At 38.9% G+C, this 144,179-nt stretch overlaps 2 protein-coding genes across 2 annotated transcripts; both read right to left on the reverse strand.

Annotated features, from left to right (window-relative positions):
* Window positions 1-15,834: 15,834 nt before the first annotated feature.
* On the reverse strand, window positions 15,835-62,365 carry LOC110212978 (cytochrome P450 2J2-like). The gene is given in 12 exon segments (XM_020993168.2): window positions 15,835-16,225; window positions 16,888-17,075; window positions 28,979-29,050; window positions 29,053-29,116; window positions 33,024-33,211; window positions 37,769-37,904; window positions 44,606-44,700; window positions 44,703-44,781; window positions 47,686-47,846; window positions 50,177-50,326; window positions 58,914-59,076; window positions 62,036-62,365. Coding segments are annotated over 11 exon segments (1,500 nt in total). The 5' UTR covers window positions 62,246-62,365; the 3' UTR covers window positions 15,835-16,225; window positions 16,888-16,893.
* Window positions 62,366-86,574: 24,209 nt separating this feature from the next.
* Window positions 86,575-111,442, reverse strand: LOC110212934 (cytochrome P450 2J2-like). Its single transcript, XM_078155804.1, has 8 exons — window positions 111,012-111,442; window positions 108,158-108,511; window positions 101,453-101,540; window positions 99,718-99,894; window positions 95,796-95,931; window positions 90,776-90,963; window positions 88,502-88,640; window positions 86,575-86,756 (listed from the first exon to the last, which is right to left on the reverse strand). Exons 1-8 carry the CDS (start codon window positions 111,362-111,364, stop codon window positions 86,575-86,577), a joined length of 1,617 nt encoding a protein of 538 aa, XP_078011930.1. The 5' UTR covers window positions 111,365-111,442.
* Between the last annotated feature and the right edge of the window lie 32,737 nt (window positions 111,443-144,179).

The raw sequence follows: 144,179 nt of genomic DNA on the forward strand, positions 1-144,179 counted from the left end.
ACTCTAGAATTTTTTCAGAATAACTTTTTAGAGGTATTGGAAGAGATTTGGTCACCAAGTCCTGTCAATGTTATCTTTATAACATCCTTATGTGTACCCCCTTCTCTCCTCTGACATTGCCATCACTCTGGCACAGGCACATTTCACCTCATCTTACTGGATGAGGCTATTGAAAAGCTTGCTAGTTGGTCAGCAATGAAATAGCACAGTAGATTAAGTGCTAGATATGAACTCAAGACAACCTGAGTTTAAATCCTGCCTCAGACATTTAAGTCCCTGGAAAAATCACTCAACTTTTGTCTGCCTCAGTTTTCTCATCCTTAAAATGGGATAATAATAGCACCTACCACCCTAGGTTGTTGTGAAGATCAGATGAGATCATTCATGGAGCACTTTGCAGACCTTAAAATACCATATAAATTTTAGCTGTGAGCCTTTCCCCACTCCTCCACTCAGGTGTTATGTGAGGCAGCTTGGGGGTGCAATGGATAGAACTCTAGGCTTCAGGTCAGGAAGCCTCAAGTTCAAATTTGTCTCAGACATTAGCTGTGTGATCTCTGGACAAGTGAATTAATATCTATTTGCCTCAGTTTCCTCATCTGTCATGTGGGAATAATAATAACACCTACATCTCAGGTGATTGTGAGGATCAAAAAAGATAACAATAAATGGCTTAGCACATTGCCTGGCACTTAGCATTCATTACATAAATGTTAGCTATTATTATTTTCATAAAGCATAAGTCTGACCATATCACTCCCCATTCAACAGATTCCATTGGCTCCATATTGCCTCTAGTATTAAATACAAAATCCTCTGTTAGCCCTTCAAAGTCCTTCTTAACCTTAGCCCCTCCTACCTTTCCAGTGTTTGACCCAGTGACATTAATTCTCTGATTGTTCCATGAACAAGACACTCCATTGGTTGGCTCTAGGCATTTTCTCAGGGCTGGACTCTATATCTGAAAGACTTTCTCTCGTCTACTCTCATAACTGACCACCCTGAGTTTTTTTAAATCCCAATTAAAATCCCACCTTCTACTAGAAGCCTTTCCAAATCCTTCTTATCTCCAGTGCTTTCCCTCTGTTAATCATTAAGCATTTTACCTATAATCTTATAAGGTAGATAATATAATTATCCTTATTTTAAAGCTGTGGAAAATGAGGTTGGCAGCATTTAAGAGATTTGCCCACAGTCACATATCTATTAGGTTTTTGAGGCCAGATTTGCACTAAATCTGGTCTTCCTAATTTCAGGCACTGTGCACTCTGGCACTATCTAATTGAAGAGGAGTGATGTGTTATAAGCCTCCATCTTTATCATACTCCCTGATCGTGGGTACTACCCAAGGCTCTGAGCTGGTCTCTCCAGTCTTCCCCCTCCACACTTTCTCTAGGCAAATGCACCCACTCCCCTTGCCTTAGTTAGCATATCTGTACAGATGACTCTTATTTAATTGTGGGGCACCAGTGTCTCCTATGAACTTTAGTCCTGTATCACTAATCATCTATTGGACGTCTCAAATAGCAGGTTTTGCATGCAACTCAAACTCAATATTTCAGAAATAAAATTAAATATCTTACTCTCCTCTCAACCATGCCCCATTCCCAAGTTTCCTTTTGTGGCCAAATATAACATCATCCTGTGATGAGTGAAAAGTCTAAGAGACATATTTTCTGGCTAATTTATAATCAATTTATTAATTATGGCCAGGAATTAATTAATAGATTGAGGTCAATGACTTTCATAAACCAAAGATGAACCGTGGGGGCTTCTGGATATTTAAACATTCTTGGAAGAGTGGGTGTTCCCAACAGGTGGAAATCAACTCATATTGGTTAACAACTAATGAGAAAATGAATATCATAATAAGAAGTGGACTTACTCTAATGAGTGGCTGGGGGGAGTGACTTTGATTATGTCACTTTTGGATGAAGAGACTCATTTCTACCCAGACCAATCCTGCCTCATGTAATCTAGACAAAAGTGTCTATTCTACACCCAGTATTACTTGAGTATAACAATGGTGGGGTTATGATAAGAATTCCACCTAGATAAGATGGTCTTTACCCTTTAATCAGAACAAAGCTTTCTCATTTGAGTGGGTGGGTCATGCCTAAGATTGAACACAATCTCATCATAAGCCCTTTCCTTCAGAGGCTGCCTTGACTGAGTAACTAAATGATGAAAGAGGAAGAAAGAAAAAAAAAACTGGATTCCCCCATGTTAGTAATTGTTATTAATAATTATTTCTCATTCTCCCTTGGATTTTATTGTGAGATACAATCTCTTCAATGAATCACTAACTGATATTGCAAGCACTTCATCAAGAGTTTTCTGTTGTGTTTCTTTGTTTCTCTTTTACCTACGGGGCTTATGAGGGAAAACAATGTGTGGGGAAAAGGGAGAGAGATTGACAGACATATTGACATGACCCATTGGGGGTGGTCCCTTCTGGTAAGCAGGCCATACAGATAAAAGGCACATAGGGGGAAAATAATTAAAAAAAGATAAAATTGTCCATTGCATAGGTCCATCATATCTTAAAGCTCAGACTTTACATCTCATGTACCTATCTAGAAACATCTTCTGATGCAGCTCTCTCGTTTGGGTGGGGTCTCAGAGTAGTTTCAAGCTACTGACTTCAAACTGACTACCTTCTCTGGTTCAACTCACTTGTAGAGATCCCCTCTCTACTAAAAATCTCTTTTAAAAGTGGCCTTAAAAGAATTTAAAATTTACTATTCCAATAAGAAGATCATATAGTGAAATTTAGCTAAAACCTGATAACCCTTCTAATAAGAAAAATCAAATGGGGGAATCTTTTAGACCAGACAATTCACATTTCTAAGCTAGCCAATTTTTTATGTTGATATATTCAAGAAACAAATACAAATTGAAAAAACTAGAAAATCCAAGCCAATTTTTACTTGGTGTTGTTTATCTCTACATTTGGAGGATGAGATTCTGCTAAGTAACTAATGACAAAATACTTTCTATAAGATCGCCTTTAATACAAGAAAAAATTCTATTGATAGTTGGCATATTAACTACAATAGCAACAAAGGTGTTGTGATGGAATGAATAAATGCAAAGTAATCTATTTCAATACAATGCTTACTAAAAAAAAGTTTGTTATAATAAAACATTTTCAGTTTCTAGCCATGTTCAAATGAATAACCCCTAATAAAAGGAGATAACATTTTTCTTTGAAAACTTTTAAAAATATACATTATTTTCCCCCAATTATGTGTTAAAACATTTTTAACATTTATTTTTTTTAAGTTTTGAGTTCCAAATTCTATTTTTTCTCACCCCTTTTCCCTCCCTGAGATGGTAACCAATCAGATATAGGTTATACATGTGCAATCATGTAAAACATTTCCACGTTAGTCATTTCACAGAAGAAAACTCAAATTAAAAAAAAATTAAAAACAGTAAAGTAGCATGCTGCAGTGTATATTTAGACGATATCATTTCTTTCTCTATAGGCAGATAATAAGCTTTATCATTAGTTCTATGGGATTGTCTTGGATCATTGTATTGCTGAGAATAGCTACACCATTCACAATTCTTCATCACGCAACATTACTGTTGCTGTGTATGGTGTTCTCCTGATTCTGCTCACTTCACTTTGCATTAATCCATGTAAGTTTTTTTTCCAGGTTTTTTGAAATCATCCAACTTGTAATTTCTTATACCACAATAATAATCAATCACAATCATATGCCACAGCTTATTTAGCCATTCCTAAATTGATGGGCATCACTTCCGTTTCCAGTTCTTAGCTACCACAAAAAGAGCTGCCAAAAATATTTTTTCTACAAATAGTTAATCCCTCCCTCCCTATTTGACATCTTTGGGATATAGACTTAGTAGGGGTATTGCTGGATCAAAGGGTATGCGCAGTGTTATAGCTATTTGGGCATAGTTCCAAATTGCTCTCCAGAATGGTTGGATGCATTCACAACTCCACCAACAATGCACCAACAAAACCCAGTTTTTCCACATCCCTGCCAACATCCATTATTTTCTTTTTTTTTCTTTTTAACCAATCTGTTTGGTATGAGGTGGTACCTCAGAGTTGTTCTAATTTGAATTTATTTAATCAGTAGTGATTTAAAACATTTTTTCATATGAGTATAGATAACTTTGATTTCTTTAAAACTGCCTGTTCCCATCCCTTGACCATTTATCAATTGGGGGATGACTTTATTTTTTATAAATCAGACTTAGCTCTCTATATATTTGTGGTGTGCAGCCTTCAACAGAGATATTTGTTGTGAAATTTTCCCCAGTTTTCTGCTTTCCTCTTAATTTTAGTTGCATTGGTTTTGTCTGCACAAAAAAAAAATAATTTCATATTATCAAAATTATCTATTTTACATTTTTGTAATACTTTCTATATTTTCTTTGGTCCTAATTTCTTCCCTTATCTATAGATCAGACAATTATGCTATTCCATACTTTGCTAATTTGCTTATTGTATCCAACATTTATGTCTAAACCACATACCCATTTTGATGTTTTCATTGTATGTGGTGAGAGATGTTGGCCTATGCCTAGTTCCATCATACTGTTTTCCAGTATTCCCACCAGTTTTTGTCAAATAGTGAGTGTTTGTTCCAAAAGATTAGATTTTGAGGTTTATCATATCCTAGATTATTATGGTCATTTACCATGATGTAAGTTGTACCTAATCTATTTCCCTGATCCAACACTCTATTTCTTAGTCAGTACCAGATTGTTTTGATAATTACTGATTTACAATACAGTTTGAGATCTGATTTGGTTAGATGACTATCCTTCACCTTTTTTTTCCAATAATTTCCTTGATATCCTTAACCACTTGTTCTTCAGTGTTGTTATTTTTTTTTATTTTTCAGTGTTATTATTTTTGTCTACTTCTATAAAATAAATTTTGGTTGATTTGATTGGTATGGCACTTCATAAATAGGTTAATTTAGATAGAATTGTCATTTTTATTATATTGTCTCAGCCTATTCATGAGCAATTCATATTTTTCTAATTGTTTAGATATGACTTTATTTTTCTTAAAAATTTTTTGTAATTTTCTTTATATAGTTATTGTTTTGTTTTGCTTTGTTTTTACTTTTTGGCATGTACACTCCAAAATGTCTTATATTGAGTACAGTTATTTTAAATGGAATTTCTCTTTCTATTTCTTGCTGCTGGACTTTGTTGGTAATATATGGAAATAATGATTTATGTGAGTTTATTTTATATCCTGCAACTTACTTAATTTTGTTTATGATTTCAAGTAGTTTTTTTAATTAGTAATTTTTTTTTAGTTTTCAACATTCACTTCCATAAGCTTTTAAGTTTTAAATTTTCCCCCCTTCCTTTCCCTCCTCCCTTCCCAAGATGGTGTGCAATCTGATATAGTCTCTACACGTACATTCCTATTAAACATATTTTCACATTATTCATGTTGTAAAGAAGAATTAGAACCAATAAAAGAAACCACAAGAAAAAAGAAACAAAACAAACAAAAGGAAAAAAGAGCATTAAGTATACTTCAATCTACATTCAGACTGCATAGTTCTTTGTCTGGATATGGATATCATTTTCCATCATAAGACTTTTGAAGACATCTTAGATCTTTGTATTGCTGGGAAGAGCTAAGTCTATCAAAGTTGGTCATCATACAACATAGCTGTTACTTTGTCCAAAGTTCTGCTGGTTCTGCTTGCTTCACTCAGCATCAATTCATACAAGTCTTTCCAGGTTTTTTCTGAAGTATGCTTGCTCATCATTTCTTATAACACAATTGTATTCCGTTACATTCATATACCACAATATGTTCAGCCATTCTCCAGTTGGTGAGAATCCCATCAATTTCCAATTCTTTGCCACCACAAAAAGAGCTGCTATGAATATTTTTGTACATATGGGTCCTTTTCTCATTTTTATGATCGCTTTGGGATACAGCCCTAAAAGTGGTATTGCTAGGTCAAAGGTATGCACATTTTTATAGCCCTTTGGGCATAGTGCCAAATTGCTTTCCAGAATGGTTGGAGCAGTTCACAACTCCACCAACAATGCATTAGTGTTCCAATTTTCCCACATCTTCTCCAACATTTATCATGTTAGCCAATGTGATAGGTGTGATGTGGTACCTCAGAGTCATTTTGATTTGCATTTCTCTAATCAACAGTGATTTAGAGCATTTTCATATGACTATAGATAGCTTTAATTTCTTCATCTGAAAAATGCCTGTTCATATCCTTTGACCATTTATCAATTGGGGAATGGCTTGTATTCTTATAAATTTGACTTAGTTCTCTATATACTTTAGAAATAAGGCCCTTATCAGAGACCCTGGTTGTAAAAGTTAACTCCCAGTTTCCTGTTTCCCACCTAATCTTGGTTGCATTGACTTTGCTTGTGCAAAAATTTTTCAATGTAATGTAATAAAAATTATCCATTTTGCATTTCATAATGTTCTCTATCTCTTGTTTGGTCATAAATTCTTCTGTTCTCTACAAATCTGACAGGTAAACTATTCCTTGCTCTCCCAGTTTGCTTGTAATATCAGCCTTTAAAACTAAATTGTGTACCCATTTTTGACTTTATTTTGGTATATGATGTAAGATTTTGTTTTATGCCTAGTTTCTGCCATACTGTTTTCCAGTTTTCCCAGCAGTTTTTGTCAAATAGTGATCTGGGGTTTTGGGGTTTATCAAACAGTAGATTACTATAGTCATTGACTACTGTGTCTCTTGTACCTAACCTATTCCACTGATCCACCACTCTATTTCTTAGCCAGTATCAAATAGTTTTGATGATTGCTGCTTTATAATAAATTTTAAGATCTGGTGTGGCTAGGCCACCTTCCCTAGTATTTCTTTTCATTAGTTCCCTTGATATTCTGGACCTTTTGTTCTTCCAGATGAATCTTGTTATTTTTTCCTAGCTCTTAAAACAATTTTTTGGTCGTTTGATTGGTATGGCATTGAATAAGTAAATTAATTTAGGTAGAATCGTTGTTTTTATTATATTAGTTCAGCCTACCCACGAGCAACTGATGTTTTCCCAATTATTTAGATCTGACTTTATTTGTGTGAAAAGTGTTTTGTAATTGTGTTCATGTAGTTCCCGGGTTTGTTTCATCAGGTAGATTTCTAAATGTTTTAAATGTCCTACAGCAACTTTAAATGGAATTTCCCTTTGTATCTCTTGCTGTTGGGCTTTGTTATAATATATAGAAATGCTGATGATTTATTTTATAGCCTCCAACTTTGCTAAAGTCGCTTATTATTTCAAGTCATTTTTTGCTTGATTCTCTAGGATTCTCTAGGTGTGCCATCATATCATCTGCAAAGGGTGATAACTTTGTTTCTTCTTTGCCTATTCTAAAATTTCTTTCAATTTCTTTTTCTTCTCTTATTGCTAAAGCTAACGTTTCTAGTACCATGTTGAACAACAGTGGTGGTAATGGACATCCTTGTTTCACCCAGATCTTATTGGAAATTCCTCTAGCTTATCATTACATATAATATTTGCTGAAGGTTTTAGGCAGGTGCTACCTATCATTTTAAGGAAGACTACTTTTATTCCTATGCTCTCTATTGTTTTTAATAGGAATGGGTGTTGTATTTTGTCAAAAGTTTTTTTCTGCATCTATTGAGATGATCATATGGTTTCTGTTAGTTTTGTTGTTGATATGATTAATCATGCTGATAGTTTTCCCAAAACTGAACCAGTCCTGAATTCCTGGTATAAACTCTACCTGTCCATAGCTTATTATTCTCATCGTAAGTTGCTGTAAATCTTTTTGCTCATATTTTATTAAAAATTTTTGCATCTATATTCATTAGGGAAATTTTACTTCTCTGTTTTGCCTCTTCTCAGGTTGAGGTATCAGCATCATATTTGTATCATAAAAATAATTTGGTAAGACTTCTCATTTGCTTATTTTCCCAAATAGTCTATATAGTATTGGAATTAATTGTTCTTTAAATGTTTGATAGAATGCACTTGTAAATACATCTGGCTCTGGAGATATGTTCTTAGGGAGTTCATTGATGGTTTGTTGAATTTCTTTTTCTGAGATGGGATTATGTAAGTATTTTACTTCCTCTTCTGTTAATCTGGGCAATTTATATTTTTGTAAATATGTATCCATTTCACTAAGATTGTCAAATTTATTGTCATATACTTGGGCAAAATAGTTCCTAATTATTGTTTGATTTCCTCTTCCTTGGAGGCAGATTCACTCTTTTCATTCTTGATATTGGTAATTTGGCTTCCTTCTTTCTTGTTTTCAAAATTAAATTAACCAAAGGTTTATCTATTTTATTTTTTTTTTATAAAACCAGCTCTTAGCTTTATTTATTAGTTCAATAATTTACTTAATTTCAGTTTTATTAATCTCTCCTTTGGTTTTCAATATTTCTAATTTGATATTTAATTGGGAACTTTTATTTGTTCTTTTTTTAGCTTTTTAGTTGCATGTCCAATTCTTTGATCTCCTCTTTCTCTGTTTTATTCATGTAAGCTTTCAGAGATATAAAAACTTCCCCAAAGAACTACTTTTGCTACATTCCATAAGTTATGGTATGTTGTCTCATCACTGTCATCCTTTTGGATGAAGTTATTGATTGTTTCTATGCTTTGTTATTTGACTTATTAATTCTTTAGGATTAGATTGTTTATTTTCCAATTAATTTTTAGTCTATCTTTCCATGACCCTTTATTACATATGATTTTTAATGCATCATGATATGAAAAGAATGAATTTAATATTTCTGCCTTTCTGTATTAGATGGTGATGTTTTTATGTCCTAGTACATGGTCAAATTTCATGTAAGTGACACGTACCACAGAGAAAAAAGAATATTCCTTTCTATCCCCATTGAATTTTCTCCAGAGGTATACCATATCTAAGTTTTCTAAAATTCTATTCACCTCCTTAACTTCTGTCTTGTTTATTTTGAGGTTATATTGATCTAGTTCAGAGAGGGGAAGGTTGAGGTCCCCCACTATTATAGTTTTGCTGGCTAATTCTTCCTGTAACTCCTGAACTTCTTCTCTAAGAATTTGGATGGTATACCCCTTGGTGCATATGTGTTTAGTAATGATATTACTTCATTGTTGTTACCTTTCAGCAGAATGTAGTTTCCTTCCTTATCTCTTTTAATAAGATCTATTTTTGCTTTTGCTTTTTCTGAGATCAGGATTGCTACCCTTTTTTTTAAACTTTAGCTGAAGCATAATGTATTCTATTCCAGCCATTTACCTTTATCTTGTGTGTATCCCTCTGTTTCAAGTGTGTTTCTTGTAAACAACATATTGTAGGATTATGGTTTTAATCCATTCTGCTATCCACTTCCATTTTATGGGAGAATTCATCACATTCACATTCACAGTTATGCTTACTATGTGTGTCTTTCTCTCCATCTTATTTTGCTCTCCCCCATTTATGCTTCTATTTCTTCTTTTCTCCTTATCCCTCCTCACTAGAGTTTTGCTTTTGATCACCACTTCCCTCAATCTGCCCTCCCCTTCTATCAGCCACCTCCCTTTTCTTTACTTTTTCCCTTACTATTTCTTCCCTCCCTTCTATCCCCCCCTTCTCTTTTCTTTCCCTTTTCCCCAACTACTACCTATATGGCAAGTTAAATTTGTATACTTGAGTATGTTATTCCCTCCTTCAGCCAAATCTGATGACAGTAAAGTTCAAACAATGATCATCTCCCTCCCTTCTTTCCCTTTACTGTAATATCTCTTCACGTATTGTAATTCACTGTTTTCTGTTTCTTCCTTTCCTCTTCTCCCATTACAGTTCCTTCTCACCACTTTATTAAGTTTTTGTTTTTATCATTACATCAAAGTCAACTTAAACACACCCCCTTTGTCTATGTATATCCCTTCTAAATGTTTTAATAAAGATAGTTCTCAAGAGTTATAAGTATCATCTTCCTATGTAGGGATGCAAACAGTTTTCCCATATTGAATAACATGTTTTTTTCATTTCCCTTTCCTGTTTACCTTTTTATGCCTCTCATGAATCTTGTATTTGAAGATCAGATTTTCCATTGAGTTCTGGTTTTTTCATTAGGAAAGCCTGAAAGTCCCCTATTTCATTTAATGTCCATCTCTTCCCCTGAAAGATTATGCTTAATTTTGTTGGGTAGTTGATCCTTGGTTTTAATCCAAGCTCCTTTGCCTTATGGAATATCATATTCCAAGCCCTCCAACCTTCTAAATAGAAGCTGAAAGGTCCTGTTCCATGATTTTTGAATTGTTTCTTTCTGGTTGCTTCCAGGATTTTCTACTTGACCTGATAATTCTGGAATTTGGCTACAATATTCCTTGGTGTTTTCAATTTGGGATGTCTTTCAGGAACTGATTGGTGGATTCTTTTGATGACTACTTTACCCTCTGGTTCTAGGGTCTCAGGGCAGTTTTCCTTGATGATCTCCTGAAAGATGCTGTCCAGGATCTTTTTTATATCATGGCTTTTGGGTAGACCAATAATTCTTAAGTCATCTCTCCTGGATCTATTTTCCAAGGCAGTTCTTTTTCCAATGAGGAATTTTACATTTTCTTCTACTTTTTTTCATTCTTTTGATTTAGTTTACTGATTCTTGTTATTTCATAGAATCATTAGCTTCCAATTACCCAATTGTAATTTTAATGAATTGTTTTCTTCAGTTAGCTTTTGTACCTTCTTTTCCATTTGGCCCATTTTACTTTTTAGGGAGTTGTTTTCTTCAGTATATTTTTCCCCCATTTTGTCAGCAGTATTTTTTAAATAATTGTTTGTTTTTTTCTTCTACCTCTCTTATTTGACTTTCAAAATACATCTTGAGCTCTTCCAAGAAGGCTTTTGGGGTTTCAGAACAGTTCATATTCCCTTCTGAGGTTTCAAATGTGCATATATGGACAATGTTATCCTCTTCTGAATTTATGTTTTGATCTTTCCTGTCATCAAGATACTTTTCTATGGTCATTGTTTGTTTCTTGCTCATGTTGTTTGCCTTTTTTTCCTGGATTTTAAAGTTGATTTCTGCTTCTGGGGCATAGGGAGCACTTTCCAAAACTTCTTGTGCTGGGGGCTAGGCCTTGATTACTGGTTTGCTAAGGTGGGACTTGCCTCTTGCTTGCTGGAACATCTCCCTTCCTGTACTGGTCCCCTTCAGACATAGCAAGAGGGTCCTTTCCCTTTAATGCCCTTAGCCTCATGAGCTAAAAGTCTGCTGTATCTAGTCTTTCAGCTTACTCCACTATTTCAGGATTTTTCCTGGGGCAATATTCTTTTGGTTTTTCAAGGTCACTAAAGGAGGGTGAGAGCAATTTACTGATTACTCTGCTATCTTGGCTTCAGGAAGTCTAAATAGGTGACCTTCAAACATTCAGTCTATAGGTTAATAGCTCTAGGAGCAGTACTGCCACTGCTGTCACTGATACTGCTGCTGATTAAGTTACTCTGAGCACCTGTTCCTGGTTTGCTGGTGCAGGGGCTGTATTGGCATGCCATTTTTCCTTGTGCTGGACTGTACTTTTATTTAGTTGCTATACCTTTTGGTGCATATGTATTTTGTATTGCCATTACTTCATTATCTATGATGTCTTTTAGCAAGATACCGGTATCTCTTTAAACTAGATCTATTTTTTATTTTTGCTTTCTCTGTGACCCTGATTGCTACTCCTGTCTTTTTTTTTTTGCTTTGTTTTTTTCTGTTGTTGTTTGTGTGTTTATTTGGCTTCAGCTAAAACACAATTGATTCTGCTCCAGCCTTTTACTTTTACCCTGCGTGTGGTTCTGCTTCAGATAGGTTTCTTGTAAACAATATATTGTAGGATTATGTTTTTTAATAATTCTTCTATCTACTTCTATTTTCTAGGTGAGTTCATCCCATTCACATTTATAGTTTTGACAACTGTTTCTTTTTCCTCCATGCTATTTTCTCTTGTTTATCTCTCTTTCTCTCTCTCTCTCTTACCCCCACCATGTTCCTCCTCTCAAGTGTTTTACTTCCAATCATCTCTTCCAATCTGCCCTCATTTCTATCAGTAACTTCTTTCTATTATCCTCATATCCCTTTTTTTTGAACTTCCTTACAGGGTAAGATAGATTTCTGTACATAAGTGAGTGGGTATGTTATTCCCTCTTTGAGACAGTTCTGATGAGAGTCAGGTTTAAACTTTGCCTGCCACTCCTGTTTTCTCCTCCATTATGTTTCTCATATCTCTTTTGTGAGATAATTTATCATATTCTGTTTTCCCCACCTTCTTCCAGTGCAATCTTCTTTTCACTCCTTTATTTTGATTTCTTTGGGTCTCATCTCATTAAAGTCACTGTATTTTTATATGTTCTGTCTACATATAGTTTTTCTATTTGCCTTTTTTTAACCAATAAAGTCCTGAAGATTTAAAATATTATCTTGCCATATAGAAATATAAAGTTATAAACTTATTACTGTATATAGAAGTTTAAACTTATTGAATCTCTTATGTTATCTCTTTCTATTTTATTTTTTGCCTCTTTATGTTTCTCTTGAGTCTTGTATTTGTAGATTAAATATTTTATTCAGCTGTTGTCCTTTATTTAGAAATACTGGAAAGTCCTCTGTTTCATTAATTGTCCACCTCCCTCCCCCATGAGGTTTTATATTCAGTTTTTCTGGGTAGGTGATTCTAGACTGTAGTCCTAACTCCTTTGCCTTCCAGTATATCATATTTCAGACCCTCCTGTTTTTTAATATGGAAATTCCCATATTCTGTGTAATCTTGACTGTAGCTCCTTCGTATTTAAATTGTTTCTTTTTGGCTACTTGAAGTACTTTCTTTTTTATCTGTGAGCTCTAGAATTTGGCTATGATGTTTCTGGGAATTTTCATTCTGGGAATTTCTTACTAAATAAACTATTCAAAAAATAGGCAAAGAATGAGTCCTAAGAAATTCCTTTAAGTACACAAATACGGTGTTGATACCCAAAAGAGGAAGAGCCAAAATAGAGAAAGAAAACTATAGGCCAATTCCCCAATGAACATTGATGTAAAATATTTAAATAAAGTACTAGCAAAGAGATTATAGCAAGGATCGTACACTATGACCATGTGGGATTTATATCAGGAATGCACAGCTGGTTCAATATATCTATTACAAAACCAACAGAAATCATATGATTTTATAAATAGATGCAGAAAAAGGCTTTGACAAAATACATCACACATTTCTATTTAAAATACTAGAGAGCATAGGACTAAATGGAACTTTCCTTAAAATAATAAGAAGTATCCATCTAAAACCATTAGCAAACATTATCTTTAATGGGGATATTTAGAAGTCTTCCATGTACAATCAGGGTGAAGCAAGGATGCCCAGTATCACCTCTATTATTTAATATTGTACTAGAAATATTAGCTGTAGCAATAAGAGAGGGAAAAGAAATTAAGGGAATTAGAATAGGCAATGAGGAAATAAAATTATTACTCTTTGCTGATTATGATGTTATACTTAGAAAATCCTAGAGAATCAACTAAAAAACTACTTGAAAATTATTAACAAATTTAGCTAAGTTGAAAGATACAAAATAAACCCATGTAAATCATCAGCATTTCTACATATTACCAACAAAATCCAGTAGCAAGAGATAGAGAAATTCCCTTTTAAATAACTGTAGACAATACAAAATACTTGAGAGTCTACCTGCCAAGGCCAACTCAGGACTTATATAAACACAATTATAAAACATTTTTCACACAAATGAAATCAGATCTAAACAATTGGGAAAATATAAGTTGTTTATATGTAGGCAGATCCAATATAATAAAAAATGACAGCTCAACCTAAGTTAATCTATTTATCCAGTACTGTACCAATAAAACCACCAAACATATTTTAGAGAGCTGGAAAAAATGAAAACAAGATTCATCTGGAAGAACAAAAGCAGAAGGATATCAAGGGAATCAATGAAAAAAAATGCTAAAGAAGGTGGTCTGGAGGTAACAGATCTCAAACTGCATTATAAAGTGGTAATTATCAAAACCATCTGGAACTGGCTAAGAAATAGAGTAGTGGATCAGGGAAATAGATTAAGTACAAAGTATATGATAGTAAACGATCGTAGTAATCTAGTATATGATAAACCTGAAGATCCAAGCTTTTGGAACAAAAATTTATTATTTGACAAAAACTACTGGGAAAACTGGCAAACAGTATGACAGAAATTAGTGATATGTCAACATCTCATGACACATACCAAGGTAAGGTCAAAATGGGTACATGATTTAGACATAAAGGGTGATACTATAAGCAAATTAAGAGAGCATGGAATAGTTTAACTGCCAGACTTATGGATAAGAGGAAAAATAAGGAGCAAAGAAATATAAAAAAGCATTACAAAATATAAAATAGATAGTTTTGATTATATACAATTTAAAAATTTTGAGCAAACAAAACCAATGAAACCAAATTTATAAGGAAAACAGAAAACTGCGGGGGGGGGAATTACAATAAATATCTCTGTTAAAGGCCTCATTTTTCAAATATATAGAGAAATGAGTACAATTTATAAAAAAAATACAAGGCATTCTCCAATTGATAAGTGGTCAAATGATATGAATAGGCAGTTTTCAGATGAAGAAATCAAAGCTATCTATAGTCATGCAAAAAAGTACTCTAAATCTCTATTAATTAGAAAAATGCAAATTGACAACTCTGAGGTATCACCTCACACCTATTAGAAAGGCTAATGTTACAGGAAAGGAAAATGTTGGAGGAGATGTGGAAAACTGGAACACTAATGCATTGTTGGTGGAATTGTGAACTGATCCAACCATTCTGGAGAGCAATTTGGAGCTATGCCCAAGGGTCTATAAAACTGTGCGTACCCTTTGATCCAGCAAAAGCATTACTAAGTATGTATCACAAAGAGATCACAAAAATGGGAAAGGACCTACATATACAAAAATAAAGCAGCTCTTTTTGTGGTGAAAAAGAGTTGGAAATTGATGGAATGCTCATCAATTGGATTATGTTTAACAAAGTGTAGTATATGATTTTAATGAAATATTGTTGTGCTTTATGAAATGACAAGCAGGATATTTTCAGAAAAATCTGGAAAGATTGATGTGAACTGTTGGCAAGTGAAGTGAAAAGAACCAGGACAACATTGTATACAGTAAGAGCAATACTGTATGCTGAAGAACTGTGAATGACTTAGCTATTCTCAACAATACAATGATCCAAGACAATCCCAAAGAACTGATGATGAAACATATTATCTACCTTCAAAGAAAGAACGGATATTGATTAATATAGACTGAAGCTTGCTATTTTTCATTTTCTTTCTTTCTCTTTTTGAGTCTTCTTGTACAAAATGACTAATATGGAAATGCTTTACAAAATTGGATATGTACAACCTATATCTGGTTGCTCACCATCTCAGGGAGGGTGGATAGTAGGGAGTTATAAAATTTGGAACTCAGAACTTTAAATAAAAATGTTAACAAATTTTGAAAAAAATTAAGACTGGCTGAAATAACCATCATCCCTTTTTCAGGATTTTTTTTAAATTTTCAGTCTTTGATTTCGTAAACTCCTTTTTGTTTCCCGATCTGTAAACTGGGCCTACCTCTATTCACCTCAGAGGGTTGATGTGGTCATGATTAAAATCTTCAAATAACAGAAACTAAAGGAAAAGAGTATGAAGTGTGATTAGTTTATTAGCAAAGGCTAGCAATTTGCCAGTAAAATAGGTCTATAGCAACCTCGTTTGGTACAAGGGCCTCATTGTGAACTCACGGAGCCTTTTTCCAGGTATAATTGAGGAACATTAGAAAGGAGAACATAAACAATAAATGAGGAACGTTGATCACTTTATTTCACATGGGCATTTACATTTTCTGATTGGCTGAGGTATTCCAAGAGTTTCCATGATCATCATGAAAATGTACCTTGTGTAAGCAGTTCTGACAAGAACCTTTACAGGAATAGGGAACAGATCAACAGTTCTCAAGGTGTAGACATCACTATCCCCAGGAGACTATAATTAGCAGTGGACTAATTTTTATTTATTTTCTATAATAAGGCTTTTAATGGGAATGAGGAACAAAACTTATCAGCTGATGGGTCAATATCCAAACTGTGAAAGTCAAAAGAAAGAACTAACATGGAAGCGAGCGATTTAGAGAGGAAACAATCGGAAAGTGTACGTTGGACGCCTTCTCCATCTTGGGCACGTGGCTGGATGCTGTAGATCCAAAGACATAAAGAAAACAGTCACTGCCCACACGGAGTTTATAATCATAAGAATTCTCTAAGGATTGTTCTCATCAACCTGCAGATGCCTCCTGTAACTCCCATAAACTCTCTAAAACCTCCCCTAAAATCAAAGCCAGTGTATGAATTATAAGAGCAAGAGACCAAAAGGTAGCCAATCAAACAAAAAAGAAACCCAATTTGGCCCCACTGCTTGAGGCAGGGGAGGAAAAACATTGGTTCTTTGTTTATAGCATCACAAAGTTTTACATTTAGAACTGGAAGTGACCTTAGAGGTCCTCCTCCTTCTCATTTTAGATGAGGAAACTGAGGCAGACATTTAAATGCCCAAGGTCACAAAGCTAGTAAGTGGCAGGTTTGGAATTTCAGTCCAGGTCCTTGGAGTCCAAGTCTAGTAAGGACTCTGTATTTTCCTTTTGGTGGTATTAATTTCTCTCCTTTTCCTGAGTCAGAAGGTTCAAATTGGGCCACAGATACCCTCCCTTTGTCTCTTTCTCCTCTTCTCCCCACCTTGACTCCTTTCCCTTTCCCCATCCAAATTCCAAAGGGCAAGGTGGGGTGACCCCCTTGGATGATAAGGATTGTTCAAACTCCTTCCCCATGCTCCCTTGGAAGACCACCCTCCATGCCTACCTTGACCTATATCACTCGAGGAATGGCACAGATTTGGTAGGAAGCAGGAGCAGTGGTCACTCGAACTTCGGGGTCCAGGCTCAGCTTGGTGTTTGGGGGAGCCTGAAATGTGAATTTCTGGAGCAGGCAAATGAAAAAAATGAACAGCTCAGCCCGAGCCAGTTGCTCTCCCAGGCAGCTCCTCTTCCCTGAAAGGTAAGTAAATTACAAAAAACAAACAAACAAACAAACAAAAAAAACAGTGAATTGACTAATGGCATAGGCAGTGGTTTGGGGTAGGAGGTCCCCAGAGCCTGGGTCTGAATCCTAGCATTGGATTGAGCCTTAAGGCTGTTCAGTGGCTTGTCCACAGTTACAACTCTAATAAGAGTCAGAAGTGGAATTTGAACCCAAGTCTTCATTGCTCCATGTCAGGCACCATATCTACCATGCCATGCTGCTGCAAACCTCAGAGACATAGTAAGTTGAAATCTTGCATCTGTAAATAGAGGACCTGAGTTTAGATCTGTCAAAATATTAAGAGACACCCTGTTTTTTCCAGAGCTAAGTCCTAGTAAGCACACTGTGTCCTGAGCTTGGCATAACAGTAATCCTTTGTGCTCTAGATGATCTCAGTCTTTATCTAAGTGTATTGCTTTGACCAGACCAAGGTGTTCCCTGAGGGCTTTATGATTTTCATATTTATCAATAATTGTTTGGATTTGTGGGAGCTCCTCCTATTTCCCAGGAACCTGAGACCCAATGTGCTGCAGCCTAAAGCTATCCATCATCTCTTTTCTTTTAAGAAACAATTTCTTTTTTTGTTGTTATTTTTGTTTTGTTTTGTTTGTTTTTGTTTTTGTTTTTGCAAGGCAATTGGGGTTAAGTGACTTTCCCAGGGTCACACACTTAGTAAATGTCAAGTGTCTGGTCTGACATGAGATTTGAACTCAGGTCCTCCTGACTCCAAAGCTGGTACTCTATCCACTGCACCACCTAGCTGCCCCCATCATATCTTTTGACATGCTCACAGTCCCTGTTCTTCCAAGTGAACTGAACTAGGTATTGCACTCCTATTCCCACCACACTAACTCTGGTTCTGTACCCCATGACATAATCACAAAGCTCAATAACTTTTAAGATTTGAGAGAATCAATTTAAAAACTGTTCCCGCAGGAGCCAGGAATGCCTGCATTGTCCACTTATGAGACTGCCATGGGAACTGCTACTCCAGACATAAGAATGACTCTGTCGTGGTCCAGCCCACTTTTTTGTGTTTTTTTTTAATGTATATAAGACCTTTCTTTGCCCCAGTATGTTAAGCCCTCCTTCTCAGGAAGGGGGGCTTCTGTTTCCAAGCGTTTTCCTCTCTTTGAAATTAACTAAACTTCTATTTGTATCCTGAGTCTCTTGTCTCTGGCCATTCCCAGGTTAAAGGCAGGTTCTGGTCCAGTTGACAGATCCTACTTTGAATGCTTCTCACCAGGTGGCATTGGACGGCCATGTAACCTGAGTACGTGTGGACCCTACAAGCCCTTCTAGCTTCAGACCTAAGACCCTAGTTCTGTGTAGCCTTAGGAAGAGCAGGTCCCTTTTCTGAATTCAAGCCAGGTGTGATAAGTGGGGAGGGCGTTAGAACTGGAGTTAGGAAGACCTGAAGTCAAATCCTAACTTTGATACTTAGAAGCTGTGTGACCCTGGGCAAGTCACCTGTTTTCAGCCTCAATTTCCTCATGTGTAGCATGGGGATAACAATAGCACCTAGCTCACCGGGTAAAGATGTAAAGGACTTTAAGAACCTTAAAGGACTATATGAATGCTAGTTCTCATCATCATCTTTACTATTACTATTACTGTTGCTGTTGGGTGCTATTACTACTAATACAACAATTAATGTTTTTATTCTCTAATGCAAACAATATCGACATGTGCCTTACTGAGGTATTGTGAAGGCTGAATAGGATAATGCATGTCAGGTCTTTGTTAGCCTCACAGTATCAATCTACTCTCATCTGCATGATGGAAAAAAAAAAAAGAAACAAAAAACTTCTAATCCTGCATTCAGAAAACCCAGACAGGGTCTCGTCTCTGATACTCACTAGCTTTGTAATATTGGGCAATTCATGGGCTTTTAGGGCTTAAAGCAGCTCTCTAAGACTTGAGGAAGCAGAGAAAGTGCTGACCTGTCTCTGGCAGGTCTTACCAAGAGGAAAGACTATGATGGACAGCTGGTGCATTATCTCAGAAGAAACTGGACTTGAAACTATAGACTATTCTGAAGGAGGAGGTTTAGGAAGAAGGAGACAGAACTGAACAGACCCCATTAGCTACGTAACCAGCCTTGAGGATGACTCGATGTTAAGTGTACACCTGGTCACCATTTCCAAAGGAGCTGGCCTCACTTCTTTCTCCTGGAAGTCACTCTCAGGAATCTCATTATTTATGATGAGAAAATATGCCAGTCCAGCTGTCAAGAGAGTAAGACTGTATACCAACCCTGTAAGTGCCATGAAAAGAGCTGGCCAAACCAGCTGTTTGGTATAATGGAGACAACCAGTGGGTTAACTGAATGACCCTCTGACTTTTCAACACCTCTGAGGTTCCTGTCCTTAGTCTTTTTCTGTTTCTCTGAGAAATTCTAGGAAAGTGGCTCCCCTCCCTCCACCTTCCTTTTTGGTATATGGAAGAAAAGAGATAATGTAGACTCATATCCAACTGGACAGAGGGCAGGCCCTGAAGCCAGGAGGATCAGAGGAGCAGATATCAAGGGCTCAAAGGGACCTCAGAAAGCCTTGTAGTCCAGCTTTCTCAATTCACAGATTTGGAAACTGAGCCTAAGGGAAGTGAAGTGATATCATCATGTCCTCCTTCCCTGCTTGCAATAATAGATGCAAGATCTTCCAGGATAACAATATATGACTTATCTCTAGTAATTTCACATTTACAAAACACTCTAGTACAAGCTTCATCATATCCAGGTGAGGCATTAACTAATTAATTCATTCAACAAACTCTTAATATAGTAACAGCTAACATTTATAAAGCACTTTAAAAATTGGCTAACCTTGACTACATGCTACATTGTAGACCTGGGCAAACAAGCATCCTCCAATAGCCAGACCTCCATGTGTTTAAGTGTAGCCCCAGGGAAATTCAGAAATACCTCAATGGCCTCAGCTCAAGCCAGACACCAGCACCAGGAATCCAGCTAAATACCAGGTAAGCTGATAGACTTTTACAGCCTCCAACAATACTAGCAACCCCCACCCAACCCCTTCAGCACAACACCAGACATGAGGGTCCTCTATGGGCCTTAGGGCAACATCAGTGTAGCACCAGGTAAACAGTCAGGACCAGCAGCCCCTGGCATAAGAAGCTTGAGACGGTACCCCTTCCATTCCCCTCAAGAAGCAGACTCAAAATTAAAAGAAAGGGAAAAGGTGAAAAAAAGATGAGGAAAAAAAAGAAGCTGACCCTAGAAAGTTATTGTGGTAACAGGGAAGACCAAGACACAAACTCAGAAGAGGACAACAATGGCAAAACATGTATGGGCAAAATCCAAAAGAAAAATGGGCAGTGGTCTCAAGCCTAGAAACAAATCATAAAAAAAGCTCAAAAAGAAGCTTAAAAATCATAAAAGAGAAGTAGAAGAAAAAATGGGAAAAGAAACAAAAGTGATGCAAGAGAATTATGAAAAATAAAAGGGTTTACAGCTAGGAAAAAAGAAAACAACTGCTTAAAAATAGAATTGGCCAAATGGAAAAGGAAGCACAAAACCTGAATGAGAAAAACAACTCTTTAAAAAGTTAGAATTGGGCAAGTGGAAGCTAATGACTCTATAATCAATCAAACAAGTTCATAATATGATGAAAAAGTTAGAAGAAATTGCAAAATACATCATTAGAAAAACAACTGGCCTGAAAAGTAGATCAAGAGAGATGATGTTAGAATCGTTGGACTTCATGAAAGTCATAATTAAAAGGAGGACCTGGACAGCATCTTTCAAGACATTATCAAGGAAAACTGTCCTGATATTCTGGAACCAGAAGGCAAAATAGGCATTAAAGAATCCACTGATCACCTCAGGAATGAGACCCCAAAATAAAAACTGTAAGGAACATTATAGCCAAATTTGAGAACTATTAGGCCAAGGAAAATACCGAAAGTGGCCAGAAAGAAACAAATCAAATATCAAGGAACTAGAATCAAAATTACCCAGGTCTTAGCAGCTGCAGTATTAAAGAATCAGAAGTAACAGGACATTATATTCTAGAAAGCAAAGGATCTAAGACTACAACTCAGAATCACATACCTGGCAAAATTAAGAATAATATTCCAAGGAGAAAAATGTCCATTGTATGACGTAGAAGGATTTCAAGCTTTCATAATTAGATAACCAGAATTGAAAAAAAAAATCTAAAATATCAAGAACCAAGAGAAGCCTAAAAGGAGAAAAAGAGAAAAGAAAACATAAAGGACTCAATGAGCTGAACTGTTTACATCTCTACATGGGAAGATGACACTTGTAATTCTTAAAAATTGAACTACTAATAGTAGAGCTGGAATATACATAAAGGTATGGGTATATGGTGAAGTTGAGGGAATAACATAAAAATAATTAAGGGATGAGAAAGGAGTACACTAGGAACAGAAGGAAGGGAGAGGTAGAATGAGGTAAATTATTTCACATGAAGAGACATGAAAAAATTAGAGTAGAAGGAAAGATGGGAGGGTGGGCAATGGGCACCTATTGAATATTACTCTCATCAGTATTGGCTCAAAGATGGCACAATCAGACAGAGCCAAGATAGTGGAGTAAAAGTAGTGACTTGCTTGAAGTCTCCCCCAAACCTTTCCAAATACCTGTAAAAAAAAGACTCTAAATACAGTCTACAGCAGAAGAACCTACAAAAATACAGAGTGAAACAAATTTGCAGCCCAAAACAACCTGGATGGTTGATGGGAAATGTCTGTTTTACTATTTCAGCATGGGCTGTGCAGGCAAAGACTGTGCCTCAGTGAACCTGAAGCAGGCTTCAGAGGACTGAATCACAGGCAGCTGTGGCAGTTTCCAGACTTCTCAACCCACAAATGCCAAACACAACTTAGAAGGTCAGTAGGAAAAGTCTGTGACCATAATGAGAGAGAAGTTCAGTCCTGGCCCCAGTCCCAGCACTGCCATGGAGTGGTGGCTGCTTCTGGAGCTTCTGGCTCACAAACAGAGGGGGAATCATGTGGCATATCAGAGGGAGACTACAGGGATCTCTTTGCTGGTGCTGAGGCAGGAATCTCTTCCTTTCCCTGTGCTTGCATTGGGGTCCAGTTCTGGGTGGTGGTTCTGGGATGAGGAGGAGCACTGGCATGGTGGAGCTTGTGGCAGAAGTGGAGAGGGAATTTTCACTCACAGTTCCAAGGCAGAAAAGAATGCTTGTGGGTACTCATAGACCAGAGTTCAGGCCAGGAAAAGAGTAAACACCTCACTCTTGATCATATCACTTTGGAAGAAAGGAAATTTCACAGGTCCCTAGAAGAATCTCTGAAAACAGCTGCACACAACTCCTGAAATGTGGGACAGTACATTCTCCAAACTGGAAGCAGACTCCTACCTTAATAAAGAGTTCAAAACTCAAGCTTGAAACTGAGATCACGAGCAAACTGTGTGAAAAAAGTCAGATCATAGAATTTTCTTTGGTGACAAAGAAGAACAAAACATGCAACCAGAAGAAAACAAAGTCAAAGCTCCTACATCCAAAGCCTCTAAGAAAAATATGAATCAGTCCCAGACCTTGGAAAAGCTCAAGAAGGATTTTGAGAAGCTAGTAAGAGAAGTAGAGGAAAAACTTGGAAGAGAAATGAGAGTGATGCAAGAAAATCATGAAAAACAAGTCAACAGCTTGCTAAAGGAGACCCAAAAAAATACTGAAGAAAATAATAACCTTAAAAAATAGCCTAACCCAAATGGCAAAAGAGGTCCAAAAAGCCAATGAGGAGAAGAATGCCTTAAAAAGCACAATGGGCCAGTTGGACAAGGAAATCCAAAAGCTCACTGAAGAAAATATTTCCTTAAAAATTAGAATGGAGCAAATGGAAGCTAGTGACTTTATGAGAAATCAAGACATTGTAAAACAAAACCAAAAGAATGAAAAAATAAAGACAATGTGAAATATCTCATTGAAAAACAACTGACCTGGAAAATAGATCCAGGAGAGAAATTTAAAAATTATTGGACTATCTGAAAGCCATGATCACAAAAAGAACCTAGACATCATCTTTCAAGAAATTATAAAGGAAAACTGCCCTGATATTCTAGAATCAGAGGGTAAAATAGAAATTAAAAGAATCCGCTGATCACCTCCTGAAAGAGATCTCCAAAGGAAAAATCCTAGGAATATTGCAGCCAAATTCCAGAGTTCCCAGGTCAAGGAGAAAATATTGCAAGCACCCAGAAAGAAACAATTCAAATATTGTGGAAACACATCTAGGATAACACAATATTTAGCAGCTTCTATATTAAGGGACCAGAGGACTTGGTATATAATATTCCAGAGGTCAAAGGAGGTAGGATTACAGCCAAGAATCACCTACCCAGCAAATCCTTCAAGGGAAAAAAATTGACCTTCAGTGAAATAGAAGACTTTCAAGCATTCTTGATAGAAAGATCAGAGCTGAATAGAAACAACTTTCAAATACAAGACTGAAGAGAAGTATGAAGAGGTAAACAGGAAAGATAAATAATAAAGTACTTATTAAGATTGAACTGTTTACATTCCTACATGGAAAGATGATATTTGTAACTCATGAGACCTTTGTCAGTATTCAGGTAGTTGGAGGGAAAAAAAATATATGTATATAGATAGGTAGATAGATAGATACATAGGTTGATAGAGGGCACAGGGTGAGTTGAAGATGAAGGGGTGATATCTGGAGAATAAAATTAAGGGGTGAGAGAGGATTATATTTGGAGAAGGAGAAAGGGAGAGGTAGAATGGGGTAAATTATGTCACATAAAACAGACAAGAAAAGGCTTTTACAGTGAAGGGGAAGAGGGAGAAGGTGAGAGGAAATGAATAAATCTTATTCTCTTTGGATTTGAATTAAGGAGGGGATAACATGCACACTCAATTGGATATGGAAATCTATCTTAATCGACAGGAAAATAGTGAGGAAGGGGATAAGAAATGGGGGGATGATAGAGTGGAGGGCAGATTGGAAGAGGGGGTAATCAGAAGCAATCACTTCTGAGGAGGGACAAGGTCAAAAGAGAGAATAGAATAAATGGGGGCAGGATAGGATGAAGGAAAATATAGTTAGTTTTTCATAACATGACTACTGCTATGGAAGTGTTTGGATGACTACACATGTAAAACTAGTATGGAGTTGCTTGCCTTCTCAATGATGGTGGGTGGGGTGAGAGGAAGGGAGAAAATGTGGAACACAAAGTTTTAAAAACAAATGTTAAAAATTGTTTTCACATACAGCTGGGAAATAAGATATACAGGCAATGGCATATAGAAATCTATCCTGGGGCAGCCAGGTGGTGCAGTGGATAGAACACCAGCCCTGGATTCAGGAAGACCTGAGTTAAAATCTGGCCTCAGACATATAACACTTACTAGCTGTGTGACCCTGGGCAAGTCACTTAACTCCATTGCCTAGCCAACCAAAAAAGAAAAAAGAACAAAAAGAAAAAGAAAAGAAACCTGTCCTGACCTACAAGAAAATAGGAGAAAAGAGATAAGAGAAGGGAGGGGGAGATAGAAGAGAGGGCAGATTAGGGGAAAGGGTATTCAGGACATACACAAGGTTGGGGTGGGGGGAGGGGTGACATGGGGAGAAAATTTGGAACTCAAAATCTTGTGGAAGTGAATATGGAAAACTAAAAATAAATTAATAAAAAAGGAAATCTTAAAAAAAAAGATGGCACAATATATAAAATCAATTGAACATAGGAATCTATCTCACCCAACAGGAAGTTAGAAGGGAAGAGATTAAGCAAATGTGGGGCAGGGAGAAAGAGAGTGACAGAAGAGAGGTCCAGGTGAGGTGGTAGATAGAAGCAAAACACCTGAGGAGGAAAAGAATGAAAGGAGAGAGTGGACAAACAGGTCTAAAAATAGGATGAAGGGAAATACACAACTAGCAATCATATCTGTGAATGTGAATAGGATGTACAGTCCCATAAAAGGGAAGTAGATAGCGGAGAGGATCAAAAAACAGAATCTTACAGTATGTTGTTTACGAGAAAACACAGAGTAAAGGTAAACAGCTGGAACAGAATTTAATATGCTTCAACTTAAGTAAAAAAAAAAAAGCAGAAGTTGCAATCCTGATCTCTGAAAAGATGAAAGAAAAATATGCCTAATTAAAAGATAAAAAAGTAAAGAAACTACATCTTGCTAAAAGGAACCATAAAAAACAAAGTAATATCAATACTAAACATATATGCACCAAGTGGTAAAGCATCCAAATTCTTAAAGAAGTTAAGTGAGATACAGATTCATGACCAAACAAGAGAGAGAGAGCATTATGAAATGTAAAATAGATTCTTGATTACATTAAATTAAAAAGCTTTTACACAAACAAAACCAATGCAAGCAAGATGAAAAGGAAAAGCAGAAACCTAGGAAACAATCTTTACAAATGTCTCTGATAAAGGGACTCATTGCTCAAATATGTAGAGAACTGAGTCAAACTGATAAGAATACAAGTCATTTTCCAATTGATGAATGATCAAAGGATATAAACAAGCAATTTTCAGATGAAGAAATCAAAGCTATCTGTAGGCATATGAAGTGTTCTAAATCATTTTTAATTAGAGAAATGCAAATAGAAACAACTCTGAGGTATCACCTCACACCTATCAGATTGGCTAATATGACAAAAAAAAGGAAAATGTTAAATGTTGTAGAAAATGTGGGAAAATTGAAACACTAATGCACTATTGGTGGAGTTAAGAACACATCCAACCATTCTGGAGAGCAATTTGGAACCATGCCCAAAGGTCAATAAAACTGTGCATACCCTTTGACCCAGCAATAGCACTTCTTGGGCTGTATGCCAAAGTGATCATAAAAATGGGAAAAGGACCTACATGTGCAAAAATATTTATGCCAACCCTTTTCATGGTGGCAAAATATCAGAAATTGAGGGATGCCCATCAATTGGGGAATAGCTGAACAAGCTGTGGTATATGAATGTAATGGAATACTCCTGTGCAATAAGAAACGATGAACAGGAAGATTTAAGAAAAACCTGGAAATATTTGTATGAACTGATGGAAAGTGAAATGATCAGAACCAGGAAAACATTGTTCACAATATCAGCTTATGTGATAATCACTTTTGAATGACTCAGCTTGTCAGCAGCATAATGGTGCTGACCAAGATAAGTGCAAAGGACTCACTAAAGAAAATGATATCCATATCCAGATAAAGAACTGATGGACTCTGAATGATGATCAAAGCACACATTTTTTGCTTACTTTATTCTTTTTCATGTTTTTTTCCTTTGATCTGTTTCTTCTTTTAGAACTGTGACAAACATAGAAATATGTTTTGCATCATAGAACACGTATAACTTTTATCAAATTGCCTACCATTTTAGGAAGATAGCAGCGTTAGGATGGCACGAGGGAGAAAAATTAAGATCTCAAACATCTTTTTGAAATGAATGCTAAAAATTATCTTGATATATACTAGAGAAGAAATAAAATATTATTAACATATGTATAAATATATAAATATATAAATCTGGTATGTCATCTGATTTCATCTCAAAAACAAATCTGGGAGGTAGGTGCTATCATTATCCCCATTTTGCAGATGGGGGAATTGAAAAAAAGAGTGGTTAAATGACTTGCCTAGCTAAAAAGTGTCTGAGGCCAAATTCGAACCCAGGACTCCCTAACTTCAAGCCCAGCACTTTATCCATTGTACCATCTAGCTGTCTAGGTTTCTATTAAGCACTTACTATATGCCAGGCACTAAGTTAAGTGTTGGAGATAAAATGAAGAAGCAAAAATTATTCTGGCCTTCAAGAAGCTTACATTCTAATGAGAAAGAGGATACCATGTTCATAAATAGGTGTATATGAAATATACACAGAGAAGAGGGACCAGGAAGGGCCTCCTGAAGAAGGTGGCACTGGACCTGGATCTTGAAGGAAGCCAGAGATCTCGATGGTGGAAGTGAGGAGGGAGGGCATTCTAGGCCTCGGGGACAGCCAGTGCCAAGGCAGGGAGTCAAGAGACGAGAGTTTGGTGTAGGCAGAACAGCACCCAAGCTGGCAGTAGATGGTGGAGAGGAAGGGCAAGATGAGGCCAGGTTATGAAGAACAGTCAATCTCAGAGCAGTTTATACTTGCTCTTAGAGGCAGTGGGGAGTCCTCAGAGCTCACTGAGAAGGGTTGAGAGCAGGGGGTAATATTGTTAGACCTACACTTTAGGAAAATCATTGTGGCAGCTGGGTGGAGGATGGATTGGTTTGGGGAGTGACTTGAAACAAGGAGATAACTTAGGAGCCTCTTGCAGGGGTCCAGGTGAGAGATGAAGAGAGCATGATGAAGCAATCCCCCAGCAGAGATGAAACTACTTCGGAAAATGTAAAGTACAATATAAATTGTACATGTGTGTATATGTGTGTGTGTATACGTACATATGTACATATATATGCACATTATATATAATTTTAACAAAATCTAAATATATTTTAATATTTTGAAGAATTTAAATCAATTAAACTTTACCATTTTATTTATTATTAATAAATAAAATTTATGAAGTTTGTTAAGTTTAAAATAATTTTAAGACTTATAATTTATAAAATAATTTTTTATAAATGTAAGTTTGTAAGTGAAGGAAATAAACAGTATTTCATGACTTGCGAATCATCTAGTGCAACCCCTATAGGAAGGGCTCCCCCAAATGATGTGCTCCACAAGTGAGCATGCCACCTGAAAGAAGGATGAAGGAGGCCGCCCAGCTTGATAGGACATTGCTGTTCCCACCTCCATCCATTTGCACAGCACAGGCTGCTGCCCCAGATCAGTCGGCACCTTCTCCTCCCTCCTGCCCACTAGAACCCCCAGCATCTTTCAAAGCTCAGCTCAGAGGCTGCCTCCAGTTGTCAGGGCTTTCTCCTTGCTGAAATTCCTTTGTATTTACTTAGGATCAGAATATCACAGATTTGAGGGTGGAAGGGACTTTCCAGGTCATCTATTCCAACCCCATTACTTACTAGAGATGAAAAAATGGGCCCCGAGAGGGTCTGAGTCACTCCAAATCACATGACTAAGAAAAGACAGAATTATAACTCACATCATCTGGCTTTGAATTCCTGGGATTCTTGGTTCATGGCTTCAGAACTGAAAAGAACTTTATTGGTTATCTAGTCCAGTCCCTTCACTTTATAAATGAGGAAACTGAGGCCCAGGAAGTTTAAGTAACATTACTCAAGGATACCCAAGGGGAGAGCACCAGAATTTGTGGGTGGTGGGTACTCTGGGGTCCTAACAAAGGGTCTGTAAAACCATCAGGCAAAACAGGACTTGAAGATGAAAATTTCTTCACTTCAACCACATAGCTTTTCTCTAAAGAACGCACCCCAGTCCTTGCTGTCTCCTCAGGCAGACTAACGTTACTTTTTTTTTTTAATTTTCAAATGGTTTCAGGTATCTTATGGTGAATAAAATAAAAACGCGCTTGAGAGATTTGTTGGGTCCATCGCACCTTGCATCCAGGAGGCATCGTGGACAGAGTGCAGGAATCTGGGGGTAATTTCATCTCAGACACTTCAAAACTGTGTGACTATGGGTAGATCACTAAACTCCCTGAGGTTTAGTTACTCCATATGTAAAATAGGCAGCTATATTACCTACCTCATGTGGTGTCTGTGAAACTCCAAAGGGATGTTATCTTTCTTGAAGACTTTAAAAAGCTATCTAAAGGCCTGCTATTTCAAATTGTGTGATGTATTTTCCCAATCAATGAATGTTAATAGTATATGCACCATCACATGGTTGTGGGTTTTAGGAAGTAGAGTCTGTAAAGGCTTTTAATATTAAAAATGTTGGTGCCCCCTAGCCTAACGCCCCCTTCCTACTGAGTGTGGCTCACCTATTGAGAAAGGCAGAAAGTCTTCTCTCTTTTTAAATTGACCATTCTCCAGAAAATGTTCTGGTTGAAAGTTTCTGGGGTAGCCCACTCCTTGGGGTCCCTGTGCAAGGCATTCAAGTTGGTCATCAGTATGGTCCCCTGGAAACAAGAGAAAAGAACTGAGTCTAAGGAACTTTGAGTTGGAAGACACCTGGCACACCCTCTCATTTTGCAAAAGAGGGAATTGAGGCAGGGGGCAGGTGATGGGTAAGAAACTGGCCAAGGCCACACAGTTTGTTAGTGTTCAAGCCCATTGTATAGCTTGACTTCTTAGAGCAGGGGCTCCCAACATGTTTGGAAGGCTGGCAGGCCTTTGGACCCCTTCTCAGAACCATGTTTTAAAATGAATCAAATAAGAAACATAAGATTACAAAGGAAACTGATTGTATTGACATGCAACCATCAAAATCTAAACAAAAAAAATTGATTTCATGGACCCAAAGTTAATAACTCTGGTCTTAGAGAGTCATAGATTTTTTATGGATGAGGAAACAGAGGCTGACAGGTGATATTACTTGTCCGGGGTTACACAAAAAGCATCTCAGTCTGGATTTGAACCCAGATCTTGCTGACCTCCAGTTCCAGCTCTCTTATCCACTGGGTCTTGTTGGGTTGTAACCTCCAGCTTCCTGGTGTCTAACTATAAAGACACACCTGGGTGTGTTTAGAGAACCTGGTTTAGAAGGAATTGTCCTCATGAGAGGAGCTCAGAGGGTTAGGCAAAGATGAGGTTAGAGAAGAGGGCAGTGAAGTGGGTATGCCCAGGCCTTCTTATATCCTGTTTGTATGAGTGAGCAGGCATGGCCCTGCCTCTGGGCCTGGAGATCCTAGAGCAAACATGGCCTTAAGACTATATCTTGGGAGTAATCTCTGCTTCCCAGAGAGTATGAAATCATGGTGTTAGGTTTGGGGGGACCTAGAGCCCATCCCCATAATTTTACACCACAAAAGGTTAAGTGACTTGCCCAGCATCACACAGCTCATCATTTGAACCCTGGTCTTTAAGACTCCAAGTTCAACACTCTTCCCACTATTCCAATTTGTCTCTCTACCTCCATACTTAAACTAAGTCTTCCTTAACACTTAAGCCCAACTCAGTCCACTTCCCTAAAATGTTCCTTTTCTTCTTATCTCTCAGGACTCTCTAAACCCTATCCATCTATCCTTCACAGCTCAGCTTGCTCACCTCTTCTTCTGTGAAGTCATCCTTGATCACTTCATGCTATCATGAGCTCTCCCTCCTCCTGACTCATCCCTCACCTATATCATACTCACTGACTAGCTATGTGACCCTGGGCAAGTCACTTCCCCTCGCCTGTCCCAGTTTTCTTATCTGTAAAACGTGAATGATAACAGCACCTCCCTCCCAGGGTTATTGTGAGGATCAAGTGAGAGATGTTTATCTATACATATACTACATATACACACATACATATTTATATATACATATACATATACATGTACATATACATATACATATACATATACATATACATATACATATACATATACATATACATATACATATACATATACATATACATATACATATACATATACATATACATATACATATACATATACATATACATATACATATATATGTATGTATGTTTCTGTATAATTGAGGGTTTTTGGTAAGTCTATGGATCTTTTTTTTAACACTTTAAAAGCATTATTTTGAGAAAGGGAGCATAAGTTTTCACCATACTGACTGCCAAAGAGCTCCATGATAAAAAAGATGAAGAAACATTGCACTAGAATCTTAAAATCATTGATTCTCGCAATTGGATGAGAAAATTGTTGCCTTGCTGGTTTGCATGCTTTAGAGAACAGCTGTGTGGTTGAAGTGAAGAAAGTTTCATCTTCAAGTCCAGTTTTGCCTGATGGTTTTACAGACCTTTGCTGGAACCCCAGAATTCCCCCAGGCATAGGCACTGCACATAAGCTCTGGTACTTCCCCTCTGAGTATCCTTGGGAGATCTTACTTAAACTTCCTGGGCCTCAGTTTCCTCATCTATAAGGTGAAGGACTGGCCTAGATGACCAATGAGGTTCCTTTCAGCTCTGAAGCCATGAACCAAGAATCCCAGGAGGGATTCTTCAAAGCCAGAGGATCGGAGTTATAATTCTGTCTCTTCTTGGTTGTGTGATGTGGAGTGACTCAGACCCTCTTAGGGCCCATTTTTTAATATCTAGCAAGTGAAGGGGTTGGAATAGACGGCCTGGAAAGTCCCTTCCACTCTCAAATCTGTGATATTCTGATCCTAAGTAATACAAAGGAATTTCAGCAAGGAGAAAGTCCTTACAACTGGAGGAAGCCTCAGAGCTGAGCCTTGAATGAAGTTGGGGGTTCTAACAGGCAGGAGGGAGGAGAAGGTGCCGACTAATCTGGGGCAGCAGCCTCTGCTGTGCAAATGGATGGAGGTGAGAACAGCAATGTCCTATCAAGCTGGGCGGCCTCCTTCATCCTTCTTTCAGGTGGCATGCTCATTTTTGTGCTCTGTATTCCTCATAGGGTCTTATACATAGTTATCAACTCAGCAGATAAAAAATAAATGAAACTTAGGCCAGAAAACCTAAGTTTTTATAAAGCTCAGCAGCACTTAGCACAGTGCCTGGCACATAGTAGGAATTTTATAAATATTTATTGACTTGAAGAAATTCTTTTGAGGTGATGGAGCTCTATGAAACTAGGAATTATTAAAATGATTTCTCAATCATGATTTCCATTTAGGCCCAGGGCCTAAAGTGATTTCTTTGAAAGGGGCAACCTGGATTAGAGCCTGGACCCCAGGAAAGGGCATTGGTGGAACTCCTCTGGCCAGGTCCCAGAAGTGCAATGAGGGGGGTGGGGGATATAAACAACTCCTTCAGAATTCTGTACTCAGTGTCTGCCTGAGTCTCTGTACCCACTGTGACTGAGAAACCATTGCTGTCTGGGCAAATATGATTTGTTTTGGCCAGAAGAAGTTGGGGAAGGTCCAGGCTACATCAATCGTGCTCACGTGGCTATGAGTCCAGAACAGTTGGAAGAACATTTAATGATCATGTAGTCAAACCATCTCATTTTTCAAATGGGAAACTGAGTCCTAGGGAGGTGTCACACATAGTGATGTCACACATAAAGAACCTAAATGTGCAAAAGTAATTTAAACCTAGTATCAAAACTAGGTTTTAAACCCAGTCCCTCTGCCTCCAAATCCAGTGGTTTTTTTTTCATCTAATTGTGAGAATCAATTATTTTAAGATTCTAGTACAAAGTTTTGTCACTTTTTTTTTTATCATGGAGCTCTTTGGCAGTCATTATAGTGAAACTTATGCTTCCTATCTCAGAATAATGCTTTTAAAATACAAAAAAAAACCCCATACATAGACCACAAAAAATCTTCAATACTATGGAAATAAAATGCATATATATATATATATGTATATATGTGTGTGTGTGTGTGTGTATGTGTGTGTGCATATTTAAAGACCAAATTCATGCACCCTAGACCAAGAACCTTTGTTCTACAGTACATGCTTTTTTATTTCACCTTTAAAAAAATATATTTATTTATTTTTAGTTTTCAACATTCTATTTCATAAGATTTTGAGTTCTAAATTTTTCCTTTCCCTTTTCTCCCCCATCTCCAACATGGCATGCAATCTGATATAAGCTATACATACCATCTTATTAAACATATTTCCATATTAATCATGTTGTGAAAGAAGAATCAGAACAAAAGAGAAAAACCACAGGAAAGAAAAAAAATAAAATAGTATGCTTCGATCTGTATTCAGACTCCATAGTTCTTTCTCCACATGGGGATAGCATTTTCCGTCATGAGTTTTTTGGAAGTGTCTTAGATCATTGCATTGCTGAGAAGAGCTAAGTCTATCATTGATAATTTCACAATGTTACTATTACGGTGTACAATTGTTTCACTTTCTTCAAATCCACACCCCAGGGTATATGGAAGCCATGGAGCCCCTTCAGGTTCATGGGAGAAAAAGTCATTTACCTTTGGCACGTGATATCCTGCCACTGTGGTATCAACTTTGGCCACCCTGGGAACGTTGAAAGGAAGAAGATCACCAATTCTCTGAACTTCATGAATGGTTGCATTACTGTAGGGCATATTCTCCTTATCAGCCATGGTAGGCTGCCTTGACTGGCCGATTACCTGGTCAATTTCAGCTTGTACTTTGCCTGGAAAGGAAGGTAGACTTTTTTGAGACTCAAATAATAGCTCACATATAGAGAGTACTTTAAAGTTTGTGAAACATTTTACAAATATCTCATTTGATCCTCACAATAATGCCAGGAGGACAGTGCTATTGTTATCCCAATTTTGTAGATTAAAATGAAGCAGACATAATTGAAGTGACTTGCTCAGAGTCACAAATCTTGGTGGATTTGAACTCAGGGCTTCCCCCCCTTCCAGTTTTTTTTGATCATGTAGGAGAAACATAGCCACATATGTAGTTGTGTTAAAGTTTGGTTTGACACTTCAACAAAAGTTCCAATCCCCACAGCTTAGAAACATGGAGACTTAACTGATTAATTGCAAATAGGGATGTTTGCCTTGTTAGGAAGACATCCAGGAACTGGTATCGTGGAAGGCATGCTGGAGTTAAAGACAGAAGACCTGGATTCAAATTTCAGCTTTACCCATCACTATTTGAGTGTGCATGGGCAAGTCATTGAACTCCTTGAGGCCTTGGTTTCCCTATCTCTAAAATAATCAGGTTTGATTACACTGTCTCTAAGCTCTTTAAATTTATTTTTGTATATTATATTTATTTATATTGCTTTATATTTAGTGTGCAATGATTCCTGAGTCCAAGTAAACCAGATGTAGAAGGCAGTTCTGAAGAGCAAGATGGTAATTGTAGAAGAAAGATAATTTGGGTCCCTACATGAGCTTATCCCTGACAAAGCATTTATGATGAGCCATGTAGACAGAAACAATTTCAAGTAAAGTCAACAAGCATTGGTTAAATACCTATTGTGTGTCACGAACCATACTAAATACCGAGAAGAGAGAAGGATGCAAAAGATAGTCCCTGGACTAAATACTGAGAAGAGAGAAGGATGCAAAAGACAGTCCCTGGACTAAACACTGAGAAGAGAGAAGGATGCAAAAGACAGTCCCTGCCCTCCAGGAGCTCACAGTCTAATGATGGAGATGACATGCAAACAAGATACATGCAGGATAAGTTGGAGATAATGACAGAGGGAACGCACTAAGATTAACGGGCATTAGGAATGTCTTTTCGCTGAAAGTGGGCTTTCTTCTGGGAATTGAAGGATGACAGGAAAGCCAGGATGCAAAGATAAGGAGGGAAAACATTCCAGAAATAAGGGGACAGCCAGAGAAAATGTCCAGAGCCAAGAGAATGAGGGTTTTCTTGGTGGGACAGCTAAGAGGCCATTGGCACTGAAACAAAGGATAGGTTTCAAGGAGTTAGGTCTAAAGAGACTAGGAAATTAGGAGGGGGCAGCCCATAATGGACTTTGAATGCCACACAGAGCATATTTTATTTGATCCTGGAGGTGATAATGTGACACTGCATTTTACTGAGTGGGGAAAATCACTCAACGATCATGGAATAGAGGCTGGACTGGAGTGCAGAGAGACTTGAGGCAGGCAAACCCACCACAGACTATTGCAATAGTCCAGGTGTGGGGATATGGAGATCTGGACCAAGGTGTGAATAGTGGCAGAGGAGAGGAAATATTCAAGGGATGTTTCAAAGGGGAAAGAAACAGACCTTAGCAACTGATTAAAGGGGGGGTATGCAAGAGATTATGAGGATTTGAGGATGATTCCTAAGTTTTGAGACTGAGGAACTGGAGGATGGTGTTGCACTCTATAGTAATAAGAAAGGTAGGAGTGGAGGAGAGTTTAGGGGAAAGAGAATGAATTCTGCTTTGTACATATCAAATTTAACATTGAATTTAAAAATTTAACATTTAGTTCACACATTTTAGTGCAATAGGTAGTTGGAGATGAGAAACTGGGGGTCAGCAGAGAGCTTAGGGCTGGATAAATATATTTGAGAATTTTTAGCATAAAGATGAAAATTGAATCCTTAGGAGTAGATGAAATCAGGGACTGAAAAGGTATAGAGGGAGAAGAGAAGGCCCAGGGCAGAGCCCTGTGAAACAACTATATGTGTGACCTGGACACAGGTGTGACCTGGACTAAGGTCTATCAAAGGAGACTGAGGAGTGGTCAGATAGATAGAAGGGTGGCTCAGAAAGAGTATTATGAAAATATAGAGAAAAGCGAATATCAAGAGAAGAAAAATGATTGGCAGTGTGAAAGACAGGTCAAAGTCGATGAAAACTGAGAAGATGTCATTCTATATGGGAATTAAGAGATCATTAGTTACCTTGAAAAGATGGGTTTCAGTTGAATGATAAAATTGGAAGACATACTAGAAAATTAAGAATGAGATGAAAGGAACTCAATGCATCTCTTCTAGATGGCCTTCTCAAGGATTAGCCACAAAAGAGAACCAATATGGGACAATAGTGGGAATGGATCAAGTAAGTTTTTTTGGTTTTGTTTTTTGGTTTTTTTTAGAATAGGGGAGACATGGGTATGTTGCTAGGCAGTAAGGAAGCAGCCAGTTCACAGGGTATAGTTGGAAATAAATGATAGAGTGGGAAAGATAGAGACAACAATCTTCTAAAGAATATGGACTGGAATGGGATCATTAGTATATCTAGCAGAGTTGACATTAGCAAAGGTATGAGTTACATCTTCATGGGATATAGGATTGAGGGAGACAGTAGTGACAAAAAGGGTTATGTGAGAGGAGAAGGAGGGGAGATGAGGGAATTCAAGGTGAATGGCCTCAATATTCTCAGTAAAATGAATTGATGCAAAGTGAAGTCTGCAGAACCAGGAGAATCTTGTACACAGTAGAAGCAATATTGTATGCTGAAGAACTGTGAATGACTACAATGATCCAAATTACCCCAAAGGACTAATGATGAAGTATACTATCTGCCTGCAGAGAAAGAAACCATATTGTCTGAATACAGACTGAAGAGTGCTATTTTTCACTTTCTTCATCTCTTTCATTTTTATACAAGTCTTCTTACACAAAATGACTAATAAGGAAATGTTTTACATTAGCGTACATGTCTAACCTGTGTCTGATTGCTTACCATCTCAGGAAGGAAGAAGGAGAGGGAGGGATGGAATTTGAAGCTCAAAACTTTAAAAAAATATTAAAAAGCATTTTACATGTAATTTAAGAAAAAATAAAATATCATATGTCTATATATATCAATTTACAGTAAAATATGAGGCAAGTTTCACAGCTGAAGTGGTTGAGGGAGAGGGAGTCATGCTCCCATGTGAAAGGATGAGAAGGTTTGGAAGAGCTACTTCAGTGGATAGGAAAATTAATTAATTAGGGAAATGTAAAAAGATTACCTTGCTGCAATAATTATGAGATTGCATAAAATGAATTAGTAGTGGACACAGTCAATCTGGTTTTGTGGCTTCCCTTACATTCATTTAATGCATATGAATGAGACTGAAGGCCAGTGATAGTTGAAGTGAACTGAGCTTGATGTTCGATAGGACAAGAGAGATGGTACCATAGTGGGGGAAGTATAGATTGAATGGTTCATGAAGGGGTCAAGATGGAAAAATTAGGAGTGTGTGGCTAATGCAAGGGTGATGGCCTGTCAGGGAACTGAGGAGTCAAGAGATTGGCAGTCAAGGAAGGCAGAGGAAGAGGTGGAATATCAATAGATTGAGATCAGATAAGGGAATTTCGGAATTGATGAATTCAGAAAATTGTACATTTGTGGGCAATGGCCAGATCACCCTTTAGAGTAGCTTATAAGCTTATAATTATAGTATGTTTATATATAATATATGAACTATATAATATAATAAATCTAATATATAACATGCAATATAAATATATTAGAGTAGCTGATAATTAAGTTAGTGCTTGTTGACAGTGTGATTCTTAGCCCATTTCCCATCATTCTGGTGTTGTCATTGTAGTAGCAGGAGCTGACTACAGAAGGCTGAGGGTCATTTTGTATCATTCTTTGTGTCAAGAGATGGGTTGGATTTTATGGTCTGTAAGATACCTTCCAACTCTAAATCTAAAGATGTTATGACCTTCTATAGATTTGATTCATAATGTATCCTTCACTTAAATATTTTTATTTTTAAATCTATGGAGATTTATCATATTTAATAGAATACAAAAAAATTTAAAATGTTACTTTTTGTTATCACATACCTTTTCAATCAAAAAAGTTACAGTGCATTAACAAAATAATTAATAATAATAAAATAATATTTGCTATTTATATAAAACTTTCAGGCTTACAAAGCACATTATGTTTGTTAACTTGTTTAAACCTCATTACAACCCTTTGAGGTAAGGACTATTATTACCCCCATCTTATAAATGAGGATACAGAGGCTGAGAGAAGTTATGTGATTTGCTCAGGTTCACATGGTTTGTGAATTCCTGAGGCAGGATTTGAATTCACATCTTCTTGACTCCAAATGCTACACTCTACTGCCCAAGTCAGCAACTACCATCATATGGGAGCTAAAAGAAATTTTGATGTTCAAAAGGGGACTGCATGATTGTGAAAAATGGTAATCACTGCTCTATTCCAATGAGAATTGAAAAAGATGACGTGTGTAAAGCTTTAAATGGGACCTCTTCTGGGCAGAATTCTAATTGGGTACATAGCCTGGAGCAATCACTGTACCTTGGATCTCTGGATAAAAGGCCATATACAGCAGCGCCCACCTCAGAGTGGTCGAAGTTGTCTCTGTTCCAGCAAAGAAGAGGTCCAGGGTGCAGAAGACTAAATTTTTTTCATCAAAACTAGAATGGATGTTATCCTTAAATTAAAAGGGCAGGCATCACTTGGTGAATAAAAATAATAACGATAATAACAATAATGATGATGACTGCCTCCAAGTATGAGGAGTTACACCCTCAGTGGGGTCTTAGAAGAGTCCAGGTGGCAGATCCTGGGCTTCCCACTAACACCCAAGAATACAGTAACTGTTCCTAAGAATGAGAATTCCTATTTCTTTTTTATCTTTGAAATATTATGTTTCCAACTACATGTAAAGACAATTTTAATGTTCTTTTTTATATAAAATAATGAGTTACCAATTTCTTCCCTCCTTCCCACCCACCCTCAATAAGACAGTAAGCAATTTGATATAGGTTACATAAATGCCTATGTCCCAAGCTTATCCCATCCTCTACAGTGTTCATATTTGCCTTTTCTTTCATATTAGCCAATCTGTAGGTGGATGTGGTACCTTAGAGTTATTTTAATTTAATTTGTTTGTTTCTCTAATCATTTGTGATTTAGAGCATTTTTTCATATAACTATAATAGTTTTGGTTTCTTCACCTGAAAACTGATTGTTCATATCCTTTGACCATTCATCAATTGGAAAATGATCTGTATTCTTATCAATTTTTCAATAATGATTTAGATAATTTTTCATATCACTATAAGTTGTTTTGATTTATTTATTGGAAAACTGCCTGTTCAAGTCCTTTGATCATTTATTAGTTGGGGAATGACTCATTATTATAATTTTGACAAAGTTCTTTACATATTTTTGAGATGAGACCTTTTTCTGATAAATCATCTATATGATTCCCCCCCCTCAAATTTTCTCCTTTTCTTCTAATCTTGGCTGCATGTGTTTTATTTGAACAAACTTTTTAATTGAATGTAATTCAAATTATCCATTTTATACCTAATTTTGCTCTTTAATTCTTGTTTATTCATGAATTGTTCTCCTATCTAGAAGACTGGTAAGTTATATGTTCAGTGTTCTAATTTTCTTGTAAAATGTCTCTTTATATGTAGGTCATGAATACATTTTGACCTTATCTTGGTAAATAACGTAAGCTACTGGGCTATGCCCAGTTTCTGCCGTACTGCTTCCAGTTTCCACAAAATTTTTTTGATCAAATAATGAAGTCTTATCCAAAAATCTTAACTCATTATACTTGTCAAATACAAGATTTTTATGTTTATTCACTGCTGTAAATTGTATTTCTACTCTATTCCATTCACCTACCTTTCTATTGCTCAGTTAATATCAGATAGTTTTGATAATTACTCCCTCGTAGTATAGTTAGGATCTGGTACTGCTAAAGATCTTTCCTCTATACTTTTTTTAAATATTTCCTTCGATATTCTTGGTATTTTGTTCTTTTCCAAATGAATTTTGTTATTATTTTTACTAATTCATATTTTAATTTATAATTACTATTTGTGTTTCCTCCATCTTATTTTTACTTACTAGTTTCCTTCTCAGCCTCTCTTTTCATCCCATCCTTGTTACTTTATCTTCTCTTCTTACCCTTTTATTCCTTATTTTAGCCACCCCTCTAAAAGGCCCTTCTTTATCTATTCACCTGACCCTCCTAATCTTAATTTAAATATCTTTCTAATAGCCTCTCTCTCACCCTATTCCCAGTTTTCTCACCTCTCTAGAAGTCTGTAAGACTTCTAAACCTCTCCAGATGAGTATGGTGTTTCCTCTTCTACCCAGATGAGAGTAAGGATCCAATATTACCAGCTTTCTACCTCCAACTGTTTGCTCTGTATAAATTCTTGCTTTCATGCCCCATTTTTATGAGATACTTTCTCTGTTTACTCTTTTCCTACCCAATTTTATTTTTAGAATTGCCTCATCATACACAATTCAGCCTCAACTTTTCTTTGACACTATCTCAGTAATGCAAATAGGTTTAGAAATACTATTACTACTACTAATAACCAGCAATTACTAATATTAATAACATTTTCAAGTTTCATAAATCAACAGTTTGACCTTAATCAGAACCTTGCAATTGATCTTTAATGATTTCCTTATGTTTCTTCTGGATCTTTTATATTGAATTTTGCATTGTCTTCTGGTGTTTTGGTTACAAATACCCATAAGTCTTTCAGTTGATCAAATGTCTCTGTTTTCATTCAGAGTCATAGCTCAACTTTGCTGGATAAGTTATTCTTGGATGCAACTCCAGCTTCTTTGCTCTTTGAAACATAATTTCCCAAGACCTAAAGTCTTTTAGTATATAAACAATTAGGTCTTGTGAAATCCTTATTGTTTTTTCTGTAGTGTTTCAATTGTTTTTATTTTCTTGGTGCTCGCATTATTTCCTCTTTAACCTGTGAATTATGAAACTGAGCTATGACATTCCTGTAAGTTTTCTTCTTGGGATCTCTTTCAGGTGATGATCAGTGGATTCTTTTTTATTTCTACTTTATCTTCTTGTTCTAGAACTTCAGGGCAATTTTCTTTAATAGTTTTTTTTACAATATTGTATCTGGATATTTTTCTGATCACAATGTTCAGGTAGACTAACAATTCTTATACACCCTCACCTCAATCTGTTCCCTAGATCAGTTGTTTTTCTAATGAGATGTTTCAGATTCTCTAGATTTTATCTAGTGCTAGTATATCTTGATGTCTTATAATGTAATTTGATTCCACTTGCCCATTTCTAGTTTAAAAGGAGTTATTTTCTTCCTTAAGTTTTATATCTCCTTTTCTAATTCATTAACTTTCTTTTCATAATTTTCTTAGATTGTTTTTATTTTTTCTAATTTTTCCTCAGTCTCTCTTATTTAATTTTAAAATTATTTTTTTAATTTTCTTTTAAGATTTCTTTTGGGGGGGCAGCTAGGTGGCACAGTAGATAGAGCACCGGCCCTGAAGTCAGGAGGACCTGAGTTCAAATCCGGCCTCAGATCCAACACTTAACACTTACTAGCTGTGTGACCTTGGGCAAGTCACTTAACCCCAATTGCCTAAAAGCCAAAAAAAAAAAAGATTTCTTTTTGGACTTGTGACCATTTGACATTACTCTTTAGGGTAGGAGTGGCTTTTTTTTACCTCACTATCTTCCTCTGAATAAAAATCCAGGTCTTCTTTTGCAACAATGTAGCTATCAATGGTTGGGTTTTCTTTCCCTTGCTTACTCATTTTTATTTTTAATTTGATGCATATTATTTCACATAGCTAAATATTACTGTGATGAAGTTTTAATCCTGAGTTGTGGATAATGGTGCCCCAGGCCTAAGTTCCTTGTTTGCATTGTTTTCTGACTTCTGTTTGGGGGCTCAACCTTAGGACTCCTCCCTTCCTCCCCTAAGTCCCAGCCATGCTGTCTGGAAAATGTTATTGCTCTCTGGGATACCTCTCTCACCTGTCATGTGCTCACCCCTTCTTGCCCACAGCCACAGCCAGGGATTAATCTTATCTAGTCATTACTGCTGGACCTGACTTCTAGTAAAAGCACGACATTCTTTGATCTTCCCTCTCTCAGCCTCTGCTCTTCTTTAGATGAAAATTTGGGAGGTAAAAGTTTGTGAAGTAAAAGTTTCTGAGGTAAAATTTCTTTAGATCATGAATAATATGAAAATTGAGGTAAAATTTCTTGAGGCCTGGTCTGCTTCTCTAAAGGCCTACAGTTTGTTGATTCAGATGAGTTGCTCTGAAGGTGTTTACACTTCCCTCACACCAAACCTCAGCCACTGGAATCTTCTCTGAGGTCCTCTTAAGATGTTCTAAAAGCACAACTCCTTTACCTATTTAATTTTGCTGCTCCACATTCATTTCATAGCGGTTTTCTGTTTGTGAAGGAAATCTTTAGAGCCTAGAAATTTCTGACCTACTCCACCATCTTCCCAGAATATCTTATTCCTCCTCAATCTATTTTCCAGCTTAATTGTTTTTCCAGTGAGGTATTTTACATTTTCATCTGTTTTTCATTGTTTTGATTCTGTTTGACTGAGTCTCGATGTCTCATAGAGTCATTAGCTAACACTTTCACAATTCTAATTTTTAAAGAATTATTTTCTTCAATTACCTTTTGCACCTACTTTTCCATTTGGCCAATCATACTTTCTAGGAGTTGTTTTCTTCAGTTCATTTTTATGTTTTCCTTTTCCAAGCTGTTGGATCTTCTTTTCACAATTCTCTTGCATAGCTCTCACTTATTTAAAAATTTTTTTCTTCTACCTCCTTATTTGATTTTCAAAATACTCTTTGAGCCTTTCCAGGAGGGCTTTTTGGGCTTGAGACTAATTCACATTTTCTTTGAGGCTTTGCATGTAGGTGTTTGCCATTGTTGTCCTCTTCTGAGTTTGTGTTTTGATCTTCCCTGTTTCCATAATATGTTTCTGTGGTCAGACTTTTGTTTTGCTCATTTTCCAGGCTATTTCATAACTATGTAAAGTTGAGCTCTACTCCTGGGGCACAGGGGGGCGCTGTCCCATGCTTCTTGTGCTGGAGGCCAGGGTCTGGTTGCTGGCTTGATGTGGAGGCTTGCTCCGGGGGCTGTTATGTTGGAATCACTCCTACTAGCGTCTGTTGCACCAGACTTTAGTGGGTTGGCAGCTCACGGCTTCATCCTGGCTACAGGCCTCTCATAGCTTATCTGCTGTGCCATTAGCGCACTGAAGCACATTGCTGATCTTTGCTGGGGTTAGGCTTCTATTGAATTTGCATCTTTATTCATTTGTATTGAATTCATTCTCCCCCTCTTTCTTTTATTTCTTCTCCTTTTCTCTCTCCTCCTCCTTTACTTCATCTCTTTCGTTCTCTTCCTCATCTGTCTCATCCACCCCCTCCTCCTCCATCTCCTTTCCCTTCTCTTTTTCTTCATTGCCCTTATTATTATTCTAATTACTTTTATTTTCTCTCTACTAAAAACCTCTCCACTTACCTGTTAGTGGCTGTGGATATTTCTTCATCTGGCAGGAATAAAGCTGGTTGTAAAATACAGAATAATAAGAGCTAGCATTTCTCTGTAGCAACTGCCATGTGCCAAACACTGTGATAAGGGTTTCACAAATATGATTTCATGTGATCCTCACAACAACCCTGTGAAATAGGAGGTGTTATTGTCTCATTTTACAATTGAGGATACTGAGGGAAACAGAGATTTTGTCACTTTCCCTGGATCACATGGCTAGTGTCTGAGATTGTATTTGAACTCAGGTCTTCCTGACGCCAAATCCAGCGATCTATTCGCGTGCAGTATAGTTGCCTTGGTGACCTTCCTTTAGTTCTAGGTGTATCCCTCACCTGTTTCATTCTCTGAAAATAAAGCATTCAGTCAAAAGAGCTGAGTTTATATGTCCATGCTCCATGATTATTGGACAAATCCTTTAATATCATTTAGTTTCAGTTTCCTCATCTGGAAATGTAGATAATATCTGTGCTGGCTATCTCATGGCATTGCTTGGAGTGGAAAATAAAAACCAGAACATTTTATAAGCCTTGAAGTGCCATATGCATCGAAGTAGCAGTTGTATTTTTCATTTATTAGCATTAATATTCTTCTAGGTAAGAATAGATATTTTACCCAATTGATTCAGTCTTTTAATCATGAGAAAACTAATAGTATCCAAATGCTTTACAATTTGTCAGCTACTTTCCCCATAATCTTCTGAGGTAGGTAGTATCAATAATATTGTACCCATTTTTCAAATGAAAATACTGAAACTTAGAGAAATGATTTGTTTCCAGGTAAATTTGACTGATGAATTCAGGATCTGGAATTCAAATAGAGGTCCAGCGTTCTTGAACCATATAGGACATAATTACAAAATCTTGAATTTGGAAAAGAACTCCAATTATGTCAAACTCCAAAGAAATAGGGCCACCAAACCATATGTAAGGATCTTTGGGGGCTACATATTGACTTACATTATGTAAGTTCAAATGTATTTTTATTTATTTTGTTAAATATTTCTAAATTATGTTTTTAATCTGAATCTACAGTACTCACGAGTGATACGGGCTGCAATGCTGCCCACATGTTTACTGCAAAAATTTTTAAAGGTGGTTATATTTTGATTGTGCTTATAAGATTTATAATTTAACTGATTTTTATAGTGTTGTGAGGTTTACAAAGAACATATACAAAATAATTCTGGATAGGATAGGGGGTAGATAGAATATCTTAATGTTATGGATGAGAAAAGTGAGGTGCAGAGAGATGGATTCAAAGGACTGAAATATCAGGAGCAAGACTTAATCCCAGTCAGAGTAGGTTCAAATGAAAAGGACACCGGACTTGGAAACAGAAAAAGTTAGGTTTAATTCTAGCCTAAGATTCCCAATAGCTGTGTGACTGGAGCAAGTCAATTAACCCCTCTATGCCTCAGTTTCACCCTCCTTCCATACAAAATCAGGAGGTTGGGGGCAGCTCGGTGGCACAGTGGATAGAGCACCAAACCTGGATTCAGGAGGACCTGAGTTCGAATCTGTCCTCAGATGCATAACACTTACTAGCTGTGTGACCCTGGGCAAGTCACTCAAACCCATTGCCTAACAAAAAAAAAAATCAGGGGTTCAAACTCATTAAGCCCTATGGTCCCTTCCAGGTATAAGTAAAAATTGTGAGCGCTTTGAGGAAATATACTTATATTATGAGGCAGATGTAAAGTTTGGAACATTTGAACACACTTATGCCCACATCTCTGCACTGTTTTTTGTTTGTTTGTTTGTTTTTAAACACACAAATCCGGCTTTCTGTGTTATCTCCATTACCTTGGACAGCTCCTTCAGGTAAGCATCAATGAAGTCCGGAGATTCCTCTGGGTTTAAATCTTCCTTATGTTGTTTGATGACACATTCTACAAGGACTCCACCTTCTTCCATTCTCTAAAGAGCTTCTGGTGAGATCCTGGCAGATATTTCATTGCCCAAGGAAAGATATTGAAGAGCTAAATAATATAAAAGGAGTAAGGAGAAGAGGGATGAGTGTCAGTTCCTGTTAGGCTGCCCTGTCTCTTCATCTTCCCCATTCTAAATGAGGCCAGGATTCTTGACCATTTTTATGCCATAGAATTTGCCATAATTCCATGTCTAACCACTCCTGAAATACAACTTCCCTGTCTATCCTTCCATACTGTTGCTTTCCTGACACCCAGGCTGGAATCTAATCATCTCTTGTCTCATATACCAGCTGCTTGGCCATATCCTGCTGCACCTAAATAATTCTTTCAAGATGTCACCAATCTAGGCAGCCTCAAAACCTGCAGAGAGGAAGGGGAGAAATTATTTCTATAGTATTTGCTAGCATTTGACACATATTTCCTGTTAGCTCCACAGAATTCTCTTCTCTTGAATTTCCATTTTGCTCCTCTTAGAGAATAACTAATGTTATTCACCCTTCCCCTCAATTTCTTCCATAGCTAGACTCCTGCAGAGTTAAATGAAATCATGAGCTAGTTACTCCTTTGGTGAGGAGGCAGAGTCAATAGTGTGATGTAATAAGACTCAGGAAGACCTGAGTTAGAATTCTGCCTCACACAGTTATTAGTTGTATGGCAAGTCATTAACTTCTCTCAGATTCAGTTTCCTTAACTGTAAAATCAAGAGAATAATAGCAATTATCTCAAGATGGTAGTTGTGAGGATCTAAAAAAAATCAGTCAATCAAAAAGCATTTAATAAGTACTTACTATGTCCTAGGTACTGTGGTACATGTTGGGCATGCAAAGGAAGGGGAAAAACTGCTAGTCCCTGTCCTCAAGTAGTTAACATTGTAATGGGAAAGACTATGTGGAAATAACTAGGTACATGCAACATATATGCAGAGTGGTTGAAAGGTAATCTCAGAGGGAAGGTGCTAGCAGCTGTAGGGACTGGGAAAGACATCCTGCAGTAAAAGGTGAAATTTGAGCTGATTCTTGAAAAAAGTCAAGAGGGAAGGTGAGGAAAGAGAACATTCCAGGCATGAGAGACAGCCAGTGCAAAGGCACTGAGGTGGGAGCTAATATATGTAAAGCTATTTACAAATTGTAAATTTAAGCCCTTAAATTATCCATATCTCTCTGATTGTGTCTATTCCCTCTCTGTTTCTCTCTCATTATGTTTCTCTAGTGGTCTACATCTTTTTTTTCTCTATCTCTGAACCTTCCTCCCTCCCTTCTGCCTTTACTCCTTCTTCCCCATCTGTCTCTCTGTCTCTGTCTCTCTCTCTGTGTCTCTGTCTCTGTCTCTGTATCTCTGTCTCTGCCTCTTTCTGTCTCTCTCTCTGTCTCTGTCTCTGTCTCTTTCTGTCTCTCTCTCTCTGTGTCTCTCTGTCTCTCTGTCTGTCTGTCTGTCTCTCTGTCTCTGTCTCTGTCTCTCTCTCTCTCTCTGTCTCTCTCTCTCTCTCTCTCCGTCTCTCTCTCTCTCTGTCTCTCTCTCTCTCTGTCTCTCTCTCTGTCTCTCTGTCTCTCTCTCTCTCTTCCATGCAGAGGATAGGATAAAATTCCTGATTTCCCTCTAACACTGCTCAAGAGACAGCTTCTCCATGAACTCTTTCCTAGTTGTCCTGGCTTCTAATACTGCTCCTACCAAAACTTTTCCCATTGTATTTGTTTATTGGCATATACACACATTGAGGGTATGTTGTCCCCTCCAACAGAATGTAAACCACCCAAGGTCAGGGTCTATTTCATTTTTGTCATTGTATCCTCATCTCCTAGCACAAGGCTTCTTAAATTTTTTCCACTTGTGAGACCTTTTTGCCTAAGAAATTTTTATGCAACCCAGGGTATATAGGTATGTAAAATAGGTTTACAAATCAAACATTTATTAATAACAAATCATGAAGAAATTTATTTTAAAACAATTCTTTGTTATACAAATAATTTTATCATTTATTAAAGGTTAAAGCAAATTTGCATACTAATAAGATGGATGTGCTCATTTATTTTTGCATAAAGAATTAAACCTTGGCAGAATATTTGATACTGCAGGCCTTAGAGTATATTCTACATTTTTCAGAGTTGATCGATATTTTCATTTAATGATTATCAATGCTGAGAATGCTGCTTCACAAAATACGTAGTCCAAAATGGCAGAAGTATGTTTAGGACCATTTCAGAAATTGTTGGAAATTCTGTCCTAATCCCAAGCCAAAATTCACTTAATGATTTTGTATGTACAGTAAAAACACTGCAATTCTAACATACAGTAGTTTTGAATCTGAGCTGAATGTTTCTGGCAGGATTTGTTGATGTTGCCTGGCATGACGGCATGTGCAGTGGAAAGTGCACATTTTGCATTTTCAGAACTAAGGCTGCAGTGAAATTGCATGATGCAAAATGGGCAAGCACTGCCAGAAACACCTTGGATTCATCAGGCATTTGATTTTGAATTAATTTACGGTCACTGCATGTTCAGAACCTTTTACTGTTGCCAATTTTTAGCGACTTCCATAGTCAATTACAAAACCCCACATAGGGGTTGGTTCACAGTTTAAGAAGCACTGTACCTAATACAGTACTTGGCACACAGTTGGTGCTTAATAATTGTTTTTGTAAATTGATAATGTTGGTAAAAATCTTAGAAAAACTTAAAACTGCATAGAAATTTGTTTTCCATTATTTGGATATCACAGGGTTTTCTCAAAGCTTTGGGTCCCCCAGGCATGTTCTTTAATGTCACTGTTTACAAAAATCTTATTTCTTTCCTCTCCCCTTTTGTGTCACCTTTACTGGTTAGAGGAATTCATGCAAAAGCTGACTGAACTCTCGCCAACCTCTCACAGCCATGCTAGTTTCTTTTCCCTGTGGAGGAAATATGAGGCCCAATTGAGGCTGAGCCTGCTCTGCTGAGGAAGGAATGGCCTCTTACCTGACACTCCCATCTAGTTTCAAGCATCAGGATATTATCCAGACTTTTCAGCAGCTCCCGAAACTTAGAATCATGGTACTCAAAGCGATGCCCAAAAGTTATGGAGCAGATGATATTGGAAACAGCATTGTTGATCTGAAAGTGGGGGTCAAAGGGCTGTCCTGTTGACCAGAAGAAAAGTGACAGATCATTCTTTGTTTCACTCATGCTCTTTAAAGGAACTCAGCAGAGCTTTCTATCTTTTTCTACTAAACAATTTTTTCCTCACCTTTCCTTTCCCTCCCACCCCGTCATCACACATCTGCTTTATTATTATTTTACTTTACCAGCTACTGCTTAAATAACTGTGAGAAAAAGAAAAGAACATGCCCATTTTCTAATGCTTCAGTCAAGAATTATGATTTAATTGGCATATTTTGTTTCAACATAGCCTACTTCTGTGGCTTTGGGCAGCTTATTTTATCTGTCCTTACCTCCATTTGTTCATCAGTAAAATGAGGGGGTTGGAATAGATGACCTCTGAGGGCCCTTCTAACCTTTATCTATGATTCTAATTCTAATGTTTCATGTGTATAGGTAAACAAAGGTGTTCCCCTCTGTGTAATGGGCATGCAAACACATGTGCACAAAAATGTATGCATGCATATACCAATACCTATGACTATATACTCCTGTGGGCTTGCACGTAAGTGAGTAGTAGAGCTGAAATGGTGACTGGGGAAACTAGAATGAAAAGAAAAGATATGAGAAGGTGAATAAAGAAGGGAGGCAGTATAAGGCAGTGCATAAGGTACTGGACCGGAATCCAGGAAGACCTGGTTTATCTCAGACATTTACTCAAATCCTCTCTCAGACTAGCTTTATGACTTGAGTTCTAGTGTCTTCCCACTGTTGATTATTTCCAGTTTCTCCTGTTTTTAGAGTGTAGGGTGTTTGCATGTTGTCCCTGCCCTTCGATTAGGAGCTCCTTGAGAACAGGATCTCTTTTTTTTCCCTTTCTTTATATCCCCAGGATTTAGCACAGGGCCTGGAATACTAATTTGGCATAGGTACCTGATAAATAATTATTGACTGAGCGTCTGACCTTGGACAAACTTCTTATCTGCTCAACTCCTTAGTTAGTTTATCTGCAAAATGGGAGGGAGGATTGGATTTGTGATCTCCAAGGTTCATTCTTACCCTAAAACTATAATAATAACAGAAAGAACCAGAAGAGGAGGAGAAAGGGACAGTGGATGAGGATGGGAGGATTGGAGAAGGAAAAAGAAGCATAAAAAGAGAAGGAAGTGTAGAAGAATGGATTTCAACAATACCAACATTGTGAAAATAAAAGCAACTTGGAAAGACTTAAGAAGGGTGATCAATGCAGTACCGACCAAATTCCAGAGGAACGATTATGACCACCTGCTACCCAGATCCTGACAGGCGGTGATGGACTAAGGTTATACCATGAGATATATGTTTTTGGATATGGTCAATGTAAGAATTTCTTTTGCTTGACTGTACATAAGTTACTAGGGTTTTAGTTTTTTCAGTGAGTGGAGGAAGAAGGCAAGAAAACAAATGATTCATTGCAAAAGTAATAAGGGCAGCTAGGTGGCACAGTGGATAAAGCTCTGGCCCTGAAGTCAGGAAGACCTAAGTTCAGATCTGGCCTCAGACTGAACACCTGAAACTTACTAGCTGTATGATCTTGGGCAAGTCATTTAACCCCAATTGCCAAAAGAAAAAAAAGAAAAAGTAATAAAAACTTTTAAAAATGAAGACACCTACAGATATAGATATAGATATAGATATAGATATAGATATAGATATAGATATAGATATAGATATAGATATAGATATAGATATAGATATAGATATAGATATAGATATAGATATAGATGATATAGATATAGATATAGATATAGATATATAGATAGATAGTATGTATACATATATATGTGTGTGTGTTTATATACACATACATACACACACATACATATACGCTAAGGAGTAGAAGGAGGAGAACAAAGCAAAAGAGAAGAGAAGAAAGAAGGAAGACACTGAGAAAAGGAAGTAAACGATTCAGTAAGCAGAAAGGAAGACGGATGATTAGGAAGAAAAAAGAGTTCAAGAAGGGCAGACAAAGAGAATAGAGCCAGGATTGTGTGTACATGTATATGTGTAGGGAGTTCCTGGAGTGGCCAGCCAAGGCAATGCCCCATGTGACACTTTAGGGAGGGAGGCATGAAGGGTCTATCTTTTGACAGCATAACACAATTATGATGGCATTCAAGAGAATGGACCAACCAGAGTTCCTTTCTTTGCTTATTGCCTCATTTCTTCCCAGAGAACAATGGTGAGAAACTGTGACATTTTGCCTGTCCTCAGTCTAGGAATGACCTCTCTTCCTTTGCTCCTCCCACCCATAGTTACAGATTCTCTTTAATGATCATTTGGTCAAAAGGACAACCAGAATTGAAAATACCTCTGCCTGACCAGTGCTCACCTTTTTCTTCCCTGATAGCCTCCGTGAGATACTTGGCCTCCTCCTGGATGCGATCTTCCAGGGTCCTCTTTCCCAAACCAAGGTTCCTTAGGGTCATCAAGGCAAATCTTCTTTGCTGTTTCCATGCTTGGCCATTAGACATGATTATACCTAAACAACAACAGCAATAATTAGTGTATATAAATATTTCAAAAGATCTGTAATTTTACTAGTTTGATTATTTCCTTTATGAGCAATGGAATTCAATTGAACAGGAATTTAAAGATACCTACTATGTGCCAAGTACTGTGCTGGGCATACAAGCAGTAAGGGTTAGACAGTTCTGGCTCCCAAGGAACATACACACTGATTGGGGAAATAGGATTTAAAGTTCAACTCTGGGGAACATGGAAAGACCTGAAAGTTCTATGTCAAGGCTCAGAGGGCTGCAGGGTCTATAAGTTGGCCATGTACCTTGGGGTATGTAACTATGAGCTTCTGATTTCCTCGGTCAGATATGACTTGCTGATGGATGAGTTTCTGCTTTGGAGAAGCCAGCTACGGATAGGAGGAGGAGCTCAAGTCCTGATCTGGATGGCCAGATTCACTTTGAGCAGCCTAAGCCATCTCATGTGTTCCTTGCTGTCTTCATCAGTGTCTTGACCCAGGTAAGGCAGTGATGCCTTGGCCTATGGGTGCTGCATGAGCCATAAGCAGACTCACTGTCCCCCCTTTGTTCAATGTCATCTAGAACTGATAAGGCCACTCGACCTTACTGACCAGTATTAAATAGTCAACCTTGTTTCTTGCTATCTAAGAATGGGGGGTGATAGAAGAGGGACCCTGGGCTACTCCTTTCCCAGGAAGGATCTTTGCTATGAAGAGTTTGGGAACCAAGGCCTAGAGTTTTCGGAAGGTACCATAGGATAGAATTGTTTAGAGATATGTTGCTTTTTAATGGCAGAGGGGAGGTCACACTGTTTCTGTATAACTGCCTAGACCCAGGGGCAAATAGGTGGTACAGTGGACAGAGCACCAGCCCTGAAGTTAGGAAGACCTGAGTTCAAATTCAGCCTCAGACCAAACACTTGACACTTACTAGCTGTGTGACCCTGGGCAAGTCACTTAACCCCAATTGCCAAAACAAAAACAACAACAACAACAACAAAAACCTACCTAGACCCCACAGGAAAAAAAAAAAGGTTCACAGAGGCCTCTAATTGAGTAAAGCAAAGGGGAGGAAATGGAATACATTAGCTTTATTCATCACCAGCTATGTGCTAGGCACTATGCTAAGCATTTTACAAATATTATCTCATCTGAGCCTCACAACAATCCTGTGAGATAGGCATTGCCATTATTTCCATTTTATTCTTGAGGAAACAGATGTAGTGACTTGTCCAGGATCACACAGGCAGTAAGTGTCTGAGGCTGGATTTGAGCTGAGTGCTTCCTGACCCAGCTTTCTATCCACTCTATCACCTGGCTGCCTCCTTCCACCTGATGGGGCTCCTAGGCGAGGTGGGGTGGAGGAGGTGCTGTGGTGGGCCAGTTAACACTGAATGGTTAGTGCCCTGGGGAAACAAGGCCCTGGGACAGATAGCATGAACGAGGGCAATAACACCTTAGCCATCTCACTGAAGATAGCCATGACCCACAATTCAGTTTAGGTACCTGGCTGCAAGTGGTCAATTTATACCATATTCTTGAGGTTTCTTGTGCCACTCCTCCTTATTGCTCCAACTTTTCATCAGAAATTTCACTGTGGACTGTTTCTGACATTATCTGCACATACTCAGGGGACTGTTACATTACATGCTCTGTGTGTGTGTGTGTGTGTGTGTGTGTGTGTGTGTGTGTGTATACATTTGTCCAGTATTTTTCTCTTCTTTTACTTCAGCCCATTCCAGGCTTCGCATATGCTTGTGGTCATGGCTGTCCAGTAACTGCCCTAAGGCCATTTAAGTGCTAAAGGGTCCACTAAAATATATTTAGGATTTTGCCACCAAGGGATGGTGTGTGATAGGAGCAGTATCTATTAAATTGGAAAGTCTCTTTTCTGTGGCTGAGGCTATTTTTACCCTAAAAAGACAATGAAGTTTTCCTATGTGCTTGACTATTCCAAGAGAAAAGACTGAAAACTTTGATGGAACTTTGAGTTTTCCTGATGGTCTTCATACTCCTTCATGAGTCAATACCCTCTCCTGACTGGGTACATCTCTGTATTGAGAAGAAAGTCCCATTATGCGATGGGTCTAATACTTTCTCTTTGCTGAATATCCTCCCCATATTATTGTTAAGAAAATTTCCTTTTGTTAAAGGTTATACATTCTATGAGTGAATCTCATTTTCCTCTAATTCCAAGCCTCAACCACAAAAGTGCTTTTTTTTTTTTTGCTAGGCGATAGGGTTAAGTGACTTTCCCAGGGTCACACAGCTAGTGTTATGTGTCTGAGGACAGATTTGAACTCAGGTCTTCCTGAATCCAGGGCCGATACTCTATCCACTGTGCCACTAGCTGCCCCTAAGAGTGCCCTTCTGATGTCTAGATTTTTAAAAGAACATTTTAAACAGTCTTTTAAAAAGTGAATTCCATTGATATATTTTGTTTTCAGATTGTCTATATTTCCCCTGTATCTCATCTCTTCCTCCCTCCCAGACAGCTATCCCACATAATGAGGAATTTTTCCAATCTCTTTTAATTTCAATTATACCTCACTAGTCTATTGTGAGGTGTCTTACATCAAACCTGTACTTCTCATTTAGTTAACAGGTCCCTCCTCTGCTACTGAAAAATGAGTAGGACCATAGGATCCTCTGTTTGGCATTGGAAAAAAAAAAACACTTTAAAGGTGATCTAATCTGAATGCCTTGTTTTACGTGGAGAAAACCAAGGCCTAGAGAGGGTAAAGGATTTACCCAAGGTCACACAGGAAGATTGTGGCACAGCCAAGATTCAATCGGAGACCCTGAAACTCCACAGTCTGTGACCTTTCCATTACTTCTCATTATCTCATAGGAGTAAGCTTTCTGCTCTGAGACTGGCCTCTTATGTACTTCCCATGAAGGCCCTACTTTTAGACAGAGAAGGCTTTTTGGAATGCAGAAGTCACCACATTCCTTTAGGCAACCTAGGTCTGGGGGGCCCATGCTGAGATGTCCTTCACCTTCTTTCCTCAAAGCAGTGTCTCCATGTTGACTTATTTGTGAATGATTGATCTTTCCACGTCACCAGGGTCCTGTTTCACTGGCTTATTAGAAAAGATTGAATAACAGAGAGAGAGAGAGAGAAAGAGAGAGAGAGAGAGAGAGAGAGAGAGAGAGAGAACTAATAAGAGTGAAAAGGTGCTAAAAAAAAGATGGTACCCTTGACAAAACAAAAAAATAAATAAATAAAAAAGAAAGAATCAGAGAGATGTGTTTGGGCCATGGAAACTCACAGTGGTTGCCACTTTCATATTACACAATCTGATAGTTCACCCCAATAACAAGCAATAAGTCATAAATTATTGTTAAGATAAAAAGAGAGAAGAGGAGCTAGTAGAAAGTTAATAGTATTGCATTGATGGTGTCATGTGGAAGAGAGATCAGTTTTTTTCTGCCTGCCCCGCCCCCAGAGCAAAACCAGGAGAACTGAAGTTAGAGGGAAGGACAAATTTCTGACCAGTTAGAATTACTCTAGAGTGTCATGGGCTTCTTTGAAATGTGGTGGGCTCTCCATCCTTGGAGGTCTTCAAGCAGAATCTGGATAACCATTTGTTGGGAATGTTGAGAGGGGATTCCAATTCAGGTCCTAGCAGTCTTGGGCAGTTACTAAGGTCCTTTATGACTCTGAGATCCCATAATTCTCTCAAATGTCAAAGTGTGCACCCTGAGCCCTTTCAATCATTCATTCAATATTCATTTATTAGGGAATGAAGATCTGCAAAGACTTGAATTATGTGATGATAGAGATACAGGCAGTATTAGACTGGCTGAGCTCTAAATGAAATCAAATTTCCATCTTGTTTATAAAGGTACTGGGGCAGCTAGGTGGCACAGTGGATAGAGCGCCGGCACTGAAGTCAGGAGGACCTGAGTTCAAATCCAGCCTCAGACCAAACACTTGACACTTACTAGCTGTGTGACCCTGGGCAAGTCACTTAGCCCCAATTGCCTTAAAAAAAAATCACAGACCCACTGAATGTCCAAACAGGTAACTAACTCCAACTTGACCCTTACTATGCCTGGCCAATCCTTCTACTCTGCCCTTAATGACTCCTTACCAAAATCCTTACAGTGATTTTTCCAAACTTTTGTCATTTCTCATCCACTACCAAGTCAAAGGTAGGGCAGATATCTAAGCCTCCCTCTTTTCAAAGGTTCTCCCATGGTTTTCAGGTCCATGTCTTCATTCTTAAGTCTTATCAACATCAATTCTCTTCTTCTCTTCCAAATAACAGAATAGATATCTCTAATCCATGCTAACTCCTTTATCTTTGTTCCCCAGTCACCTCCCGCCACTTCCCCCCTCCAAGACTTTGACCTACAAAAATGAAAGAAATCTAGGAAACTTATGAAAAGAAATTTAACCAACTGGAAAAGAGAGATACAAAATCTTAAGGAAGAAAATGACTCCTTGAAAACTAGAATTGGGCAAGTGGAAACAAATTATATTTTAAGACATCAAGAAATAATGAAACTAGAAAAAATGCAATAAAATTTGAAACATCTCATTAGAAAAAACACTTGATCTGGAGAACAGATTGAGAAGAGACAATATAAGTATTGTTATGATCAAAAAAAGAATCTGGATACAATATTACACGAAATTATTAAGGAAAATTACTCTGAAATTCTAGAACAAGAAGGTAAAGGAGAAATAGAAAAAAAATCCACTGATCACCACCTGTAAGACATTCCAAGAAGAAGACTTACAGGAATGTCATAGCCCACTTTCAAATTCTCAGGTTAAAGATAAAACATTGCAAGCAACAAGAAAAAAAGAATTTAAATACTGCAGAAAAACCATCAGGATTTCACAAGACCTATCAGTTTCTATACTAAAAGACCATATGTCTTGGAACATTGTATATCAAAGAGCAAAGGAACTGTGGTTGAATTCAAAAATAACTTACCAAGCAAGTTGAGTATAATTCTGAATGAAAAAAAAAATGGGGGCAGCAAGGTGGCACAGTGGATAGAACACCAGCCCTGAATTCAGGAGTACCTGAGTTCAAATCCGGCCTCAGACACATAACACTTACTAGCTGTGTGACCCTGGGCAAGTCACTTAACCCCATTGCCTAGCCAAAATAAACAAACAAATAAATGAATGAATGAATGAATGAATAAATAAATAAATAAGTAAATAAATAATTAAGATCACCCCCTCTAACATAATTAATAGTCCTTAAAAAAATGGATATTTGATGAACTGAAAAACTTTTCAGTATTTTTAACCAAAAGACCAGAAGTCAATGGAATATTCTATATAAAAGATCTAGAAGGAATATAAGGAAATCATTAAGAAATGATTATAAGGCTCTGATTAAGGTCAAACTGTCTACTTATAACACATGGAAATGTATTAAAATGAGTAATTGTTAGTTATTATTATTATATATATAATATAATAATATATATGTTATTATTATTAAAACTGTTATTATTACTGAGGTAGTTTGAAAATTAGGTTTGAGTTAAATTATGTATGATGAGGTGATTCTAAAATATAAAAAAGGTAATAAAAATTTTTTAAAAGGTAAACGGAGAATGTATCTCACAAAAATGGGTCACGAAAGGAACAACTAATACAGAGGAAACAGGTGGGGATGGAGGACTGGTAATAATGGAAACATCTAGGTTGAAGAGGAAACCACACATGCACCTATTGATCTTTAGAAGTTTTATGAACTTCTAGAGAGCTGAGAAAACTGGAGTATAGAATCAGAGAGAGATTTTTAGAAGGTTATATAGATTAAGATTAGGTGGGCCAAATGAATGTATAGAGGAGAGATTTTTCGAGGATGCCTAAAAGAAGGAGTAAGAGCATAAGGGGAGAAGATAAGGTAACAGGGATAGTGTAAAAAGAAAGGTTGACAAGGAAAATAGTAAACATATGATTAAGAGAAATTCACAGAGAGTAATTTTAACTTTAAATGTGAATGGAATGAACTCACCCATTAAATGGAAATGAATAGTACAATGGATTCAAAATCAGAATCCTGCAATATGTTGTTTACAAGAAACACATTGAAAAATGAGAGCTAAAATGAAGGGTTGGAGTAGAATTTAACACTCTTCAGCTGATGCAAAAAAAATGCAAGTGTAGCAATTACAATCTCAGACTAAGTTATGGCTAAAATAGATTGAATTGAAAGAGATAAACAAGGTAATTAAATTTTGATAAAAGATATCATTGACAATGAAACTTTATAAAGTACTGAAACTATGTGCACCCAATACTAAAACAGCAGAATTTGTAAAAGAAAAGTTAAATTAATTATAGGTGGAGGTAGATTATAATAGTATAATAATAGGGGTCTCATCTTCACAGAGATAAATCTACCCAAAAATAAATAAATAAAAAAGAAAAGAGTTAAGGAAGTAAATAGAATCTTAGATAAACTAGATATGTTAGATATCTGGAGAGAATCAGAAAGAAATAGAAAGAAATACAGCATGGTACCTTTACCAAGACTGACCTCATATTAGTACATAAAATGTTTATAGTCAAAAACAGAAATATTAAATGCATCCTTTTCAGATCAAAATGCAACACAATTTATATTTAATAAAGGACCAAGGAAAGATGGATTAAAAACTAATTCATATTAAACAACCTAATATTTAAGAATGCATGGATTAAAGAACAAATCACAGAAATAACTAATAATTTCACTAAAGAGAATGACAATAATGAGACAACATATCAAACCTATGGGATAAAGAAAAACAGTGATTAAAGGGAAATTTATATCTCTAAATGCTTACATCATAAAACGATTCTGGAGAGCAATATGGAACTACACCCAAAAGGCTATAAAACCACGCACATCCTTTAACCTAGCAATACCATTACTAGAGAGAAAATACAAAAAGGAAAAGGGTCTTTGGGCACAAAAAAATTTATAGCAGCTCTTTTCTGGGGGCAAATAATTAGAAATTGAAGGGATGTCAATCAATTAGGGAATGGCTAAACAAATTGTAGAATATGATTATGATGGAATACTATTTTACTATAAGAAATGATGAGCAGGATACTCTTAGAAAAACCTGGAAAGACTTACATGAGCTGATGCAAAGTGAAGTGTGCCGTGTACAGGACTAATAGAAATATAATAAGATGATCAACTGTGAATGACTTATCTATTCTTAGCAAGCAAATGAGCCCCCAAAAAAACTCTGAAAGACTTATGATGAAAAAAGCTATCTCTCTCCAGAGAAAGAACTGATTCTGTCTGAATACAGATTGAAGCATACTTTATTTTTACTTTTTTTATTTGTCTTGAGTTCTCCCCCTATATTTTCTTTCACAACATGACTTATTATGGAAATGTTTTGCATGATTGCACATTTATAACCTATGTCAAATTGCTTGCCTTCTCAATGAGAGGTGGTGAGGAGGAAAGAAAGGAGAGAATTTGGAACTCAAAGTTTTGAAAATGAATGTTAAAAATTGTTTTTACATGTAACTGAGCAAAATAAAATACTAAATTTAAAAAGTATGTATAAAATAATTATGTATACACATATATACATACACACATACATGTGTGCTTATATATACACATATATCTCATACACACACATGTGTATATACATATACATACACACACACACACACACCTATCTATGCCTAATGATAGCCATCTCTATGGAGGGGAGGGGATGGAAGAAAAGAAACGGGAAAGATTACATGATAATTTTCTTGCATATTTCAAAGGAATACTAAGCCATGCACAGTAGATTGGCAGTTTCATTTGCAATCATGTTTTGTATGGTACTGTGTTTTTAAAATACTTGTCTCATTCAATAAATTAAAAATAAAATAAATTTTAGAAATTTAAAACAAAAGACATTGACCTGGTACTTCAACTTTATTGAATTCCTCCACATATAGGTAGTTCTGTTGGCACCTGCACCATGTGGGTCAAAGGGCCTAAAGGCACAATCATAAACTCATAGAGTTTCAGAGTTGGAAGGGATCTCAGAGGCAATCCAGTCTAACTTGGACCCAGCAAACTACACCAACAAAATATACTGAACAGCTTTTGCTTGAAGACCTCCAACAAAGAGGAATCTACTACCTCTGAAGAAAAAACATTTCATTTTTGGACAGCTCTGACGGTTAGGAAATTTTTCCTAGCATCAAGCCAAATTGTATCCCCCTGTGACTTTCACTCTTTGCTCCAAGGAGGACAAGTTGCCTTCAAACACTTGAAGACAGTCATCGTGCCTCTCTTCACCCCTCAAGTGAGTCTTCTTGTCATTAAGTTAAATATTCCAGGATCCTTCAACTGATCCTCCCATGGGATGAATTTGCACCCCTTCTCCATCCTCAGTGCCCTCCACTTCAACCCAATTCCTCTCCCCTCACTCTGAGACATGAAGGAAGGAAAATTCAAAGGCCTATTTTTTCCTATCATATTTCTTCTAGCCAGAAGACCTCTAAAAAGTGTTGGAAACCTTAAGGAATGATAAAGAATAGGAGTCAAAGAAATCTTTCAAAGAATCCTGGAGATGAAAAATATTTATCATAATTAAAAGAACTCACCAAATGATTTAACAACATGGAAGTGGACAGGAACTTCAGGACGATCAATAAACACTTGGTCTTGGTTGACCAGGACCTCCTTGATCAGTGGCAATCCAGTTACTACCAGAAATGTAAGATTTCCCACATGAGTGCAGATAACATTTCCATATTTCTTGGCAAACTGAAAAAGAATTAGTTTGAGTTGCAAACTTTCATTGTCTTTAAGGTTACTTTTAGTTTATATTGTTATCAGATAACATTCTAGCAATGTGAAATATTAATTTCAATGGAGTACACTCAATTCACTCTGATCCAATTCCCCTGAATTCAGTTCAGTTCACCCCAACAAACACTGAATCATCCAACTATACCCCAAGTCCTGTGCTAGGATCTGGGCAGACAGTCACAAACACCAACAGTTCCTTCCTTTGAGGAATTGACTTTGGAAGGAAATGATCTGTAAACATATAAGTAAATATGAAATATATACAAAGTAAATTCTAAGTAATATGAAGGGAGACTAGCACCTGGGAGGGATCTAGAAGGCTTCCCGCAAGAAATGCCCCCTACAATGGATAGAACACCAGCCCTGAAGTGAGGAGGACCTGAGTTCAAATCTGGCCTCAGACCAAACACTTGACACTTACTAGCTCTGTGACCTTGGGCAAGTCACTTAACCCCAATTGCCTAAAAAAAAAAAAAGAAAAGAAAAGAAAAGAAAAGAAAAGAAAAGAAAAGAAAAGAAACAGCCCCTGAAGCTGAGCTTTGATGGAAACTGGGAATTCCAAAAGATCCAGGAAAAGAGGAAATATATTCCAGACTCTGGAGTGACTGCTATATTCAAGACAGCATGCTGGGCTAGGAATATATGACAAAGAACAACTCAGAGTTTAATATGGGGGAAAGACTAGAGGTCAACACTTGAACCATTAGTAAGTTCATTAGAGTAGGTAGAACGTAAATTCCCAGAGAGCAGGGGCGACTTTATTTTTGTTTTCTTAATCTCCAGCACATAGCATAGTACCTGGCACATAGAAGGTACTTATGAAATTATTGTTAATTGATTGATTGATGGATTGTTCTTTCCCCCACTGACACCCATCGGAGCCTTTTCAAAACTCAGTAGATGGTCTTTGAGAGAGACTAGAGGAAAAATCAGTCACTGTTGCTGCCAACATGGTCATGAGACTTCTCTGAATTTAGCAAGGCTTGTCTTCACGTCACAGACACCCGAGTGTTGGTCACCATGCCCCTATATGAAACCATTACAGCTTTGTAGAGCCCAAGGATGCTGGTCTTCAACTATAAAGACCCAAGAAAGTGAAGGGCCTCAAGTTGATAGTATATGGTGACTATTTTCAGGATCCAGGGATGTTTAGACTTCAAAAAGAGAAAAAAAGCGAGGTGAGTGGCAGGATGTTATGAAGGTTAATGACCTAGTTCAGACGTTAATTTTTACCCCTACAAGTAAGCAGACACTGAAAGGTTTTCCTAAGATTTAGTACCTGCATACATAGTGACTATCTCAAAGGGGTATGCTGAGGATCCATTGAGATAATGCATGAAAAGCCCTCTATAAATATTCAAGAACTATATCAATCTCACCTAGGAGGCAGCATAGGATAGTGCATAAAGACCTAGCATCAGCAGAATAAAGACCTGGGTTCACATCCCACCTTGATCCATGCCAGCTGTAAGACTCTTGGCAAGGTGTTTAATCTTTGAATATCCCAGGTAGAAGATCTCCAGTGACTCCTAGATCTCTACTTGGCCCTGGGTTGTCTAACATTTTATGAACGACTTCAGTAAAGGTACAAATAGGGTACTCATCTGATTTGCGGTCAACATCAATGTTGTAAGGGTAGCTGGGTGATGGAGTCAATGAAAACAATTTCCATGGCCTGTGGTTGGGTTGAATGCAAGAAGGTGAAATTCAAAAGGGATAATGTAAAGTCTCACACTAAAATACAAAAACAAATTTTACAAGTACAAGATCCTGGAAAGAATCTTGGCAACTTGGTTTTCTTTAACTGTTGATAACTGCATTTCATTAAAATCAGTTTCCTTTATCATCCTGTTTTATGCATTTAAAACCATGATTCTGAGAGAGTGTCCCATTGATTTCACCAGAATGACTGCCAGAGGGGTCCAGGACACAAAAAAGGTGAAATAGTCCTTATATAGGGGTGAGTAGACTGCATCAAATAGGAGTTAGCAGTGCAATATGTCAGGTTAAAAAAATGACTGTTAGTGTTTGGTGAACTTAACTGAAAGAAAAACTACTGGGATGTTGGTAGTATGATATTAATACACAGAATTGACCAGTAAGGCAAGTGAAGATCAGAGACCTGACGTACCTTGTCCAAAGTCTTACAGAGTCATAGATCCTGGGTCCTTAACCTTTCCTGCATGTGTCTGTTCTTGTTGCTGTCGTCCCCTTGCTATTCTGTTGAATCCTTTGGGTAGCTTCTCAGAAGAAAGTTTTTAAATGCATAAAATTAAAAAAGAAAACCAAGTATATTAAAATGAGGGGAGAAAAACTGTTTTTAATGAAAATTCAATGGCCCCACTTAAGTACCTCTGATTCTAGAGTTTGAGGGGACCTCAGAGGCTGCCTATTCAATTTCTGCCAGTCTATTAATGAACATTTGTTAAGTGTACGATGTGCCAAGTACTGTGCTGAGCTGTGGGAATAAAATAAAGCAAAAGATAGTCTTTTAATGAGCTCACCTATCATTTATAATACCTGAGATTTATATGATGCTTAATGTATGCCAATCACTGTGTGAAGCACTTTAGAATTATTATCTCATTAGATCAGAATCACAGAAAGTAAGTCAGAAGAGACCTCAGCAGCGATCTAATCCTGACCACATAAAATGTCAACAATGACACACCCCACATGTGATGAGCATATGACTTTCTCCAGGTCCCCCAAGTCAGAAGGGGGATATGAACCCAGGCTCTCTAAGCCCCAAACCAGATGTTCTTTCCATTGCAAGGGGCTGCTTCCCTGGTAGGGCCAGAGCAGCAATGGACACCCAGGTTTGTGGCTGCCCAATCCAGCACATTCCCCAGAGCCCCGTCTCCACACCCCCCTCACAGCCAGTGGATTCTCACCCTCCTGTCTCACTCCTTACCTTTTGGAGTCTGATTTTGGGATTTTTAAAGTCCATCTGGAAGAAGTTGCCAAATATGGGCAGCGCAGGAGGGCTGGGGGGGTAGTTGAGATGCCGCTGCCTCTCTGCAGATACTGTCAGGATCAGGAGAATAGCAGAGAGGAGAAGGAGGGTCTGCAGGGGGGCTTTTTCCCAAAGGGAAGGGAGAAAGGTTCCCAGAGAGAGCTTCATCTTTCCCTAGCTCTGGCACCAAGGCCAAATAAGCCGAGCTCCTCCTCCCACCGTCACTTTCTGCAACAGCAGCAGCAGCGATGAGGCCACCAGGAGCACTGTTCTGGGGCGGGACAAAGCTCAAGCTGTGTTTTGTTCCTTGAAGCTGCTGCCTGGGTTGGCTTTATAGGCCAGCGACTGAGAGCTCCAGGAAGTGCCTGCCTCCCCTCTGTGCCCCAGCCCTCTGACCTCTGCCAGGGCCTGCCTCTTGAGCGTAACATGCCCCACTCCTACAGTCTTCTGCCCTGAAAAGAAGACTTTGCTTGTCTCCTGGGAACCAGAGACAAATTGACCAGAGTATCCTGGGAAGGCTCCACACATAAATACATCCACTCAGTGGGGCCGGTCCTTTGAGGAAAGAAGGGACCCAGAATGTCACCCCCTCATTTAGAAGAGCAACAAGCTGAGGTTCAGGGAGGCCAGGAAACTGACAAGGTCCCACAGCTCTTTGTAAGTTTCAGAGCCTTCACTGGAACCCAACTTAGCTGGCTTCAAATCAGCACACTTCTCCCTACTACAAATTACCTCCTAATGGACTTGTGAACTAATCTAAAGGGGCTCTAAATCTAGGATCCAGGGACCCCCGAGGCATTTGTAGATCGATTTCAGTGAGTCTATGAACTTGAATGGGAGAAAATAATTTCAACTTTATTGGAATAATTTGAATAAAATTTCCAATAGAATTGAAATAAAATTCCAAAATAATTGGAATAAATTAAATAAAATATCAATGTACTTAGAATCAATTGGAATAAAATTCTAATATAATTGGTATAAATTAGAACAATTTAAATAAAGTTCCAATATAATTAAAATAAGTAAAATAAAATTCCAATATAATTGGAATAAATTGAAATTAAATTCAAATGTAATTAGAAAAAATTGAGATAACTGGAACTATATTCCAGTATGAGTGGAATAAATGGGAATGATCGGAATAAAATCCAATATAATTGTAATTTCCTTTGTAACCTTACATATTCTTTTTATGCATCTAAAATGTCTTTCTAAGAAAGAACCCATTGGCTTCAAAAGACTGACCAAGGGTTCGAGCACACAAAGAAGGTGAAAAACTACTTCTCTAATTAGGTAGGCACTTCTAAGTGCTTGGAACTGCTTTTTGAACCTTGCTCAGGAACAAGGGGTGAATGGATATCCTTGTGTGTTCACTTCCAATGGCCTTCATGGAGCAGTGAGTAGAAAGCTGGATTTGGAGTGAGAGGGTTTGGGCTGAATCTAAGCTATTCCACTTTTGTTTCCCTGGGCCTCTATTTTCCCATCTGTAAAAGAGTAAATTCGATTATCAGAGATGTAAGAGACAAGACTCCTGCCTAAAAGCATTATAGCTCTCACTCCTGAATATTACCAGAGCCAGATTAAAATGTAATAAAGAAATTTTTAACAAACTAAAGACACAATACAAGATGGGTAATGCCAGTATATGACTTTCTAAGGCTGTAGGTTTACACGCCTACACTAGACAACTTCTGAGTTCCCCTTCCACTCAAATGCTATGTCCTCTTACTATGTAATGAAAGGCTATGTCCATTGTCCTCAGGCACTGTGTAAATAAGAGGTCAAGGGCAGGAAGATAGCCTTTTGGACCAAAAGGACAGTCAGTGACCCACAGTTTGTTTATAAATCCTAGAATGTTTTATCTGAAAGAAGTCTTAGAAATGATAGGATAATTGAGTTACCGATCTAGAGCTGCAGGGATCTCAGAGGCCATCTAGGTCAATGCTCTCATTTTACAGAGGAGCAAATAATGAAGACCATCATAAATCACCATTACCCTACTATTCTATAGGGATTTAAGGTTTACAAGTAACTTTGTGTGTTTTATCTCATTTGCGCTTTACAGTAGCCATACAAAATAAGTGTGATTATTATGCCCATTTTTCAGATGGAGAAACTGAGGCCAAGAGTTTCAAAGACTTGCTGAGGGTCACATAGCTAATAGGATTCTGAAGCAAGATCTGAATTCAGCTCCTCTGAGAGAAATGATTATTAATAAACAATGATTTGGGGAGATCAAGGATTATCCATTTCTTATAAAGTCTAGATTTTACAAAATTCAGTCTCTTGAAAGACATTGCTGATAATGAGATTGGACTAGCTTTCTGGTTCAGACCCCACCCAAGGAAGGATCCATTTTGTCCTGCCCAGGCTTAGGTGGGGCATATATTATTTGAATACCTTTCCCAAAGCTGGGTATGGTCAGGGTATAGAGACAGTCTCTCTCTATCCAATGGTGCCAGGATGTCACTCTCAGCCCCTCACTGAATAATTTTTCTTCAAAAGGCACAAAAACCGTGAATCTGCTGCCATGTTTGCCTTTGGTCTAAGAGAGATGGCCAGATGGCCATCCTTTTATTAAGAATTATGCTGGAAATATTGATAAAATGATTAAATTACCCAGAAACTATGTCTCTCAAACATTTTAGTCACCACAGACCCCAAGTCTAGGGCTCAAAATGGCCTAAGTTATACAGGTAGTAATTTGAAAGGGTGGGATTCAAAGCCAGGTCCTACAACTGCACATTTTGCCATTACGTCATCCTGCCTCCCTATAAGTGATAAACATATTGGAAATAGTGAATAGGATTATAAGGTCTCTAAACAATCCTCAGCCCAGCAAAGTAAAGTAAAGTCTTAAATTTGGGTCCAAAAACTCAATTGCACAAACACAAGATAGATAAGGTATGACTATAGAGAGTTTGTTAGAAAAAAGGGCTAGAGATGAAGTGAAATGCAAGGTCAATATTAGTCAGCCTTTTATGATGGCAGCAGAGAAGGCTATGGCACCTCTAGGTTTTTTAAGAGAGGCACTGGGGGAGGGGGGGAGCGGTGCATCTAAGTGGTGCAGTAGATAGAGCTCTGACCTTGGAGTCAGGAAGACCTGAGTTCAAACCTGGCCTCAGAAACTTGACACTTAATACCTGTGTGATCCTGGGCAAGTCACTTAACCCTGATTGCCTGATTTCCTCACTTAAAAACAAAACAAAACAAAACAAAAAAACCCAAGAAATTGTTTATTTGAAGACTATTGGGGAAGTTAGGCGGTGCAATGGATAGAGCACCGGCCCTGAAGTCAGGAGAACCTGAGTTCAAATCCAGCCTCAGACCAAACACTTGACACTTACTAGCTCTGTGACCCTGGGCAAATCACTTAACCCTAATTGTCTAAAAGAGAGAGAGAGAGAGAGAGAGAGAGAGAGAGAGAGAGAGAGAGAGAGAGAGAGAGAGAGAGAGAGAGGCACAAGGTCCAGGGCCATGGAGGTGATTGCTGTACTGTTCTCTACCTTGCTCAGACTATCTCTAGGGCATTGTCTTCAGTTCTGGGCACCACGGTTTTAGAAAGGACACTGGGTCATCTATAGAGGAGGTAAAGGAAGACTCATACACTTATAGCTTTAGAACTAGAAGGGGTGTTAGTGGTTATCTAGTACAAACTCTCCATTTTACAGATGAACAACTGAGGTACAGAGAAGGGAATGACTGATCCAGGGTTACATGTGTAGTGACAGTGATCTTTCCAATGCACTGCCTTACTTCCAGGTAAAAATACCCCTTGAGATCATGTTATAGGAGAAACTGTTGCAGAACTTAGGGGTGCTTAGCCTGTAGGATAGTGTGAGTATTTAGGGAGAGAGGGCTGGACATGGAGCTGTCTTTAGTTCTTTGAAGGGTTGACAAGTGAAAGAAAGATTAGCTTTGCCCTTCTCGATGCCAAAGAGCAGAATTAGGGGCAGTGGAGGTATTTCAACTTGATACAATGGGGGAAAACATAAATTTACAACTGGAGCTGTCCAAAATTGAAAGGGATTGCTTCTCTGAAACTCAGACCTCCTCAGTAACCTTGCGCTGGGGACCTCCCTCCCTCTGATTAGGGAAGGTAGAGGGTAGACATAAAGAATTCCTCCTAGACTTTCCATTTAAGGAGAGGGCCCAGGACAGCCATCTCATCATTTCTCACCTGACTTCAGGACTTCATCTTTGTCCCTCTCTGTTGCCTCTTACCCTCCCCTCCTTCAACTGTTTTCAATGGGCTTTCTTTCCCTGTTAGATAGTGAGTCTTTCTTTGTATCTGTATTTTTGGTACCTGGATTATAGTAGGCACTTAACAAAAATTTATTCACTGAAAGCTTCTAAAAGTAATGAGCCCCTTCTGATTTGAGTTCTTCAAGCAGAGAATGTATTACCATTGGACAGGTAAGTTTTAATGGGGATTCTTTAATCAATCAAGAAACATTTATCATGTGACTACTGTGTGCCAGGTACTGTGGTAAGTGCTAAGGATGGGGGGAGGGGGAAGAGGCAAAGGACCATCCCAGCCCTAAGCTAATATGGGAGAAAACACAGCAACAAGTACATAGAAACAAGCTCTAAGTATCTTTACTAGGAAATCATTAACAGAGGGAATTGAGAAGGGAGGGGACAGCTTTCTGTAGAAGATAGGATCAAGGTATAGGTAACTAGATGCCCTTGAGGTTCCTTCCAACTTGGAGATTTTGTTGTCCTGGGACTCTTTTGACTTCATCAATCCATCTGTCAATTAATCAATCCACAAGCATTTATCAATGATTCTTTTTGATGCTGTCTTCTCTCTAGGTTTTCAGAACCATTCCTCTCTCATGGATCTCCTCCCATGTCTCTGATCCACCTCCAGATCATGCCCTGTAACCACAGGGGTCCCTCAGGGTTCTGTCCTGGGCCCTCTCCTCGTCTCACTCTATACTACTTCACTTGATTTCATCTACTTCCATGGACTTAATGACCATCCTTCAGCTGACAATTCTCAAATCTACCTATCCTCCTCTACATATCTGTCTGCTGACCTCCCATCTCATATCTCCAATCACCTTTTAGAAATCTCAATCTGGATGTCCAGTAGACATCTTAAATTGAACTCATTATCACTCTCCTTAAACCTTGCCCTGCCTCCTAATTTCTCTATTGCTGTCAAGGCTCATCACTTAGGAGTTATCCTGGATTCCTCACTCTCACCCTCTACATCCAATGTGATGCCAAGGATGGTTCACTTCACCTCTGCCACACCTCTCCAATGTGCCCTCTTCTCTCTTCTGACACTGCTGCCAGCCTTGTATAGGTCCTTATCATATCACACCTGGATTATTGCAATAGCCTGCTGGTAAATCTGCCTGCTTCCAATCTCTTCCCACTACAATCCATCCTCCCACTCAGAAGTTGAAAGAATTTAATGTGAATTGTCCACAGTGTGAAGCAGCAAGAACCAATACTAAAGGCTATTGGGTATTTCATTTTTGTTTATATTTGTTTGTTTGTTTCTGACAATGGATATCCTGGTTGGGAAACAGTGACAGTTTGCTACTTGGGTGTCTGTCTCTTCTGTAATGATATTACCTTGACAGAAGCTCCATTGGACACATCAGGCTATTAAAACAGCCAGTGATGAACTATGGATGATGTAGATTCTCTTGAAATATCCATTTTTCCAGTTTGAACATGCTGCTTTCTTACTTTTCTGAAAAACACACTTTTCCTCTGCTTCTCAGTTGCCACATTCTTGTAAAGGCAAATTTATAACTAAAGAAGAGGTCAGTTATAAAGCTTCTTAGAGGATCATAGATTTAGAACTGGAAGGGATCTTAGAGGCCATTGAACCCAACCAATTCTTTCCACAAATGAGAAAACTGAGTCACAGAAAAGTTGCGTAGTAAATTTTGAAGCGATATTTAAATCCAAATTTTATTTCACATTTTGCCTCTAATGTTTAACACCCCCATAAACTTGGTGGTGCTGTGGGCAAAGTGCCAGGCCTGGAATCAGGAAGTCATCTTTGTGAGTTCAAATCTGGCCTGAGGCACTTACCAGCTGTGCGACCCTGTCACTTAATCCTGTTTACCTCAGTTTTCTCATCTGTAAAATGAAGAAGTTGGCATAGATGGCCTCTGAGTTGCCTTTAGCTCTAAATTTGTATTTCTCCAATTTATTATGTTTGACAAGGATATTTCAGTAGTCTCACTTATGGTTTGTAGTATGCGATTCACCCACTGACACATGCTCAGCAAATTAACCTCTTTTTGTCTCCATATCTTCCTCTATAAAGTGAAGGAGTTGTAAAAAAAATATCTCCAAGGCATCTTCCAGGTCAATGACCAATGATTTTATAAATCTAGGATTTGTGATCACTAGGGGTATAAAACTAAAATGCAAAATATGTATAACAATATACAACGTATAATGAAAGCTTGGCTACCTACCCTCTGGCCTTTCAGAACCCTTTGAATTCCAGAACCTGAAACTATTTCCCCAAAAGTCTTTGGCAGTGAAATAGGCCAAGAACCCAGGAATAATGAACATAGCTAAGAAGTTACCAACCGAAGCTTATGCCCAGCAAGCTACATTTGGTTATAGTATGTCTGGTGTTACAAGCTTAAGCCCACTTGTCTGGATCTCAATCATTTCAGATTCTTTTGAGAGTCCACCTCCCTCCATATTTTCCCATTTAAATTCAGACTCAGAATTATACTATTCAGATAGGCCCCATCTGTCAGGGCTCTTTCCTCATTATCCCTAAATTTTGGAATTGCCTGAGAAGAGGTCACTAAAACCAGGGAAGTACACAATCTCATAGGGAACTCCATGTTGGCCCCACCGTAATTCTCCATGCGCTCCACATATTCTAAATCAAAGTTCACTCTAGGCATAAACAAGCCAATCCCTAGGTATCAAGGTCTAGACTCACCCATCTCTTGTGCACAAAATACCTTCATACCACTCCTACTGTCTACACTCAATGTCTACACAATCACACTCACTATTGTTCTTTTCTTCTCATACCAGTATTCAATTTGGTTTTTCCACAGCCACTCAGTAATGTACGCATACTAGGCCAGGGAATGTCCTGACTGTTTCTTGATTGGTTTGGAAGTGGTGTCAGGCAGGGATACAGAATAAACAGCTCCGTTTCTAAACATAAGGCCCTAGAGAACCCGTCACACTGTTGTACATGTTTTGGACTAGCTCTGTGATTTCTTTGCTGTAGGAAACTCTTTGTATATAAAAGCAGATTTGGACCTAATCTGCAGATTATAACCATACAGAGCAGAGACTGGGAATGTTTAAGTGACTTGCCCAGGGACAGGCACCCACTCTTGTCCTGAGTCCTCTTCTCTTTTCTCCCTGGGCCATTCACTTGTTCATCTCCTTGGCTCCCATGGATTCAATGATCCTCTCTAAGTTGATGGTTCTCAAGTCTATTTATCCAGCCCTGACCTCTCTCTTGACTTCTAGTCACATATGTCCAAGTGCCTGATGGTGATCTCAAACCAAATGACCCTAGACTACTTAAATTCCACCTATCCAAAATGGCACCCATTATCTTTCCTCAAAAAATCTCTCCTCTCTTCTTGATTTCCCTGTTATTTCTGAGGGTGTCACCATACAAGTCACCTAGGTTCTCTACCTGGGCATCGTGCTTAACTCCTCACGCTTTCTCACTCCCATATTCAATCTATTGCCAAGACCTATCAATGTTATCTTCACAACACTCTCATGTGTACCCACTTCTCTCCTCTGACATTGTCAGCACCCTGGCACAGGCACACATCACCTAATATTATTTGGGGAGGCTATTTCAATAGCTTGCTGGTAGATTGGTATCGAGATGGCAAAGTTGCTTAAGTGCTAGAAATAATTCAAGGTAACCTGGGTTTAAATCTTGCCTCAGATATTGAGTCCTTGGAAAAATCATTCAACCTTTGTTTGCCTCAGTTTCCTTATCTGTAAAATGGGGAAAATAATAGCACCTACCTCCCAAGGTTGCTGTGAAGATCAGATTAGATTATTTGTAAAGCATTTTACAAATCTTAAGGTATTATATAAAGGTTACCCATGAGTCTTTCTCCACTCCAGTCCATTCTCCATTAAGTTGTTACATAAGGCAGCTAGATGATGCAATGAATAGAACTCTAGCCTTGAAGTCAAGAAGACTTAAGTTCAAAATTGGCTCAGACACTAGCTGTGCGATCCCTGGGTAATAGACTCAAGAGCAATTTGCCTCAGTTTCTTTATCTGTAAGATGGGAATAATAATAGCATCTACATCTCAGGTTGTAGTCAGGATCAAACAAGATAATAATAAAGTCCTTAGCATATTGCCTGACACGTAGCAATCATTATATAAATGTTAGCTACTATTATCTTCCTAAAGGGAAGATCTAACCATATCACCCCCTACATCAATAAATTTCAGTGGCTCCCTATTGCCTCTAGGATCAAATACAAAACCCTGTTTTTCGCATTCAAAGCCCTTCTTGACCTTAGCTCCTCCTACCTTTCCAGCTTTCTTACATATTATCCCTTTCCCATGTACTATTTGATCCAATGACTCTGGCTCCCCAGTTATTCCATGAACAAGAAACTCCATAGGGGGTTCCAGGGACTTTCTTAGGGCTGCATACTATACCTGAAATACTTTCCCTCCTCTACTCTGATTACCGAACTCTCTGGCTTTCTTTAAATCCCAATTAAAATCTCATCTTCTACTGGAAGCCTTTCCCAACTCTCCTTATTCAATTAATCCATTAACTCTTCTTATTTAATTAATTCTGTTAATTATTAAGCATTTTACCCATATTTTTTCACTTGATCCTCCTAATAACCTTATGAAGTACATATTATAATTATCTTTATTTACAGCTGGGGAAACTGAGGAAGCACAGTTTAAATGATTTGCCCACAGTCACAAATCTATTAGATTTTTGATGCCATATTTGCACTCAATCAGGTCTTCTTGAAGTCAGGCTCTGTGTACTCTGATGCCACCTAGATGAAGAGGAGTGGTGTATAATAACTCACCATCTTTATCATACTCCCTGATCATGGGTATTACCCAAGGCGTCCCTCTCTAAAATTTCGCTATGCAAATGCATCAACTCCTATCAGGTTAGTTATCCCATCTATACAGATGACTCATGTATCTCTGTGCAGGCACCAGTGTCTCCCATGAACTTTAATCCTGGGTCACTAATCATCTATTGCACATCTCAAACTGGATGTTTTGCATGCAAGTTAAACTCAATATTTCAGAAATAAAACTCATTACGATCTTCTTCCATCCATGCCCCATTCCCAACTTTCCTTTTGTGGCCAAAGGTGTCACCATCTTGTCATGAATGAAAAGTCTGACAGGCATAATTTCTGGCTAATGAATTAATCAATTTATTAACTATGGCTAGGGAGTAACTAATAGATTGAAGTCAGTGACTTTCTTTCATAAACTAAAGATGGAACTTGGGAGCCATTGCATGTTTAAATACTTTGGAAGACTGTGTGCTCCCAACAGGTGGAGATCAATTCATATTGGTTAACAATTAATGGGAAAATTAATATTATAATGACAGATAGGCTTATTTTAATGAGCGGCTGGAGGGTGTGACTTTGATTATGTCACACTTGGACAAAGAAACTCATCTCTACCTAGACCACCCCTGTCTCAGGCAATCAGACAAAATGATCTATTCTTCATCTTGATTAGAACAATGGTGGAATTATGATAATTTTCCATCTTGATAAGATGGTCTTTACCTTTTAATCAGAACTAAACTTTCCCAGTTGAGTGGCTGGGTCATGCCCAAGATTGAACCCAAACTCATCAGCAGCTCTTTCCTTCAGAGGCTGCTGTTACCAAGTAACTAAGTGAGGAAATGGAAAGAGAGGAAAAAAAAACCCTGCATCCCCAATATTAGTACTTTGTATTAATGATTATCTATCTCATTCCCCCTTTGATTTTACAGTGAGACACAGTGTCTTCAATGAATCACTAAGTGATAAGAGAAACACTTCATCAACAGTTTGTTTGCTTTTAACTTGTGGGGCTTGTAAGGGGAAACAGTCTGGAGAAAGGGGAGAGAGATTGACAGACACATTGACGTGACCCATTGGGGACGGTCCTCTTTGGTAAGCAGGACTTACAGATCAAAGGGACATAGGGGAAAAAATAAAGAGTAAAAGAAAAATAAAATTATCCATTGCATAGGCCTATCACATCTTAAGACTCAGACATCTCATCTCATACAGCCATCTAATTCTCTGGAAATATTTTTGATGCAGCTCTTTGGTTTGTGTGGGCTCTCAGAGCAGTTTCCAGTGGACTGGCTTCTCTAGTTCAACTCATCTGTAGTGAATGCCTTCCCTCCTAACACAATTTTAAATTTGCTATGCCAATAAGCAGGTCATATAGTGAAAGTTAGCTGAAACTCAATGTCCCTACTAGTAAGAACATCAAATTGGGGAATCATTTAGACCAGAGAATTTGCATTTTTAAATTAGACAGTTTTTGCATTGGTATATTCAAGAAACAAATACAAATTGAAAAAATTGGAAAATTCTGAACCCATTTTTAAATTTTTTTGTTTCATACTTTCTTTATTAATTAATTGATTTTTAGCTTGCAACATTCATTTCCACAAGATTTTGAGTTTCAAATTTTTACCCATCTTACCCCTCCCCTCTGCCCAAGATGGCATGCATTCTGAATACCTCTTCCCCTAATCTGCCCTCCCTTCTACCTCCCCCACTTCTTGGATCCCCTTCTGCTTCTATTTTCCTGTAGGGCAGGATCTATTTCTATACCCCTTTGCCTGTATATCTTATTTCCCAGTTGCATGTGAAAACAGTTTTTAACATTTATTTTTAAAACTTTGGGTTCCAAATTTTCTCCCTTCCTCTCTCTCCACCAACCCTCATTGAGAATGCAAGCAACTAGATACAGTTTATACGTGTGTAGTCATGCAAATCACTTCCATAGTAGTCATGTTGTGAAAAACTTAGTGTATTTCCCTTCATCCTATTCTGCCTCTGGTTTGTTCTATTCTCCTTTTTGACCCTGTCTCTCCTCAGAAGTGTTTGCTTCTGATTTCCCCCTCCCCCAATCTGATCTCCCTTCTATCATCCTCCCCTCTTTTATCCCCTTCCCCCTATTTACCTGTAACATAAAATAGATTTCCATATCCAAGTGAGTGTGTATGTTATTCCCTCCTTAAGCCATATCAGATGAGATTCCCTCTCACCTTCCTCCACTTCCCCTCCCTTGTAAAAGGCTTTTCTTCTCCATTTTATGAAAGATAATTTACCCCATTCTACCTCTCTCTTTCTCCTCCCAGTGTAATCCTCTCTTGCCCCTTAATTTAATCTCCAGATATAATCCCTTCATCTTCAAATCACCCTGTGCCCTCTCTCTCTCTGTCTCTCTCTGTCTCTCTCTGTCTCTCTCTGTCTCTCTCTCTCTCTCTCTCTCTCTCTCTCTCTCTCTCTCTCTCTCTCCTCTCCCTCTTCCTCTCCCTCTCCCTCTCCCTCTCCCTTTATCTATCCATATATATTTTCCCTCCAACTATCCTAATACTGACAAAGGTCTCATGAGTTACAAATATCATCTTCCCATGCAGTTCAACCTTAATAAGTCCCTTATAATTTCTCTTTCCTGTTTATCTCTTCATACTTCTCTTGAGTCTTATAACATAAAGTTGAATTTTCTACTCAGCTCTGGTCCTTTCATAAAGAATGCTTGAAAGTCTTCTATTTCGTTGAAAATCCATTTTTCCCCTGAAGAATTATACTCATTTTCCCTGGGTAGGTGATTCTTGGCTCTAATACTATCTCTTTTGACCTCCAGAATATCATATTCCAAGCAATCTGGTCCCTTAATGTAGAAGCTGCTAAATCTTGTGTTTTGTTAATTCTGTTTCCACAATAATTGAATTGTTTCTTTCAGGCTGCTTGCAATATTTTCTCCTTGACCCAGAAATTCTGGAATTTGGCCATGATATTCTTAGAGGTTTTCCTTTAGGGATCTCTTTCAGGAGGTGATTGGTGGATTCTTTTGATCTCTATTTTATCCTCTGGTTCTAGAATATCAGGGCAGTTTTCCTGGATAATTTATTGAAAGATGATGTCTAAGCTCTTTTGTTGATCGTGACTTTTGGATAGTCCAATAATTTTTAAATTATCTCTCCTGGATCTATTTTACAGGTCAGTTGTTTTTCCAATGAGATATTTCACAGTCTTCTATTTTTTTTTAAAATTCTTTTGGCTTGTTTTACAATGTCTTGATTTCTCATAAAGCCACTAGCTTCCATTTGGTCCATTCTAATTTTTAAGGAAGTATTTTCTTTAGTAAGCTTTTGGACTTCCTTTTCGATTTGGCCAATTTTGCTTTGAGGGCATTCTTCTCCTCATTGGTTTTTTTGGATCTCTTTTTGCATTTGGGTTGGCCTATTTTTTAATGTGTTATTTTCTTCAATATTTTTTGGGGTCTCCTTCAGCAAGCTGTTGACTAGTTTTTTTATTTTATTTTATTAATTTATTTTGATTTATCAACAATCACTTCCACATGCTTTTGAGTTTAAAATTTTTCTCCCCCTTTCTCCCCACCACCCTCCCCAAGACAGTGCACAATCTGATATAGGTTATACATTTACATACCTATTAAACATATTTTCACATTAGTGAAGTTGTAAGTAAAAATTAAAACCAGTAGGAGGAACCATCAAAAGAAGAAACAAAATTCAACCGAAGAGAAAAAACAAAAAATATAGCGATTCAACTTTCACAGTTAAGATTACCCTCTGTGTCTTTTTCTCCATCCTTTTTCCCCCGTTTATGCTTTTCTTTCTCCTTTCTCCTTTTGCCTCCTCACTAGCGTTCTGCTCTTGAACACTGCCTCCTTCAGTATCTCCTCCCTTCTATTATCCCTTTCCCTTTTCTTCCCCTTTTCCATTACTGCTTCTTCCCTCCCTTCTATTCCCTTTCACTTTTCCTTCCCCCCTTCCCTCCCACTGCCCATAGGGCAAGTTAGATTTCTATACCAACTGATATTATTCCCTTCTTGAGCCAAATCTGATGAGAGTAAGGTTCAAACAATGCTCACCCCCTTCACTTCTTTCCCTCTGCTGCAATAGGATTTTCTGTCTTTTCCTGTAATGTAATTTATCCTTGTCTGCCTCCTCCTTTCTCAGCACATTTTCTAAGATCAGACTAATCCGCTTACTTGGATCCATTTAACCCACTTGATAAGATTTTTTTTATATTACATCAAAGTCAACTAATATCCACCCCCTTTATGTATACTCATTTAACATGGTGTAATAACAATACAGTTCTCAAGAGCTGCAAGTGTCATCTTCCCTCGTAGGGATGTAAACGGTCTGCCCTTATTAACAAAATTTTCTATCTTTCTGTCCCATTTACCTTTTTATGTCTTTCCAGAATCTTGTACTTGAAGATCAAATTTTTTGTTGAGCTCTGGTCTTTTTATGAGGAAGGTTTGGAAGTCCCCTATTTCGTTGAATATCCATCTCCTCCCTTGAAAAATCATGCTCATTTTTGCAGGGTACTTGATCCTTGGCTGCAATCCAAGCTCCTTTGCCTTATGGAATGCCTGTGGTCTTTTAATGTAGAAGCTGCAAGGTCTGGTGTAATCCTGACTGTGGTTCCATGATATTTAAATTGTTTCTTTCTGGCTGCTTGTAGCACCTTCTCTTTGATCTGGTGATTTTGGAATTTTGCTATTATATTCCTTGGTGTTTTCAATTTGGGATCTCTTTCAGGTGGTGAGTGGTGTATTCTTTCTGTGGTTATCCTTCTGGGACTTCAGGGCAGTTTTCCTTTATGATTTCCTGAAAGATACTGTCCAGGCTCTTTCTTTCATCATGGTTTTCAGGTAGTCCAATGATTTTTAAATTGTCTCTCCTGGATCGTTTTTCCAGGTTGGCTGCTTTACCAATAAGGTATTTTATGTTTTCATCTATTTTTTTTTTCATTTTTTTGTTTCTGTTTGACTGATTCTTGCTCTCTCATAGAGTCATTAGTTTCCATTTGTCCAATTCTACTTTTTAACAGATTGTTTTCTTCTGTTAGTTTTTGTACTTCCTTCTTCAATTGGCCAATTGTGTTTTTTAAGGAATTGTTTTCTTCAGTGTACATTTTTTTTTTCCAATTGATCAATCATATTTTTTAAGGACTGTTCTACCTCTCTCATTAGACTTTTAAAATCCTTCTTGAGCTCTTCTAAGAAGGATTTTTGGGCTTCAGACCAGTTCATATTCCCTTTTGATGTTGCATATTTGGGTTTGTTGACAATGTTGTCCTCTTCAAAATTTCTGTCTTGGTCTTCACTCTTCTCATAATATGAATCTATGGTATGTTTCTTTTTACTCATGGTGTTTCTTTATTCCCTGGCCTTTAAAGAGACTGAGCTCTCCTGCTGGGGAACAGAGGGTACTGACCCAAGCTTCTTGTGTTGGGAGCCTAGGTCTTGGTCACTGGCTTTGTGTGCTGGGCCCTCTTATGCTGGCAATTGGAGGCTGTAGGTTTCTGGCAGCTTACCTCATGTTGGACTGGAATCAGCAGGGCTGGAAATTTCAGGCAATTCTAGGTTGCCTGCTTTTTCTTTCCTTTGGCTTTTTTCAGCTCCTTTTAGATGGGTGCTGCAGGGTGTTTATCTACCTGGGGCCCCTTGCAATGATACCTCCTGCGTTTTTGCTAATATACTGGGAGATTCCTTTGTGGTAGAGTGCTGGGGCACCTGGTGATTTTCTGAGATGGTTTCCACTGGTTCCCCCACCCTCACTGAGGCACTCTGAAGTCCAGGTGTTGGTGTTTGGCTGCTCTACCACCTGGGCTTCGGGATCTCCTCCTGGTTGACAATTGGAGACTGTAGGGTTCTGACAGCTTACCTGGTGTTGGGTTGGAATCAGCAAGGCTGGGACTTTAGGAAGACTCTAGATTGTCTTCTTCAGCTCCTTTCAGATGAATGCTGCAGGGTGCTTATCAGCCTGGGGCCCTTTGTAGTGCTGCTTCCCTTATTTTTGCTGAGGCACTGGGAGACCCGTTTGCTGGGCTGCTGCACTGCTGTTCCCTGTCTTTCTTCTAGTTCAGTTTTTCCAGGGTTTTTTTTCCCCTTAGGGTGATATTTTCTGGGTTTTTAGGGGTTGATAGGGGAAAGTCAGAGCAACTACCTTTTTACTTTGCCATCTTGGCTCCCATGTTGACTAGTTTTTCATGATTTTTCTTGCATCACTCTCATTTATTTTCCCAGTTTTTCCTGTATTTCTCTTACTTGCTTCTCAAAATCCTTTTTGAGCTTTTCTATGGCCTGGGACCAAATCATATTTTTCTTGGAGGCTTTGTATATAGAAGCTTTGGCATTGTTGTCTTCTTCTGGTTATATATTTTGATCCTCTTTGTCACCAAAGTAAAATTCTATGGTCTGACCTTTTTTGCATTGTTCACTCATCTTCCCAGGCAATTACTTGAGTTTTAAACTCTTTGTTAAGGTATGGGTCTGCTTCCAGTGTGGAGGATGTACTGCCCTAAGCTTCAGGGGTTTTGTGTAGCTGTTTTCAGAGATGCTTCTAGGGTCCTGTACATTTTCAGTTCTTCTAAGGTGGTATGATCAAGAGCAAGTTGTTTACTCCTTTCCTGGCCTGTGCTCTGGTTATAAGCACTCTTTTCTGCCTTCATATGTGAGGAGGCTTCCCTTTCCACTACTACCATAAGCTCTCCCATGGCAGTGCTCGTCCTCACCCCAGGACCACCACCTAGGACTGTGACCCAGATCCAAGGAAGGTCAAAGCAAGAGATTCCTGCCTCAGCACCAGCAAAGGGATCCCTTCAATCCCCTCTGATCAGCCACTCAATTCCCCCTATGTCTGTGGGCTGAGAGCTCCAGAAGTAGCAGCTGCCCCAGGACTGCACTGGGACTGGGGCTGGGACTTAGCTTCCCTCTCACCATGGTCACAGACCTTTCATACTGACCTTGTAAGTTGGATTTGGCGTTCATGGGTTAGAAGTGTGAAAACTGTCATAGCTACCCATGATTCAGTCCCTGAGCCCTCCTCCAGGTTTGCTGAGATCTGGTCTTTGCCTGTGAACCTACACTGAACTGTGCTTCCTCTCCCAGCCTAGCACAATAGAGCTTTCCAATCAATTATCTGGGTTGTTTTGGGCTGGGAATCTGTTTCATTCTATCTTTCTGTGGGTTTTGCTGCTCCATAATTTGTTCAGATCCATTTTTACAGGTATTTGGAGGGGTTTGGGTGACAGCTCAAGCAAGTCCTGTTTTTCTCAGCCATGTGGGCTCCTGAACCCAATTTTTATACTTGGCATTGTTCATTTCCTCATTCGGAGGATGAGATTCTGCTAAGGAACTAAAAAATAGAACTTTTTCTATAAGATGATTTTAATAAAAGAATGAATTATTTTAATAGTTGGCATATTAACTACAATAGCAACAAAAGGTTTTGTCATGAAATGTATAAATACATACAGTAATTAATTTCAATATAGTGCTTAGAAATGAGTTGGTTGTAATAAAACATTTTTTAATTTATAGCCATGTTCAAATGAATAACCCCTATTAAAAGGGGATATCTTTTTTCTTTGAAAACTTAAAATATATATTGTTTTATTTTCCTACAATTACATGTTAAAACTTTTAAACATTTAAAAAAATTTTTTGATTTCCAAATTCTATCCATTCCTACTCCTTTCTCTCCCTGAGATGGTAAGCAATCAGATAAAGGTTATACATGTGCAATCATATAAAATATTTCCATATTAGTCATTTTATATGAGAAAATGAATTTTAAAAAGAATAAAAAGTTTTTAAATAGTATAAAATAGCATGCTTCAGTGTGTATTTAAACAATATCAAGTTTTTTTTTTTTTCTGGAGGTAGGTAATATGCTTCATCATTAGTCCTATGATATTGTCTTGGATCATTGTATTGCTAAGAATGGCTACACCATTCACAGTTCTTCATCATACAATATTGCTGCTCCTGTGTACAATATGCTCCTGGTTCTACTCACTACACTTTGCATAAATTCATGTAAGGTTACACTAGGTTTTTTCTGAAATCATCCTATTTGCCATTTCTTATAGCATAATAATATTCCATCACAATCATGACCACAGTTTGTTTAGCCATTCCTTAACTGATAGGCATCACTTCTGTTTCTTATTCTTAGACACAACAAAGAGAGCTGCTATAATATTTTTTCTATAAATAGTTCCTCCCTACCTCCCTTTTTAATGTCTTTGGGATACAGACCTAGCAGTGGTACATTTTTATCAAAGGGTGTGATCCAAATTGCTCTCCAGAATTGTTCAATCAGTTCACAACTCCACCAATAATGCATTGCTATCCAATTTTTCACACTTTCTCTCCATCATCCATTATTTTCCTTTTTTTTCATATTAACCAATCTGATAGGTGTGAAGTAGTACTTCAGAGTTATTTTAATTGGAATTTATCTAATCAATAATGATTTAGAGCAGTTTTTGTATGACTATAGATACTTTTGATTTCTTTGTCCGAAAACTGCCTGTACATATCCTTTGACCATTCATCAATTGGTGAATGACTTGTATTTTTTATAAATTAGACTTACTTCTTTACATATTTGGAAATTAGGTCTTAATTTTTTTAAGCATGCTTTTTAAAATTTTTAACATGTGCTTTTAAAACTTTGGGTTACAAATTTTCTCTCTTCCTCCCTCCCCACCCACCCTCCTTGAAAAGGCAAGTATCTTGATACAGGTTATAGATGTGTAGTCATGGGAAACACTTCCATAGTAGTCATGTTGTGAACAACTAAGTATATTTCCCTTCATCCTATCTTACCCACCATTTGTTCTATTCTGTCTTTTGACCCTGTCCCTCCTCAGAAGTGTTTGCTTCTGATTATCCCCTCCCCCAATCTGCCCTCCCCTCTATCAATCCCCTGCTCTCTTGTCCCTACCCCCCCCCTTATTTTCCTGAGCATGAGATAGATTTCCATACCCCATTGTGCATGTTATTCTCGCCTTAAGCCAAATCCTATGAGAATAAGATTCACTCATTCCCTCTCACATTTCCCCATTTCTCCTCCACTGTAAAAGCCTTTTCTCATCTGTTTCATGTGAGATAATTTACCCCATTCTACTTCTCCCTTTCTCCTTCTCCCAGGATAATCCTCTCTCACCTCTTAATTTTATTTTCCAGATATCACCCCTTCACCTTTAACTCACCCTATGCCCTCTATCTATCTATCCATCTAAACATACATACACACATATGTTTTTTTCCCTCCCACTACCCTAATTCTGACAAAGGACTTATGAGTTACAAATATCATCTTTCCATGCAGGAATATAAACAATTCAACCTTAATAAGTCTCTTATGATTTCTCTTTCCTGTTTACCTCTTCCATGTTTCACTTGAGTCTTGTATTTGAAAGTCAAATTTTATATTCAGCTCTGGTCTTTTCCTCAGGAATGCTTGAAAGTCCCCTATTTCATTGAATGGCCCTTTTCCCCCCTGAAGGATTATACTCAGTTTTGCAGGGTAGGTGACTCTTGGCTGTAATCCTATCTCCTTTGCCCTCTGAAGTATCATACTCCATGTTTTCTGGTACCTTAATGTAGAAACTACTAAATCTTTTGTTATTGATTGTGTTCCCACAATATTTGAATTGTTTCTTTCTGGCTGCCTGCAATATTTTCTCCTTGACCTGGGAATTCTGGAATTTGGCTACAATATTCCTAGGAGTTTTCCTTTGGGGATCTCTTTCAGGAGGTGATAGGTGGATTCTTCAATTTCTATTTTGCCCTTTGGTTCTAAAACATAAGGGCAATTTTCCTTGATAATTTCTTGAAAGATAATGTCTAGGCTCTTTTTTTGATCATGGCTTTCAGATAGTCCAATAATTTTTAAATTCTCTCTCCTGGATCTATTTTCCAGGTCAGTTGTTTTTCCAATGAGATATTTCACATTCTCTTCTATTTTTTCATTCTTTTGGATTAGTTTTACAGTGCCTTGATTTCTCATATAGTTGCTAGCTTCCAATTGCTCCATTCTAATTTTTAAGGAAGTATTTTCTTCAGTAAGCTTTTGGAATTGCTCTTCTATTTGGCCAATTTATTTTTAGGGCATTCTTCTTCTCACTGGCTCTTTGGACCTCTTTTGCCATTTGGGTTAGACTATTTTTTAAGGTGCTGTTTTCTTCAGTATTTTTTTGGATCTCCTTTAGCATCACTCTCAGTTTTTCCTCTACTTCTCTTACTTGCTTCTCAAAATCCTTTTTGAGCTCTTCCATGGCCTGGGACCAATTCATATTTTTCTTGGAGGCTTTGGATGTAGGAGCTTTGGCTTCATTGTCTTCTTCTGGTTGTATGTTTTGATCTTCTTTGTCACCAAAGTAAGATAATATAGTCTGACTCTTTTTATGCTGCTTGCTCATGATCCCGGCCAATTACTTGAGTTATAAACTCTTTGTTAAGGTAAGGGTCTGTTTCCAATGTGGAGAATGTACTATCCCAAGCTTCAGAGGTTTTGTGAAGCTGTTTTCAGAGATGTTTCTAGGGACCTGTAAATTTTCAGTTCTTCCAAGATGCTATGATCAAGGGTGAGGTGTTGACTCCTTTCCTGGCCTGTGCTCTGCTTTATGAGTGCCACAAGAACTCTTATCTGTCTTGGAACTGTGAGGAGGATTAACTCTTCACAGCCATTACAAGCTCCACCAGGCCAGTTCTCCTACTTGCCCCAGGACCACCACTCAGAACTGTGACCCAGATCCAAGCACAGGAGAAGCAAGTGAGTCCTTCACCAGCAGAGAGATCCCTGCAATCCCCCTCTGATCAGCCACTTGATTCCCCCTCAGTCTGTGAGCCAGAAGCTCCAGAAGCAGCTGCTGCCCCGGGGCCAAACTCAGGGACTGGAGCTGAGACCACCACACTTCTCTCTCTCACTGAAGAAACAGACTTTTTCTACTGACCATCTAAGTTGTCTTTGACATTCATGGGTTGAGAAGTCTGGAAACCACCACAGCTGCCCATGATTCAATCCTCTAAGTCTTGCTTCAGGTTCACTGTAGCCTGTGCGCCCATGCCGAACTGCATTCCTCTCCCAGCCAGTGTAATATGCCTTTCCCATCAACCATCCAGGTTGTCTTGGGCTGTAAATTTGTTTCACTTTCTCTTTTTGTGGGTTGTGCTGCTGTAGAATTTGTTTAGAGCCATTTTTTATAGGTATTTGGAGGGATTTGGGGGAGAGCTCAAGCAAATCATTGCTTTTACTCAGTCATCTTGGCTCCACCCCAGAAATGAGGTCTTTAACAGAGATATTTGTTGTAAATTCCCCCTAGTTTTCTGCTTTCCTTTTAATTTTAGTTGCATTGGTTTTGTTCACGCAAAAACCTTTTTTTAATTTTATATAATCAAAATTATCTATTTTACATTTTGCAACGCTATGTTTTCTTTGGTCCTAAATTCTTCCCTTATCCATAGATCAAATAATTAAACTATTATGTGCTCTGCTAATTCACTTATGGTATTGACATTTATGTCTAAATCATGCACACATTTTATATTTTTGTTAATATTCATCCCTTTCTTTTGGATTGCCAAATTTGTTGACATTTAATTGGGCAAAATAACCCCAAATAATTGTTTAATTTCCTCTTCATTGGTGGTGAATTCCCCTCCATCATTTATGAAACTAGTAATTTGATTTTCTTCTTTCTTTTTTTAAAATCAAATTAATGGTTTATCTATTTTATTATTTTTTAATAAAACCAGCTTTTAGTTTTATTTATTAGTTTAATGGTTTTCTTACTTTCAATTGTATTAATCTCTCCTTTGATTTTCAGGATTTCCAATTTGTTGTTTCACTGAGGATTTTTAAATTGTTTTTTTTAAGTTTTCTTTTAGCTGCATACCAAAATCATAGATCTTATCTTTCTCTATTGTATTGCTCTAAGTAACTTGAGATATAAAATTTCCTCTAACTACTGCTTTGGTTAAATCCATTAATTTTAGTGTGTTGTTTCATTGTTTTCATTTTGTTTAATAAAATTATTTATTGTTTCTATAATTTGTTCTTTGACTCACTTATGATTTAGTATGAGATTATTTAGTTTCCAATAAATTTTAACCTATCTTTCCATTACCAATTATTGAATGTAATTTTTTATTTCATGATGATCTGAAAATCATGAATTTACTATTTCTGCTTTCCTGTACTTATTTGTGAAGTTTTTACAACCTAATGCATTCTCAATTTTTGTGTAGAGGCCATGTGCTGCTGAGGAAAAAAAAAAGTTATATTCCTTTCTATTACCATTCACTCTTCTCCAGAGAGTTATTATATCTCACTCTTTCTGAATTTCATTCACCTCCTTGACTTCTTTCTTGTTAATTTTTTGGTTCAATTTTATCTAGTTCTGAGAGAGGAAAGTTAAAATCCCCCCACTAGTATAGTTTTATTCTCTATTTCCACCTCTAACTCTTTCAACTTCTTCAAAAAGTTAGTTGCTATACCTTTTGGTGCATATATGTTTAGTATTGACATTTCTTCATTATCTATGGTATCTTTCAGCAAGATATAGTTTCCTTCCTTATTTCTTTTAATTAGATCTATTTTTGTTTTTGCTTTCTCTGGGATCATGATTGCTACTTTTGCTTTTTTACCTTCAGCTGAAACATAAATGGATTCTGCTCTAGCCTTTTACCTTTACCCCATATGTGTCCCTCTGCTTCAAATATTCTTGTAAATATTTCTTGTAAACAAAGTATTGTAGGATTCTGGTTTTTAATCTGTTCTGCTATTCACTTCCATTTTATGAGTTCATCCCATTCACATTTATAGTTATATCAACAAATTGTGTACTTTCCTCCATGTTATCTTCCCCTTGTTTATCCCTCTCTCTTAATCCCACCTTGTTCCTGCTCAAAAATGGTTTACTTCTGATCACCTCCACCAATCACTCCTCCCTTCTATCAGTCACTCCCCTTCTATTATCCTCATCTTTTTTTTAACTTTTTTATAGGGCAAGATAGATTTCTGTATCTGAATGTGTATGTTATTACCTATTTGAGCAAGTTCTGATGAGAGTAAGGTTCAAACTTTGCCTGCCATTCCCTCAGATTCTCCTCCATTACAATAAGTTTTTCAGGACTCTTTTATGTGAAACAAGTTTCCCTGTTTTATCTCCTCCCCCTCTTTTCCCAGTGCAATCTTCTTTCTTATCTGTTCATTTTCTTTGAGTATCATCCCCATCAAAGTCACCTTACATTTATACTTTCTGTTTATACATCCTTTTTCTAATTGCCCTTATAGTACTTAAGTTCTTAAGAGTTGCAAATATTATGTTGCCTTGTAGATATATAAACAGTTTAACCTTATTGAATCTCTGATGTTATCACTTTCTTGTTTCTTTTTTACTTTTTTATATTTCTCTTGAGATTTGTATTTGGAGATGGATTTTTTTTTTTTATTCAACTCTGGCCTTTTATTTAGAAATGCTTGAAAGTCCTTTGTTTTATTAGTTGTCCATCCCTGCCCACAATCCCAAGTATTATATTCAGTTTTGCTGGATAGGTGATTCTTGATTGTAGTCCTAACTCCTTTGCTTCCTGATATATTATATTCTAAGCTCTCCAGTTCTTTAATTTGGGAAGCTGCCAAATCCTGTATGATCCTGACCATAGCTCCATGGTATTTTGAGTGTTTCTTTTTGGCTGTTTAAAGTACTTTCTCTTTCATCTGAGAGCTCTGGAATTTGATTATGATATTCCTGGGTCTTTTCATTTTGTGATCTCTTTCAGGTAGTGATTGAAGAATTCTTTAAATTTCTATTTTGCCTTCTGGTTTGGGTATATCAGGGCAGCTTTCCTTGATAATTTATTTTTGTCTTTGTTTTTACTTTTTTTACTTGATAGTATTTTTTTCAAGTACATGTAAAGATGGTTTTCAACATTCACTTTTATAAGATTTTTAGTTTCAAATTTTTATCTCCCCCTCTCCTTCTACACCCCCTCTGAAAGATGGCAAGCAGTCTGATATAGGTTATACATGTACAATCATATTAAACATATTTCCACATTAGTCATGTTGTGAAATAAGAATCAGAACAAAAGTGAATAACCTTGAGAAAGGGAAAAAAAGTGAAAATAGTATGCTTTGATCTACATTAAAACTCCATAGTTCTTTCTCTGTTTGTGAACAGCATTTTCCATCATAAGTCTTTTGGAATTGTCTTTGATCATTGCATTGCTGAGAAGAGCTCAGTGTATCATAGTAGATCATCACACAATGTTACTGTCACTAAATGGCCTTATTCTGCTGGTTCTGATCACTTCACTCAGCATCAGTTCATGTAAGTCTTTCCACGTTTTTCTGAAATCTGTCTGATCATCATTTCTTATAGCACAATACTATTCTTTTACATTCATATACCACGACTGGTTCAGCATTCCCTAATTGATGGGCATCCCCTCAATTTCCAGTTCTTTGCTACTATAAAAATGGCTACTATAAATATTTTGTATGTGTGGGTTGTTTTCCCATTTTTATGATTGCTTTGTTTACCAGTGAATAACATAGTACCTGGCACACAGCAGGTGCTAAATAAATGCTTGTTGGCATGTTAAGTATACCCAGAACTTAGCACAGTAGTAGGTGATAAGGCACATAGTAGGTGTTTAACAAGTGCTTGACTTGTTGAGGAAAGGAATAATACTGAAAATAAATGAACCTGTGATAGCTTCACCATCAACTACCTCTATGTTGGGTAATTCCTTGTGTACCTTGCAAGGGAAGAGGTTACCACTCAATATCAACTTTTATATTAAATAATATTAAAACTTTTTTTTCTTAAATTTAAGCAAAAATAGAGATAGATGGAGGTTCCAATATCTTCTTTCCATGTCTCAAATGATCATCTATGGAAGCCTTTGGGAGGCACATACTTCTCTTTGTGGACTATTGTCTAGGGATTGAGACAGACAACCAACACCATGAACTATTTTCCATTTCTGATTCTGATGTTCTATCACTAGCAGCTCTCACAGTGCCTAGCACATAGTATGTGTTTAATCAATGTTTGTAGAATTAAACTCATTTCACTGAACTGAACTGAAGTGAATTGAAAAGGTATTCTGAGAAATAGGAAGTCTCTTTGGGCTTGTTAGTTCTACCTCTAAAGACTAACAGAGATTGTTATCTCCATCTATTTTCCCAAGAAATGTTTTTTTTTTTAATTTTATTTTCAGCCTACAATTTAGTAAACTCCTTTTCATTTTCCCATCTGTAAACTGGGCTACAGCTACCCGCCCCCCACCCTTTGTCTCCCTCTTCTCTTCTCACCTGTGTGATGTCTTGCCCTTTCCCCACCCAAGCTCCAAAAGGAAGGGCAAGTGATCTTGGAGCATAAGGGTGGTTCCAGGTCCTTCTCTGGAAGTCCACCCTACATGCCTAGCTTGGCCTACATCACTCTAGGAATGGCACAGATTTGGTAGGAGGCAGGAGAGATGGTTAAGCCAGATCGGATTTCCATGCTCAGCTGGATGTTTGGGGGAGCCTGGAATGTGAATTTCTGGAGCAGGCAAGTGAAGAAAAGGAAGAGCTCACCTTGAGCCAGCTGTTCTCCCAGGCACACCCTCTTTCCTGAAAGGCAAGGAGATAAGAAAGGAGAAAATCCACTAATGCTCAGCAAAGGCATCAGGCCAGGCTAGGAATCCTAGCATTGAGTTGTGCATTAAGGCTATCCAGTGACTTGTGCACAGCAATCAGAGATGGAATTTGAACCTAAGTCTTCCTAGCTCCATGCCAGGCACCATATGTACGATTCAACCTCAGAGACTTAGTACCATTGAAAATCTGTAAACAGAGGACCTGGGTTCAGGAACCACTTCAGATGCTTTTTCACACAGGTGGCTTTGGACAAGTCACTTAACGTGAGTGGGCCCAACTTTCCTCACCTGTGAAATGATGGAGTTGGATGATGTGGGCCCCCAAGGGCCCTTTTGGATCTGGATCTAAGATCCTGCTTCTATGTAGCCTTAGGAAAAACAGATTACTTCTTTGAATTTAAACCGGGTGGGTTCAGTGGAGAGAGAGTTGGACCTGGAGTCAGGAAGACTCCAGTTCAAATCCTACCCCTTTACCTGCTGATTAGAAACCATAACTTCCTTCAAGGCTCAGGTCAGAGGCTGCCACCAGTTGCAAGGGCATTCTTGGTGCTGAAATTCCTTTGTATTTACTTAGGATCAGAATATCACAGATTTGAGAGTGGAAGAGACTTTCCAGGCCACCTACTCCAACCCCTCACTTATTAGAAATGAAAAACTAGGCCCTGAGAATATATGAGTCATGGCAGATAATACACCTAAGAAGAAGCACAATGAAAACTCAGATCCAGGCAGCTAGGTGGTACATTGGACAGAGCACTAGCCCTGAAGTCAGAAGGACCTAAGTTCAAATCTGGCCTCAGACCACTTACTTGACACTTTGCAGTCATGTGACCCTGGTCAAGTCACTTAACCCCAATTGCCTAAGGAAGAAACAAACAAAACAAAACTCAGATCCTCTCGTTATGAATTCCTGGGATTTTGGGGTCATGGCTTCCGAGCTTAAAGGAACTTTATCAGTCATCTAGTCCAATCCCTTCATTTTATAGATGAGGAAACTGAGGCCCAGGAAGTTTAAGTGAGGTCTCCCAAGGATACTCAGAGGGGACAGTACCAGAGCTTATGGGCAGTGGCTATGCCTGGGGGAATTCTGGGGTCTATAAAAACATCAGACATAACCAGACCTGAGGATGAAACTTTCCTCACTTCAACCACATTGCTGTTCTCTAAAGAATGCAAACAACCCTCCCTATTTCCGTAGATTGTCCAGGGTCAGATATCTTCCATGTCCCTTGCAGACTAGCTTATAGGTATTATTTTTGCATGGTTACAGGTACTCTTGCAGTAAATAAAACACAAATGCACTTGAGGTATTTGCTGAGTCCATCACACTTTGGCATCTAGGAGGTATAGTGGATGGAGCGCGGTGACCTAGGAGTAATTTTGTCTCAGACGCTTCAAAATTGTGACTGTGGGCAGATCACTTAACCTCCCTGAGGTTCAGTTTCTTCATCTGCAAAATGGACAGCTGTAGTACCTAGCTCATGGGATGGTTGTGAAACTCCAAACAGTTGCTATTTGTCCTGTAGATTTTAAAAAGCTATGTAAAGGTCTGGTATTTTAAATTTTGTTGTGATGTATTTTCCCAGTCAATGACTGTTATTAGTATGTGCACCATCATATGATTGTGGGTTTCAGGAAGTAGAGTCTGCAAAGTTTCTTAATGCTAAAAAGGTTGGTTCCACCTGGCCTAGGGGTCCCTTGCTATTGGGTTTGGCTCACCTATTGAGAAAGGCAGGAAGAACTCTCTCTTCTTAAATTGACCATTCTCTAGAAAATGTTCCGGGTTGAAAGTTTCTGGGGTAGCCCACTCCTTGGGGTCTCTGTGCAAGGCAGTCAAGTTGGTCATAAGCACAGCTCCCTGGAAACAAGAGAAAAGAACTGAGTGCAAGGAACCTTGCCCACACCCTCATTTTAGAGAAGAGAGAATTGAGTACCCAGGGGAGAGGAGGTAGGGGCACAAAGAACCAACCAAGGAAACACAGCTTTTTAGTGGCCAATCCTGCTGTTGAACTCAAGATATCTTAGAGCAGGGACTTCTAACATGTTTGGGGTCATAGGTCCCTTTGGAAGGCTGGCAAAGCCTTTGGACCCCATCTTGGAATCACATTTTAAATGAATCAAATAAAACACATAGGATTACAAAGGGAAACAATCATATGGTAATGCAACCATCATGATCTAAACAAAACAAAACAAAAAGTCGAGTTCATGGACCCCAAGTTAAGAACCCTGGCCTTAGAGAGTCATAAATTTAGGACTGGAAAGGATTGTAGAGGTCATGTGGTCCATCCCTCTCACTGTACAGACAAATACACTAAGGCATGGAAAGGTAGACTGACTCAAGTGTCAGAAGGGGCAGATGAACCCAAACCGCGTAAATCTAAACCGCCAGTTTGGGGCAAGATTGCTGTCCACTAGCACTGGATGATTCATCTTCCAGTTCGCTTCTGCCCTATATAGGACCACATGCTACCTAATGCCTAATTGCGAATTAGGTTGTAAATGAGTAAGCTTCCCAGGTAGCAACGTGCCCTAAATTAATAAATTACTTCAGATGTCCTGTAAGAAATGATGATTAGAAATGTCAGATACCTTGAAAGATCAATGGGACTGGAGATAAGTGAGACCAATCAAAATCTTTGATACAGGTTGTTTAAATTATAGGTTTAGGGGCAGCTAGGTGGCACAGTGCATAGAGCACTGGCCCTAAAGTCAGAAGGACCTGAGTTCAAATCTAGCCTCAGACACATAACACTAACTAGCTGTGTGACCCTGGGCAAGTCATTTCTCCTCTACCTGCCTCAGTTTTCTTATCTGTAAAATGGGAGTAATAATGGCACCTCCCTCCCAGAGTTGTTGTGGGATTCAAGACAGGTATTTCTAAAGTGCTTTATAAACCTTAATGTGCAACACAAAGGGTACCTATTTCTCACTATTGCGCTCTGTATTCCTCACAGAGTCTTACACACAGTTATTAACTCAGTAGATGAAAAAGAAATGACACTTAGGTCAGAAAACCCAAGTTTAAAGGTCAGCAGCACTTAGCATAGTGCCTGGCATGTAGCAGGTCCTTATAAATGTTTATTGATATGAGGGACATGATTGAGAGGCGATGGAGCTCTATGACACTGGGAGTTGTTAAATGATTTATTAATCCTGATTTCCATTTAGGCTCCAGGGCCTAAAGTGACTTCTTTGAAAGGTTCACCCTAGGTTAGAGCCTGGATCTCAGGAAATTTTATTGGTGGAGTTGCCCTGGCCAAGTCCCAGGACTGCAATGCAGGGTGGGGATGCAAATAACTCCTTCAGAATTCTGTACTCGGTGTCTGAGTTTCTTTGCCCACTGTGACTGGGAAATCACGGTTGTTTGAGTAAATATAATTTCTTTTTTTGGCCAGAAGAAATGTGGGAAGTTCCATAGTAGACTCATTATCCTCATATGACTATAGAGTCTAGAATAGTTGGAAGGATGTTTAATGATCATCTACTCAAACCCTCTTTTTTCGCATAAGGAAATTGAGTTCCCAAGGACCTATCATACATAGTGATGTTACACATAAGGAATTTAAGTAGACATAACTAATTCAAACACAGGATTAAAATTAAGCTTTAAACCCAGTCCCTCTGCCTCCAAATCCAGCATTTTTTGTTTTCTCATCTAACTGTGAGAATCAATGATTTTAAAATTCTAGTCCAAAGTTTCTTCACCTTTTTTATCATGAGGCCCTTTGGCAGTCACATGGTGAATGAAGCTTTTACTCTCCTTTTCAGAATAATTATTTTTAAAGCGTAGAGTAGCATACATAGGGTTACAAAAAATCCAATTATATATAAATACATTGTCAAAATATGTACTTTTTAAAGACCAAATTCATGCACATTAGACCAAAGACCTTTGCTCTGTGAGTTATGTTTTCTTGTTTCACTATCTACCCCTGGGGTAGATGGAAGACACAGAGCACCTTCAGGTTCATGGGAGAAAAAGCTATTTACCTTTGGCACATGGTATTCTTCCACTGTTGTATCAACTGTAGCCACCCGGGTCACATTGAAAGGAACAATATAACCCATTCTCTGAACTTCATGAATGGCTGCATTAGTGTAGGGCATATTCTCCTTATCAGCCATGGTGGGCTGCCTCGACTGGCCAACCACCCAGTCAATCTCAGCTTGTATTTTACCTAAAAAGAAAACGTAGAGTTTTTGAGGGCCAAATAATAGTCACATATATACAGTGCTTTAAAGTTTACAAAATACTTTACAAATATTATCTCATTTGATCCTTGCAACAATGCCAGGAGGACAGCACAATCATTTCCCAATTTTATACATTAAAATGATACAAACAGAATTTAAGTGACTTGCTCAAAGACACACATCTAAGTAGATGTGAACTCAGGGCTTTCTTTCCCCTCCCATCCAGTTTTCTCTGATCATGTGGGAAAACCACAGCCACACCTGTGGTTGGATGAAAGTTTGGCTTGACACTTCTCCAAAGGTTCCAATCGCAATAGCCTAGCATAGTGGAGACTACACTGATTGATGTCAAATAAGGATATTTATATTGTTGAGAAGACATCCAGGAATGTGGTACTGTGGAAAGCATGCTGGAGTTAGAGACAGAAGACCTGAATTCAAATTTCAGCTTTACCCCTTCTTATTTGAGTATCCATGGGCAAGTCATTCATCCCCGTGGGGCCTCATTTCCTCTAAAACAGGTAGGTCAGACTAGACAAAGGGTGAGGAAACTGAGGCCTTAAGGCCACATGCAGCCTTCTAGGTCCATTGACTGAATCCAAACTTCGTAGAATAAATCCTCTTAATAAAAATATTTTTTCTGTAAAACTTGGACTCAGTCAAAAAGCCACACCCAAGGACCTAGAAGGCCACATGTGTCCTCAAGGCTAAGGTTCACCGCCACTGGACCAGACTGTCTCTAAGAGCCTTAAATTTATTTATGTATATCATATTTCTTTTTATGGCTTTATGTTTGGTGTCTAATGATCCCTGACTCCAAGTCAGAGGTAGAAGGCAGTTGTGGACAAAAAAGGGCTGGTAATTTTAAAAGAAAGATAATTTGGCTCCCTATTTGAGCTTATCCTTGACAAAGTATCTGTGATGAGCCATGATGACAGAAACAAAGTATTTCAAGTCAAGTCAACAAGCATTTATTAAGCACCTACTGTGTGCCAGGAACTATATTTAAAGGCTGGGAAGACAGGGAATGGGAAAAGACAGTCCCTGTGCTCAAGGTGATCACAATCTAATGATGGCGACCACATGCAAAGAGGACACATGCAGGATAAATTGGAGATAATCACAGAGGGAAGGTACTAAGATTAATGGGGATTGGGAAAGGCTTTTCACTGAAAGTGGGCTTTCATCTGGGAATTGAAGAATGCCAGGAAAGCCAGGAGGCAAAAATAAGGAGAGAAAGTATTCCAAGAATAAGAGGACAGCCAGAGAAAATGCCCATAGTGGAGGGATGGAGGGTCTTGTTAGTGGGACAGCTGAGAGCCCAGTGGCACTGAATCAGAGAATACATTTCGGGAAGTAAAGCATAAAAATACTGGGAATATAAGAGGGGGCATCCTATAAAGGATTTTGAATGCCAAACAGAGCATTTTGTATTTGATTCTGAAGGTGATGGTGTGACATTGGAGTTTACTGAGTGGGAGAAATCACTCAATGATGTTTGAATGAGAATGGATTGTAGTGCAGAAAGACTTGTGGCAGGCAGACCCACCACAGGCTGTTGCAATAGTCCGGGTGTGAGGGGATGACGGCCTGTGTCAGGGTGGGGATAGCATCAGAGGAGAGGAAATATTCAAGGGATGTTATAAAGGAGAAATAAGCAGGCCTTGGCAACAGATTAAATAGGGAGGAGTGAGATAATGAGGAGTTGAGGATGACTCCTAGGTTTCTGCACTGAGGGACTGAGAGGATGCTCTTGTCTTCTATAGTAATGGGAAAGGTAGGAGGGGAGGAGGGTTTAGGGAAAAGGGAATTACCTCTGCTTTGTACATATTGAGTGTAACATGTATCTAGGATATGCATTTTGAAATGTCCGATGGGTAGTTGGAGATGAGAGATTGGAGGTCAGCAGAGAGCTTTGGGTTGGATAAATAGACTTGAGAATTATTAGCATAGAGATGATAATTGAATACATAGAAGTGGATGAAATCACCAAGTGAAATAGTATAGAGCAGAGGTGGGGAACCTGCAGCCTGTAGGACACATGTGGCCCTCTAGGTCCTTGGGTGTGGTTTTTTGACTGAGGCCAAGTCTTACAGAACAAATACTTTTATTAAGGGGATTTGTTCTGTAAAGTTTGGATTCAATCAAAGGGCAACACTTGAGGACCTAGAGAGCCACATGTGGCCTTGAGGCTATAGGTTCCCCACTGCTGGTATAGAGGGAGAGGAGAAGAAGGCCTAGGACAGAACCCTATATGTGTGACCTGGATGCAGACATGTTCTGGACTAAGATCTAGCAAAGGAGACAGAGGAGTGGTCAGATTGATAGGAGGAAGACTCAGAAAAAGTGTCATGAAAATCTAGAGGGAAGAGAGTACCAAGGAGAAAAAGGTGATTGGCAGTGTGAAAGAGGGGTCAAAGTGGATGAAGACTGAGAAAAATCATTCCATTTAGATCATTCGATGTGGCAATTAAGAGATCATTAGTTACTTTGAAAAGAGTGGTTTCAGTTGAATGACTAGAGAATTAAGAAGAGTGAGATGAAAGGAAGGGGACACATCTCTTATGGATGGCCTTCTCAAGGAGTTTAGCCACAAAAAGGAAAACTAATTTGGAATAATAGTTAGTGGGGATCAAGCAAGTGAGGTTTTGTTTTTTCAGGATGGGGGTGACAGGGGCATGTTTGGAGGTAGTAAGGAACCAACTAGTTGACAGGGAGTGATTGGAGATAAAGGAGAAAGTGGGAAAAATAGAGAGAACAATCTGCTAAAGAAAAAACAATGGGATCACTTTTGCATTTAGAAGAGCTGGCCTTGACAAGGAGAAGAGTCTCCTCTTCATGTAAGATAGGGGTGATGGAGACAGGAGTGACAGAAGGCATCTGAGTGATGTGAGATGAGGAGGAAAGGAGAAGAGAGAGTTCATGGTGAACGGCCTCAAGATTTGCAGTAAAATGAACCGATGCACAGTGAAGTGAGCAGAATCAGGAGAATGTTGTAGGCAACAACAGCAACGCTGTACAGTGAAGAACTATGAATGACTTAGCTATTCTCGGAAATACAATAATCCAAGACAATTCCAAAGGACTAATACATGATGAAGTATGATATCTGCCTCCAAAGAAAGAACTGATATTGGCTGAATACAGACTGAAACATGCTATTGTTCACTTTCTTCATTTCTTTCATTTTTTTATTCAAGTCTTCTCATACAAAATGACTGACATGAAAATGCTTTACATGAGTCCAAATGTATAACACGTATCTGTTGCTTACCATCTCAGGAAGGAAGAAAGGGAGGGAGGGAAGGAGGAACAGAATTTGAAACTCAAATATTTGAAAATGTTGAAAATTGTTTCAATATGTAGTTAGAGAAAAATAAAATAAAATATCACACATATGTATATAATGATTTGTACTAAAATATGAGGCCAGTTTCTCAGCTGAAAGTGTTGGGGGAGAGTAAGCCATGCTCCTGTGAGAAGGGATGAGAAGGTCTGGAAGAGAGCTGCAGTGAATTAGAAAATTAATTAATTAGGGAAATGTAAAAGGATTGCTTTGCAGCAATAATTATGAGATTATGTAAGATAAATTAGTAACAGTCAATCTGCTTTAGTGGTTTTCCTTACATTCATTAAACACACATGAATGAGAGCGAAGGCCAATGATAGTTCAAGTGAACCAAGCCTGATGTTTGACAGGACAAGCGGGATGATGCCATAGTGAGGGAAGTATAGATTGAATTGGTTCATGAAGGCGTCAAGATGGAAAAATGAGGAGTGTGCGGCTAATGCAAGGGTGATGGCCTGGCAAGGAACTGAGGAGTCAAGAGATTGGCAGTCAAGGAAGGCAGAGGAATAGGTGGAATATCAATAGATTGAGATCAGATAAGGGAATTTCAGGATTCAGGAATTCATGAAGTGGTATATTTGGTGGCAATGGGCAGATCATCCATTTAGAGTAGTTCATAACTATGCTTATAACTATAAAATATGTTAATATATAAATATAATATATAATGAATGGCAATAATTTGTAGCATAAATATACATTAGAGCAACTTATAGGTAAGTTAATGTATATTAATAATGATAACGACACGGTCATTGTAGAAGCAGGAGCTGACTGCAGAGGGCTGAAGGTCATTTTGTATCATTTTTTTTTATCAAAAGATGGCATGGACTTTATTGCCTTTAAGATACTTTCCAACTCAAAATCTAAAGACCTTATGACCTTCTGTAGATTGAATTCATAATGTGTCCTTCATTTAAGCATATCGATTTTGAAATCTATGGAGTTTTACCATATTTAATAGGTTACAAATACATTTTAAAATGTTACTTTTTGTTAACACATACCTTTTCAATAAAAAATATAGCACGTGAAAATTGTAATCAACAATACTAAAATAACATCTGATATTTAGAACACATTCTTAGGCTTACAGAACACTTTATGTTTGTCAGCTTGTTTGATCTTCATTGCACCCCTATGAGACGAGGGCTATTATTACCCCCATTTTACAGATGAGGAGGCTAGGTCACATAGTCAGTAAATGCCTGAGACAAGATTTGAACTCACATATTCCTGATTACAAATTCTAGACTCATTCTGCTGCCTTAGCCACCAATTACCAAAGAAATTTTGATGTCAAAAATGAGTCTACTTGATTATGAAAAACTATAATCACTGCTCTATTCCAAAGACAATTGAAAGAAGATGACATGTGTAAACTGGCAAACTTTCAAGCTCTTTATAAATGGGAACTCTTCTGGGTGGAATTCTAAAGGGATGCATACCTTGGGGCCATCACTGTACCTTGGATCTCTGGATAAAGGGGCATATACAGCAGTGCCCACCTCAGTGTGGTAGAAGTTGTCTCTGTTCCAGCAAAGAAGAGGTCCAGAGTGCAGAAGACTAATTTTTTTTCATTAAAACAAGAATGGATGTTATCCTTAAATAAAAAAGGCAATAATAAGTTAATCTAAAATATAAGCAAGCATGAGGAGTTGAACCCTCAATGGGGCTTTGGGAAGGTTAAGGTGGCTTCCCTTCAATATCCAAGAATACAGTAGCTGTTCCTAAGAATGAAAACTCTGATTTTTTTCTTTAAAATATTATTTTTCCTGATTACATATAATGAGAATTTTTAACATTCTTTCTGATACAAGATTTTGAATTCCAAATTTTCTCCTTCTCTCCCACCCTACCCCCCTCCCTAAGGTGGTAAACAACTTGGTACAGGTTATATAGGTGCATTCATGTAAAACATTTTCGCAATAGTCATGTTGTGAAAGAAGAAACAACACAAAAGGAAGAAAACCAAGAAATAAAAAATAAAGAAAGTGAAAATAGTCTGTTTCCATCTGCACTCACATTGTATTAGTTCTTTCTCTGGGTGTGAATAGCATTTTCCATCATGAGTCTTTTGGACTTGTCTTGGATCATTGTGCTGTTGAAAAGAGCTAAGTCAATCATAGTTGATCTCACAGCATTGCTGATACTGTGTACAATGTTCCCTTGGTTCTGCTCATTTCACTTTGCATCAGTTCATGTAAGTCTTTATAGACCTTTCTGAAATCCACCTCTCATAATTTCTGAGAGTGCAACAATATTCCGTTACATTTATATACTGCAATTTGTTTAGCCATTTTCCAATTGAAGGGCATCCCCTCATTTTCCAATTCTTTGCCATCACAAAAAGAGCTGCTGTAAATATTTTTGTATGTGTGAGTCCTTTTCTACTTTTTATGATCTTTTTGGTATACAGACCTACTAGATCGATGGATATGCGCAGATTTATTGCATTTGAGCATAGTTTCAAATTGCTTTCCAGAACGGCTGGATCAGTTCACAACTCCATCACCAAAGCATTAGTGGACAGCTAGGTGGTATAGTGGGTAGGGCACCAAACCTCAAGTCAGGAAGACCTAAGTTCAAATCTAGCCTCAGACACTTGACACTTACTAGGTGTATGACCCTGAGCAAGTCACTTAACACCAACTCTCTGGTAAAAATAAACAAAAAAGTGTGTTAGTGCCCCAATTTTCCTCCTCTGTAGAATTCACGATTTGTATTTTCTTTCATATTAGCAAATCTGATAGGTGTGATTTGGTACCTCAGAGTTGTTTTAATTTGCATTTTTCTAATCAATAGTGAGGTAGAACATTTTTTCATATGACTAAAGACAGATTTGTTGTCTTCATTGGCAGACTTCTTGTTCATATCTTTTGCTAATTCATCAGTTGGAAAATGATGTGTGTTCTTATCAATTTTTCTCAGTTCTCTATGTATTAAGCAATAAGGCCTTTATCAGAGACACTGGCTGCAAAAATCATTTCGCAGATTTCTGCTTTCCTTCTAATTTTTGTTGCATCGGTTTTGTTTATACAAAACCTTTTTAATTTAATATAATCAAAATCATTCATTTTATGTCTCATAATGCTTTCTATCTCTTGTTTGGTCATAAATTTTTCCCTCCTCTGTAGATCTGACAGGTAAATTACTCCTTTCTCTCTTAATTTGCTTATGGTTTCCACCTTTTTGTATAAATCATGCACCCATCTTGATCATATCTTGATATACAGTATAAAATGTTTCAGGGATGAGGAACCTGTGGCCTTCAGGCCATATGTGACTGTCTAGATCTTCGAGTGTGGCCCTTTGACCGAATCTAAACTTTACAGAACAAATCCCTTTAATAATAGCATTTGTTCCATAAAAGTTGGACTCAGTCAAAAGGCCACACCTAAGGACCTTGAAGGCCCCATGTGGACTCAGGCCGCAGGTTCCCCACCCCTGCTCTATATCCAGTTTCTACCAAACTATTTCCCATCAGTTTTTGTCAAATAGCGAGTTCTTCTCCCAAAAGCTGGTGTCTTTGGACTTATCAGCCTCTATGTTGCTATGGTCGTTTACTACAGGGTCTTGTGTTCCTGATCAATCCCAGGGATTCACCACTCGATTTCTTGGCCACTACAGAGAGTTTTGATGATCAATGCTTTATGGTGTATTTTTGATACCTGTCACTGCTAAACATCCTTCCTGTACAGCCTTTTTCATTATTTCCTTGGATATTCTTGACCCTTTGTTTTTTCCAAATTAATATTGTCATTTTTTTCTAATTCCCATTCAAATTTACAATTACTATTTGTGAATTTCCCCCCATCTTATTTTTACTCATTATTTTCCTTCTCAGCCTCTTTTTTCGTCTTTTCCCTGTTACCTTATCTTCTCCCCTTACCCTCTTATTTATTATTTTAGCTACCCCTCTAAAAGTCCTTCCTTAATCTATTCACCCAATCCTCCTAATTTTAGCCTATAACCCCTTCTAAAAGTCTCTCCCTCACTCTAATCTCCAGTTTTCTCACCTCTCTAGAGGTTCATAAGATGTATATGTTGTTTCCTCTTCAATCCAAATGAGAGTAAGTTTCCAATATTACCAGCCCTCCATTCTCACCTGCCTCCTCTGTATCAATTCTTCCTTTTGTGTCCCATTTTTATGAGATAGTTTCTCCTACTACTCTTTTTGTTTTCAGAATTGCCTCATCTTACACAATTCAGCCCTAACTTTTTTCTCCCCCAGTGGAATTATGTTTTTTAATATAAATTCTTTATTTTTAGTTTTCAACATTCACTTCCACAAGTTTTTGAGTTCCAAATTTTCAACCCATCTCGCCCCTCCCCCGCCCCAAGATGGCATGCATTCTGAATATCCCTTCCCCTAGTCTGCCCTCTCTTCTATCTCTCCCCTCCTTCTTGTATCTCCTTCCCCTTCTATTTTCCTATAGGGCAGGATAGACTTCTGTACCCCATTTCCTATATATCTTGTTTCCCAGTTGCATGTGAAATCTTTTTTTTTAAACATGTTTTTAAAACTTTGGGTTCTAAATTTTCTCCCTTCCTCCCTCCCCACTCACCCTCATTGAAAAGGCAAGCAATTCAATATAGGTTATACATGTGCAGTTATGCAAAACACTTCCATAGTATACATGTTTTGAAAAACTAACTCTATTTCCCTTAATCCTATGCTGCCCTCCCATTTATTTGATTCTTCCTTTTGACCCTGTCCCTCCTCAGAGGTATTTACTTCTGATTATACCCTTTCCCAATCTGCCCTCCTCTCTATCATCACCCTGCTCTCTTGTCCCCGTCTCCCCCTATTTTCCTGTAGGGTAAGACAGATTTCCATACCCAATTGAATGTGTTATGAGGTTTACAAATAATATACACACAATAATTCTGGATAGGTTAGAGGGTATATATAGAATATCTTAATGTTACAGATGAGAAAAGGGAGGTGCAAAGAGATGAATTCATAGGGATAAAATATCAGGGCCAAGAATTAATCCTAATCAGAGTAGGTTCTAATGAAAATGACATTGGACTTGGAGACAGAAACAGCTGGGTTTAAATCCAGCCTCAGATTTCTAAATAGCTGTGTCACTGGAGCAAGTCAATTAACTTCTCTATGACTCAGTTTACCCCATTATAAAATCGGGGGGTTGAACTCAATGAGCCCTATGGTCCCTTTCATTTCTAAATAAAAATTGTGAACTCTCCACTAGCAAGCTCCTTTATTCATAGTCTTTGCCTCCCTGGGTTGACATTGAGGAAAAATATTTACATTTTGAGGCAGATGTAAAGTTTGGAACATTTTAACACACTTATCCCCACAAGTTTGCACCTTTCTTTTTGGTTTTAAACAAACAATGCCCACTTTCTGTGTTGTCTCCATTACCTTGGACAGCTCCTTCAGGTAAGCATCAATGAAGTCCAGGGTCTCCTCTGGGTTCAGGTCTTCCTTGTGTTGTTTGATCACACATTCTACAAAAGTTTCTAGCTTCTTCCATTCTCTAAAGAACTTCTGGTGATTTCCTGGCAGGAATTTCATTATCCAAGGAAACATTTTGTAGAGCTAAATAATATAAAGGGGGATAGAAGGATGAGCCTCAGTTCCTATTAGGCTGCCCTATCTCTTCATCTTCCTCATCTTAAGTCAGGCCAGGGTTCTTGACTATTTTCATGGAATTAATACTAATCCCATACCTAATCACTCCTGAAATCCACCTTCCCTATAATCATTGTTTAACTTTCTATACCATTGCTCTCCTAACAAGCAGGCTGGAGTCCAATCATCTCTTATCTCATATAGCAGGCCCTTGGCCATATCCTGAGACACCTAAATAACTATTTCAAGATGTCACCAATGTAGGCAGCCTCGCAAACTGCAAAGAAGGAGGGGAGTGATTGTTTCTAGGGAAATGACTAGTATTTGAGCCCATATTTCCCTGTTAGCCCCATAAAATTCCCTTCTTTTTCCTCTCAAGGAAATGAGACCTAATGTTATTCCCCCTTTCCCCTCAATTTCTTTCATAGCCAGACTCCTGAGGAGTTAAGTGAAATCCTGAGCCAGTGACTTCTTTGGTGAGGCTCACTCACTAACCAAGTAGGAGGCATGGTGGATGGCATGATGGAGTTAAACTCAGCAAGAGCTGAGATTGAATTCAGCCTCAGACAATTATTAATTATACGACAAGTCACTGACTTTTCTCAGCCTCAGTTTCCTTATCTGTAAAATTGAGATAATAATAGAAATTATCTCAAAGGGTCATTGTGAGGATTTAAATAAATCAGTCAATCAACAAACTTTTATTAAGCGCTTAGTATTTGCCAGGCACTGTGCTAAGTTCTGGGTATACAAAAGAAGGGGAAAAATACCAGTCCCTGTCCTCAAGTAGCTCACTTGTAATGGGAGAAACATCATGGAAATAATTGAGCATATGCAAGACATATGCAGAGTGGTTAAAAGTCGGTTGGCTTCAGTCCTTTGTTCTAGAAGAGGACCAAAATGACATCACTATGTTAGAGTCAAGTTATAGGGTGTCAAACTGTGGGTGATCAGACCAATATGAGCTCAGAATTCTCTATCACAGGTGAGGCACAAATAGTCCATGTGAACATCTCAGGTAGATTCTCTAAATTTGCTCATCTCATGTTTCTTTTGAACTTCTTCAGTTCTGCTTTGCTCATAGAGCATAGCACCTTCTGAAATAAGGGCACACCATGCTGAGCAGTCCTGTACCTGTGTCTCCCGTGTTCCCAAAGTTCTTTAGAGAGACCTTGAGAGTGTCCTTGTATCACTTTTTCTGACCACCATGTTAGTGCTTGTCCTGTGTGATTTCTCCATAAAATATTCTTTTTGGCAAGCACATGTTTGGCATTTGAACAACATGGCCAGCCCATCAGAGTTGTGCTCTCTGCAGTACAGTTTGAATGCTTGGCAGTTCAGTTCAAGAAAGGACCTCAGTATCTGGTATCTTATCCAGTCAGGTATTCTTCAGAATCTTCCTAAGACAATTCAAATGGAAGCCATTCAGTTTCCTGGCATGGCACTGGTATACTGTGTAGGTTTCACAGGCATATAACAGTGAGGTCAGCTCTGTAGAACTTTAGTTTGGCAGTCATTCTAATACCTCTTCTCTCCCACACGTTGCTTCAGAACCTCCCAAACTCTGAACTAGCTCTGGCAATGTGTCAACCTCATTATCAATGTCTACATCTCTGAAAAGTATACTGGCAAGGCAAGTGACCTTATCTACAGTATTCAAAACTTCTCCTTTTGCTGTAACCAATGGTTCCAGATATAGATGGCATTCTGCTAGCTGATAGAGCACCTGTGCTTTCCTGGTGCTAATTGTTAGGCCAAAATTAACATAAGCAGCAGAGAATTGATCCATACTTTGTTTTATCTTAGCTTCAGAAGCTGCATTGAGTGCACAACCATCTGTAAACATAAAAGCATGCATCAATAGTTTCTTCACTTCAGTCTTGGCTTGTAGCCTTGTCAAGTTGAGTAACTTACAGCAGTGTGGTAGCTGACCCTAATGCTGTGTTTGTCCTAATTGAATGAGTTTGACAACATGGCTAAAAGGCATGGGAACAAACACACAGCCTTGTTTCATTCCATCGATGACTGGGAAAGCATGAGAGCATTATCCATTATACAGAATCTGGGCAAACAGGCCATTGTGAAACTGATGTGCAATACTCATGAACTTCTCAGGCAACCAAATTTTGACATGATTTTTAATAAGCCCTCATGACTGACAGCATCAAAAGCCTTGGTCAGATCTACAAACATTGTATGCAGACATCTGTTCCATTCCTGGAATTTCTCTTAGAGTTGTTTGGAAACAAACACCATATGAACTGTTCCTTGGCCCTTCAGATAGATGACCATCTTCCAAGTGAAGCATCAGTCTATCAAGGACTCTGGCAAGATTCTTGATTAAGAGAGAGAGACCCCCTGGAATTGTCACAGTACAATCTATTTCATTTACCTTTGTAGAGATGGACAATGGAAGTGTCCTTGAACTCTTGGGGGATAACCTCCTCTTGCCATATGACCCAGAACATTTCAGTCAGCTTTTCTATGAACAAAGTACCCCCCGACCTTGTAAATTTCAGCTGGAATAGAACTGGCACCAGGTTCTTTGCCACACGAAAAGGGCCTAATGGCATTCAAACCTTCTCTTCAGTTGGAATTTCAGCTAGGAAGGGATTGACTTCCACCTGAGGTAAAGTCAGTGGCTTCAGCATCGATTGATGATGGTCTGTTGAGACCACTGTGAAAGTGTTCAGTCCATCTCTCTAGAATGATATCCTTATCACTAATCAATGTGGCTCCATCAGCACTGAGTAGCTGAGATGTGCCATAGGTCTTTGGCCCATAAATAGCCTTCAGGGCAACATAAAAGCACTTTGGATTGTTACTATAAGCATAAAATCAAATTTTATCTGCCTTTTTACTGGGACAAGAATCTGGCATCTGCCTAAGCTTTGCTTGTACTTTACTTTTGAAGGAGTTGAATGTTACCTTCTTAGAGATGGATAAACTACCCTGCTGGTAAACCCTGTGGAGTTCTCTTTTTTTATTTAGCAGCTCCTGAATTTCCTCATCATTTTCATCTAACCATTCTTAATGTTTGTCAGTGTTCTGACCCAGATGAGCAAATGTAGTCCTTTACACCAGATCTCTGACAGCTATCCATTCCTTTTCTGTTCCACTGTTGCCACCTGTGTCTTGGCTCAACTTTCCCTCCATGGTAGCACCAAACTGTTCACACGTGGAGAAGGGCTCTAATATGTTGACATTAATTCTGGTAGTCAATTTGCCATGAGGCTGCCACTTTCATTGAATGTGAATATTTAGCTTGGAGAGGTCTATGAAGTCTATGATCAGTCCAGCACTCTGCACCACACATTGCTTTCATCACTCTCACATCCTCTCTTCTACCTATAATCACATAGTCTGTTAAATGCCGGTGTTTTCTGCGAGGGTGCATCCATGACGTTTTATCGTATTTAGGTAAATAGAAGACAGTGTTGGTGATGGGAAGGTCATGAGATGCACAAGTCTTCAGTAGTGAATGACCATAGCTGTTGCTCTTTCCAACTCCATACTCTCAAGGACTCCCTCCCTGTCTGGGAATCTATACCTACTCTATTATTAAAGATGCCTAGAAGTATAAGCTTGTCTTCTTTTGGCACATTGATGAGAAGGGTTTCCATGTGCCCTACAGCCAAACTTTGTGTGATTTCCCCAGTCAGTGTGTGAGTTCCTTGGGAGCAGGAACTGTCTACTCCTTACTATTTGTATTCCCAGCACAGCGTTTGGCACACAGTGGGTGGTTTTTTTTGACCTACTCATTCTTTAGGATCAGATTATTTAGTTTCCAATTAGTTTTAGCCTCCCTTTCCATGGCCCTTTATTACATATAATTTTTATGGCATCATGGTCTGAAAAAGGATGCGTTTAATATTTCTGACCTTTCTGCATTGGACTTCGAGGTTTTTGTGCCCTCTTACATGGTCAATTAGGTGTCATGTACTGCTGAAAAAAAGGTATATTCCTTTCTATCCTCATTCAGTTTTCTCCAAAGGTCAACCACATCTTACTTGTGTAAAATTCTCTTCATCTCCTTAACTTCTTAACAGTCAACCTCATTTCTCTTTGCCCAAGAATGCAGGGTGTGGGTGAGGTGTTAGAAGAGGGACCTTGGGATACTCCTTTCTCAGGAAGTATCCTTGCTATGAACAACCTGGGAACCTAGACAAAAGGTTTGTGGAAGATACCAAAGGATGGAATTGTTTAGAGAAATGTTGCTTTTTTCTATAACAGGGGAGAGGTCAAACTGTTTCTGTATAACTACCTAGACCTGAGAGGAAAAAAAAAAAAGAGGGTGGTCCTTCCACAGAGGCCTCTTACTGAGTAAGGAAAAGAGGAGGGAAGTGAATAAGCATTTATTAAGCACCAACTATGTGCTAGGCAGTATGATAAGCATTTTACAAATATTATCTCATTTCAGCCTGACAACTACCCTGGAAGGTAGGTGCTGTTATGTTCATTATCTCTCACTGTGGACTGTTTCTGACATTACCACTTCTACTGTACATGTTCAAGGAACTGTTACATTGCAAGCTGTGTGTGTGAGTGTGTGTGTGTGTGTGTGTGTGTGTGTGTGTGTGTGTGTGTGTTTGTGTGTGTGAGTTTACATGTGTCTAGGGTTTTTTTTTCGTACTCTTCCAGTTCAATTAATTCCAGCCTTCTCTAGATTAGCAGAACAAGAAATAGAATATCAAAACAGACCTATTTTAGAAAAAGAAATTGAACAGGCCATCAATGGGCTTCCTAAGGGAAACACACCAGGATCATACGAATTTATAAGTGAATTCTATCAAACATTTAAAGATCAACTAATTCTTATATTAAATAAATTATTTGGAATCATAGGTAAAGGAGACATTCTACCAAACTCCTTTTATGAAAATATGATACTGATACCTAAACAAAGAAGAGTAAAAACAGAAAAAGAAAATTATAGACTAATTTTATTAATGAATATGTATGCAAAAATCCTAAATAAAATACCAACTAAAAGATTGCAATAATATATTACAAAGATGATCAAGAGGGGTTTGTACCAGGATTAGAGGAGTGGTTTAACATTAGGAAAATTATTAACATTGATTACATCAATAATATTTTTTTAAATCATGTGAGTATATCAATACATGCAGAAAATGCTTTTGATAAATTACAACACTCATTTCTATCAAAAACACTTGAACATCTTGGTATAAATGGATTTTTCATTAAACTGATAAAAAAAGCATTTATCTAAAATCATCAGCAAGATTATTTGTAATGGGGATAAACTAGCAACCTTTGCAGTAAGATCAAGTGTGAAAGAAGGAAGCCCACTGTCACCAATATTATTTAGCATTGTATTGGAAATCCTAGCAATAGCCACAAAAGAAGAAAAAGAAATTAAAGGAATCAGAATGGACAATGAGATAATAAAACCATCTCTTTTTGCAGATGATATGATATATTTGGAAAATTCCAAAGAGTCAACTAAAAATTAGGTGAAGCAATTAATCATTTTTGCAAAGTAGCAAGATATAAAGTAAATCCACATAAATCATCAGTATTCCTACATACCACAAACAAAATTCTACAAGAAGAGATAGTTCAAAAATACTCTGTTTAAAATAACTCTAGATAATATAAAATACTTGGGAACCCCCTGCCCCTCCCCCCAAAAAACCCAAATATGAACTATGTAAAAAATATTTTAAAAATATTTTATACAAATAAAATCAGATTTAAATAATTGAGGATATATTAATTTTTCAAGGGTAGGCAGGGCCAATATAATACTAATGAAAGTTTTACCCAAAATAATTTATGAACTCAACACCACCCCAATTAAATTACAAAAAAAAATATTTTTTGGTACTAGAAAAACAGAATTAGAAAAAAATAACAAAATTCATTTAGAAAAGCCAAAAGTCAAGAATATCTACAGAATCATGGAAAAAAGTGTAAAGGGGGGAGGTTTAGCAATACTAGATCTTAAACTGTATTGGAAGGCAGTAACTATTAAAACTATCAGTTATTGGCTAAGCAATAGAAAGGTAGATGAATGGAATAGAGTAGACATGCAATTTACAGCAGCACATAAATGTAATAGCTGTATTTAACACTCAAGATTTGTTGATATAAATTCTTAATTTGGTAAAGAAAATATTGTTGGGAAAACTGAAAAGCAGTATGGAGGAAACTGGGCATAGACCAATATCTTATACCATTTACCAAGATAAGGTAAAAATGGATACATGACCTTGATATAGAGATTTTACAAGAAAATCAGAGGAACATGGAAACTATTACTTATCAAACTTATAGATAAGTGAATAATTCATAAATAAACAAAAGAGAGAATAAAGTTAGGGGGAAATGGGTGATTTTGTTAATTACCAAAATTAAGTTAAATTAACAAAATTAAGTTAAAAAGTTTAATACAAGTAAAACAAATGTAGCCAAGATCAGAAGGAAAGCAGAAAACTGGGGGAAAATTTTTATAGACAGTTTATCAGATAAAGGTCTCATAGCTAAAATTTAGAAAGAATTTTATCAAATCTAAAAGAACCCAAGTCATCCCCCAACTGACAAATGGCCAAAGGATGTGAAAAGGCAGTTTTCCAATGAAGAAATCAAAACAATTTATAGTCATATGAAAAAATGCTCTACATCATTATTGATTAGAGAAATGCAAATTAAAAGAACCTTGAGATATCATGTTACACCTACCAGATTAGCTAAAATGACTCAAAGGGAGGGTGACAGGTGTTAGAGGGGATGTGCAAAAATTGACACACTAATACCTTACTGGTGGAATTGTGAAGTGATCCGATTGTTTTTGTGGGCAATCTGGAAAGTAACCCAAAGAGTTACTAACCTACCTATACTTTTTGACCCAACAATACCACTACTAGGTTTATTTCCAAAGGTAATTAGGGAAAATGGAAAAGAACTTATATGTTCTAAAATGTACTAAATGTTCTTAAAAAAAATCGCTCCTTTGAGGCGGCAAAGAACTGGAAATTGCAGGGAAGCCCATTAATTGGCTCAACAAGTTGTGGTATATCATCATGATTAAATACAACTGTGCTAGACCTGACTTCAAATCTGGCCACAGACCAAACACTTGGCACACTAGCTGTGTGACCCTGGGCAAGTCACTTAATCCCAATTGTCTAAAAATTAAAAAAAAAAAAAGAAAAGTGATATAAGCAGAACCAAGAGAACATCGTATACAGTAACAGCAATATTGTTGTAAGAATAACTTTGAATGAATATTATTTTGTCTATTATAAATACCTAAATTAACTATAAAGGACAATTGAAGAAAGATGCTATATGCACCCAGAGAAAAAAATGATAAATAGAAGTATGTATAGAATAATTTTACATATGTACAGACACACACACACAACTATTTGTGTCTAATGGGAGCCATCTCTAGGGAGGGGAGAGAAGAAAAAAAGAAATAAATACATGATAATTTGGATATTTGAAGGGAATATTAAGTTGTGCATAGTAGATTTGCAGTTTCATGTGCAATCATCTTTTTATTATGCTGTGTTATAGAAACACTTACTTTATTCCATAAATCAAAAATAAATTTTAAAAACCTAAAACAAATTGAAACAAAAAAGAGACTTTGACTTGGGACTTTGATTTTACTGAATTCCTCCAGATGCAGGTGACTCAGCTGGTGCCTGCACCATCATGTGGATCAAAGGCAGAATCACAAACCCATAGAGCTTTAGAGTTAGAAGGGATCTTAGAGTCATCCAGTCTAACTTTTACCAAGCAAACAACACCAACAAAATATACTGAACAGCTTTTCTTGAAGACCTCCTATGAGGGGGAATCCATAGTCTCTGAAGAAAAACCATTTCATTTTTGGACAGCTCTGATGGTTAGGAAGTTTTTTCTTAGCATCAACCCAAATTGTCTTCTTCTGCAAAATTCACCCTTTGCTACTGGTTCTGAGGCCAAGGAGAACAAGTTAATGCCTTCTCTACTAATAGGCCTTCAAACACTTGAAGACAGTCATCATGCCTCTCTTCACCCCCCAACTGAGTCTCCTTGTTATTCAATTAAATACTCCAAGCTCCTTTAGCTGATCCTTCTATGGGATAGATTTGAACCCCTTCACCATCCTCATTGCTCTCCCCCTCAATCCTATTCTTCTCCCCTCACTGTCAGATGTGACGGAAGGAAACTTCAAAGTCCTATTTTTTTCTATCATATTTCTTTTAGCCACAAGAACTCTGTAATAGGTTGGAACCCTTCAGGAAGGATGAAGAATAGGAGGCAAAGATATTTTTCACAAAATGATGGAGATGAAAAACATTTACCAAATATGTTTATTTCAAAGAACTCACCAAGTGTTTTAAAACCATGGAAGTGCACAGGAACTTGGGGACGATCAATAAACACCTGGGCTTGGTTGAGCAGGACCTCCTTGATCAGTGGCAATCCGGTTGCTGTCATATAAGTTAAACTGCCCACATGTATCCAGAAAACATTTCCATATTTCTTGGCAAACTGAAAAAGAATTAGTTGTAAACCTCCATTGCCTTTCAGGCTATTTTTTGTCTGTACTGTTATCAGATAAAATTCCAGCAATGTGAAATATCAATTCCAATGGAGTCCACTCCATTCAGTCTGATCCAATTCCACTGATTTCAGGTCAGCTCACCTCAACAGACACAGATCATCCAAGTGCAGTGCTAGAAGATGAGCTGACAGTAACAAACACCAAACAGTTTCTTCTCTTGAGGAATTGACATTGGAAGGAAATGGTGTGTTCATATATAAATAAATACAGACTACCTACAAAGGAAATTCTAAGTGATTTCAGGGGAGATCAGCATCTGGGAAGGATCAGGAAGGCTTCCTGCAGGAGATGGCCCCATGAAGCTAAACTTTGATGGAAACTGGGAATTCCAAAAGATTCAGGGGAAGAGGAAGTATTTTCCAGACTCTGAAGTCGCTGCTACATTCAAGGCAGCATGTTGGACTGGAAATATATGACAAAGAACAACTCAGGTTTAATATGGGGTAAAGACCTAGAGGTCAATACTTGTACCATTGCAAGTTCATTGGAGTGGGCAGAATGTAAGCTCCCAGAAGGCAGGGGTAGTTTTATTTTTTTTGTTTTCTTAATCTCTAGCACCTCCTATAGTACCTGGCACAAAGAAGGTACTTATGAAATGATTGTTAATTAATTGATTTATTGATTGTGTCTTTTCCACACTGACACCCATCAAAGCCCTTTCAAAACTCAGTATATGGTCTTTGAGAGAGACTAGAGGAAAAATCAGTCAATGTTGCTGCCAACATGGTCATGAGCTTCTCTGAATTTAGCAAGGCTTGTCTTCAGGTCACAGACATCCCAAGTGTTGGTCACCACACCCCTGTATGAAGCCATTACAGCTTTGCAGGGCCCAAGAGTGCTGTTCTTCTACTATAAGAACCTCGGAAAGTGAAGGACCTCACATTGGTAGTATATGATTACAATTTTCAGTAGCCAGGGATATTTAGACTTCAAAATGAAAAAAAAAATTGAGGTGAGGAATGGGATATGATAAGGGCTTATGACCTGAAATCTAGTAAGATTTGGGTTCAGATCCTACATTTGACCCCTGACTGGAACCAGTCACTGAATGTTTTCCAAGATTTAATTTCTGCTTATGTAGTAGTTACCCAAAGGGGTGTGTTGAGGATATCAACTTCACGTGGGAGACAGCATGGGCTAGTGCATACAGACCCAGCATCAGCATCAGCATCATAAAAACAGGGGTTCACATCTAACCCCTGACCTATGGCAGCTGTGTGACTATTGGCAAGGAACTTAACCTTTGAATATCCCAGGTAGGAGGTCTGTAGTGGGTTACTCCCAGATCTGTGCTTGGCCCTGGGCTCTCTAACGTTTTAGTAATGGCTCAAATAAAGGCACAAGCAGAGTGCTTATCAGATTTGCAGTCAACACTAAGTCGGGAAATATAAGTGGGTGATGGAGTCAACCAAAAACATTTCAATGGGCTGTGGTTGGGCTGAACGCAATAAGGTGAAATTCAAAAGGAATAAATGTCAAGTCTCACATTAAGATACAAAAACCAATTTCACAAGTACACTTTCTCTGAAACAGATCTGGTTCTTGGCAACCCGGTTTTCTTTTCTTTAAATTTCAATAACTGCATTTTGTTAAAATCAATTTCCCTTATAATACTGTTTTATGTATTTAAAACTATGATTCTGAGGGAGTGTCCATTGATTTCAACAGACTGACTGCCAGAGTGGTCCAGGACACAGAAAGGAGTTGAGTAGACTGCACCAAATTTGAGTCCCCAGTGTGATCTGTCAGGTTAAAAAAAATGATTGTTAGTGTTTGGTGAGCTTAATTGAAAGAAACACTCCTGCGATGTTTGGCAGTATAATGTTAACACCCAGGGTTGAGCAATAAGGCAAGTGAAGATCAGAGACCTGACACAGCTTGTCCAAACTCATTATATCAGGGTCACAGACCATGGAGTCTTAACCTTTCCTCTGTGTGTGTGTGGGGGGAGGGGGGCTGTCCCTTTGTTAGTCTGCTGAATCCTATGGGTCCTTCTCAGAAGAAAGTTGTTAAATGCAGAAAATAAAAAAGGAAAACCAATATTAAAATGCAGTGATCAAAAATATATTTAACTAAAATTCAGTGGCCCTGATTCCAGAGTTTGAAGGGACCTCAGAGGCTACCTATGCAATTTCTGCCAGTCAGTCTATTAATGAACATTTATTATGTGTTTACTAGGTGCCAGGTACTGTGCTAAGCAAAAGACAGGTTTGCAAGGAGCTTGCCAATTATGTTATAGATAACAAAAACAAAAATAATAGCTGACATTTATATAGTGCTTAATGAGTGCCAATCATTTGTGAAGCACTTTACAATCATCTCGTTGCATCAGAATCACAGAAAGTGAGTCAGAAGGGACCTCGGTGGCCATCGAACGCTGACCACATGCGGAAGTTAATTCCGCAATGACACACCCTACAAGTGAGGAGCTCATGGCTTTCTCCAGGTCCCACAAGTCAGAGGGGGGATGCGAACCCAGGCCCTCTAAGCCCCAAACCAAATGTTCTCTCCATTGCAAGGGGCTGCTTCCCAGGCAGACCCAGAGGAGGATAGACACCCAGGCTTGTGGCTGCCCAATCCAGCACATTCCCCAGGGCCCCAGCTACCACGTCCCCTCATAGCCATCTCACTCCTTACCTTTTGGATGGTCATTTGGGGGTTTTTAAAGACCATCTGGAAGAAGTTGCCCAATATGGGCAGCCCAGGAGGACTAGGGGGACAGTTGTGATGCTGCCTCCTCCTCTGCAGATACTGTGCCAGGATGAGGAGGATGGCAAAGAAGAGAAGGAGGCTCTGCAGGGGCCCTGTTTCCCAAACGGAAAGGAGCGCATTTCCCAGAGAGAGCTGCATTTTTTCTGCTCTGGAACCAAAGACAGACAAGTCAAGCTCCTCCTCCCTCTTCCTGTTCCCGCAGCAACAGCAGCAGCTCTGGGGCCCACCAGGAGCAGTGTTCACACGAGGGACAAAGCTCAAGCTGTGTTTGTTCCCCTGGAGCTGCTACCTGGGCTGGTTTCATAGGCCTGCCAATGAGAGCTCCAGGGAGTGCCCGCCTCCCTTCTGTGTGCAGTTCTTTCCCCTCTCCCTGGGCCTGCCTCCTGGGGGCAAACACACACACACCCACAGTCCCTCCTGCCCCTGTAAAAATAAATCTGGGCTTGTCTGCTTCGAACTGGAGAAAAAACTTGGCCAGAGTAGCCTGAGAAGGCTCCACACACTGGACCCCAAAGCACAGGGCCAGGCCTTTGAGACAAGAAGGGACCCATCACGTCATCTTCTTGTTTAGGAGAATGGCAAGCTGAGGTCCAGGGAGGCCAGGAAACTGACAAGGTCCCCCAGCTCTTTGTCAATTTCAGAGCCTTCATTGGAACCCAGCTCAGCTGGCTTGAAGTCAACTCTCTTGTCCCTATTACCAACTGCCTCCTAGTGGGCTTGACAACTAACATAGGGGGACTCTAAACCTGGGATCCAGGGACCGGCAACGAGCATATGAATAGATTTTAGTGGGTTTGTGAACTTGAATGAGAGAAAATAATTTCAATTTTACAGGACTAATTAGAATAAAATCCCATTAGATTTGGAATAAATTAGGATAATTAGAACAAAATTCTAATAGAATTAGAATAAACAAGAATAAAATTCCAATATGATTGGAATAAATGGAATAAAATGCCAGTATAATTTAAATAAATTAGAATAAAATTCTAATATGAGTGGAATAAATTGGAATAATTTGAATAAATCCCAATAGCATTGGAACAGATGAAATAAAAATCCAATATAATTGGAATAAAATTCCCATATAATTGAATTAAATTGGAATGCAATTTCAATATAATTGAAATAAAATTCCAATATATTTCAATGTAATTGGAATTTCATTTGTAATCCTATGTACGTTATTTTATGTATTTACTATTCTGAGGAAGTTTCCATAGGCTTCAGCAGACTGCCCAAGGTGTTCAGGACACCAAGGTGGAAACCATCTTCTCTGATAGGCAGGCACTTCTAAGTGCTTGGAACTACTTTTCAAACCTTCCTCAGTTTATGTAGTTGAGACCAGGAGCCAGGGGTGAAGGGAAATCCTTGTTTTCCCTTCTAGTGGTCTTTATGGAATGGTGGGGAGGAAGCTGATTTGGAGTCAGAGGACCTGGGCTTGAATTTCAGCTGGTCCAGTTTTGCTTCCCTGGCCTTCTATTTCCTCCTCTATAAAAAAAGGAAGTTGCAGTGTCATGAATGTCAAACACAAGACCCCTGCCTGAAACATCATAGCTCTTCATTCCTGAGTAGAGCTGGGGGCAAATTAAAATGTAATTTAGGAATGTTAAAACAAAATAAAAATACCACACAACATAGATAACACCAGTATGTGGCTTTCTAAGCTTTCAGGTTGACAGGTCTGAATTAGATGACCTCTGAGGTCTCTTTCCACTCAAAAGCTGTGCTCTCTCACTATGGAATGAAAGGCTCTGTCCCCATCCTCACGCATTGTGTAAACAAGAGGTAAAGAGTAGGGAGATACCTTTTGGGCAAAAGGCCAATCAAGGACCCACAGTTTATTTATGAACCATAGAATGCTTTATCTGGAAGAAGTCTTAGAGATGATAGGATAATAGGGTCATAGATCTGGAGCTGGAGGGATCTCAGAGGCCATGTAGTCCAATGTTTTCATTTTACAGATGAGGAAACTGAGGCACAAAGGAAATATGACTTGACAGTGGGGACCATCATTAATCCACATTTTCTTAATATTCTAAAGGTGTTTAAGGTTTACCAGGAACTGTGTGTGTGTTACCTCATTAGCTCTTTACGACAACCCTTTAAAATACATGATTACTCTGCCCATTTTACATATGTAGAAACTGAGGTTGAGAGAGTTTCAGAGAATTACTGAGGGTTGCATAGTTAAGTCTGAGGCAAGATCTGAATTCAGGTCTTCTGACACCAAGCACAGGGCTCGCAGCTGCCAAGGTTATATAGGTAGTCATTTGCAGGGGTGGGATTCAAACCTAGGTCCTCTGACTGAACATTCCTCCACTATATCATCCTGCCTCATTTAATTGATAATTATGTTGGAAATAGTGAACAGGATAATAAAGTCTCTAAATGGGCCTCAGCCTAGCTGGATCTCTGCTATGATTCCATCCTGCAGCTCAGAAGGCTCTATCTGCAAATAGATAGATAGATACATAGATAGATGGATAGATAGATGGCTAGATGGATGGATAGATAGATAGATAGATAGATAGATAGATAGATAGATAGATAGATAGATAGATAGATAGACAGACAGATAGACAGACAGACAGACAGACAGACAGACAGACAGACAGACAGACAGATAGATAGATAGATAGATAGATAGATAGATAGATAGATAGATAGATAGATGGATGGATGGATGGATGGATGGATGGATGGATGGATGGATGGATAGATAGATGATAAATAGATGGATAGATGGATAGATAGATAAACATACACATATATACATATATATACACATACGCATACGCACATATACATATGCAGAGAGACGAGAGAGAGAAAAAGAGAGAGAGATCATATATACATGATGGTCAATATTTTTGATGAATTTAATTTAAAATTAAATGTAATTCAAATACATTTTGATTCTTAACACTTGGGTCCAAAAACTCAATTTCTCAAGCACAAGATAGACAAGATATGACAAGAGTTTGGTTGAAAAAAGAGCTGGAGATTAAGTAGACAGCAAGGTCAGTATTAGTTAGTCTTTTGCTAAGGCAGACAAGAAGGCTGTGGCATCCCAGGTCATATGAAGAGCGGCACAGGGTACAGAGCTAGGGAAGAGATTGTTATGCTGTCATCTTTCCTGCTCTAACCTACTTTGGGGCATTGCATTCAGTTCTGGGCACCACAGCTTTAGAAATGACACTGGTAATCTCTAGAGGAGGCAAGATAAACTCGTACACTTATAGCTTTAGAACTAGAAGAGCCATTAGTGTTATCCAGGCCAAACCCCTCATTTTGCAGAGGAAAGACAGAGGTCCAGAGAGGAAAGTGACTGGTCCAGGCTCACATGGGTAGTATCAGAGCAGATACTTGAACCCGAAACCAGTGGTCTTTCCACTGCACCACCCTACCTCCAGATAAAAATAACCCTTGAGATAATGCTATAGGAGAAACATTTGATGGGCTTGGGAATGCTTAACCTATAGGACAATATGGGTATTTAGGGGGAGAGGGTTGGGCATGGAGCTGTCTTCACTTCCTTGAAAGGCCAATTGGAAGAGGGATTAACTTTGTCCTGCTTGGTGCCAAAGGGCAGAATTAGGAACAGAGAGGTATTTAGGCTAGATACAATGGGGGTGGGGGAACCCTCATTTACAACTAGAGCTGTCCAAAAGTGAAAGGGATGGTTTCTCTGAAACACACCTCCTCAGTAACCCCGCCCTGGGGGTCCTCCCTCCCTCTCACTGGAGAAGGTGGAAAGTAGGCACCAAAGAACTCCTAGATCCCCCATTTAAGAACGGGGCCGAGGGCAGCCTCATCATTTCCCACCTGACTGCAGGATTTTACCTTTGTTCTCCTCCCTTGCCTCTCATCTATCCTTTCAGCTTTTTAATTGGCTTTCTTCCTCCATTATATTATGAGTTTTGTTTCTGTATCTGTATTTGTGGCACATAGTAGGTACTTAATAAATCTTCATTGGCTGCATGCTTCTAAGAGTGATGGATTCCTCCTCAGTGGAGTTCTTCAAGTAAGAACTGGATTTCCATTCCACAGATGTGCTCTAGCGGGGCTTCTTCAACCAATTAATAAACATTTATCATGTGCCTACTATGTGCCAGGCATACCAAAAGAGGCAAAGGACAGCCCCTGCCTTCAAAAAGCTTACAATCTAATAGGGGAGGAAACACACAAACAAATATCAAGGAAGCTCTCCATGGGCCAAATAGGACATCATTGATGGAGGGAAGGCACTAGAATTAAGGAGGGCTGGGGAGAGCTTTCTACAGAAGATGGAATTAAGGCACGGGTAACTAGATGCCCTTGAGTTTCCTTCCATCCTGGAGATTTTGTTCTGTGACTCCTTTGACTTCATCAATCCACCTGTCAATCAATCCATAGGCATTTATCAATGCCTGACATTTCTATGCTTTAAGGCTGACAAAGTGCTTAACACATATCTCATTTCATCCCCACAACAATCTAAGAGGCAGGTGCTATTAGTATTCCCATTTTACAGATGAGGAAACTATGCACTTACCTCTGCCTCACATGATGAAGTGACCTTACTCCTTATCAAGGCTGACCCCTCTCTTTGTTCAAGTGACCCCATTTCACCCCATCTCCTCCAGAAGATTATCTCCATTGTCTCATTCTCAATCTTTCTCTCTTTCCTTGCTCTTTCTTATTGCCTACAAGCATGTCACATATTCTCCACCCTCAAACAACTCTCATGATCCTCCTACCCCACTATCATCTCATATTTCTTCTGCCCTTTGTAGTTAAACCCTCAAGAAGACTGTCTACAATAGGGGCTTCCACTTTGCCTCCTCTCACTCTCTTTGTAATCCCACCTAATCCACATTCCAACCTTATCTTTCCCCAAAAACTGCCCTCTCCAAATTGCTAATGATTTCCTACTTGCCAAATCCAATGGCCTTTTCTTAATTCTCATTCTACTGACCTTTCTATAGCCCTGAGGATCACTCTCTCCTCTTTGATGCTGTCTTCTCTCTAGATTTTCAGAACCATTCATCTCTCCTGGATCTCCTCCCATGTCTCTGACCACTCTTCTGTCTCCTTTGCTTGATCCACCTTCATATCATGCCCCCTAACCATAAGGGTCCCTCAGGGTTCTGTCCTGGGCCCTCTCTTCATCTCACTCCATACTGCTTCACTTGATCTCATCTGCTCCCAAGGATTTAATGACCATCCCTCAGCTGACAATTCTCAAATCTGCCTATTCTGCCCCAGATATCTGTCTGCTGACCTCCCATCTCATATCTCCAATCACCTTTTAGAAATCTCAGACTGGATTCCAGTAGATATCTTAAACTGAACTCATTATCTTTCCCCTTGAGCCCTGCCCCACCTCCTAATTTCCCTATTACTGTCAAGGCTCATCACCTGGGAGCCATCCTGGATTCCTCACTATCTCTCACCCTCTACATCCAATATGGTGCCAAGGATTGTTGACTTCACCTTTGCAACATCTCTCAAAAATGTGCCCTCTTCTCTCTTCTGACCCTACTACCACCCTTGTCATATCACACTTGAATTATTACAATAGCCTACCGGTGAGTTGACCTGCTTCTAATCTGTCCCCACTACAATCCATCGTCCCATTCAGGACTTTGGAAGAATTTAATGTGAATGGCCCATAGGCTGAAGCAGCAGGAGCCACTAGTGAAGGCTATTGGGTACTTTGTTTTTGCTTTTCTGAAAAATGAATATCCTGGTTGGTACTTGTGTGTCTGTCCCTTCTGTAATGATCTTACCTTGACAGAACCTCTCTAGGACATGTCAGGCTATTAAAACAGCCAGTGATGAATCATGGATGTTGTCTCTCAGAAACATTTTTGTTTTCCATACAGGAGTTAGAAAGAGTGTCTACACAGGACATAGATTCTCTTGAAATATAGATTTTTCCAGTTAGAATGTGTTGCTTTTTACTTTTCTGAAAAACTCTCTTTTCCTCTGCTCGTCAGGTACCTCATTCTTGCAAAGGCAAATTTATAACTAGAAAAGAAGTTATTTACAAAACTGCTTAGGAAATCACAAATTTGAGCAAGGGGCAATGAAGTCAAACTGCCTCTTTCCACAAATGAGGAGACTGAGGCACAGAAAAGCTATATAACAAATTTTGAAGCAATATTTAAACCCAGATTTTCTCTCAAGTTTTGCCTCTAGCATTTCATTCCTGTGTAACTTATGTGACACAGTGGATTGCACACTGGGCCTGGAGTCTGGAAGACTCACTCATGAGTTCAAATCTGGCCTGAGACACTTACTAGCTGTGTGACCCTGGGCAAGTCACTTAACCCTGTTTGCCTGTTTACTCATCTGTTAAATGAAGAGGTCTGAGTAGATGGCCTCTGAGGTCTCTTTAGCTTTAAATTTATATTTCTACAATTTATTGTTGTCAGTGAAACTTTCCCACTGACATATGGCAAGTTAAGTTAACCTCTTTTCCCCTCTATTCCTTCATCTATAAAGTAAGGGAGTTGGTAGTATTATTTCCAAGGCATCTTCCAGGTCAATGATCAATGATTCTATAAACCTAAGATTGTGGTCTCTAGGGGTGGAAAACTAACACACAAAATACATAAAACAATATACAATGTATGACAAAAGTTTGGCTATGTACCCTCTGGCCTTTCAGAACCCTCTGAATTCCAGAACCTGAAACTAACTCCCTAAAAGTCTTTGGCAATGAAATAGGCCAAGAACCCAAGAGTAATGAACATAGTTGAGAACTTCACAACCAAAGTTCATACCCAGGAAGCTGCACTTGGTTAAAGAATGTATGATATTTCAGCCCACATGTGCACTAATTCTGATCTCCATCATTTCAGGTTCTTTTGAGTACTCACCCCCATCTGAGTACCCACCCCCCATATTTTCCTATTTAAATGCAGACTCAGAATTGTGCCATTCAGATAAGCCACATCTGTCAGGGTTCTTTCATCATTGTCTCCAAATTTTGGGGTCACTTGTGACAAGGGCACTATGACCCAGTAAGAACACATTCAATCCCTCTGGGAACTCCGTGTTTGTCCCACCCTAATTCTCCACCCTCTCCATATAGCCTAAATCAAAGTTCACTCTAGGGGTAAACAAGCTAATGCCCCAGGGATCAGTGTCCAGACTCACCCATCCCCTGCCCACGAAATACCTTCAAACCACTCCTTCTGTCCACACTCAACATCCTCACAATCACTGTTGCTTTCTTCTTCTTATACCAGTATTCAATTTAGTTTCTCCACAGCCACTCGGCAATGTACACATACAAGTCCAGGGGATGTCCTGACTGCTTCGTAATGGATTTGGGAGTGGGGATATAGAATTAACAGTTCCATTTCTAAACATAAAGCCCCCACAGAGCCTGTCACATGGTTGTACAATTTTTGGACTAGATCTGTGGTTTTAGTACTGTGGGAAACTCTGTATGTAAAAGCAGATTTGGACCTGATCTGCAGATTATAATCATACAGAGCAAACAGAGACACTGGATGTTTAGGTGACTTGCCCAGGAACAGGCAGCCACTCCCGTCCTAAGTCCACTTCTCTCTTCTCCCTAGACCATTTCATTTATTGATCTCCTCAGTTCCCATGGATTCAAAGATCATCTCTAAGCTGATGGTTCTTAAATCTATTTATCCAGCTCTCACCTCTATCTTGACTTCCAGTCTCTCATCTCCAAATGCCTAATGGCAATCTCAGACCAAATGACCCCTAGACATCTTAGATTCAATCTATCCAAAATGCCTCGCATTATCTCTCCTTCCCCCCCCAAAAAAAAACCAAGCATTCCCCTCTTCTTAATTTGCCTTTTACTTCTGAGGGTGCCCTTATCCTTTAAGTCTCCAAGGTTCTCTACCTGGGCATCTTCCTTAACTCCTCACCCTCTCTCAGCCCCATATCCTATCTGTTACCAGTGCCTGTCGCTGTTACTTTCCCAGCATCTCTCACGCATACCCCCTTCTCTTCTCTGACATTGTTACCCTCTTGACACAGGCACACTTCACCTCACATTACTTGGTGAGGCTATTCCAATAGCTTTCTGGTTGGTCAGTAATGAGATGGCACAATAGATTAGTGCTAGATATACAGTCAAGATGACCTGGGTTTAAATCCTGATGGCACAATAGATTAGTGCTAGATATACAGTCAAGATGACCTGGGTTTAAATCCTGCCTCAGATACTGAGTCCCTGGAAATATCACTCAACCTTTGTCTTGCCTCAGTTTTCTCATGTGTGAAATGGAGATAACAATAGTATCTACCTCCCTAGGCTCCTGGATAGATCAGATGAGATCATCTGTAAAACACTTTGCAAACCTTAAAATATTATATGAAGGTCGGCTGTGAGTCTTTCCCCGCTCTGATCCAACCTCCACTCAGTTGTGGGGGGCAGGGGGGTGGGGAGCAGCTAGGTGGTGCAGTTGCTATTGCTCAGGGCTTGAGGTCAGGAAGACCCAAGTTCAAATCTGGCTCTGACACTAGCTGTGTGATCCCTGGGCAAGTGAATTAAATCTCTTGCCTCAGTTTCCTCATCTGTAAGATGGGGACAATAAGGGCACCTACCTCTCAGGGTTATTGTAAGGATCTAATGAGATAATCATTGTAAAGTACTCAGCACAGTGCCTGGCATGTAGTAACCACTATGTAAATGTTAACTAGTGTTAACTAGTGTTAACTAGTTCCTAAAGTGCAGGTCTGACCATATCACCCCCTACTCAATAAACCAAATAAACTCTCTATTGCCTCCAGGATCAAATGCGAAATCTTCCACTTGGCATTCAAACTCCTTTGCAGCCTTAGCCCCTCCTACTTTTCCAGTATTCTTCCACGTTATTCCTCACTGATGTACTCTGATGCAGTGACACTGGTCCCTGGGTTGTTCTGTGAACAAGATACTCCATTGGTAGGCTTCAGGCACTACTCTCCTTTGTCTATTCTGATTACTAGCCCCCTGGCTTCTTTTAATTCCCAACTGAAATCTCACCTTGTGCAGGAAATCTTGCCGAACTCGTCTTATTTCCAGTTAATTGTTAATTATTAATCATTTTATACATATCATTTCACTTGGTCCTCATGATAGCCTTATGAGGTAGGTATCATTATTATCCCCATTTTACAGCTTGGAAAACTAAGGCAGGCAGTGATTAAGTGACTTGCCCACAGTCACACATCTAGAAGAATTTGAGTCCAGATTTGAACTCAGTCAGGTTTTTCTGACTTCAGGCTTTGCACTCTGGCACCACTTAGCTGAAGAGGAGTGCTATGTAATCAGCCATCATCTTTATCCTACTCCCTGATCATGAGTATTAACCAAGGATCTAAACTGGTCCCTCTAGTCTTCTCTCTCCACACTTTCTCTAGGCAAATTCACCAGCTCCCATGGGCTTAGTTATACTATCTGTGCAGGTAACTCATGTATCTATCCACAGGGCACCAGTGTCTCCCATGAGCTTTAGTCCTGCATCACTAATTATCTATTGGACATCTCAAATTGGATTTTCTGTGCCGAGCCCAAATCAATGTCTCAGAAATAAAAACTCATTATTTTCCACTGCTCTCAACCATGCCCCATTCCCAACTTTTCTTTTATGGCCGAAGGTATCACCATCCTCCCAGTCACTGATCACTCAGGTTCACAGGGAGTCATTCTTAACTCCTTGCTCACACTTACCTCACATACGTAATCTAAGTCAAGCATCTAGATCACACAGTGTCTAGAGAGTGCTGGGCTTGGGGTCAGGATAGATCTGAATTCAAATCCTGCCTCAGACAATTACTAATTATGTAACTCTGGCCAAGTCACTTAACTTCCTTATCTCAGGCTTCCTCATCTATAGAAATAGGGATAATTTGTATGTGGCCTTGGGCAAGTCCCTTAACTATTTTTGCCTCAGTTTCCTCAATTGTAAAATGGAGATAATGATTGCATCTACCTCACAGAGTTGTTTGAGGATCAAATACGATAATGTCTGTAAAGTGCTTAGCACCCTGCCTGGGACTATTTAAATATTATGTTCTGTTATTCTTGTGAGTATCAAAGAAGGCAATATTTATAAAGCACTTTGCTGACCTTACTCAGTCATGTAAATGCTAATTATTAGCAATGCCAAACCTTGTCTTCACCTCATCTTTTGTATATCTTCCCTTCTCTTTACTCACATGGTTACCACCTACTCCAGCCCCTTATCAGCTCTCACTGGACTGCTGCAATAGACTTCTCCTTGGTCTCCCTGCCTCCCACTCCAATCTCTCCTCCACTAGGCTGCCAAAATGTGTTTCCTAAAGTTCAGGTCTCAACACGATCTTTCCCCTGCTTAATAAAATTTAGTGGCTCCTCATTGTGTTTAATATTGGATTTATTTACTTATTTTTTACTTTTTTTTTGTCTAGGCAATGGAGTTAAGTGACTTGCACAGGGTCACTTCTCATTGTGTTTAGAAGCAAACAAGTTCTTCTGTGTGATGATTAAGTCTCTTCATAACATTGTCCTTTCCTGTCTTCCAGCTCTTCCTTTATATTTCTCCTCTTCACCCACTCTACTCTCCAGCCATGTTTGGCTGGCCTCTCAGCTTGTCCACACACAAGACAATCTATCTTCTGCCTCTATGTCTTTGAATTGATTGTGTTCCATGTGTAAAGTGTTTTTTTTTTCTTCTCAGCTCTTAGTCAATTCAGCTCAGCAGGCATTTATTAAGTGAGAAACGTGCTAAATGCTGGAGATACAAAGAAAGGCAAAAGAAACAAACAAAAAAAAACCCCTCAGCTCCAGCCCTCTAGAAGCTCCCAGTCTAATGGGAAAGAAAACATGCAAACAACCATGTACAAATAAGACTATCGCTGTCATTGATCAGTCGTGTTCGATTCTCTGTGACCTCATTTGGGGCTTTCTTGGCAAAGATACTGGAGTGGTTTGACATTTCCTTTCCCAGCTGATTTTACAGATAAGGAAACTGGGGCTAACTTGCCTAGTGTCAGAGGCCAGACTTGAACTCAGGTAGAGGAGCCTTTCTGAGCGAGGAGCGCTATCCGCTACACCCTCAAGCTGTCATTACAAACAAGATATGTACAGGCTAAACTAGAGATAATCAAGAGAGAGAAGGCCCTCTCATTAAGGAGGACCAGAAAAGGATTATTGCAAAAGGCAAGGCTGTAGGTAAGACCTGAAGGAAGCCAAATTAAGAAAATAAGGAGGGAGAAAACTATGAAAGGGACAGCCAATGAAAATGCACTGGTATAAGAAGTCTGGAAAAGGAGGAAGGGACCTGGTTATGAAGGACTTTAAAAGCCAAACAGAGAGGTAATAAAGAACGTTTGAAGTTTATTGGATGTGTGTGTGTGTGTGTGTGTGTGTGTGTGTGAGAGAGAGAGAGAGAGAGAGAGAGAGAGAGAGAGAGAGAGACAGAGACGAGGGAGGGAGGGAGAGGAGAGAGAGAGAGAGAGAGAGAGAGAGAGAGAGAGAGAGAGAGAGAGAGAGAGAGAGAGAGAGAGAGAGAGAGAGAGAGAGAGAGAATGGTCAGACCTATGCTTGAATCATGCCCTTGCATCCTGCCTGAAATGAGCTGAACTGCTCCCTCTGATGTGATGGGGAGATGCCTCCCTCGTGTGGCGACGATGTGCCATTACAGGCATCGTATACACTCCTGGGTGAGATTCCATTTACAATCATCTCAATTCACGGACCACCTTTCATTAAGCACCTTATATGTGTAAGACATCATACTAGGGCTAAGCTTACAAAGAAAAGCAAGAGATTTGCCCCAGCCCTCACAAGGCTTAGGTACTCTTGATATTTCCTTTAAACAAAGCAGTTCTCCATATTTCCACTGTCTGGCTAAATTCATGGACAAGAAAGGGTTGAATTCTGGTTCTAGATTCCTGGAAGTTTAGACCTGCAAGAAACCTTAGGAACCCCCCGCCCCAATAGATTCTACTCATTCCTGAATTCCTACTCTACCCTCTAGCGCTTGGTGTTATGTTCTGAGCACAATAGCTACTTAATCAATGAGTGTTGAGTGGCAAAAAAAAAAAAATGCTAGAATGCTCTTAACTAGCGTGGGGAAACTGAGGCCCAGAGTGGGAAAGTGACTTGCCTAAGTTCATAAAGTTAGTGCCAGAGCCATGACTAGAATCCAGTGCTTCTGATTCTCCAGAACAAGGCATGATCATGAGGTATAAGTTTACACACATATATGCACAGGTATGCTGGAGCCACTTCAAACTGGCTTTTCAGAGCTGATTGTTAAATTTTCAGTGTGAACATTTGCACCTCAGAAATCATCAAATGCTCCAAACTGGGACTTGGTTTGTTATTTGGATTTAAAAGAATGACAGAGAAAATAGTAATCATGTCAATGTGAACGATGCAGAATAAACTTAAAAATGTGTTCTGCATATATTTTCCCCTGGAAAGATGGTTGTTAAATATTTCCCAGCATCCCCCAAATATCCTTTTACATATTATTTCAGGGGCCATTTTAAGTGAGTGGCTCAATCTTTCCTATTTGTTCTTGAGTCTGTAAGAGACTTTAATGACTTTGATTTGAAAGTTCTCAGAAATTGAACACAACAACATCATAAACTCAAGTACACGTAAGAGACCTCAGGGTCTCTGATGGTCCCTTCCAATTCTGAGTCTGTGATTCTATCCTGAAAAACTTCCCCTTTAGTCTGAGCTGTACCTGAGTGAGATTCCCCCATAAAAAGATGACAAGGACTCAGCTAGTCTTGGTTTAAGGGGCTAACACATAGAAAGAGCTTTGCTAACTTCAAAGTGCTGTAGAAATCCTAGATATTCTTACTTTCATTATTATTATTATTCAATATTATGAGAGTGAGAGTTGCCAGTGAAGGGAACCCCATACCTTCCATGGCAGCCTACTACAGCCACAATCAGTTATTAGGAAAGTTTTCCTTTATTGTTTCTCCAGTCATATCCAACTCTTCATGATCCACCCCCATGTTCCTTTTTCTGCCATTCTATCATATTTCATGGTAGAACTGGATGGAGAACTGCACAGGCCAAGACAAAATGGTACAATGGATTGGTCATGGATGGCACTTGGAGTTAGGAAGGTCCTGTGTTCAAATTCTTCCTTGAACTCTTACTAGTTATATGACCTTTGAAAAGTTCTTAACTTCCCTGTCCCCCAGTTTCCTTACCTCTAAGAAGAGGGAGTTGGACTTAATGGCCTCTACAGTCTCTCCTGGCTCCCAATCTATGATCCTATAGCTGTGAAACACTTAATTTTTTTTTTTCATGAGTTGCCAAGGTCAAAGAATTCACCACCTGGTGGCCAGCCTACCAGTGATTAGCATTTCTATTCTGAGCTGGGTTAGTCCTCAGGCCACAGACTCAGTCTGCCACTTGGGTCTCACTGGAAATATTTTCAACAAAGTAAAACCTTCCAGAGCTTACACAGTACTGGTACAGCCTTATAGAACTCAGGGTCCCTATACAAAGCATGAAAGCAAGAATTTGTGGAGGCAAAGAGAAAAGCAGCAAGCTGATTAGCATTTCTATAAAAATTTGAGGTTTACAGAATACTTGGGTGGTCCCCAAATCCAAGTATCATACTCCCAGTGTCTTTCAACCTCCCAGGCTGCCAACATATGTAAGCCTAGTAAAGTAACAGTGAAGACTCTCACACACAAAGGATTTAAGCTGGAAGAAGTATTGGGCGCCATCTGATCCACTCTCTTCATTGTCATAGATGAAGAGTCTGAGTTCCACAGAAGTGGGGTGACTTGCCCAAAGTCGCATAGGTCAGCATCAGAGATGGGACTTGAACTAAGGTCTTTGGATTCTAGAGCTGGGACTTTTTCCACTGTACTACCTACGTGCTCTGTGTGCATGTAGGGGTGTGTGTTTGTTTGTTTGTGTGTGTATGTGTGTGTGTGTGTTCTTTCTGTCAGATGGGTGGTTTGGGAGTTTGATGGGATGGGTTTTTTTATTTTTTTTTTGTGGGGGAGTTGGAATAGATGGAAGTTGCAGAGAGAATGCCTCCTGACAATTATCATGGTCCAGCAATTAGTCATCCTAGGAGACTGCAGGTTCTCCCTCAATGGAAGCCCTCAAGCTGAGGCAGAATGACTACTTCTCAGATGGTTTATGGTATAGATTCTTCCTGTAAGGGCAGGTTAGATTCAATGGCCCCTGAGGTCCCTTCCAATTCTGAGAGTCTGTGATTCTATCCTGAAAAACTCCTGAAGCATGACCCACCACAGCAGCATCCCAATAAGCACCTAGTCATCCAGTGTCCAACTGAAGACCTCTGGTGACAGTGGACTCACTACCTCTTGAGGCGTCCCATTCCACTAGCTGGCATCGCTCATTGTTATGCCACTTTCCTTAATACTAAACTAAAATCTACCTCTTGTACACTCTAACCATTGGCCCTAGTTCTGCCTACTGAGGCCAAGCAGAAATGGTCTAATCCCTCTTCTACTTGGGGACACATGTCTAAATTCCACTATGGCCACTTATTACTTATGTGACTTTGGACAAATCACTTAATCTCTCTGGACCTGAGTTTCTACCTCTGTAAAATGAAGGCATTGGTGCAGATGAATACCTCTAAGACTTACTCAAGCTTTAAATTTGTGAACCTCTGGCGGACACCCTCCCACCTACTTAACTAAACTGTCTCCTTCATTCCCCAGTATTTAACCAAGCCTTTCTTTGAAGCCAAGTACTCTCTGGCCTATATTCTTGATTGAGAATCTAAACACACATCCATTGTATAAGCCATTGACCCCCCCAAAAAAAAAGTCATAAATCACACTTTGAGAGTGTGTGCTTTCTTGCATCTTTTTCTAATCAAAGGTTAATGGCCATATATCCACACCCCAGGAGTCTGGGGCTCTTAGTGGTCTGGTGCCTGGAAAAAATGCTTAGGAACAGATGTCCACATAGCCTAAGGAACTCTGTCAGCTGGGATCTGTTCCAGGGGTCTCATACCTCTGTGTATAACTTGGTCCTGGCCAGTGGTGCTAATGAGATCCAGGTTAAGGGTTTGATCTGAAGAGAAAGACCCTGTTCCGTGGCCTTAGGCTGTGCCCTTGATATCAGCTAGTCCACATGCAGACCACCATCTTGGGAATGGATGACGCTAGTCCTGGGGCATGGGGAGTGTGAAGAAGGAGTGGGAAAGGGAATGTACATTTCTTAAGGTCTCAGAGAACTTTTATAGCTGAGGGTAAAGTAGTAGAATGACTTTCATTTTCATGATATGCTACATTTTTTTCCTCTTCTTGTTTGTCTAAAACTTACTCATTTTTGGAAGCCTGGAATGATCCAGATTCTCCTACCCCAACTATTCCTTCCTGCATGAATCTTTCCTTTCTGCACAGGACAGTGGGAACAGTGAAACATATGCAGGTCAGTTCCAACTCGGATGTAATGTGCGAGTGACCTTGGGTATTTCTCTGTCAAGTGACCTCTAGCTTCAGTTTCCTCATTTCTGTAATAAGAACAGCAACAATGGTACTGCTTCTTCCCTTCCCAAGCTTATAGTAAGAATCAAAGCAAGCAATTGGTATTATAGAATTTACAAACAAAAATCATCTTGAATCAGAAAATCTAGATTCAAATTCTATTCTTCACCAGGCTATTTGCCTTAACCCTTTTTCTTCAAATTTATTTTTATTCCAAACTTGATAAAGACCAAATGAAGTGGACATTTCCATGTCCATAGTAGAACAGAAAAAAATATATATAAAATTATAGATTTTCATTTGTGAGAGGTCAGATTTGAACTCAGGTTCTCTGACTCCAGAGCACTGTGCCCCACTTCCTCCCAAAAGGAGGGCATCCACTAAGATGAAGGGGATAAGGGAGATAATAAGTATTTATTTCATTATTAAGGTTTACATGCCTTAAGCTCAAGACCTATGTGAGTTAGTAGAAGAAACTGGGATATCTGAAAAGGGAAGGCAGCTTCATTTTTGTCTTCATCTTCCCAATGCCCCTCATAGTGCCCACTACATACTTGGCATATGACAAATGCTTATTAATTAATGTGCTGATTAGGACACAATAGTTGTCACCAAGTATTTGAAGAACTGATATGTGGGGAGGGATTAGCTTTGTTCTTCTTGGCCCCGGAGGTTAGAACCCAGAGTAATGGGTAGAAGATGTGGAGAGGCAGATGTAGGATTGATGTTTGGAAAAACAGTATTGGCAATTATAGCTTTGCAAGAGTGGAGAATTGGAGGCAGTGAGATTCCCCTAGCAAAGGCTAGGTGACTGCTTATTGGGTATGGGTAGACTTTGTATGTATGTGTGTGTGTGTGTGTGTGCTGGGTATGTTTAGTTCTTATTCAGGTAGGGCAGAACAGCATTTGTTGCCTGCATTCCTAATTGAAGGAAACTCTAAATTTCAGATAGAAGTTAGTGAAAATAAGGATAAATGGAATTTCCTGCCCCCATCCAAGTTCATAGACCTGTTGAAATCCATCTATGGATCCTTTCAGGGTCTTCGGATCCCAGGCCAAGAGTTCTTGAACAAGACAAGACTGCCCTGATTTCCCTCCCAGCTCTAAAATTTGAAGACTCTATGAAGCAAAGAACCTTCATATCCCAGCTGGTAGCACATTTGTTAAGGGATTTGAGAGCTTTTCAGCCTTGGATACCAAATGTTTACCAGCTCTTAGGGCTTCTGGCTCCAAGTTACTCAGCTTCTCAGTGGTCCCTCTATTTCATTTTTCTTAATCACCTGCAGATGACTTCAACCACCAGGCACTGGGCTGTCAATTCCCCCAGGTTCAAAGGAGGTGTGAAACTTCTCTAGGGCATGGAGTCCAGATGCCAACATCCAAAGGGCCAAGTGTAGCCTTGAAATAGAAGTGAATCAACATGCTCTGTACCCAGGGACTCTGACAGAGGTCACACATTGAAGCTTTCCAAGGAGGGGAAGACCAATATTAGGGACACACCAGGTCTGGGAGGAGAAATAGAGACAGCAAGCCATGGGGAAGGAGCCATGAAAGTGAGAGTTAGTTTGAGTGAGTCCAAGGCTAGGAAGGAGTAAATTGTATAAAAGGCATTGGGGGACCGGGCAAAGGTAACAAACAAACAAACAAACAAACAACCTCTTTCCCTTGGTAAAAATGTAAATGAGAGATCCTGATAGAAATCTGTAGGAAGGAGACCAGCATTAAATCAACAATTCTCAGATTCTTCTATGTTTAGGTAGCTTCCAATTACTCTGAGTGCTGCCATCATTTGTTAATTCTTTATCTCACTAATGTATCTTGTACTACCCCAAACATCTGTTCTTTGCTTTTGCTCACTCTGTTCCCCATCCAAGGCCTTCCTTACATTATCTGTCTTGATCTATATCTTTCTATTATCTTTCTATATATTTTTCTATCTATCTTTCTGTCTGTCTGTCTGTCTGACTGTCTATCTATTTATCTATCTATCTACCTATCTGTCATCTCTATCATCTACCTATCTTCCTGTATCTCCCTATCTGTCTCTCTCTATCCTTCTATATCTACATATATACATATATATATATATATACATATATATATATATGTATATATATATATACATATATATATATATATATATGTATATATGTATATAACTCTATCTAGAAAGATTTTGACATTCTTTGGTTTTGAATCCTGTTGATTTTCTAAAAATCTCTCCTTCTTCCCTTACCTAAACAGCCATTCCTTACACAAAAAAATAGGGGTGGGTGAAGAAATATGCATTTATTAAGCATTTACTATGTGCCATGAATTGTGCATAGCACTAGGGGATACAAATGGAAGCAATTCCCTGATTTATAAATGGTCAAAGGAAATGAGCAGGCAGTTTTCCAATGAAGAAATCAAAACAATTCTTAGTCATATGGAAAAAAAATGTTCTAAATCATTATTGATTAGAGAAATGAAAATTAAAACAACCTTAAGTTATCATTTTACACCTACCAGATTAGCTGAAATGATTGAAGGGGAGGGCAGCCAGTGTTGGAGTGGATGCAGAAAAATTGGGACCCTAATTTATTGTTGGTAGGATTGTGAAATGATCCAACCCTTTTGGAGAGCCATCTAGAATTATACCCAAAGAGTTATAAAACTGTCTATACCCTTTAATCCATTAATACCACTACTAGGTTTATTTCCAAAGAGTATTAGGGAAAAAGGAAAAGAACCTATATGTTCTGAAATGTTTATAGTAGCTCTCTTTGTCATGGCTAAGAACTGGAAATTGCAAGGATGTCCATCAATTGGGGAATGGCTGAACAAGTTGTGATATATAATTGTGATGGAATACTACTGTGCTATAAGAAATGATGAGCTCAGTGATCTTAGAAAAACATAGAAAGACTTGCACAAAATAATGAAGAGTGAAATGAGCAGAACCAAAAGAACATTGTATACAGTAACAGCAATATAATTTGAAGAAGGACTTGGAGCAAATAAGTTATTTTGATTGTTATAAATACCCAAATTAACTATAAAGGACATATGAGGAAAGATCCTATCTGCATCTAGAGAAAGAACTGATAAATAGAAGCATGTATAAAATAATTTCATATATCTCTATCTCTATATATCTATATTTATATCTATCTATCTATATACATATATTTATATGTAGATACCTATTTGTATCTAATAACGGCCATTGGGGGTGGAGAGAAGAAAAAAAGATGAAAAAGAAATTTACATGATAACTTTGTTGTATATTTGAAAGGAATAGAAAGTTGTATATAGTAGATTTGCAGTCTCATGTACAGTCATCTCTTTTATTATACTACATTGTGAAAGTTCTTGTTTTACTCCATAAATTAAAAATAAAATAAACTTCAAAAAACAAATAGAAGCAAAAAGAAAAATGCTGGTGCCCTTGAGGAGATGACATTTTAAAGTAAGTATTTTGCATATATTAAGTTCTTCATTCATTTATTTATGGAGGAAAATAGCACACAAAAGGAAACTGAAAGGGAGGGGGGAAGCCTGGTTTTGAGCTTTGTAAGTCAAGAACCAGAGCTGGGAGGAGAATGAAAGCTGGCTTCAATGGAGGCCCCAGAAGGAGCTAACCAATGGGAGAAGGGGGTGGCTCTCGCCAAGGGATATTCCAGGTTGAGAAGGCCGTAGGGACCCTTGGATGTTCCTGGGCCAGGAGGCCCCAGGCGTTGAGTGAATTTCTAGGTTGTGATACCAGCAGAGAAATGGTTTTGAAAGAATAAAAAGGAAAGACAAAAAAAACAGTGGTCCAGCAAACTTCACAGAGGATCAGCTGCCCCCCTGGTACCTGGGGTGTTCCAGAGCTCCAATCCCCTGCAAAGAAGAGGAGGCAAGTTTTGTCATTCTTGGCCATTTTAATCACAAAAGTTTTAGTTGGGAGTGGGTTTTTCTTAGCAATGTCTGTTTACGTATTTGCAGTCATCATGTAAATTGTTTGGCTGATTCTCCTTATTTTGTTATGTGTCTTCATATGTTCCCCCAATTCTTCCCTGAATACTTCATATTCATTTTTTCTTTACTATATATTCATTACTATAAAAAAGCACTTTTGTGAATATTTTGTTGTATATTAGATGTTTTAGTTTTGTCTTTGATTTCCTAGGGTACATGCAGAGCAACGGGATCTCAGAGTCAAAAGGTGTAGAAATTTTAGTCACATTTTGAACATAATGCCAAAATGTTTTCCAGAGTGGTTTGACCACTTCACAACTCCACCAACAGTGTGTTAGTACTGCTATATTTTCATAAGTCTGCCAACATGGATAGTTTCTATCTTTTCTCACCCTAACTAGTTTGTTAGGTACGAGAGGAAAACTCAGAACTGTTTGAGTTTTCTTTCTTTTCTCTTAATCATCATGATTTCTATCTTAGAGACAATCTTTATCATAATCTTAGCGATTTATCCCAGCCTTTCATAGAGTTGACAGTAGTTTGGAATTTTTCCTTCGAGAAAAATTTATTTATATATGTTGACCACCTGTAACATCCTCTTTCCCATTCTTTGTCTATAGAATTCCCATTTAATCTTTAAAAGAAGCTAGATAGTATAATGAATAGTGTATAGGACTTGGAGTCAGGAAAACCTGAGTTCAATTCCTAGTTGTGTGACCCTGGGCAAGTCACTTAACTTCTGGGTTCCTTAGTTTTCTCAAATGGGAATAACAATCAAACCTATATCACAGGGCTGTAGTGAGAAGCCCTCTGTAAACCTTGAAGCACCATATAGATGATTATGGTGATGATGACGATGATGATGATGATGATGGTGATGATATGATGATGATGATGATGACAATGATGATGATGATGGTGATGATGGTGATGATGATGATGACAATGATGATGATGATGATGATGATGATGATGATGATGATGGTGATGATGATGATGATGACGATGATGATGGTGATGATATGATGATGATGATGATGACAATGATGATGATGATGATGATGATGGTGATGAGGGTGATGATGATGATGACAATGATGATGATGATGATGATGATGATGATGATGATGATGGTGATGATGATGATGATGACGATGATGATGATGATGATGGTGATGATATGATGATGATGATGACAATGATGATGATGATGGTGATGATGATGATGACAATGATGATGATGATGATGATGATGATGATGGTGATGATGATGATGATGATATGATGATGATGATGATGACAATGATGATGATGATGATGGTGATGATGGTGGTGATGATGATGACAATGATGATGATGATGATGATGATGATGGTGATGATGATGATGATGACGATGATGATGATGATGATGGTGATGATATGATGATGATGATGACAATGATGATGATGATGATGGTGATGATGATGATGACAATGATGATGATGGTGGTGGTGATGATGGTGATGATGATGATGACATGATGATGATGATGATGATGGTGATGATGATGATGATGGTGATGATGATGATGACAATGATGATGATGATCATGATGATGGTGATGATGATGATGATGACGATGATGATGGTGATGATAGTGATGATGATGATGATGATGATGATGGTGATGATATGATGATGATGACGATGATGATGATGATGATGATGATGATGATGATGATGGTGATGATGATGATGACAATGATGATGATGATGATGATGATGGTGATGATGATGATGATGATGATGATGATGATGATGATGGTGATGATGATGGTGGTGGTGATGATGGTGATGATGATGATTGCCAAACTTAATTGTGCCTTCCTCCAGGAAATTTTACCTAATTTGTTCTACATTTCTCTCATGCACCTTCATTTGGTTCATTGTATTAATTACAGCTATCTGAGTATGAGTCATAACCTCCTGCTAAGCAGTAAGAGCTACAAAGGTTGGAGTCTAAGCTAAACCTTTTACTTTCCTGAGCAAGTACCACAGTGCTCAGACATGGCAGATATTTAACAAGTGTTTGTTGAAGCATGCAACAACCATTTAAGTGTGAGGCTGTATAAGGGATCCAAAGATTAAATTCTGCTTGGGAAAGAGGAATCAGGGAAGGCTTTATGAAGGATGTAGCATTTGACCTTTTGAAAGGCAAGGTTGGATTTTAACAGATGTAGGTGGGAGAAAAGCATCCTAGGTATATCCTGTGCCTGCCACACTAGCTACAATTCCTATTACCTTCACTTAAATAATCAATTGACATGTATTATATGCTCAGTACTCTTCTCATTGTTCTAGAACAACAGTCTCCAAAGTGGGGGTCATGGCCCTCTAGAGGGAAGCAGCCTAACCCCAAGGGGTGTGTGCATATGAGCAACCAATCAAAAGCATGGGGGATGGGTTACATCTCAACCTCCCTGCAATAGTCAATCATGGAGATTGTCTCTGACACAGTCAACTTCCCCTCATCTCCTATCACTCACTCAGTTTATTCTCTTCTGCTGCTATGCCATCTCCCAGTCTCCCTTCTTCCATGTGATAGGCATTGGCCTTTTGGAGTCACATCGAGACATCCACAGAAGCAGCTGCTCAGGTACCCTTCAATCCTATCATACCTATCCACATATGTGTGTATGTATAAGTATGTGTGTATATAGATATACGGATGCAGGCATGTATGTATATGTCCATATATATATACACACATACACACACACACACACACACATATGGAGTAAGAGATTCAGGCTTGCTCTCTCTCTCTCTCTCTCTCTCTCTCTCTCTCTCTCTCTCTCTCCCCTAGATTGCTCAGTGGTTAGAGTGCCAGGCCTGAAGTCAAGAAGACTCATGTTCCTGAGTTCAAATCTGGCCTCAGACACTCACTAGCTGTGTGACCCTGGGCAAGTCACTTAACATAGTTTACTTCAGTTCCTCCTCTGTAAAATGAGTTGGAGAAAGAAATGGCAAACCACTGCAATATCTTTGCCAAGGAATGTCAAACGACTTCTTGAAGAGTAGAATACAGCTGAAACAGCCTAACAACAACAAAGACAAAATGCCTGTAGAGAGAGTGGCCAGGGAGGGGGATTGCTGCTGTGGTGGTGGTTGTCGCTTTAAGATAAAATCTTTTCAAGAAAACACAAACCTAGGGCTTTGCAGACACGGACTTTGCTGTTTAGCAGGCCAAAGCTCTGGTCTTCACCTTAGCTCAGCAGCTCAATTTGACACCATTGCCTTTTCTTACCATTTTCCTCTTTGCAATCCCCAACTCTCACCTCCAGTTCTCAGCACTTACTGCCATCATCATATTTTCACCAAGAGAAAGAGGTAGCAAATATGTTTGGCAACATCCCATTAATAGCAACTGGCAAGAGGAGGGATATTAGCAGGACCGAGGAAATAGCTTGGTCCTTGTGGCTGCTAAATCGGCTGATTGTTAAGAGACTGAGACCATCGAATCCTAATATTCTCTTTTCATTTTTTTTTTATCTACTCTCTTCCTCGAGCAACATCACATAGGCCCAAACTCTCATCTCCCACATGTGTAGATGTCCATCCATTCACTTATAACACATTCAGTATCTCATATATATCTATTTCTTTGTGTATTGGCTCCTCCATTAGAATGTGAGCTCCTTGAGGGCAGGAACTGTTTGTTACTTTTTTTGCACCTTTAGCACTTTGCACTGTGTCTAGTACACAGGAGAAGATTAATAAATGCATTGATTGATCATTGATTCAATACTAAAATATTTTCAAAATATACCTGTAATCTCATTGACATTAGCATTCTCCACAGGGATGCAGTTTATGAATGATCTGTGCCTGCCTTTTGTGTACAGGTCTTGTCTATAGTGTCCCATAAAAGCACTAATGGAAGGCCACCCAATGTGTTGGGGTCTTCCTCAATTTCTCTTGACATCACAGGCATTCCATTGGACATGTAGGCTTTCTGATGATGCCATATGTCTGGCTCATCTCTTTTGTACTTCTACAGTTCTCTAACCACCCTTTTATTCTGCTTGTCCTTCATAATTCCTCATTTACAACGTGTTACAGCCTGTTCATACTCATCATTTGTCTCTCCATTGAATAAAATTTAAATTCCTTTTCCTGGTTTTCAAAGCTCTATATAACATTTCTATCTTTATCTCATATGACTCCTCTCCACTTATTCTTTGCTCCAGACAAATGGTACTATTTGTCATCTCTCATATACATCTTGTACTTTCATGTCTCCATCTTTATAGGCAGTTAGGTAGTGGTGGTATAGGTTATAGAGCCTTAGACACAGAGTCAGGAAGGCTGAAATTCAACCCAGCCTCAGGTGCCCGCAAGAATTGTGACCTCAGGAATCTCATTTAATCCTCATAAGCTTCGATTTCTTCATCTGTATAATGGAATAATAATGGCATAAGAGGATCAGATGAAATAATGTATGTCTGGCACTTCTCAAAGCCTAAAGATTTAAACACGTTAGCTATTTGTTCAAGAAGTTGATAAAATGATTGAATGAAAAGAATTATTAAGCCCTATGGATACAAAAATAAAAGCAAGGCTATCCCTGCCATCAAAGAGCATGCCTAGATTTGTTTTCTCCCTCACGCTTGGCCCATGTGCAATCAATGCTAAGTCACATTGCTCTGATGACAACAGCTAAAATGTATATAGTGTTTTAAGTTGGTAAAGCACTTTTACATGTATTATATCATTTGATCCTCACAACAACCCTGTGAGATACATGCTATTATTATCACCCCCGTTTTACAGAAGGGGAAACTGAGGCTGAGAATGGTTAAGTGATTTGTCCAGGGTCATATATCTGGTAAGTATGTGAGGCAGGATTCAGATCTTCCTGATTTGGAGTCCAGTACTCTGTCCACTGTATCATTTGGATCCCTATCTCCATCCACCACATCCCCTTCACCATCCCTTCCCCTCCACTAACGAGCACCACCAGAGTTCAGACAATGCTATCCACTTCTTGCTTATGCTATTGTAACAACATCAGCTGGTTCCCCAGCATGTCTCAAAGCACAGGGTAAAATTAATCTTTCTATGTCATTTCCCTGCTAAAGAACACTCAATGGCTCCCTATGGCTTCAAGGGAAAAAACTATAGCTTTCTTAGTCTGAATCCTGCCTCTCTCTCAAGGCTTAGTGTTTCCCCTTCATGCACCCTGTTGTCCAGCCACACTGAACTCGCTGCTCCCTGAACTTAGCTCTTTGTCCTGGTCCTAGTGGGGACTCATGGGCTGATCACATGCCCAGTCTCAACTTAGCAAAAATCCTTAGGTCCTTCAATACTTAGTTCAGGTTCCACTTCTTCCAACGTTATCCTTAATATCCATCCATTGTCAGTGTTTTCTCCCTCCGGAAATGACCTAGCACATACATATATGTTTGATCTTGAAGTATCTTCTCCAGCCTTTTCAAACAACATCAGATTATATTCTGAGTATTACGCTTTAAGACGTACATTGGGGGCAGCTAGATGGTGCGGTGGATAAAGCTCTGGCCTTGGAGTCAAGAAAACCTGAGATCAGATCCGGCCTCAGACACTTCACACTTAACTAGCTGTGTGACCCTGGGAAAGTCACTTAACCCCAATTGCCTCACATAAAAAAAAAAAGTACATCGAAGAGCTATTGAAGAGCTAGAGAGTGTCCAGAGCAGCATGGCTAGGATGGTGAAGGACTTGGAGCACACGCCATCTGAGTATTGTTTGAAGATGTAAGGAAAAGACCAACAATTAGAGCTATCCAAAACTGTCCTAGGAGAATGCGCATTCCTGACCCCCCTGCACTGGTTAATCTATTAATATCGTAGATCATAGGCTTAGAGCTAGGAGGGATATTAGAGGTCATTGAGTCCAATTTTACTGATTATATACCCATTGTCTTATTTGATCCTTATAGTAACTCTAGGAGGCAGATATTATTATTTCCATTTTACAGATGAAAAAACTGAGGCTGAGAGATGTTAAGTGATTTGCTTGGGGTAATACAGCTAGTAAGTATGTGAGGCAATATTTGAACACTGATCCTCAGACTTTTAGCCTGCGCATCTACTCCTCCACATTCCTTGCTCTCAAGGATTCTGCCCTCTGACAGTCAAGCCCACAGAAAGCTGGGAGGGCAGTTCCCTACTGGGGCTCAACTCAGGGGTACTGGCTTATTACTCTAAAGAACAGAAATCTATCCCTAATGTTATTAAAGGTCACTAGACTTCTAGTTTCTTCTAGGATATCACAATGGGCCATGTCATCCCCTTTCTCCCCACCCCAACCAATATGAAAGCAATAACTTCTTTATTACCTGCCCTAAATGTTATGTGTAGGGTCCTACCAAAACAGAAAAGCCTAATGTGTAAGTCTCTTCCTTGTTATATCCAGTTGATTTTTCCTCTTTCCTAAGTAGGGACTATGCACCTTCAGTTTGGACAGGTATCAGATATGGGCTGTATAGATGATTTAACCAGCTCTGTAAAGGACACACACAAACACACACACACAGTGTTGGATATGCAAATGGAGAAAAATGAAGCAAAAGAAAGAGCTCACCCAAGTTGGGGGTGTTCTCTAGGTTTTAAAATGTCGTTGGCCCTACCCTATGGAATTAAGATGCAGAGGTAATAAAGGGGTGGGAGGTCAATGGCTGGAGTCCAAATCATCAGGTCTTAGCCTGCCTGGTGTTGTGGAGAAAACAGGAAAGGTATTAGCATCACTGGTTGCTTCATGGGCAAAGCCAAATATGATTGAAACTAGTGACTATTGAATAAGACACACAAGAATTTCTGAGATTAGAAAGACTCTACCAGAAACTATGGATTGGATAAGAAGAAACCAAATCAGTCAAGGGCTACTACTCTTGTCATGAAGGAATCTTTGTCACCAGCGTCCAAGCTTGCTAAGTCCTGGGAAAGAAAGAAAGAAAGAAAGAAAGAAAGAAAGAAAGAAAGAAAAGAAAGAAAGAAAGAAAGAAAGAAAGAAAGAAAGAAAGAAAGAAAGAAAGGAAGGAAGGAAGGAAGGAAGGAAGGAAGGAAGGAAGGAAGGAAGGAAGGAAGGAAGGAAGAAATGAATGAATGAATAAATAAATATATATGTGTATATACATATGTGTGTGTGTGTGTGTGTGTGTGTGTGTGTATGAGAGAGAGAGAGAGAGAGAGAGAGAGAGAGAGAGAGAGAGAGAGAGAGAGAGAGAGAGAGATAGGGAGAGAGATTGAGAGATTTAATGAGTACATGAACAGTCTTGGGGAATTTGCAGTTCAGAACAAACATAAAAATCTACCAAAAATGACTTCTTTAGAGAATATTATCTTTAACGATTACCATAAAAATGTTAAACAATTGTTTCTGAAAGGATCAAAGGTGGAAGGGTCCTTAGAGAACATTTAGCCCAATCCCTTCATTTTTAAAGATAAGGAAACTGAGGCCAAGAAAGGAAAGTGGCTTGTTTATGGCCACACAGAGGTAGCAAATGGCCAAGTACAGGCTTCAAATCTGGCTTCAGCTCCAAAGCCATTACTTCCACCCGCTATACTACTCTAAAATATGGCAGTAGATGCCTCTCCTGTGGCTTAATGGTCCTAACTTGATGCAAAGTCTCTTGGATTTCCCACATTCTAGCAGAGATGGATAAAGGAGAGACTAAGAGAGCTAGGCACTTTTCTGCACTCCCCAAAAGCCACTCTATGCCCAGAGAGGGTAAGAAGCAGCTGTGTTACTCACTGCCCCATCCTCCAGAAGAGAAGAAAGACATGTTAGAGAGAGAGATCCTACCACATGGCCCTTCAGAGGAGAAAAGAAAGGACACATGAATGGGGACAAGCCTCTGCTGTACTGATTACCAAGAAGGCAAGAAAAAAAACAATAGAAGACAGAAGAGATTGGGTCCCAAACCCACCTGATATTACCTTTCCAGTCACATACATGCTTCTGCTCATATCCCTTCTTTTTTTAAAAAAAAAAAAATACTTATTTTTAGCTTTCAACATTCACTTCCACAAGTTTTTGAGTTCCAAATTTTCTCCCCATCTCACCCCTCCCTCCACCCCAAGATGGCATATATTATGAATATCCCTTCCCTTAGTCTGCCCTCTCTTCTACCTCTCCCCCCTTCTCTTATCCCCTTCCCCTTCTATTTTCCTGTAGGGCAGGATAGACTTCTATACCCCATCTCCTGTATTTCTTATTTCCCAGTAGCATGTGAAAACACTTTTTTTTTATACATATGTTTTCAAAACTTTAGGTTTCAAATTTTCTCTTTTCCTCCCTCCCCATCCACCCTCATTGAAAAGGCAAACAACTCAATATAGGTTATACATGTGCAGTTATGCAAAACACTTCCATAGTAGACATGTTGTGAAAAACTAACTCTATTTCCCTTGATCCTATCCTGCCCTCCCATTTATTCTATTCTTTTTTTGACCCTGTCCCTCCTCAGAAATATTTCCTTGTGATTACCCTCTTTCCCAATGTGCCCTCCTCTCTATTATCCATCTGCTCTCTTGTCCCCTTCTCCCCCTATTTTACTGTAGGGTAAGACACATTTCCATACCCAATTGAATGTGTATGTTATTCCCTCCTTAAGACAAATCCTATGAGAATAAGACTCACTCATTCCCTCTCACCTTCCCCTGCTTCCCCTCCACTGTAAGAGACTTTTCTTTTCTTTTCTTTTTTCTTTTCTTTTTTCTTTGTGAGATAATTTACCCCATTCTACCTCTCCCTTTCTTCTTCTCCAAGTATCATCCTCTCTCATCCCTTAATTTTATTCTCCAGATATGACCCCTTAATCTTCAACTCACCCTGTGCCCTCTATCTATCTATCTATATATACATACATATAATTTTTTTCCTTCAACTACCCTAATACTGACAAAGTTCATGAGTTATAAATATCATCTTTCCATGCAGGAATGTAAACAGTTCAATCTTAATAAGTCTCTTATGATTTCTCTTTCCTGTTTACCTCTTCATGTTCCACTTGAGTCCTGTATTTGAAAGTCAAATTTTCTATTCAGCTCTGGTCTTTTCATCAGGAATGCTTGAAAGTCCTCTATTTCACTGAATGACCATTTTTTCCCCTGAAGGATTATACTCAGTTTTGCTGGGTAGGTGATTCTTGGTTGTAATCCTATCTCCTTTGCCCTCCGGATATTATATTCCATGCCCTGTGGTCCTTTAATGTAGAAGCTGCTAAATCTTGTGTTATCCTGATTGTGTTTCCACAGTACTTGAATTGTTTCCTTCTGGCAGCTTGTAATATTTTCTCCTTGACCTGGGAACTCTGGAATTTGGCTATAATATTCCTAGGAGTTTTCCTTTGGGGATCTCTTTCAGGAGGAGATCTGTGGATTCTTTCAATTTCTATTTTGCCCTCTGGTTCTACTATATCAGGGCAGTTTTCCTTGATAATTTCTTGAAAGATGATGTCTAGGCTCTTTTTTTGATCATGGCTTTCAGATAGTCCAATAATTTTTAAATTCTCTCTCCTGGATCTATTTTCCAGGTCAGTTGTTTTTCCATTCTTTTGGATTTGTTTTACAGTGTCTTGATTTCTCATAAAGTCACTAGCTTCCAATTGCTCTATTCTAATTTTTAAGGAAGTATTTTCTTCAGTAATCTTTTGGACTTCCTTTTCCATTTGGCCAATTTTTCTTTTTAGGGCATCTTTCTCCTCATTGGCTTTTTGGACCTCTTTTGCCATTTCGGTTAGGCTATTTTTTAAGGTGTTATTTTCTTCAGTATTTTTTTGGGTCTCCTTTAGCAAGCTGTTGACTTGTTTTTCATGATTTTCTTGCATCACTCTCATTTCTCTTTGCAGTTTTTCCTCTACTTCCCTTACTTGCTTCTCAAAATCCCTTTTGAGCTCTTCCAAGGCCTGAAGACTGATTCATATTTTTCTTGGAGGCTTTGGATGTAGGAGCTTTGACTTTGTTGTCTTCTTCTGGTTTTATGTTTTGATCTTCTTTGTCACCAAAGTAAGATAATATAGTCTGACTCTTTTTGCACTGCTTGCTCATGATCCCGGCCAATTACTTGAGTTGTAAACTCTTTGTTAAGGTAAGAGTCTGCTTCCAATGTGGAGAGTGTACTGTCCTAAGCTTCAGGGGTTTGTGTAGCTGTTTTCAGAGACTTGTAGGGACCTGTAAATTTTCAGTTCTTCCAGGGTTGTATGATAAGGGGCGAGGTGTTTACTCCTTTCCTGGCCTGTGACCACAAGTACTCTTTTCTGTTCTGTAACTGTGAGGAGGGGTTCCTCTGCACAGCCACTACAAGCTCCTCCAAGCCAGCGCTCTTCCTCACCCCAGCACTGCCGCCCAGAACTGTGACCCAGATCCACACACGGGCAAAGCAAGAGATTCCTGCCTCAGCACTGGCAAAGAGATCCCTGCAGTCCCTCTCTGATCAGCCACTGGACTCCCCCACAGTCTATGGGCCTGAAGCTCGGGAAGCAGATGCTTCCCGCCAGGTCCACGCCTTGGGGGGAATGGAGCTGAAAGCCCACCTTCCTCTCTGAGCACCGACAAAAGCAGACTTTTCCCACTGACCTTCTAAGTTGTGCCTGGTGATTGTGGGTTGAGAAGTCTGGAAACCACCACAGCTGCCTGCAATTCAGTTCTCCGAGGCCTGCTCCAGGTTTGCTGCGGCCTGCGCAGCCTGTGTGTGCACTCCCAGCCCGGCGCAATACACCTTTCTGATCAATCATCCAGGTTGTCTTGGGCTGGAAATTGGTTTCACTCTGTCTTTTTGTGGGTTCTGCTGCTTCATAATTTGTTTAGAGCCATTTTTATGAGTATTTGGAGGGGTTTGGGGGACAGCTCAAGCAAGTCACTGCTTTCACTCGCCACCTTGGCTCTGCCCCCTCTGCTCATATCCCTTCTTGCTAGGTTCCAGAGCTGCTTATGTCTGTCCTTGAGAATCAAAGGCAATCTCATGTGTCTTCTACCTTGCAAGGTCTTCTAGATATGAAACTCAGAAGTTGCCCTCATCCCCCCAGAAAGAAGCTAGTTTGGAGTCAAGGTGTTCATCCACAAAGCCTCCTCCTCCAGGCAGCCACTCAGTCTAGTTATTGTTCTGGCCAGAGCCCAGGTGGGAAAGGATGACATGCACTTCATGCCCACCCATTCCCAGCAGCCAGAAGGTAACTGGGTGGTGTCAACAACTATAATTACTATGTCGCCAGAGATGGCCGAGCAGGCAAGGGACCAAATGGTCTCCTCCCCTCGGCTGGGGTCTTCGTCCAGCGGCCAGCTAACCACTCATCACACGTGTCCTGGGGGCATTCTTTGTTGCACTGGTTGGTGAAGTTGACCTCGGAGGACTCTTCCAGCTCTGTGATTCTGAGTCTGGAAAAGGGTACCTGCTGTCCTCCTCCTGTACTTCTGTCCTCCTTAGTTCTTCCCTTTCTTTCAGGGCCATGGGGAAGGAACCTCTGATGCAAGTTCAATGTCACTTAGATCCTGATCAAAATAATTTCTCTTTTCCCAGCTGTCTGTCTACTGCCAGAATTCTGTTGGGGAGTTAGCTGTCACAAGCCCATGCCGGGGCACATATGCCCTTCTGGCAAAGACATGACACACTCCCCTGCCATTATTAGACTACTAATGAATAGGAGAGCAAGGGAGGGGAAGAAAAGGGGCTCATCAAGTGGTAGCAGCATTTTTTAAAATACCCTGTGACATGGACAGCAGAAGGAAAGACGTGGGGAGATGCAGCTGTGCTAGCCCCGAGGGGGGGATAAAATGCAATCATTCTGCACAGATTTTCCTCCCTCCCTCCCCTTTTTCTTTCTCTCTCTCTCTCTCTGACACCGCGATTATTACCAGTGCTGGTAGCGATGACGTCTGGGAGTGTGATGGTTACCATGACATGTTTAATAGTGAGAGCAGATGTTTGGCATATTAACACCATGAATTCTAAATATGCAAGATGCGAGTTGTTGGGGAATGTAATTGATTTGCAGAATGCAATGGGAAGCTGCCCCATGCACACCCTGCAAGGGGCTGCACAGAGAAGCCAAGGAGCTTTGCCAAAGCACCCTGAGATAGATTGTAGGGCGTTTTCCTGTTCGTCTGTAGGGTCTGGGTGGTTCGGGGAATGAACTGCAGGATTTTAACTCCTCTGCACGTGACCACGGGCCAGTCATTTAACTGAGTCTCAACTTTGGCCTCAAAGCCAAAGCCAGATAGGGAATGTGAGGCCGTGGGAATATTGTGGGTCAGAGGCAAGAGCCCTCTTCTTGAACCTCAGGGCCGATGTTTGCCAGCTATGTTTATGCTGGTCCTCACTTCTTCTCTTGGGGCTTAGTGTCCTCATCTGTAAAATGGGAATGAAAAGAGGCTACCTATATTGAGGGATGGATGTAAGTCACTATATAGATGTCCAGTTTTGTTTCTTTTCAAGATTCTTACTAATAAATCAGAGGGAAAGAGCTGAGGGAAGAAAGAGTGATAGAGGAGGGGATGGCAAAGGAGGGGAGGAGGAGGAACAGGAGGAGTAGGAGGAAGGAGAAGGATGAAGGAGGCCCCTGGATTCAAATTCCAGCTTTGTCCCATTCTATGGGGCTCTGTGACCAGGTATACCATTTCCCTTTTGAGCCTCAGTTCATACGTAAAATGAGGAGGTTAATAGTACCAGCAAAACTCACTTCAAAAAAAAAAACTCACTTCACAGGCTTATTTTATAAACTCGGTTAATTGGATTTCTTTTTTCCTCTCTACTCTGCCTGCCTCTCCCATCTTGGGCCAGTTCACAATAATAACTTATAATTCCAGACCATTTAAAAGTTCACAAAACAGTTTGCTCCAGAAAACCTTGGGTGGGAGGGGGCGGTGGATAAAGGAAACAAGGAGTTATTAAGTGCCTACTATGTGCTAAGGACTTTCACAAGTCTTATCTCAGGGAGGTAGCGTGATTATTATTGCCCCCATTTTGCAGATGAGATAATGAAGGCTCTAAGAGGTGGAATGGAAAGTCTGAAGGTTAAACAGGCAGCAGGGCCAAGCTCTGAAACCATGCCTCCTTTTCTTTCCTTCTTCAGGCAAAACACTAGGCTTTTTGGGAGGCCTGCCTGAGGAAGCCCTGGAGGACAGAGATCTATCTTTGGGCTTCTCAAAACCTGGCAGGGAATGCCACACCAGCCCATAAGCTGCAGTACAAGAGGAGGTCCAGTCCATCCCCACCTGTCTTCATCTTTTTATACCCCCATCAGTGTGCAGTCTAGAACTTTCTGCCCAGAACATCCACAGCTTTCCTCTAGAAATAAGGGCCTGCTGACAGTGTCTCAAGGCAAGGTTGGAGGGTTGGGCCCCCATCAGGGCCTCTGGTGTCTGCACTGTGCGTTTCTGGGAGGAATTCTGGGAGGAAAACAACTCTCTCTCTCTCTCTCCTCTCTCTCTCTCTCTCTCTCTCTCTCTCTCTCTCTCTCTCTCTCTCTCTCCTCTCTCTCTCCATATATGTGTATATAATATTATATAAATATATACATACATAATATTATTTATAT

The sequence above is a fragment of the Phascolarctos cinereus genome, unplaced genomic scaffold, assembly GCF_003287225.1.
Source record: "Phascolarctos cinereus isolate Bilbo 61053 unplaced genomic scaffold, phaCin_HiC Scaffold_5;HRSCAF=322, whole genome shotgun sequence".
Lineage (NCBI taxonomy): Eukaryota > Metazoa > Chordata > Mammalia > Diprotodontia > Phascolarctidae > Phascolarctos > Phascolarctos cinereus.

Bases quoted from the DNA above. Each gene is read 5' to 3' on its own strand.
- LOC110212934 (XM_078155804.1), bottom strand. From the start codon at position 111,364: ATGCAGCTCTCTCTGGGAAATGCGCTCCTTTCCGTTTGGGAAACAGGG. The intron at 101,541-108,157 runs GTGGCTAAAAGA...TATACTTTTCAG, and splicing joins CAACCTATTACAGAGTTCTT to AGATGTAGACATTGATAATG. The intron at 90,964-95,795 runs GTACAGTGATGG...TTTTCTTTTTAG, and splicing joins CCTTTATCCAGAGATCCAAG to GTAAAATACAAGCTGAGATT.